Source organism: Dipteris shenzhenensis, chromosome 14 (genome assembly GCF_047967505.1).
Source record: "Dipteris shenzhenensis isolate YYH24624 ecotype China chromosome 14, Dip_SZ_1.0, whole genome shotgun sequence".
NCBI lineage: Eukaryota > Viridiplantae > Streptophyta > Polypodiopsida > Gleicheniales > Dipteridaceae > Dipteris > Dipteris shenzhenensis.
This window is the reverse complement of record NC_141609.1, coordinates 28330559-28457276: the sequence shown is the minus strand read 5'-3', so window position 1 is coordinate 28457276 and position 126718 is coordinate 28330559. Positions and strand designations below refer to the sequence as shown.

Here is a 126718-nt window from a genome sequence, read left to right as displayed (position 1 = left end):
ATTTCTTATGGTATTTCACATGATGCTTGAAGTTCCCAAAACCTGAGATCGAACTACCTACTGGTACATGGAGGAATTTTCTTTTTGAATAGTACCTTATATTCTGAGAGTATGCTTAGTACTCTATACTATTGATTGGATTTTGAGTGGAGAAGGAACTCTACCTCTTATTATAGTTGTAGACTCAAAATCTTTTGCTATTTACTTTACCATAATTTTTGAAAGAATTAGTGGACCCGACCATATATAACAAACTATAAGCTCCTCATATGACCATATATTTATTATAACATTTCTTAAACCATGAGTTGAGGAGGAGATTACCATTGGAGTTTTACTAGGTTATCTTTTATTGGCATAGATGGCATCTATATTTTGAAAGTCTCTAATCAGCTATTCTTAGATTTATTTGGGGATTTTTTCAGAGTTCTTTGATACTTTAATGGTAGATGGTAAGTATCATGCAAGGATTGGTATCCATATCATGCAGGGATTTGCTCCATTATGGGTACACATTTCATAACACGGAATTTGATACACTTTATACTTTGAAGAGATTATGCTTACTAATCTTTTTTACAACAAGAAATTTGATACACTTTATACTTGAAATCACTGTTTTAGAAAGAGGATTTTTCTAGAAAAATATCCTTTTATGATGTTCCCTTTGGTGCTACTATTGTTATTATGTTATGTGGATAGGAATGAGTTTCTATGGATGTTTATGGTACCCAAGGATGTCTCTTCATACCGTCCTAGTAATTTTTTACTATAGATGGATGGTAATGACTAGTACATTACTTTTTAATGCTTATCATTCGCTAGTCAAACTTGTCTATTGGTAATGGGAACTATACATTTTCAAGATTGCTCATATAGGAAAATGGAGGAAGATCCCCCCGAGAACTTTTACACTTAAACTTTTTTACACTGTGCTACACTTGGCATGTTCTTGGGCAATCTCACTTATGATTTGAGGTTGCTTCCTTGGGAAATCTCCTTTATGGTTTGAGGTTGCTTCTTGGGCTATTGCTTTGGCTAAAGTAAAATAAATTGTCTAACCCTTGTCTCGATTATTGCCTTTATTTTTTGAGGTATATGTATATGTATTTATTTTTTGGCCAATGTATAAGTATACTGAGGTTGTATCTAGATTTTTTGACCTTAAGAATTCCCTGGGACGGTTGTGGAGCACCTAGATTTACAGTTTACTAATGATTCCCACTTATTACTTGGATTTCACTAACATTTTATATGCATTTCTTTATATCTTTAATTGCCGACCTCTGATTACTACTGATTACTATTGAATAGTAAAATGCCAAGATTTGATTATGCTAATCTAGATTGAGTGACACGGATAGCAACTGTGTGTCGGCATTGAAGCTTGCAGTCCCACAATTCATAGTGTGCATGTTCTAATGTGATATGTTTGTGGATGGATGCAGGTGAGTCGGCATACCTCTCCATCAGATTTGCATTGAAAACTCTAAGGCATGAAGAAGGTGTTGGCAACTTTGAAGCATATTCTATAGCAGATTATCTCCAAGTATTATTAAATAAGATTGAACATTCTATTGGAGACTAGCCATCAATATTGTTGTACTTTTTGCAATGTCCTGACATGAATGTGAGTATAAAAATTGACTCTCACTTTGTAACTTTGTCAGAAGGAACAATATGATATGAATTATTCTCACTTAGGCAGTATTAAGAGATTGGGTAACAATGGATTACTTTCATTAAGTGTTCTAAAAGGGCAAGAGCGGATGTTTGCAATTGACTTATTTTGACATTGGAAACTGGTCCAGTAGTGTAATAGGATAGTTGTTTGATAGGACAAACACACACACACACACACACACATTCCTCCCCTTACTTTGCAATTAGGGAAAGGGGAAACCAAGGACCCCTAAGGGTGGACCCCATGATGAACTTAGATATACCACACCCTAATTTACCATGAGCTTTTGCTGTATCATATACACACATAAACGCTTGCTAATTGGAGGGATGTGACCCACATCAATGATACACACCCACCCCAACATTGAGTGGGACCAAAAGCATACAGTTATGATCAAACAATGCATGGGAATAACTAGTGACCTAAGAAAACACACGAACATTATACACAAAAAAGGATTTCAAAGCTAGAGGCAATCGAATTAGAAGAGAGAAGGGACTTCTCCAAAATAGAAGCCCTTCCCTAGAGGGTAGTACCCTTATCAGGACACATACGAGAGATCTCGCTCGGGTTTGGTTAACAAGTATGTAATTGGCCATCATCTTTACCTTGGCCGATACCATCCATTAATCCATAATATACCCTAAACAGGTACTGATGGGACGAACGACCCAATTAATCATAGCTTAACACCATGAGGCCCGAGAAAACCGTAATTGGCTTGAGAGTTGTAATGAAAACAAAGCCCCCCACTATGGAGTACTGCTTGACACGCCGAATGCATTTAATATAGATCTTAACATGGCTCTAGGGCATGGATCCTCGAGCCTCGAAGATGGAGAATCTAAGTGCTTGAAAGAGCACAATGAAGATGCATGAGGACTCCTAATGAGGAGCACGGGGAGGACATAGTCACAAAGTGCTCCCCCAACCAATGGGGAAAGCAGAACTTTATGGCATGGCCCCAAAAAGCCTTCCCCCCTGTAGAGCCTCTTAGCTATCTAGCTGACAGATGAGCCGCACTGGATTTTTCATCTTCTGTCTGATTTTTTTTTTTGGTTTATTCACTGAATCTCGTTTATTCTCCCATCTCGAAGTTTTTGTCTGGAGCATGGTCCCTCAACAATGGCTCTAGTTGTGATGAGTTTGGACATTCCACGGAGGACACCTTGGGGGGCTCACCTCCCAAAATTTTAGTGCGCAATGTGCATTCAAAAGGAGGGGCATTTTATACCACTTTTGGAAAAAATTTAACAGGATTACAATGCCAAGAGGTATTTTTAAATTCAACTTTAGAAAAAAATTTGTTAGTTCATAATGATCAACAAAGCACGAGGGAGCTATCGCCATAGAGGACTGGTTCATGAACTACACATAGTCTCTTGTAGCAGTCCAGCACTCACTTCTTTAAAGCTTCACGGAGCGGTATAAGATGTGGCCAAATAGTATACGCTAGAGTAACGTGTAGGGATAGCGAATAGCTATTGGAAAAGCTACAAGGACCTTGTTATTCCCTCAATCGACATCATGAGAAAAGGCATAGTCCACGATAGGATCGGATAGAGGAACACCCAAAATTTCCATGTGAAAACACTCTACAAAAAACGTTAAAGCATTTGTATTGCAATATAGCTAGGTCCATGTTTTTGATATGCAGGAGCCAACATGATTGTGACCTCATGATGCTTAAGTATGCAACGACCTTTGAGACGTTAGTGTACATGAGAAAAGTGAGTTGAGGAACATTGATGTTTCTTGACGGTAGCACATTAATGAGTTGCCCCTCGCAAACACCCTGTACATTTGTCGTACGTATTTGTTAGCTCCATCATATGATTAACGTGGATTGTAAACCCCAATAGGATGAACATTATCTTATAAGTTAGCATGCAAACATGAAGCATGAGCCGCCAAGATTAAGGGACCTTAGAGAATATGTTACATTAATAATCAGACTTGGGCCGGAGGCACTAGTGCATCAAGATTATGCCTTAGTTTCTTTCATGCACTTTGAAATGAGCAAAAGTATAAACCGAAATGGTCTACCAACAATGTCATTTGTCTATAATGCTCATGCAACAACAACATTGATCACTTCATGTTTATTTCCCGGTTCATGTTTCTTTTGAGGTTTTGGTAAATTTTTGATAATGTAAGCCCTCCTGGGATGAAAGAAACATAGACATATTTATTAAAACTAATCTCTCCTATTGAGAAAAATACAAACAATATGTTGACAGTGTAGAAATAGTGGTATGGCAGTTTGGTGATCATATATGTACTCCCCTCTTCATCTACCTTTGAACATATTTTGGATATGGGAATGTTGCTAATATTCTACAATGGAACAAAATCTCTAAAGAAATAGGATCTCACAGAAAAAAGAACCTTGATGCCTCTTAAATGTCTCCTTTGTGATAACAAAAAGGTTGGGTTTGACAGGGATAACAACCGTGCTGCACCTTGATGCATGCAGTCCCACATTGCATTATATTCATGTGCTAACATGTTGTGCTTGTGGATGGATGTAGGTGAGTCTAGCTACCTATCCCAGCTTTTTGGTTAAAAGGAAGGAGGATACTAAGACACCTACTGGTAATTTAGATCACTATGCAATGTTCCTTAGTTTACGAATGTTTACTACAAAAAAGACTTTTATGTTACCCCCAAGAGGGTTTTGACACCTTTTGACGTCTTTTGGGAGGGTCCATACAAGTAGTACCAGATTGGATAGCGGAGTGTCTACTGTAATGTGGTTGTCGACAAACTGGAAATTATGGTTTTGGAAAAAAATTTGAAAAAAAGTATTTGATTTTCTGCACTATATAAATATTAGGCAGTTTGAAGATGTGAGTCTTGATCTAATGTTGTTTGTCCATGGAAATATATTTGAGCATCAACCTTGAATGCAAGATGCAACATTCTAAAACATATAATGCACCATAGAATACACTAATAGCATGGGAATGAGGATGCATTAGATGTAAATGGCAATTTCATAATTGGGAACCAAGAGGGTGTATTAAGAGAGAAATAGATTTTATTGTTTAAGTAAAGTAGGCAACACACAAGTGACAAGCTCATCGGGATGACAAAGATCCTAACTTGATGGGTTTTTTTCTCTCTCTCTCTCTCTTCTCCAAGCACCTACTTGGTTCGCAGACCTCACCAAGTTTGGTTATGAGGATCCACTACGAGCCCCTTCTCAGGCAGGCTAGACAGTCACGACCATGTTCCCTCAAAGAGTCCATGAAACCATAATCAGCTTGGACTCACAAGAATCAAAGGAACATCCGGATTTAGGAAGACTACTAATAATGCAGTTATCTTTCAATGACTGGTGCAAAGTCTTGGTTCTCAGCAGAGGCAAGGTAAATAAAGGAATAACTCTCATCAAACAGCTCTATGAATCATTGGACCAGATCATTTATGAAGACAACCAGGCTCTCTTGGACTTTGTAGAATCATCTCCAAATACTATGAGGAACTTGTTTCTCAACTTCAATTTGATCCCCCCTGTCCACCTAGTTTCTACAAAAATATGGGTTTACAATGTTTTATTCCTCCACAGAATCTGCAGTCTCCACCACAACATAGTTTTTGCAATATGGAGGGACTATCTTAGGACGACCAAGTGAAAATCTTCTCAGATTTGATGGTGACCCCAGTGACAAATGCTAGAAAAAACGCATGCTTGACTTATACGAATTGGTTCTTCCCACCTTTAGTGTTGGAAGCATAACTTATGGCACATGATAATAAAGTTTGGGATTTACATGATATGAATCTCCTAGCTACATTCCACATTGACACTTGGTTGTTTCTCATGGATCTTTTGCAGTCCACTAAGAGCATGAAATTGGAAGCAAAACAAGCAGCTTAGAACTTTGATATCCCAATTGTGTATAGCCATGCGTTGGCCAGTTTCTTCTCCATGGCTATGTTTGCATCACGCAAATGTCCATACCCAGTAGGGGTCTTTGGTAGAGTAAAAGCAAGATTAATGAACAAGAAAGGAGAACCCCGAAATACGTTGGTGGTATTTTTAACTTGGGGAGACCATATATTAAATGCAGATGCAATGAGGAAAGAATGGATTGTAAAGCTCAACCGCTTTGGTTTGACCATGCCATCTGGTTTATTGCTAATAATTTGGTTATCTTCTTTCCTAGGAGACCTCTCAAAGAAGCCTTTAACTCATTCCTCCTATTCATGAAGACCCCTGATATGGTACTATTTGGGAGAGCCTCCATTACCTTCATGTACATGAGGGAAGTGATGCTTACTACAATATGGAATTTGGGAAAAAGCCCTCTGTGCCACTACTCCTGCAGCCATCCCTAGGGATTTGTTTGTATGGGGAAAGAATTGTAAGAGGACATGATACCCGCAACCATAGAGCAGTAAGCTCTTCAAAGTGGGGTAGGAGGTGGAGCAAGATATTGAAGAACGAGGAATTTACAGCCAGCCCTGAAGAACGAGGAATTTACATACCCTGAAGCAAAGTGAATGGAAAAATAGTGCAGAGAGCTCAATTCGCTTGGACATGAGTGAATCTCAAGTAAGGCCTTCAAAAATTTTGAGAGGCGGCAAGACAATGTCCTTTACGCAAGGTGTCAATACAAAGCTACCAGTTAAGCACCTTCTGTATGATGAAAAAGATTGATATTTTGTAGGTATGCAACCTCCCCTCAAAGAGCCTTGTGTACCTCCCTCATGGAGAGATTACCTTAACCACTAACCGCTTGAATAATAGCAAGGGATTTATAACATTGGATTTTGATAACCCCCTTCTTGATTATTTCTCTATAAAGAAATTGCTTTCTGGATTCTATTTGGAACATAATTTATTGTTGGCTAGTGCATTTATAAAGGAAACCTCTATTAGGTGGTCCTTCAAGGAGAACTTGGGAGCTAAATTAATGAAACCATGGCTATTCTTTAGGGATGAAGGGAACGTATCTTGTCACTACCTTGAACCCTACATGGAGAGGTTTATTAATAAAACTTAGAACCATGTAGTAACAATGGATACTATCCTAATTCGGAATGAACTTCTTCACAAGGAGGTGCAAAAAGGTTTGAACCATATCCCAAGGGAAGGGGTGCAATTGGAGGGTGCACTCCATATATTGATGCAAGCTTGGTACCAAGGGTCAAGCTTTATAGATAAACATGAAGGGGACCACCTCTAAAAGTTAGCAAAACCCTTTGAAGCCTTTGCAAAGGACTTCTTGGAACACTTGATGGATTCTAAGACCCCCGCAAAATGGGAACCTTTAACCTTCTCTTACTCTCATGAGGCGCAAAAGAAGATAGACTGGATGGTATCCACTATCTTAGTTACCTCCATGGATGAATCAGCATCCAGGCCGAATGAGGGTATGGCAGACATGATGGATTCTATTTTTGGAGGCACCACGGGAGATGGGGGTGAGATGTCTGAAGACCATGATGCGATATTTAGCATCAACACGCTAATATGATGGTGCGAGGATGAGAAAACTACAAGCTTGTTGCTCGATCTTGAATTTGCAGGCAAAGTATGGTTGGTTAGACACAAGCGTCTCGGCCTTGATGAGGTTAGTGCAAATCATGTTTGGATCCTTGTTCTTAGTATCTCGTTCCTAATTGTTTTAATTGGTATCTCATTCTTAAGGTTTCTAGGATATGAAAATTGCAATATTTTGCTCTAGGAGATGTTGCTTGCCCAAAATACCATGCCTTATTCCAGAGACAAAGAAAAGAACATATCTGTTGATGATGGTTGGGATGGATTATGACACCATCCACGCTTGCCCTAAATGATTGTATTTTGTTTGGTCATGAGAATGGAAATTTGGTTGATTGTCCGGAGCGTGGAGCACAACGCTATAAACAGGACTTGCTAGGGGGAGACAATCCCAGTGAGGTCTTGAGAAATTTTTCCATCATTCCCAGAATACAGCACATGTTCAAATGCAAGTCCATTGCAAAACTGATGACCTGGCATGCTACACACCGGTCCAACGATGACACTTTGAGGATCCTTGCAGATTGTGCTACTTGGAAGCACATAGACAACATCTGGCCAGACTTTGCGAGGGAGCCACACAATTTACATCTCCGTCTTGCAATGGATGGTGTGAACTCTTTTGGGTTATGTTCGACATGGCCCATAGTCTTGGTGAATTACAATATATCGCCATGGCTAGCAATAAAGAAGGGATACCTCATGCTTGCCCTACTTGTGTCAGGGAAGAACAAGGCCAAAAATATGGATATGTACATGGCACCCTTGATCGAGAAGCTGCAAACCCATCGAGGGACATACGTGTCTTTGATATTTTTAGAGCCCCGAGGTGGGCAGTAAACATTTTCATCAGGGGAATTTTGATGTAGACCATGCATGATTCTCCAAGATATGGGGAGTGCACATGTACATTTCAATGCATGTGTATGGATACCTTTATGCTTTATTGTGGTGTGATCTATGCATGTCTAATGACCTATTTGTGCATGGATATATGTAGGACTTAAAACACAAGGCTACCATGCTTGTCCTATTTGTGGCTCTAGTTTGAATGCAATACACTTCAAACATATGAGGAAGATGGATTATGAAGTTCATGCTCAATACCTTCCGCTTGATCATCCTACATAATAAGCTCAACTTGATGCACCACTAGTCTGTAGGAAGGCAAGTGACTAGATTTGGTATTGGAGACCTAGTAGTGAGAAGCCTCCTTGTGGTATGGAATGGTTGTCGATCTTTCATGAGCTTCCATATTGGGGTTAGTGACAAAGACACAAGGGGAGTTTTAGAAGACTTGCATGAGATGGGTAGGATGCCTCACTTGTGGCGTGTAGAACCTAAGAGCGTGGTTCTACAACTCAAGCGAGTGATTCAGGAACCCAAGAGTGTCCTCCCAGAATTATTATCTCGAAGGCACCATAAATCCTTTCCAAGGTAGAAGAGGCAAAGGTGAAGGCAGACATTGCATCTTTTCGGACACCCACATGACACATGTGTTTCCTTAGGGAAGCATTTACAAAGGACAATAAGCTTAGTGGCCTCAAGTCCCATGGTTGGCAAAAGGTCTTATAGGTATTATACATGTTAGCTTGACTGCTTAGTAGAACTAATATTGTGATGCTTTCATGTAACTTATATGATTGTGATACATTGTTATAGCTCCTTTGTTGCTTGGGTACTTTATCCTCCCAAGTACAATGAGAGGATGCTTATCACAATATGTTAGAAAATCTAACTACAAGATCAATGGCATTGTCAACTATGCTTACTATCATATCATCTTCATTATATTTCATACAATTTTAAATGATTGGTAGAATTTATTGCATCTTATAAGTGCATGTGGAATGGGTGGATCTCACAAAAAGAGATCTCTATATCAAGCATCGAGAGGGCGAAGGTGGATTCCATTGAAGATGTGTGCTTGCTTTAGAAGCACTTTCCCTTAAGCATTATGATGACTTAGGTGCACTTGCTTGTACACATAGCTGATGAGGTTGCCATTGCAAGAACCGTTCATGGTTGTTGGATGTTTTTCCTTGAATGATTTATGAAAACTTTGAAGGGATTTGTAAGGCAAAGAGCTAGACCCAAAGAAAGCATGGCACAAGAATGGCTTGTGTAAGAGTCATTAGTATACATCACAGAGTTTCTTGCATCCATGGATCCCAATATGCCACATGCTTAGAACATCAAGGAAGATGATCGTGTCATTGGGGAGGCTCCCCAAGGTAAAGGGGTTGAAAGAAAGATGAGCAAAGAGCAAAGAGAGAAAGTCAATAAGTTTTGTGTCCTCAATAGTACCAAGATGCAAAGATGGGTGGAGAGATATGAAGAGACCAAAGCAAAAAGAATAAATGAGAGGATGAGATTTAGAGTCATGCATGGGCAAAGGGTGCCATATCCACTGGACATTGCTCTTCTCCCGAGACACATGTCCCGTGATTGGCTAAAAGAAGCTCTTCATGAAGTTGAAGATGATGGAGAGGATGCAACCAATTGAGAGAAGGAGCTTGTAGTTGAATGTATGCCACATGTAAGTTTTTTACCTTTCTACTTAATTTCAGTATTTATTATCACAATCGATACAAAATGCATTCTCAGTGTTTGAATCATGTTCTTTTGCAGTACAAAAAGTACAGTGCATTATGGTCACATCGATGGCATTTTCATGTGGAATGCATCAATTCAAGGAGAGTCGCATATGGTTGTGGAGTCATGGCTAACTTTGTACAAGATAGCCAAGCAAGTTCTTCCGATACCAATCTTCTCTCCTTGCAATTAGATTATAGTAATGGGACCTTACATGACATCCATGAAGTTGATTTTAGATGATTTAGTATTTTCATTCTTGATGCCAAATGGTTTAGAACTATCTACAATGGTCCCAATGCTATAGTTAGGAGAGAAATTAGTGGTTTCTTTGCCATTAACTCCACCAACCCTGGATCGATGAAAGTGATACTTTTGTTCTTCTAGAGCATTGTAAACAAGTACATACTAGTGAATTGATTAAAAGCTAATATCTTCGTTTTTAAACAAATATTAGTAGACTGTTCATATATATATATTTATATACTTAAGCATAAATGAATATAATTATTAGCATCTAATTTGTATCTTCAACATAGGTGGTCTTTCATTCGGATCGTTCAGATCCAAGATGGTGGTATGTGGTTAGAGCTGCTCCTCGAAGCAAACATATTTTTGAAGATCATAGGAATGTGGATACGGAGATGCTGGCAAAAGATTCAAATAATCATGCCGATGGGTTTAGGGAAGAGGATGAAGATGACGAAATGGGCCAAGAAGAAGGTGACAATAATGACACTGAAATGGAGGAAGGTGGAGATCTCAAATTTGGGAAAGAAGAGGGAGAGGGAGAACTAGAGGATCAAGTCTTAGGTAAACATACAATAGGGGATGATGTGAAGGCATGTGTGATGAATCTAGCAATGGGTGGAAACATCAATTGGAAAGATAGATCATAACTCTTAGGGGAGAAAAATGTATGATGCGACATGAATGAGGTATGGATATTGGAGCAGAGGGTGAACGAGTACAATTGGATTGAATGATGGAAGGATGATGATTGCACACTAGTCCTCATTGAGCACTCTCCCTTGTTTTATAAAGCTAAGAGGCCACTTGGCTAGTGAAAATGTAGCTCTCATGTGCAGGGAGTTGTCAGACAAATGGAAGATGTTGGTCTATCGCCCCATACCTCACCTACAAAACCGGTTCATAACCAGTGGCAAATGATCAAGCCTTCATGACTCGCATGGAGATGAGTGGTCGTGATGACAACATTGCCACATGCAAGTCTAGATATTGAGACATTATGAGAAGACCAAGTGTAGGAGGCCTCAAGGTTACGTTCGAGCACCTCTCGACCATCTTCATAAGCGAGTGTGTGTCTGGTTTGGTGGCCACATGGAGTTTGCTATGGGGATGATCGCATTCAATGCTGGTCTTGCTTGTGAAGCTAGTCTAAGGGGTATGGGGGCGGTGCCTAAGGCTGAGTTCACACTAGGGTATGGAGGTTCATACCACTCAATGGACATGATTTAAATTAAGGCTGTATAGATAATGCAACAAAGTATGATTAGCCTAGTGGTTGAAGGAGTCTTCTGTGGCTACATTGTTAGGAGTTCAACTGCCATCCAATGGAATTCGTGCATTGTCTTTTTGCTTGCCCAAGGAGTTGGGCGACTAGTCATCTTTTTGCTTCCTCCATGTCCGGTCCGGGCTCATCTATTAGACCACGTAGGAGAAGGAACTTGCAATGCATTTTTCCTCCATGTCCAAGTGGGTGGTGTGAACACGCTCTAATGGCTCTACACCTTTTTTTTGGGAGAGAGAGAGAGAGAGAGAGAGAGAGAGAGAGAGAGAGAGAGAGAACTCATCTATTGGACCATGTAGCAATGCATTTTTCCTCCATGTCCAGGTGGGCAGTGTGAACCTGCCCTAATGGCCTCTGCTCCTCTGCTCTCCTGAATTAATTAATTACTTCGAATTGCCTCCCCTTAATGAATTAACCTAAGAGAGAGAGAGGGAGAGAGAGAGAGAGAGAGAGAGAGAGAGAGAGAGAGAGAACTCATCTATTGGACCACGTAGCAATGCATTTTTTCTCCATCCCTTTCACCTCTCCTTCTCCCCCTTGCGCCCTCCCTCTACCCTTCTCTGCCCTCAGCCTCTCCTTCTCCGCCCTACCTTCTCATGCACTCCACTCACCTTCCCTCTATCGGAGCCTGCTTCGCTCAGCCTCTCCCCTCCCTCAACTCTCTAGCTTCCTCACCCGTCTCTCTCAACTCTCTCTCTCACACACACTCTCTCTCTCCCCCTCGTTCAACTGTCCCTCCCCCCTCTCTCAACTCCGCCATCTCCCCTCCCTCAACTCTCTCTTTGCCTCTGTCTGCCTCGCTCTCCCAAAACACTCCCCCTTTCATTCCTCCTTTCTTCACTGGGAGGCTTTCACAGCCCCCCTTCTCCTCCCTCTAGCCTCCCCTACTAGCTGCAAGAAGCTTCCCGAAGAAGCTACTAGCTGTAGCGGCTTCTAGAATCGAAGCTTCTCGTTTTTAGTTTCTCTATTCGCTTACGTTAATCGTTTGCCTTACGTTAATCAACCATTCCACCATCGAACTAATTAATTAATAGGGCCCCAAATTCAATTTGGGGGCCCTATTGGCCCTTAAGGGAGAGAGGGAGAGAGAGAGAGCGCAAAAGGAGGTGATAAATTATAATAGATAAAGTGAATATTCGATGCGTGGATCCAAACGTGAGGCACGCTGTTGACAAACAGAGAGAGAGAGAGCACGAGCGAGAGAGGCCACCTAAAAGGAGGTGATAAGATAAAGTGATTATTCGATCCACAACGCGTGGATCCAAACGTGAATCACACTGTTGATAAACAGAGGATCGACGATTGACAGACAGACGATCTATCAGTAACTACACCCAGTGCTGAAAAAGTATGGGTATGCTTGCCTGGTGACGTTCACCGCCTCTGCTTACCTTGGGCGATCTAGAAATGCAGACATTGCAGAGCTTATGAGGGGAGACCAACAGAGGGGAGCCAACATACGGGAAGCTTTGAGATTGATGTAAGTCAAGCGCTCATGGAGAGGATAGAGTTAGCGTGCTTGAAGGCAAAGGCCGGTAACGTGTACGATAGAAAACCTCATATGAAGGAGAGGCACAACCAGTTGTGCAAATGATGATTTGGGGAGCGAAAGTCCTGAAGGAACCACAGAAGAGGACTAGCTGAGCAAGCTATCAAATTATCTTTCCAAGTAAGGAACGAAGATCGACAATCTCCAGAGGATTAGGGAGAGGTAAACATTTCCTTTAGCATGCTCTCAACGAGGAAATCCTGCAGTGAGGAAGATCTGAAATCTGGCAGAAAGAATCTATGAGCGATGGCAAAGTCTTCCTCTTCTAACAAGACGGCGTCCTAGGCTATTGTCTCCTTCTTCTTCTTCATCATGCAGTTTAGCTGGAGGAAAAGCTCAAAATGGATCGCCTGCTTGAGTGTCTTCTCTAGTCTAAATATCACCCTTCTCGTCGTCGCCTCCAACTTTATCGCGACAAATGCCCATCCTCGGCCCCTTTTCATAGCCCTGCTTGTTTTTTGCACTAGCTTACAATTTGCAGTTGGGCTTTCAGTCCGCCGGTATGCATTTCGTCTGAAGTCTCAGGAAGATGTGCAGCGTGCGATGGCTGCGGTCGAAATGAAAACGGAAGAGATCGATGCCGAATTCATGATGTCCTTGTCCGGGCTGCCTACAAGGTTTTCTTACAAGCAATTGGAGAGCATCACCGAAAATTTTAGAAAGAAGCTGGGACGAGGCGGCTTCGGGTCGGTCTACGAAGGTATTCTCCCGGATGGCAGCAAAGTTGCCGTGAAGAGGTTGGAGAAAGAAGGCAGGGGTCAGAAAGAATTCTGTGCAGAGGTCGCCACCATCTCCAGGATCCGACACTTGAATCTGGTGTCCTTGAGAGGATTTTGCTTAGATGGTGTGCAGAGACTACTGGTTTACGAGCTCATGCCGAGAGGCTCGCTGGATCGATGGATCTTCAAATGCGGGGATCTCGAAACAGAGTCACCCAAAGTGATTCTGGATTGGGGGACAAGGTTCAGCATCGCCGTGGAGACCGCTCGGGGCCTAGCGTATCTGCACGAGGAGTGCGAGGAGAGAATTTTGCATTTGGATGTTAAACCCGAGAACATTCTCTTGGACGAACAATTCAGAGCGAAGGTGTCCGATTTTGGGCTATCTCGGAGCATGGACAGGGATCAGAGCCGGCTGATTACTACCATGCGGGGCACTCCAGGGTACCTAGCGCCTGAGTGGCTGCTATCAACGGGCATAGACAACAAGACGGACGTGTACAGTTACGGAATGCTACTGTTGGAACTGGTGAGCGGGAGAAGGAGCGTTGATCAATCGCGCCATGACGATCCGGAGACCTGGTACTTGCCCGCCATGGCCTTCAGGAAGCTAAGAGAAGAAAGAGAGCTGGAGATTGTGGATCCTGAGGTGCAGGGCGAGGTGGTGATGAACGAGGAGTATCGGAAGCAAGCTGAGCTGTGCGTCCGGGTTGCGTTGTGGTGTATACAGGAGAAGGCAACGAGGAGACCGACGATGGGGAGGGTTGTGCAGATGCTGGAGCGGTTGGAAGACGTGAAGGAGCCTCCGGAGTCACGTAACTTCGACACGACCACGGAAGAGGAAGAGGGGAAGCCGATGCTGTCCATCTCAGTAGATCTTGAGTCGCTGATCACGATACCAAGATGACAAACAACAGAGTAGCTTTGGTGGAGCTGGAATCGCTGAGAGTACGTGGCTGCCAACAGCCATTGAATTATTTCGGTTCCAGCAACAGTTTGTGCGCTTCTGTAACAAGTAGTGAGTGCAGCGATCAATCCTGATAGTTTGGCAAGCAGACTAATATTCATCTCTGCATATATGCTATAGTTGTTTTCTGCTCTTCTCTTCTGACAATAGTGCTATCGATTTATCTTTGTCTCGACATGTTTCACGGAATGCCCACCAGACTTCCAACCGTTTTCTACTTTTGGCCTGCCCTCCTGTGGTGAAGGGCTTCAGCTTTGGAGATCAGCAAAATTCCGAATTTTTTTAAGTTTTTATTGTGAAATATTGTTGATTGGTCCGCTTGTTTGTTTCTTGTTTTTTATGATTGATTATCTCCACCTATTCTTCCCTCTTTCTCTCGCTTTCTATTTCACCTTTCTCCTCTCTCTCCCCCTCTTCTCCTTCATGCACATTGAAGTCAGCTCTCTCTCTCTCTCTCTCTCTCTCTCTCTTTTCCAAGCTACTCATTTGAGGCAAGCCTTTAGAATGCTTTATGAGCATTCATCTTGTTTTGAGTCTATGATTTCATTAGATTTAACGCATCAAGCTATTTTGGAAACACGCTCCTACAAATCATTCACACAGCAACTGCGTTTGACAACAGAGCATCCAAATCGTCAGTTCTTGGTACAGACAGACCTAACTCTTGTTCGTTGGCAAAATTGTCCAAAGAGAGTAGGTACCTCTTCTCCTGCAGTTGATGCAAAGCAAGTGGAACACCTATCGTGTTTGCTTGCTATCGATGTCTAATTGATCAATTGGCCTATAGAACGCACATGAGCGAAGCTGTTGCTTAGCCAATGAAACCAAGAATCATCTATTCTTCTATCTATCTATTCTATTCTTTACATAGACTAATCTTAGACTAGCCATGTGACACGGATCTGGAGGCTCGGAAAGAGAGGAGGGAGGTTCGGGGAGAGAGGAGGTTCGGGGGTAGAGGAGAGAGGTTCAAGAGAGGCTCGAAGGAGCACCACAATGATAACACGTGTGAGTCATGACAAGAAGCATAGTCATTGGGGGGGCGGGGGACTCTAGCAAGCCGCACACTAATCTTGGCCCATCACATGGCACCGCACGGACAGGTCACAGGACATGGCAAGAAACAACACATCGCGCACACGTGAGGTAGTCCGAGGAGTAGAGTGGTCCGTTGAGGTGCACTAAATGCGAGAGGGGTGGCGTTGGTCCATTGAGGCTTAGTAATACATCGTCGCGTTGTCGCTGTCTCCCAAGTATTTGCACGTTGCATGTTTGCCAATTTGCTTCATGCCACATGTCGCATCTTTTCCTCTGGAACCTTTTGTCTTCGCAAATGTCGGCCCGCATTAAAGGGAGACCTCAAATAGCTTCGTAACCGAAAAGAGAGAGAGAGGAGAGGGGGGGGGTAACAGGTGGCCCCATTGACAAGGGATTGAACACATCAATCCAGTGACATTCCTCCTACACCCTTGACATGAAGAAGAGTTCCAAGCTCTTGGCATCTAGGGGAGTAGCCCTATGATGCTTTAACTCCTCAAGGACCTTAACCCATGGTGTGAAGGCCCCCATGTGATGGGGAAATGTCTGGCATTGGCCTAACCACTTAAAGCGTTGCAGGTTGCTGTTGTCTCAGCTGCAGTCCATAAAGCCTCTTGACAAGACCTTCACATGCAGAGAAGGGGAGAGGACCTAGAGAAGGACAACGTCTCCATCTACAAATCTGAATGTGGTTTAGGGGGCAGCCTGATCTAACAGTCTCAGAATGAGTTGAACATCTCGTTGTAATCTGAGTGATGGTGAGGACCTTTTGCAGAAGCATGATATCGAGTTGATGCTTCATTATCTCGAAATACTAGTTTTGGTTTTCACTTGCCATGTGTTGATATGAGTTTTTGGTAAGGAAAGTTTTGAAGTAGGTGATGGGGAGGAGGAGATGCTTGTGATAAAAAGCTTCAATGAGCCTCTATTTAATGACATGTGAATAGTAATTAACAGTACTAAAAATAATCAAAAAATACATTGGGGATATAAATTGCATGCAAACGAAGCTACCATGCTCGTGACTAGTCCTTAACTGTAGTACCACCTAGGTTACATCAAGGATCTCAAGAGCATCCACCACTACTCATCATCATTGAGCTCTATGACATACTAAGTGTAACATTCCTAGTTTTGCATACCTCCCTATGCTTGGGGGTCCATGAGTAGATGGGGACAATACGAGCACCTCGTAATTAAGCATAACTTTCTTCATTGCACCTTCCTTTAAGGCGCTAGAAGAACTCAACCTATGTAAAGGAAGCGCACATTATAGCTCTAGAGATACTTTGAGTGTCTTGGAGGTGAGAGTAGTAGCTACACTCAACCTCCAAGACACAGCATCTCGCGAGCCACTTTAAATTTCACTTGTTACCAAGGCTAGAATGGTTTTTCATCAAGCCTACTAACCTTTCTCAGAACCAAAAGAAGGGATATTAGTGCCTTGGCTCAATACTTGGAATGGTGTCAGCCATGATGGTGGAAAATCCTTGTCTATCGATGGATGGGCTTGACGGAACCACGACGATATGAGAGACACCCAAAATCTTTTGACCTTCCATTTCCCTTACCTTCAAGCAAAGGGAAATGGATAGGCATGGAAAGTCGTAGTGGCCTTCTAGATAGGCTAGGTCTTTGTTATGTGAATCGTAGTAGTCGATCACTTGGGTCGACCATTCCAAAATATAGGCTGGGTCTTTGTTGTTGCATCATAGTTATCGATTTCTTGGCTCAACAATCCCATTTTGAAATGGTCGAGCCAAGCGATCGCGACAACTACGATTCAACAACAAAGACCCAGCCTAATTGGAAGGTCATTTTGGAATGGTCGAACCAAGCGATCAACAACTACGATTCAACAAAAAAGACCTAGCCTATCTGGGACGTCTCCAAACCATTCCCTTTTGGAATGATCGAGCTCGATTATGGGTTCGCTGGAGAACCAGAAGAAGGGTGTGCCTTGTGTACTCTGCTAGGCACTAGTTCTTTGCCTACTCGCTACCTCTGCATGGCACCAATTCTGTCTAGCCTTTTTTGGAAGCCCCTTATTAAGACAGTTTTCCTTGGTCACCAATCTTGCAACTCCCTTGGTCATGGCTATGGATGGTAGAGTGTTACAGGATGGACAGCTAAGGCAAACAATGGATACCATGACTTGGGCAGCGTTAAGTAGAAGGCACATTAGGGTTGCAGCAGAAGATTCATCACAAGGGTAAAATGGGGCTTTGAGATCATGGAAGGGGGTAGGAGAGGGCTTATCCTAGGTGTGGCAAATTGTTCTCTCCTCTTAAGGCCTTTATATAACTAGGTCGGAGGACTTGCCGCCCTCCCACTCTTTCCCCTTCATTTCTTATGCCAGTTCGGATGACTCTGGGTGCCTATAGCTGCTATGATCACAAAATCCACTGCTAGATTTTGCTATGTGGCAGACAATTATAGTACTAGAACCCCCTTGAATAACACGTTGTTGGGATGAGGGGTGAGGAGTGGTGGCACATGCAGAGTCCCAATTAAATATTCTAGCCAGCATCCACCTTGCTAGGAGCCTAGCCTAGCATAGGCGGTCATATGAGGGTCATATACATCATCATCTAGCCACCCATGACGTGCAATTAGATGGCTACCATGGGAGAATTTATCGATCATCAGAGCCAAGATCATAATTAGTCAATGGCAAGAAAACTACCATTTTGAATGGCATTATAACTAGAAATTATATCTAACAGTCCGATTTCCTATTGTTCTTACAATCTAATTCTGACTCAATGCTAATCCAATTCTATAGTCTTGACATTTCTCTAATAGTCTAATGCAAGCTAATGTGAGGTAGAGAATTTAATGGTCATGATCTCTCTCATGCAGGGCTTTACCCAGTGGCTATAATAGTCCAAATGAACTTCGATCATCCACACTCTTAGAGCTATCCAAGAATAGACACCAGTCCATTTCAAGGACATTTCAAGCTGCAATGTGGATCTTGAAATCTAAGCCTGCAAATTAGATGGTCTTGAGTCTACAATGTCGATTTTTAAAATTTGAGCCTACGATTTAGATGGTCTCTTAGAGCTACCCGCTTTGGTCCATTTGAATGATGATACTACACTGCGGATCTTTTGAATGAGATGGTCTTGAGTCTGCTCACCCAACATGTGCGAACAACCGCAGTGATCCCCCTTTTTGCACTACTATGAGGAAAACACCTAAACAAAGTACGTGCAAACATGCCATGTAAAGAAAACAATTTCAACCATCGAGTTGGTTTAGGATAGTCACATAATCAAGCTAATCATTTAACTAATCAAGCTACTAGTAAAACAAGACAATTTCAATTTAGGACAGTCACGTATAATCAATCTAATAATTAAACTAATCAAGGTAATAATGAAACTAATCAAGCAACTAGTAAAGAAAAACAACTAGGCTAGTTTAACACAATCTCAATTTCAATCACCAGGCTGGTGTCTAAACTAAACCAGATCGGTAATATATTGTTGTATGTGCAAAAAACACAGTCTTATTAAACTAATCAAACTAATAATTAAACTAATCAAAGCTACTAGAAAACAAAATAGTTTCTACTACTGAGCTGGGCTAGGACAATCACATAATTGGTGTCTGACCTGAATAGGTCTCGGTGATATATAACAATTAGATAATTTTTCTGTCCAACCACAATTTCAATCACGTAACTAGTGTTTGACTTGAATTTTTAGGTGATGTTCCAATCACTAGGCTAGTTTAGGACAATCACGTTTATAAATTATGACCCGAACCAACAAAAAATTAAATTTAAATAATTTAACTACTACGAAACACAAGAATTTCAACCACCGAGTTGGTCATCAATTATATAATAACAATATATTGTTGTTCTACTGTGAAATATATTGCTGTTAATTTCTATTCAACCACGCTAGTTTGGGACAATCACATAACTGGTGTTTGACCTAAACCAACCACCAAGCTAGTTTAGGACAATAACATTAAGTTCAAGCCTATCCAATGTAGAAACTAAACATTCCAAAACTCAATCATAAGCAGTTGGTTTAGGACAATCACATGATGTTCCAACCACAGGACTGGTTTAGGGAAATCACATTAAGTCTAGCCAACCCAATTTCAAAATTAAATAATTAAACTATTCTAAAACTCAACCACAAACAACCACCGAGTTGGGCAACCACTATTCTGCACTGTATCCAGCATGTGTATGATGTGTTTCTCCAATTTACTAAAACTAAATATAATTGTTTGAATGAAGTGAAAGATTTAGAACTCACGATTGATCCATACAAAGAAAAGATAAATTTCTTAGTGGCTCCTCTAAGTGGCAAAGATATAATTTTGGGAATGCTGTGGCAACATCAATTTAATCCTGATGTTGACTATAACACTCACCAAATGTGGATCACACATAATGATAGAAGAATTTGTTTAAAGGGACAAATAAAGAATGAAATGAATCCTTTGTTGAATCACACACAAGCTAAAAGGGCTTTTAGGAAATGTGAAAAATCATTTTTGGTTTTGGTTAATTCGATTACGGCCGCACAAATTAAATCAAATGACAATTCTTGTCTCTTGTCCACTTTTGGCAAATGTCCTTCTTATTTCAGATTGGGATGATCGTGCATTGCTTTCGCTCTACATCCAATAGCTAGAGCCATGTTGGTCCTTTTGATTGACAATGTCTTTGACATTGTGCACCCAAGCCATTTCTCCTGTGTTTCAAGGGACACCAACATAGCTAATGTTGCCCTCTTTACACCTAGTTGATCTAAGCTCATGTTCTTCCCTCCGATGGAATGCAACTGCAATCGCTTAAATAGTTCTATTCTGCACGAAGTCTTCTTTCTTCTCGTTGTTTCTCCCTTGCAAACGTTGCAAAAGTATTTCGTTGTCATTTAAATACTGCACCATTTCTTTCCTCGACCCACAATCTCTTCCTTGTGCCTTGACCAATCTTTTCATCTTTCCTATCTTGCAGCCTCTGTCTGCTTCTCTTGCAAGCCATGACAAGCTACATCTTGCCATTGATGGCATGTGGCAACAATCAGTGAACTGCTAGAATAGAACCTCAAAAATAGAGACCAGCTAGCTCCTAGCTAGCTTGTGAGACAAGCAAATACTCGAGTCATTCAACCTCAATGTTTTTATGCACCACCCACTACTACATGTCCTCTGGGCTATAAGGGCCATCTCAATATTCAAAATCTCAATGCTGATGCTCCTTAGGGGGAGGGAGGTTTTGGGTGTGTGTTCAATGGCAGGATGGATGAAAATTAAATGGGGAGGGAGGTTGTCATAGGGACTACAGTGTAGGTTGCAAGGTGGTGCAGGTTACGATTCAAAGACTTGGAGGCGAGAGGTGTGAAAATTCAAAACTCTTGGGAGTAGCAAAATTTTTAACCACCGCCAGCATTTCCCCCCTCTGGCAATGCACGTCAGCAAAATTTGATATCCCAAGCAAGTGCAATGTGGCCTAAATTGCTTCAAAACACAAATAGGCCAACGGGCACGCTATCAGATTTGATGCTTTGTATGATGAAATGCAATGACCTTTGGCATGCTTATGAGCCATATAGTAAGCAAGTGCATGGAAAAAGAAACAATACAAAATTATAAATAGTGTTGGATTTATTAAAATATATTTGCATGTGCTTGCACATTTTCAAATTCTTCCATTCTAGGGTGAATCTAGATACCAATATCACTAACCATCAATATTTTAAGACCGCCATGCAATAGTCCCACTAGTTTAGATTCCAAATTTTCAATCTATTTTGGTTTTCATCAACTCAAGAAAAAGTTATGAGATGCAAGATGAAGATGTTACATATCCCATGCAAGATGCAAACTGTTACATATGCTATGCAAAATAAGTTATAACAAAATTACTTTAATTTAACAAATTGTACATGTTGAAATAGTTATTTATGTTGAATGGTACAAATTAAATTTTATTTTTGAACAAGAATTTCATTACAATAAGTTTCACTGGTATATATCCAATTTCTAGGTTAGGGCCACCTCATAACATAGAGGCGTGATTATGCCCATGATTGCATGAAATGCATAATCACAAGAAAATTCATGTGATTACGTGAATATGCAATCCCAGTCTTTGAACAAAAAAAAGGCACATTCTTCTTGCATCTCTGTTCAAGCACAAGGAGCATAATACACTTCTATCTAATTTAGTGTCATCATTTATGAAGCATTGCATTTTCAAAGATGCATGAAGCATTTCAAGCAATCAAAAGGGAAAGACCTTATCGTTGAGACAGTTTCGATAAGTCTTGCCACTTCTTGCAACAATGAATAATTCATGTTGAAGACGTGGATGCTAGTGTGCTCCAAGGTGTGTTTATGTAGTCTGGAGAATTTGTGATGTCCTTGAAAAGAATGTCCATCAAAGTGTAGTATTAGAAGGACGAGTAAATTTCCACTGAGCAATTTAGCACATCCATCTTGTTTGGGAGCCTTATCTTGAACATTTTTTGATGGGTTGTATCACCTCAAAAGTACTTTGTGTATTCATTTTGCTTGACTGAATTGTTATTGGCAATTTCAACCCAATAAGAAAATTTAAAGTCAACAAAAGTAGGGGAAGTTTATATGAACCATCTTGATGAACTTGAAAGTAAGTACACACAAAATGAACCAAAGGTGACAAACTTTATTGCTAAGAAGGTGTACAATGTGCAACCCTTACAATTGAGATAGGGCTCAAAGGCAATGATGAATCTAGAGCTGTTAATTATGAAGGTGCCACTCAGCTTCTTCCCAAGAAGCCAAGGCCAAGCCTCTAGGATGCTATTTGTATAAGTCCAAAAAAGGAGTGCCCAAGGACAACACACTATCAACATGATTGCCTTTGATGTGCACTCAAATGTCAACTCCACTATGCAACATAATCTGGCCTCTCAAATAGGAAATCTGAATGATGTGCTAGAACGAGTCACACGAGTAGCAATATGGGAGAAGTGGATTGTAGCTAACCTACACATTCCCACATGAACTGCAATGATGCTCTGTCAACTGTGAGTTGAGGTTCGTAAAGTGCAGCACACCCGAGACTTACATACAATAGCGTGAGTACAAGAACTAGGTAATTTCAAAGAACCTTCTTTAGCAAGTCTTACCTTTCGCCCATACCCTAACTCGGACATTTGGCTTACAAATGTTTGTTTCAACTCCTTCTTTTGGTGTTTGGAATGTTAGTTCGGATTGTGAAGTCAAACACTCCAAGAGCATTCTTTGCATGCATGTAAGAAACATTCCTCAATGTCTCCTATGGTGGGAAGTTGCATCTCCGTGATGAGATGGGTATAAAATTCATTGCAAGTATAAAGAAGCTGCACAACTCTGAAAATGGGGACGATCTAGTGGGCACGCTCGATGGGGGGATCAGGGTGAGACTTGGAAAAAACAAAAGAAGGAGCAAGGATGAGAAGTTGAAGTGAGCGAGAACCCTAAGCTCGCTAAAGATCTACTTAGCTAGTCATTAATCACACCTTGAGGGGTTTACTCAATAATTTATGTGACTATCATGCGAGTTCAACATAAGGGAATATTTAATTTCATATTTTCTCACATTTTCATAGACATGATGGTGCCAAAAAAGGCATTTTGGAAAAAAAATATAGATTGAATAGAAAAAAGGTGTATTTTATTAATGAAAAATTCACAGATAAGGAGTTTTATAATTATACCTTGAATGCACGTGATACATAGGGTTCATACATAGTGACCCCCTCGAGAATCACACCCTCCCTATGCATAATGGCATCCTTAGTTGTGAGAGTAACCAAAGCATACCTTCATTGTTCTATGATCAAATAAAAGGAGCAAAAAAAATCTTTGGACTCCAAGCCAAAACTTACTAAAATTGGTGAGGCGACCTTGAAATACAAATAGTCATAATAGAAGCAATACTCTCCATTCAATGGAACACACCAAAAATCCTAGATGAGAAAAGCAGATGCAAATGTACTTAGGCCCTATACGTGGACGAAGAAGTGGTTGCATGAGTGAATTCATTACAACATGCAATTAAGTCTTGTTATATCCAAGTTGGACACACTCAATTTATACCTTGAAATCTCTATGCCTAAAAAACATTTTTTTTTTTAAAGAGAAAGGAATATAATTTATATTAAAAAGTAAATAACTAAAAAACAAGTTGAATTTTATTCAAGTGGCCTATTGGAAGTTTTTTATTGATCAAGAATAGAAGTGTATAAGAGGGAATGTTTGCTCCAGTAAATGTAATTGGTTCCTGAGCAATGTTTGAAATTTTGTGTGTTTGTCCAAAGTTGGTCTATTGATGATCCATATGCTGTCGTTGGTGTTTGTATTAGATGAGTGTAATTTTTTTCTATAATAAAATTTTGTATTTTTGAAGTACTTGTCGTGTGAATGTTAATGTCTATGTTGAAGTCTCCTAGGACATATGTATTGATGGCATTCGAAAGAGTGTTGCCTTTGTTTTTGGGGACCTGTAAATGTTTAGTATTGCAATTATTTTTGTGCTCATGGATTGTTAGCAAGGTCTCAATTCCATTGTCATTTTGTTCTTTAGTGTGCAGAAGCATATATGTTGATGTGTAGAATGTTGTAATTCCATTGGTGCGGTTACCACATACGACATTGAAACCATCCAAGTTTAAATTTTTTGCGTCATTTTCTTGTGTTTCTTGTAGGCAAAGGAATGATGCACTAAGGATGCTTTTGCAATGCATGATGTCGTCTTTATTAATGTTAAAGGTTCTTGTGTTAAGGGATTGAATGTTTTGACATTTGTTGCCCGGTGCTCGTAGGTCATGTTGTTTAGTTTTCCATGTCCAATGTGTACGTAGCCTTGCGATTTCTTGAAGAACATTATCATCCACCTTAATTTGTTTTGACTCTATGTTTTTGAGTAGGAACAAATTGGTGGGGTCTCTTATTTTGGATAGTGCCCTGTATAATAGTCCGTGTGATTTTATATTTGAAGGGTCGAAAGCTAATTTATCCATGGTTAGGCCTTGTGCTCGATGTATTGTTCTTGCTGCAACTGCTTGTACAGGGAATTGTGTGCATGTTACCGTGTTGAGGCTATTTTTTCCAATTTGAAACTCTCTTGTTACTGGGAAGATTGGAGTCCATGTTTTTAGTGTTGTGTGATCATACAAGTAGTTTTGGTGTGCTCACATTCTTGCACCTATTTTAGGGTCAATGAATTCAATCCAAATTGTGTTGTTTCCTGCCCTTAAATATGAAGTTTTGAACGTTCCATCTGCTCGATTGACAAGGCTGTCTTCTGTATCGAGATTGCTAGAGCATATCTCTACTAGCATGCCTTCTTTTAGATTTAGTTCTGAATGCAGGCCAGTTGTTGTTTTAGGATCATTTGGTATCTTTAGTCCTTTAGTGCAAGTTTTGTGCCTTGTGTCCTTTGCAGTTATTGTATGTGCTTTGGAATTCAGAAATTGGAAGACATCATTATTGTGTGTATCCTTTGCTGCATTTGTATAGAATAGGTGTGGTATAATGTGTTTTTGTGGTGGATCTCACTTATAATTTTTGTTGACGTGTTTGATGTCACTATCAAAATGTTGACCGATACGAATTCTGTTTAATATTTGCAGGTAGTGGGAGTTGTTTTGATGCATTGGTTGTGTGAGCTCATAATATTTGAATTTGTTTTTCTAGATGGATGGCAATATTGTTGTATTAGTGGGCTTATCCTAGAAAATCCATGAATCCTTTGTTGGGATTGCTTGGCACAGGTCTCCACCCAAGAGTACATCTACTCTTCCAAAGGGCTCTAAGTGATTGTGTTTGATCTCTTGCATGTGCATGTCTGCTGCTAAGAAAGTGTTTTGACCTATCGTAGAAACTTCATCAAAGACGATTAGTTCGATCTTTCAATACAATAATGAAAGTTGTTGCAATTTTTCTACAGATAAGCGTGTAAGCTGAAGTTAACAAAGGCAAGTGTAGTGCTGAGTGAATGGTTGCACCCTCGATGATGAATGTTGCTCTACTTGTGTATGCTAACAAGTGAACCCTTGGTAGATTAGTGTCTGATGTTTGATTATGATTGTAATGTCGTAGAAGTGCTTGGACTATAAGAAGCAGTGTAAATGTTTTTCCAGTTCCAGTGTTTCCTACGAGAAATAAATGAAAGCGCATGTTGCTTTCTATTCTTTTCTATAGCATTAAATCGTCTACTATTAGTCTTTGCTCTTGTATTAGTTGCTTGAGTTTGATGTGAAATTCTTCATTCGGTATTGCAATGTACGTGGATTTTGCACACACATTGTTTCTTTTTTGTTGACGTTTGACATCTAAATCTAAGCCTAGGTCCATGCCCTCATGCACTTTTCCAATGTCCGAGGTCCTTCTTTGGAGGTTCTTCTGCAATCAAGTTGTTGCATGTCTTTCTATTTTTATCTATTTCAGTTTCGAAACAGAATGGAAAACCTCACCTACATAGGAGATAGAAGTATCGACTTTACAGTCATCTACAGAAGAGGTTGATGAAGAAGAGCAAGAATTGCCAGCAACACCCCAAGCAGAGCCATAGCAGCTCAGACGGTCTACTAGGGCAAGCAAACCTCCAGCCAGATTGACATATGCTCAGAAAGGCAAAGCAATTCAGGTGGAAACCACCAACTATGCTCTTATGACTACCATCATGGCTACAGAAGAGCCAGCGTACTTCGAAGATGTAGTAGACAAGCCAGAATGGCAAACTTCTATGAATGAAGAAATGGATGCTTTGTATAAGAATAATACTTGGGATTATGCGACCTTCCACCAGGAAAGAAGGCCATAGCAAACAAATGGGTATACAAAGTGAAGTACAATCCAGATGGAAGTATTCAAAGATACAAAGCCAGACTATTTGCAAAAGGATTTGCACAACTATATGGTCAAGACTATGATGAGACTTATGCTCCAATAGCAAAGATGGATTCCATATGGTTCTTGATATCACTAGTGACACTCAGCAAATGGAATGTGTATTAGCTCGATGTCAAGAATCCATTTCTCAATGGTTACCTAGATAAGGAAGTCTACATGCAACAACCAGCAGGTTATGTTGAGAAAGGAAAGGAGAATAAGGTTTGCCATCTCAAGAAAAGTCTCTATGGCTTAAAACAAGCACCCAAAAGTTGGTACAGTAGAATTGACAAGTATTTTGCTGATCTAGGATACATGAATTCCAATGCAGATCATACTCTCTACTACAAAGTTCAAGGGGAAGACATTACTATTGCACTTTTGTACATAGATGATCTGATTGTGATAGGAAGCAAGGATAGCTTCATTAGAAAACTGAAACAAGACTTATCTGCAGAGTTCGACATGAAAGATCTTGGACTTATGCACTATTGTCTTGGAATTGAATTCTGGAGAGATTCAAATAGCACATTCATGAGTCAGCTCAAGTATGTTGACAGTCTCCTGAAGAAGTTTCATATGGCAGATTGCAAGATTGTAGCCACTCCCATGGAACAGAGTTTGAAACTTACTAAAGATTCAGAAAAGCCTACAGTCAATGACAGATACTACAGGCAATTCATCGGATCTCTTATATATCTGACAATCACATGGCTAGATATTTGTTATGCAGTAAGCTCACTAGCACATTTTATGGCAAATCCAAAATAGTCTCACTGTAATGCAGCCAAAAGAGTCTTGAGATACATCAGAGGTACAAGACAGTTTGGGATAGAATACAGAGGAAGTCATCCACGGTTGCATGGATACTATGACAGTGACTATGTCGGAGATCATGAGACCAGGAGATCGACATAGGGATATGCATTTTTCCTTGTTCAAGGGGCTATATCATGGTTGTCAAACAACCAACCAACTATTTATTTGTCTTCAACTGAAGTAGAATATAGAGTACTCACTACAGGTGCATGTGAGGCTATATGGCTCAGAAGACTATTATCAGAAACAGATTACTTTGATGAGTCAAAGCCAACAACAATATACTGTGATAATCAATCGGCTCAAGCATTGGCCAAGAATCCAGTATATCACTCCAGGACAAAGCACATTGATGTCAGAGAGCACTTCATCAGAGAAAGAGTGTTACTTGGTGACATCACACTGCAGCATTGTGATAGCAAAGACAATGTTGCAGACATCTTTACCAAACCACTCGTAAAGAGCTATTCAAGAAACACCAACTAGCTCTTGGTTTGACACAGAGGAAGGACATTCCCATTAAAGGGGTGTGATGGAATGTAATGTTCAGTCCTTCTTCAATTCCCCAGAATCATCATCTTGAGGGAAGGCTTACTTCATGATGTTGATGTTAAGGGAAAGTGTTGAGAGTTCACGCTCAACATCATGTGATCACGTGTGCATAGCACCATCATGTGATCATATATGCATAGCACTAACCTGATAGAGTGCTATAAAGGAAAGGGTTAGATCCCTTAACCCTAACCCTAAATGGGTTTGTATATATTCTATTTTTTCAACTAAATCTAGTATACAGTTAGTCATTTGTGGTGTTCTCTCTAGCTGTGCCCTCTCTCCTCATCTCCACTCTTCTCCTCTCCCCTCTTCATATTTTGTCACAAACACCTACACTTGGAATACCAAAATTGTAAAAAATACATGAATTTTTTTAAACCAATACAATAAGGGCCTATGCATCCAATGCACATAAAAGGACCATGGCATAACACATTTCAAAATCCTAAAAAGGTACAAATTACATTGTTGCACAAACATACATGCCATTGATCCTACAAAGAACAGTACTCAGCCTCTAATCCTACACCTTCAAATGCACTAGAGCCTAAGCTTTGTGCGGTAGAAGTTGAAGATCCTTCCTCCTCTAGGCTATCCACTAGAACATTCTCCGAGTCAACCTGGGCAAGTTTAGCTACCACCCTCTTTTTTGCATGGCGTGTCTTGGCTTCCATTTGTTCACTGCATCCGATTAATGTCTTTGGAAATTTTTGGGATATTATGTATTGTGTCTCCTTTGGCAAATGCCCGGCTTGTGTTAATTGAAATGCATATACCAAAATATCTACCTCATCCAATTGTAGAGTATCAATTCTTGGACAATTCTTTCTCGCCCTCTTCCCTTTTTGGCCATGCTTCCTTGTTACCACCATCTCTGGGTTATATTGACCCGTGAAAGCATCCATGGACTTGGTGAAAAACCAATGCACCTCTATTGACTTGGTGTTTGAACCTTCCTTTCCGACTTTCACAACTTTAGCAATCCAAAAAGAAAATCCACTAGGATCCTCTGTTGCTAGCATAGCAACCATCATACCCATTGCCAAGTCCTCGATGCTACCACTCCACATTTCTTGAATCCTTTCCCTGGCTTTTTTGGACTTTCTTGCTCCAAGGTACATTTCTCTCTCCTCCCCAAGATAGTTCTTCTTTGAAGGTGCATGTAAATGCGCACTTGAAGAAGCATTCATACGTGCATTTATAAAATCTTGTTCAATGCATTGTGGCCAACTAAAATCTGACACATCTTGGGGGTCATTTAGTAGGTGATTAATAAGTATTTGGGATGCAAAGAATGGATTCCACCATGTCCACACCACATCTTCAAAATACGTTGCATCATGCTGGATTGTTTCTCTAATCTCATTGACTAAACTTATAGGGTTTACATCTCTCTCCTCCTTCATGGCTCGTTGCAACTCCCTCACTGATTGTAAAGGTTGTAAGGTTGCCACATACAACTCACGCTCTGGAACACACTTCAAGAACTTCAATCCTTTGACTGGAACCCAAGTCGGTGATGTGGAATAGAACTTCCCCCACAACAATGTCGTGCCTTCTTGATCTTTCTTCATTTGAAATTGGTGTTGAAAGCTTAACTCGTTGAGCTTCTCATTACATCGATCAATTCACTCGTTGTCACCAAACACAAGACGTTTGAAATCTGTTGTTTTTTCAATGTTTGCAATTATTGATTTCGGCACATATGCATCCTGTAAAATGTGGATCATTGCATCCCCATCCCATGCTTCTTTCCTTCTTAGCTTTATTGAGAACCGGCTAAACATTTGATCAATATGGTCATGTGTGTGACCCACCATAAGGAATCCTAATTTCACTTTTAGAAATATGCCTTTCTCCACAAGCATGCAAAGATATGCCAACACAATTTGATTCTTGTTCTCTCTCGATGTGTTATCAAGTTGGACATACAACACTTTTGGAAGAGGCTGTGTAAGATTCCTCAATGCATCATTATGAATGAAAACTGTGAGATTAGGATCATTTCTTAATTTGGTGTCGTCAGATAAACCTTGGGGATTAATTCACCATGGTAGATCATGCATCCAACCACGTGATATGTGATGAATTTCTCCTCTTCCAAATCCTTGGGCACTCATTTGAAGTGTGGAAGATTGGTCTTCTTTTGATCCATCCCATCAATGATGGTGGTTATGTACTTCTCAGGCTATTGGTAGCTCTTCTTGCGATGCTTCACTAACTTCTTCCTTTCTAAAGCTTGCATTTCTTGATGCATTTTCAATTCTACGATTGCTTCTTCTGCAAATATAGAAAACGATTAGATGTTACAAGCAAACAATTTTTGTTAAAAAGAAGCAAAATTTCACGGCATCATTACACACACCTCTCTCTTGTCCTTGACTTCTATTACGCAAGGCCTTCAAGTCTGTACATGTGGCACACACACCAAAGCGACAAAGGTTTGGTATCTTCACGTTGTTGAATTCATTCTTCCAAATCCTACAAAAATGCTAGTATGTCACGTACTCGTCACTTGCAGTAACCATGGCATCCTTGTACATGGAATAGATCTCACACTTGGAGAAATTATTTGGTAAGTGCAACTGGTCACTATTTGGAAGAGCCTCGGCTTGTTTTTGCACAAAGTCTTGCAACCACGAGCATACCATATTGCCATGTGGTCCAGGCAGTCTCATTTGTCCTGTTGTACAAACAATCCTTGAACCGAATGAGTACTCAAACACAATTTTTTTCATATTGCTTTCCCTAGGTCTTACAGACCATGCTGAATAAAAATTTTGATCATCTTTATTCATTTCAACATAATTTTGCTGTAATACCCTTAATTTTGCAACCTCAAAAGTGACCAGGCACATTCTGCTACAACAAAAAGTATTGCAGGTCTCTTTGGGATGTGTGGTGTCTAGCATTATATGAGCTCTCCCTCTTGTGTAGCTAGACTTTTTGAGGTCCACATTCATTGGTGTTCCCTTTGGTCTCTCCTCAATAGACGAGATTGAATTTCGCTTTCCCTTTTGTGATAGCTGAGACAGTCATTGAGATCCATCTCAATTAGATGTCCCTTGTAAGGAATAATTTCTAGCTCCAAAAACAAAACAAAGAGAGCCATTGAATGAACTTAGACATGGACCACATACCTGATAACACTTGTTGACCTCTCGTGCTTACTTCGACATCTATTATTTCATTCCCTTCAATGGGAATATCAGGTCCATGGATTTGAGTATCTGGGCTTCTATGTCCACCATCATGCTTAGGTGAAGGAGTAGGAGACACATCCAAGGTGGCAAAAGAGGTTCCACCACTAGTACAAGATACGTCCAATGTAGTAAAGGAAGCGCCCTTGGAACTATGAGAAGAAGAAATTGAGATAGATGTAGTGTCGAACGAACCTTCCATGCAGAACTTTGGCAAGCTTCAAAGGGGATGCCCCAAAAGTGCCATGCAACAATGAAAGGTGGAAATTATATGCCTAACCATAAAAGTCAAGGTTAGGTTTAGGGTTTTGAGCATAGAGAAATTTCTAAAAATAGAAAATTTTCTCTATAAACATGAGATTCCCACATTTGTTTCTCATTATTTCCAAATACGGCCAAGAGTTCAAAGAATCGCCAGGTATGTGCAATTTTCTTATGGTTAAGTGTTTTTTATTTTTAATTCGGTCATGAAATCAAATTTTATGGCATGCTTCAATATAATTTACTGTATTTTGAAAATGGGGGTGGTGTGCTTGAATATGATTTAAAGTACTTTATGTTTGCTTTTTTGAAAACACATTGTTTTGATTGCTACTCTATCCTATTTACTAAAAATAGCAAGAAACATTTCTAAAAATAAATTACTTTATATTCTACCCCAATCCCTTCTTGTTAGTTCCTCTAAGCTCTCCATCTCTCCCTCTACCATCTACCCCTCTCATTTCCAGCTTTGCCAAGTAAGCTCTCCACCTCATGCATTAGTTTAATTTTTTTTGGACTGAAGGGAGCTTCTTCTTCCCCGCCATCTTCTTCTTCTTCTTCCTCGCCATCTTCTTCTTCCCTGCTATCTTCTTCTTCCCCGAGCTCCCCTGATGATTCGCCCACCGATTCTCCTCGCCAACCTCTTTTGCCTTGTGCTCCCATGGATTCGCCATGCCTTCCACCATGCACACAACCCGATCGATGATATCATCGACGGGTGTTAGCCGAGGGAGAGGAGAGAGAGAGAGTTAGGGAGAGAGGGAGAGAAGGAGAGAGAGAGAGTTAGGGAGAGAGGGAGAGAGAGAGTTAGGGAGAGAGGGAGAGAGAGAGTTAGGGAGAGAGGGAGAGAGAGAGATAGAGAGAAATAGGGAGAGAGAGAGAGAGAGAGAGAGAGAGAGAGAGAGAGAGAGAGAGAGAGAGAGAGGCAAGAGGAGAGAGAGAGAGAGAGAGAGAGAGAGAGAGAGAGAGAGAGAGAGAGAGAGAGAGAATTAGGGAGAGGGAGAGAGGGATAGTTGGAGAGAGGGAGAGGGTTTTTTGGTAAATTTTGTTTATTTTTTGGTCGATTTGTATTGAAAAGCAGAATTTTCTCTTCGAATTATGGAGTTGTATTTTAGTGTTTTTTAATTAAATTTGAGAGAGAGAGAGAGGCGTTTTGGCCATAATTTTATAGTTTTTGCATTGTAGTGTTGTTACTTTTCATGCTTTTTTGTTTTTTATTCTCTAATCCAAAATCATGTTCCAGTAATAAGCATGTTGACATCTTTTTCCATGAAGAATATAGATGTTAGAAGCTCAAAGTCTTTTTAGAAACCATCAAGCTTGTTGTACTAGCTTTTGTTTTCTTCATCTTGAGATATTCTCTCCATGATATCATAATATTGACATTGTTTATGTCTTTTGTAGGTATCATGTCGAACAAACAAACTTTTGGAGAAATCCGTGTCTTTGGAAAGCCCACATCGGAGGATGCTTCCACTAGGATCCAAAAGATAAGGGTGGAAAAGAAAGGCACCAAGGAACCAAAGAAAAGTGCCAAGGATCCAAGTCTTGAGGTGCAACAGCTTCAACAAATTTATGATGTTCCTGCTCTGTTTGATGAAGGTTCGTTGCAAATTCGAAAATTATGGGACATAGCGGAAGTACACAATAACATTGATTCAAAATGGACCATCAAAGTTGACACTAATACAGAAGAGATGACTTTGTTGCTTCCAAAGACACTTCCCACTAGAAGATCAGTTTTCAAGCCAATAATAAAGATTAAAGATATCACAAGAAGCGAGTCCAATGAGGAATGTGTTGAAATGCTTGGGATTGATAACAATAAGAAACCTATGTATTGTTATGGAAGAGAAGTTCTCTTTGAAAGCTATTACTTTGCCCGCTATAGCAGAACAATTAATCGACTTTTAATCTCCACTAACAAGGCCTAAGGACATGTGCAATGGGTTGTTTATAGGAGGAAGCTAACCAAACGTGGCAAAAGCATACCTTGTATCTCCCTGGCAGTGATGCCAAAAATGTGTTGTTTGGTAGGGACACACGTGTCGTGGGGATGCTGAAAGTGTGCCAAAGGAACTCCTAACTCTCATGCTACTCCTTGTGGGAGCCTTGCATAGTGAAGCCTTCATGTGTGTCACTTGAGTGCCTACTAGATCATTGCAATGGGGTTTCCACCGAGAAGAAGGGGGTGAGAAAGAGAGAGAGGGGAGAAGGAAGGGGTGGAAAAGGAGACGAAGGTGAAGGGGAATCGTGGCAAACACCAAAGGCAAACAAAAAGAGCAAGCAAACCTCCTTCTCAACGCCATGGATGATTTTTTCAAGTTAGTTTCGTTAAGAAGCTAAAACTTTATATTGGCATCGAAAGTTTGTATGCCCTAATAAAAGTAAATGTTTGAAACATTCGCCAAAATTTGAAACTTTTATGCAAAAAAATTTAAAGTTTCTCTAGGATTTACATTTTTTCCTTCAAAATTCCAAAGAATATATATATAACAGTACTACATTCTACTAATATTGTGAAACTAAAAAAATGATCTTGAAAACTTTTGGCAAGATTTGATATCAATATATAAGCATAGGTTCGATGTTTTCGAGTTTTGGATTGTAATTCAAGTTACAATATTGAATAATGGAATATATATACAAGCTTCAATCACTTCTTAATATGGCACTAGTGTGGCACTTTATAGAGTTGTGCAGAGGAAGCTGAATGAATGTATTTAGTTTTCGTAGTCGAATTTTCACTTAGCATCGTGTCAATTTCCCTTTGAAATCAGGTTATGTGACACTTGTTAGCCATGTTACCTAGTGAGTCTCAGGTTTCTGAAAGTTGTGGCATGCAACCTTCCTTATGCACCTTCCTCCACTTTATCTTGTCCTCATAGCCCCCTATTAGATTGTATATAATTTCCAAGCTTACACCATTCATTATAAGTCATAGATAATTTCCAAGCTTCCACCTTTCATTATAGATCATAGATAATGGGGCAGTGCTGTCGGGCACACAAATTGTGTCCTCTTGTTTCAAATCAGTAGGCACAACGCTCAAGGGCTTAAGTCTCGACAAGTGTAGTCTTTCTATTTTAATTAAGACCTTTAAGGTCTTGATTACACCCACGAGGTGATATGAAGAGGCACACACCTCTTTGTAACTGTAATGTTCTCACATATATCACCTTGTATGACGATCAATACATTATTCTATTCATGTATGAGCACAACTTTATATTTCTACACAGCCATAATTGTCTATGTTTATGTAATTTCTTTTGAATACTATGAGAGATTCAATTTTGTTTTGTGTGTCCATGATCTTATTTATCACTTGACAAATCAAATCGTGGAGGTTGACGAAATAATCGAGGAGATGGAGGTATCAACTTCTAATAGTGATTCTGAGGAGCATACAGAGGAGGGTTATGAAGAAGATACCGCAACATCATCAAATCAAGAGGTTCTTCAAAGTCAAAAGAAAAGAGATCTTCCCGTGTTGAAGCTGAAAATTTTGGCTCTAATACACAAGGATTAAGAACTCCCATGGGTTCACATGGATTGAGAACACCTTCTCTTTTAGGCCATCAGGGATTGAGTACACCCCCAAGTGGGCATGGTTTGAGTGCACCGCTCCCGAAAAAATGACCTCTATTGGCTGCAAGTGCGTTTCCTCTTGAGTCTTATGAGGATGTTGTTGAGGAGACTCCATCTATTGCACAAGGGGGAAAACGGAGTAAACCGAGATCAAAGGCTCCAAGGAGAGTACAACCATTGGATATCATTGAAATCCCAACCAATGGTGAGCTGCAAGTACCAGGAGCTGACATTGGAGATGGCACCTCAGATACACAACAAAATAGAGTCTGAGCAAAGGTACAACGAGATAACCTTGTGGATCGACAGACTTTCTTCTTGCACATTGATCATGTTATCAAACCTCCTATTGATCCTAGGACTGGCCTTCGGCCATTTGAGGTGCGTGCAATACATCCTTTCCATATTGAGAATTTGAAGTCATGAATGAAGGACAATCCGCATGCACAAGTTGTGAACTACATTGTGCTCGTGGATCCAAAAGATTGTCCAAACAAGGCATCTTTTGATCGTCGCAAAGCAAATGATTATAACTACTTTGTTCTTGGAGGCTCCCATTCAGCAGAGGCAAAAAGGTAGTTGAACATTGAGTTTCCGCGCAACTCTCATTACAAGAAATGTAATTGTACAATTTATGCTGGTTTGACTGACTCGGAGGCAAACTTATTGGCTTTTGATCAGAATAATGACAATGACTATAGGAAGTCCATGTCTTGGATAGAACAGGTTCATTTCTATCACAATGAGTTCATTACGAAACTCAATGAGGACCGTTCTTTGATCACTCCAGAGTTTCGCTTGTCTTTGTTGAATGAGACTGGGATTTCCACAATAATTAAAGATCCGTCAAGGCGAAGTGATAGCTTCAGATCATGGGACGAGATGTTTCAAATTGCATTTTGTAGTGGAGAAGTTTGGGATTTTATAAATGCAATTTTTTCAAAGTGGGAGAATTTTGAAATCAAAGGGCAGAAAAAACTCACACCTAAAGGAGTCAAGAAAGAAACCCAGACCTTGAAGGCATTACCTGATGAAATTCAAGCCACAACATGGAAGAGCATGCAGGGAATTAAAGATGAGATTCCAATTAAGTCTGTGCTTGGCAGAGTGGATCTCTCTTTGGATGAAATGGAAAATGAATTTGTTTTATGGAGGCAGGCGAGCTAGCTAATACATGGGAGAAGGAGGTTGTGAAAGAGAAAGTGATTGAGAAACCCATACAGGAAACCCAGATTGGGGAGGGTGATGAAGATGAGGTAGATGACACATATGGGAGAATTGAGTAGACTCTAGTTATGGAATTGTATTGACAGTTTTTTGTATTTGAATGGTTTTAATAGACAAATATTCTTAAGACATTTTAGAATCCATATGCTTTGAATGTTTTGAACATTTAGTTTTTCCCATTAATTTGTTGTTGGGGATGGTTATGAAGATGATGTAGATGACACATATGGAAGAATTGAGTAGACTCCAATTATGGAATTATATTGACAATTTTGTGATTTTGAATTGTTTCAATAGACAAGTGTTCTTAAGACATTTGAGAATCCATGTGCGTTAAATTTTTGAAGGAGGCATTTACTTTTTCCCATTAATTTGATGATATTTTTTTATTCTTTCAGTACTTTATGTGATGCTACAAAGTTTAACTTAAGATTTTTGATAAGGTTATGTTACTACACGCAGGAATGAAAGTTGTATCATGTAGTTCTTCTATTGAAAATAAAAGGTCAAAGGAAGGAAAAAAATTACAGACTTCTTGATTTTTCTAAATACATTGATATTGTGCTTTGTAGTCGAGGTCCTTCATAATTTGCGGCATTATGTACCAAAATTGATAGGATTTTAAAAGTTTTGAAAAAATCACTACGAAAAATATGACCTTTTTTTTTTCAGTTATAATTTTAATGAATTGTTTAGGGAATCTTAAAACGGGTACCAATGTTACATACCTGAATTAGATGTTACATTGCTCCAAGTTGGAAACATGTTGTCAAGTACATGTTCTTTTTGAATGAATGGTAAGTACAATAGACATTGTTCTTGGTAGTGGTTTTCTAGGTCTTTAATGGCGTTATAATTGTTAAAACGTATTACCTTTGCGCGCTTTCTTTTGCATAGGAGTTTATTGATGAGGGTGTAGCTCACTGTGAAATCAGCTAAACATAATTGACTCATGAGATTGTTGCGGCTGCAGTATTTCTTTATTTGATCATCAAACGTACTATTCGGATCCATTTTTCCAGTTGATGGCATCTTTTTAGCAACATTGCTCGTTCATTAGTGGTGCTTGTGTTGATGTAAATGAAGCTCCTCGTGCTACTTGTAAGAGGTAGAGATAGTGCAAATGTAGACAGCTTCTTGTCAACTAATATGCTGAGTGTTTAGGATTGCATTGACGACCTTTCGCATTCTCTCAGGCGCAGGAGCATTTGTGTTGATACATGTTGTCATTGCTTCCTTGATTGCCTGTGTCGTTGTCTTATCTCAGCTTTGGTAATGTATGATGTACATTATGTAGCTGCGCCATGCGAGCTCATCACATATTGAATGTCTGTATTTGCACCCCAAAGTTCAATTATTCTTGGATAAAAATTATTTGTATATACATCCTTAGGTTGACTCTTTATTAAAATTGTTGGTTGTGTACTCTTTCAAATATAGTAGATATGTTCACCTTCTGATACGTTTAACTTTGCTAGGAAACTGTCGAAGTCTAAGTTCATGATGTAAGGATCCTCTAAGGTGTTTTCAAAATTTTTAACATTGTCTTTGACTGTACGTGTTAATAGGCCATTCTCAAGTGGTTTGATTATCATTGAATTTCGCATAGGTGGCCTAGGGAATCATTTTTTTGTTCGTTTTTTGCATGTGTGTCTGTGTTTGTGTGTTTGCAACTCCGTGTTGCTTGATTCCACCAAATTGTTGGCCATTGTTATGTCCATGTCTACAAAGTTTAGAACTTCCTCATCAGCATCACTACCATACTGTGGTGCATTTTTAATCCACAACAGATCATGGTCATGTTGACTTCCACACTTTTGAAATTCTGTAGCAAAGAAAAAGTCATTCACTTTCCTGATAATGCTCTCATCGTGCTTTAGCAACCTCTTCAATGCTTGGAACTTGTTTACGTAGTACCTTACTATCATGACAGTCACTGATCTAATGAGCTCTCTTGTTGTCATTTGTGGGTTCGCTCCCTCAATATTGGCGGTTGTGTTGTGGAGTTTCTGAAGGCACGTCATTAGTGGCTCCCAAAGTCTCTCTGCAAAAGACAATGTGATGAAGAATATAGGCCGACCCAATTGTCAAATCATTGCAAACAAGTTCTTCTTTAGCTTGTATTTATAATCCAACGATGTACACAAGCATGTAAAATCGTGGTATCCTATGTTTGATTGAAGTAGTTTCTCAATGTTCGTGTCTTCCACTGTCTCTTGCTTTGAGCGTCCTTCCACATAGCTGTCCTTTTCTCATACGAACCCATGTTGATGAAAGCACTTGTCGCACAAGAAATTTGACTATCTTCAAAAATAGGTTCTCTATGCAATGCACGAATCGATGGTCCTTGTTCATTAGCTCCCATCGAGCTATTTCTTGGTAACGTGTTCTTGTAGGGATGATGTAGTTCCTTGGGTGTCCATAGAACAATGATGGAAATGCTAGCTCCTCTGAAAATTTGTCTTTGAAAATGCTGAGTTGGGAAAATCCCTCCGAGGGAGTGACCACAATTGTCTTTTCCTTGAAGTCGACAACTTGTTGTGCAGTATATATACCATGCACTAAAGTATTTGTATAAACTTCGTCTTCAAGTTCAATGCAATCGTAGATGCTCGTTGTTTCTTTGTCGTTGTCCATGTAGTCTTGCAAGTTAAGTATATGGTTAATCCATAAAGGATTTAATTTTACATTTTTTTCATTGTAGAGTGATTGTTCTAGCTGAGCCCGTGTGCGTGCCTGGAGCCCAAAGTCTGTTGTTGCAACTATGTGGGAGGAAGGAGAAGCTCAATCGTGAGCGTAGGATGTACATTCCCGCTCATGTAATTGTGTGTATGCAAGTTTACAACTATGGAGTCGTCTATGAGGAACCTAGGCAGGATTGTCTGAGCCCTGTCGATGTCTGCAAGAACGTTTATTATGCTTCCACGAAGCCTATATTGCCCATCACATGATAAATCTCTAATTTGTGCAAAAGGGATTCGTATCGCTAACAACCTAGCCTCAATTGTGTTTAATTTGGATGTGTATGCTTGGCATGCACATGTTCTCTTCCAAAAGTATGGGTACCTTTTGCTACTTTAATTGCTTTGCAAAGAGTGAACAAAATTTCTATTCTGCCAGGTTGTTATAGTGAACATTAGCCATTTGTTTAGTTGATGGTGAAATATAGCAATGACAAGGATATTGAGGTGTGTCTTGTATGGCTTTCTATAGTCAGATTCATAACTAGGCTTCGTTTTCATCGCAAGCTTTTCTTTTTTTGCTTTTCACATTCATGGGAATGTTATGTTGGTGATCCACTAAACACGCTCTGAACATTGTTGTTCATGGCACTCATTTCTAATGCGAGACTTCTCCTACTTCTATAAACTATAAAACATCAATGCAATTTTTGATGCAGGCAAAGAGTTGTGTTTTCTAATAATACAACAAAGGGCTTCTTGATCCTTCTTTGTCCAAGTGATGTACACTCATGCTTGTTGATTTCTTTTCAAAGGAAGAATTATGTGATTCGCCGATGTCTGACCCACTAGAATGGGATAGCATTTCACACGTTTGGGCTTATTTAAAATAAACTTTGTTGTTGATAACCCTTTCTCATCATACTTTAGCAACTTGAAAGAGACGTTGAATCTTATTGAGAAAAAATTCAAAATATGAAACAACTACTTAGAATTAATGGCACTTCAATTAAGCGAAGGATGCTTTCCTCTGGTAATGGCTGGTGGCTCCAATAGTTCACTGACAACCTCTACCATACAGATGTTCTATCTTGTTCGTTGTAAACATTCGCATAAATCAAAGTGAAAACCTCATCGAATGAGCAGTCTTCAAAAAAGTAGCTTATGCAATGAAGAACATTTATATTTGATGGATGTTTCATCTTAAATTGATCAAGCTTCATAATGTCATACTCACGTAAGAGTACGTTTTCCTTGTCTTTTAAATCTTTGAGAGAACAACCACAAGATGTCCAACAAAGGAGGAGGTATGAGAGAAAGAGGATAATTGTCCTTGAATATTCTATGTACTATAGATAGCGCAAAAGAACAAGATAGTAGCTTAAAAGTTTGGGGCATACAAGTTCAGTAGCAAAAAATAGTCCAACTTCTATCTAATTGCATCCATAGAGGGGGCACTTTCACAAACATTTATGCAAAAGTGGCATTTTAGCCTAGCTATTGTCTTATCAAGCTTCTTTATATAAGTCTTGGCAATTATGAGGATGCCCCTACAGAAGGGATTCACATAATTTTTTAGGGGAAAATTTCAGTCACTCTACCAAGATACCCATTCATTGAAGATCGCATTGAGTAGAATCAAGTTAAGAACAATGAATATTTTTAGAACCTGCTTGAATCCCCAGCTCTTGCCCAATCTTTTTACAGCCAACACTCCTCAAAAAACCCAATTAAGTGTTCCAAATAGAGTCATCTCAAACATCAAAACACTTACTTGAAAATGAAAATGAATAGCATTAGCAAATCATGATCAAACCTTACTATCACAACAGTAAACTTTGAGAAAGCACACCATTTCTTGATCAGAAATGAGGGATTAAAAGAAAAAGTAGTAGAAGTGTTTTATTCTATGAAGATCAACAAACTTCTGGTACAATTGACATTAAATATTGGAAGCACAAGCGGCATTCGAAGCGGACTGCAATTATGAGGATGCCCCTACAAAAGGGATTCAAATAATTTTCGAGGACCAATATACCCATTGATTTAAGATCGCATTGACTAGATATCAAGTTTAGAACAATCAATCTTTCTACAAATTGCTCAAATACCCAGCTATCACAACAGTAAACTGCTCAAATCCGTAGCTCTTGGCAACCACTTCACAAAACTTTCAGAAAGAACAACCATTTCTATGTCATATATTAAAAGACAAAAGGAGCAGCAGTGTTTTAAGCTATGAAGACCACGTTAAAAGCGGACTAGGTGGTACTCCACAGTTGCAAATTTTAGCATTACTCAAGCGTGAAAACAGTTGAACTGTTGCGCTAAAGGTTGTGTAGCCTCTACTGCCTTCTTGAAGTCCTCTCTTCTACAGTTAACATGAATGATGTACTGCAATCAATCTCCGAGGGAGTAGTACAGTTTGCTATTGCTGCTACTGTAAGATTTCAAAATAGTAATTTCAGATATCTTACTACTCAGACATTTAAGAACATTGAAAGGATTGAAACAAATCTTTTAAAACAGATACGATCAGTACATATGGTAGCCAATGTATGTGAAAGAGTAATTACACTCGAGAGTTAGGTGGAGCAGCTACAACTGCTCTGGCCTTTGCAATCAGCCACTCCTAGGGGGGGCTGAATAGTGGACCTACACATAGGCTTAGAGAATGAATTAACTTCATCGCATGGTTCCTTTTCACTGAAGAATTTTTACTAGATGCAAGTACGCAAACATGCACATCAGATGACGATCAAACAGATACCTAACAAAGTCTGCAAAGGAATTTCTTAACCTCTTCTACATCCGTACTTAAAGCCTTAGCTGCTATTACCCATCAAACAATAGCAGAACAGTAGGGCCAATACTGGAATGAACTACGGAAAAACATTAAAAGTGAAACACAGTCACAAAAAAATTCACTACTACTACGTACTCCCATCTTACTGAAACCACTAACTAAGACACAAGCTAAAAATCTGCAAGTACACATCATGCGCATAGGATGACAACCAAACAAATATCTCAAAAAAGAGTGCCAATGGATTTTTGAACCTCTTCTAAATCCCCACTTAAAGTCTCAGTTGCAATTACCCATTAAACAATTTCTTAAAGCCTCAGCTGCAATTACTTAAAGTCTTGGCTAGCAATTACCCATTAAATAACAGAGGAACATTAAGACTAATATTGGAATGAGCACAGATTACGAGAACAACAAATAATAATTACAGAATGTGTCAAAACCATACAACAACAGAGTTCTACAGCTGCGACTCAAGTGAAATCAAATTAACAAGAAAATATTCAGCAACTACGCAATCCACAATTTATGGGGCAATCTAATAGCTCACAAGCCAGCCAAAAGGCCAGCCATCTCAGCCAACCAAATCGCCAGAAAGACCAGCTGGTCTGGCCGACCAGCTGGCAGGCCCACCGACCAGCTGGCCGACCAGCTGGCAGACCTACCGACCAGCTGGCCGACCAGCTAGGTCTGGCCTATAAAAGGCTTCTGCCCCACACTTCCTTTGACAGGACAGGACCTGCAGCTGCTCCTCATCTCCTCCATCTTTTGCTGCAGGCCCGCCTGCTCCATTTACCTCTCCTCTCCACTTCTGCCTCCTCTGCTGCCTCCTCTTCTGCCTCTCCTTCCTGCCTCCTGGCTGCTCCATCCTCTCCTCAAGATCTGTCCCAACTTCTGCTCCTCTGCTCAGATCTGCTCCTCTACTTCAGCTCTGCTCCTTCTGCTCCAGATCTGTCCCATCCTACTCCAGATCTGTCCCCTTCTGCTCCTCTGCTCCAGATCTGTCCCATCCTACTCCAGATCTGTCCCCTTCTGCTCCTCTGCTCCAGATCAGCTCCTTCTGCTCCAGATCTATCCCATCCTACTCCAGAGCTGTCCCCTTCTGCTCCTCTGCTCCAGATCAGCTCCTTCTGCTCCAGATCTGTCCCATCCTACTCCAGATCCGTCCCCTTCTGCTCCTCTGCTCCAGATCAGCTCCTTCTGCCCCATATCAGCTCCTTTTCTTCATCATGTTGCTATTCCAGATAGCCTGAAGGTTCCTTCCTCAGAGCATGCTGGTTTTCAGCCATTTCCTAGGGCAGCTCCAGCCCTTCATCATCCTCGTCATCATTGAGCTACATGGAGGACTGCGTTACGCTCCCTCTACTGCTATCTTTTCTACTGTCTCTCTACATGGAATCATCTTTCTGATTCACCTCAGCCACGGTCCTTCAGACACGACGGCTTGAGGTTCTTGTATTCAGTTTTTCATATTACCGACAGGCACTATGTTTTCTGAGTTCCGTTCTTCAGTTGTGTCTGAGTATTGTCTACTTTTTGATCGCTCCACTGCAAACCCTACAGTTTCTCTATAGAAAATGACTGTTGTACAAATGGAACTCAAGATAAATCCCATGCAGCTTCGGTGTTACTACATCAACTTTGTTCCAGAAATTGATGAAAGGACACTTGTAAAACCACGTGAAGGTGATTGAAAAAATAGATATAACAAAGAAATGCCCACTATCTTAGAACATCCAATTTATTGCAAATCAAAAAACCTCCTCATGTGGAGTTCTTCTACATAATCTTGCATCACTGGTTATGGTCACAAATGATGCCAAGCAAAATTGGTGCTATCTTAACAATCTAGTGGAAAGACCTCTTCGCCACACAAGCAACCACCGATTTCTCTGTACATGAACTATACTTGCAACAATAAGCACTGAGCCTACGATTTCTGTAAAAAATGCCTACAAAGACAAAGGAGAGTACGTGCAACACCTACCAATTCTACCTAACGCTCTCAAAAAACACAAACATTTGAGCATAGGCTACGTATGATTACCTTCTGCGCACGCTTGTCTAGCAGCTGCAAGAAAAGCTCTATGTAAAGACTTTGCTGAAGCAGGCTTCTTTATCACACCAGTCTTTGACCTGCCACCGATCTTCAAAGCTTTGGAGTACGTCCTCATAACAACGGGACCATTTGATGAAGCTGTGTCCCTTGCTTAGCAAAAAATGGTGAGACAAATGACTTATCTACTCAATTAATGCACTTCCATATGGCAAACACTGGAACATTGATGTTAATATCCCAAGATTTAACCTAATGTTGAATTAAAGTAGAACAGTGAGAAACAGTTTCTACATCAGAAAGAATAAGCATAGTCTTAAAAGGACAAGACCAACAGAGATACCTTCAAAATCCTTGGTGGGAAAGTTCAAAGGCTCCCCAACTTCCTTTCCGGTACTTAGAGGCGACAAATCTGTGAAACAACAGTTTCTCAAATTCATTTATATTATACATTAAAGGAAGGGAAAAAAATATACAACCTACACAGTGAATGGGCTTCAATTACCCCTGAACACACTGCTCCCCTCATCACAATACACATCCACATCGTCCATACATGCTCTCCCCTTCCATGTCTCCTTTGGTGTCCCTTCAACAAACGATTGTGACAGAGGACTGTAACCTGCAAATAAGGATGTAAACATAAAGGACCCAAAAAAAAAAAGGGACAAACAGGCAACGGGAACTGTAAAAGGGCTAAAATAATAACCACTCACAACAAAATGACCGTGAGTTCTTGACAGACAAAGATACAGGTAACTCTAAAAAAAACAAAGGCAACAAAAACTGGCGACAGTCTTCACTAGTTTACAGGTCAAACAATCCTTGCAATACATTGCCTCTCTTCTGTTCTTGAGCTCAAAAGTGTGCAAAGCATTTGGACAGATTTTCACAACCACCCATTCACTTGAGATTGACATGAGTACTTCTTTCCCGAGGTCAGCATACACAACTATCTGTAAAACGATTTAGCCTTTTGGAACCCCTAGGGAGATGCTTAAAACGATTTAGCCTTTTGGACGCTTAAAAGTGCCTCATAAATATCTGCCTAGCGAACTATACAAACACAAAGACCAATTGCTGAAGCAGCAGCCAATCTGCACTTGACATCATATAGTACTATCAGCAAGGAGAGCGTGCTACCTCTATGAAGAAGAACATCGTTTGCAAACCTGAAATGAGGACTGGTTTTATGTCATCAACATGACCCCTTCAGAAATAGTCTTACAAAACACTCTGCAAAACGAAAATAACTTGGATGCCTATCAGCATATGGAACGTTAACAATATTTCAATGAATTCCCAGTCTCAACAACTGGAATCAGGAATAAACATTTCAAAAACATAGAGCCAATCACTTGCTCCTCAGATGCCACATGCATCACATGCTACCCTGTTCTGGTGCCCAGATCCCTTGAGGAAAATTTATAAAGCTTCAAATCTACCTGCTTTGAGCTACACCATCCTTTGAGTTTATATTTCCTTTGCAGAACAGGGCTCTGCTTGACTTGAAAACTATAGCAAGAATATCATCAGCATCGTTAATACCCAACACCTTCATGTGGCCCCCTTTCCCCCACATCAGGAAAAAAGCATCTGAGAGTACGATCACTAGGAGGAAAGATCCACCTAAGATCTTTCCAAAATGTCCTTAGAACAGAGCGTTTAAACACTACATATTAAAAACGTTTTTTGTAAGGATCGCTTGAGTTGTATTGGGTATTTCAGCAGGAATTAATTGATAACCCTTCAAAACGGAGCATAATTCAACATATCATCACACGCCAAAAATTCCTATCTGTATTGATTTGTGCGCAAATTCTTCCAAGGCGTCACTAAAGCAACTCAAGCGATCCTCATAAAGATAAATGCAGATGCAGATATATATCTCAGAGACGGGAAGATTTCGTATGTGCGCTGCTTTTGAGAGCCTACCCAATGCTTCCAAAGGCGTGGGCAGCTGGAAAGTGAGACTATTTCGAGCAAAATCCAACTAATCGAACTGTGAGAGAATTAAGCGACGGAAGACAGCCTAGATCTACAAATGCAACAAGGGGAAGCAGGGAGAGAGCGAATGGCAGATAGTACTCATTAGCATGTGCTCTCTGACGGGCCAACAGTGAACACTTCCTAATTTCGTAAAACAAAAACAACAGTAAAACTTTTACAGCAACACACATTCCAAACACGAGTTCTGTCCTGCACAGTGCAGGTTGCATATATGCAAAGGAATCACGATATTTTAAGTTTGAACAGTAATATGCTCATCCAATACGAACAATACACTCAAAATTTTATTGGCGGACAAAACTTTGATGCATCCGCGCAGCTTCCTTAATGTCACGCAAACCCTTCCACTCCGCAATTTAGACTCTACAAACCATATGGAAATTCTTACGACGTCCACTGTATATTCTTACCATAGGACTCGGAATTTGCGTGATCACTTTTGTCTTTAGGGTTTCCTCCGAACCTTTTCTCCAAATCTGAACAATCAATGAAAGTTAGAAAGGGAAAGTCAATCGGAAGCGAAGGGAGGCGAAGTAAAATGAAGCAGGGGGTCTTTGCTCCAGGGAACTTTTTGTGCAGCTCTGTATGGGTTTTGTGGCTCTAGTAGATTCTTTGGCGGTTTTTACTTGGCGGCCTTTCTTCTCCTCTTGGTTTGGTTCTATGCATGCCAGAGGTTCTATATAAATAAGTCTGCTTCTGTGGTACGATCACATCGCCTGTTGAAGGTATTCACTTTATTGTTTGCGTGCAACTTCAGTACGAAGAATGGAGGACAGCGATGGACACTGAAACCACGACTTTTGGGAGAGGTTCTTCAACTTAGTTCTAGACACACCCGAGCATCTCCTAAATCGACGGATTCCTTCTGTCATGAGCATCGCCATGCACTTCTTCCGCAAGAAGATCACTGAAGCAAAGATCCGCCACACAAAACAAGCTCTAAACAGAGGATGTTCCACCCTGTAAATTCCCTGGAAATGGACATTACTTCAATGTCATGCACACCCAGTACACTAGCCAATAAAACATTTTAATTTTATTTAAAATTTCAAAATGTACCTTTTTTTCGTTCGAGCCAGAATGACTACTAAGACCTACCCATTGGGGGCAGGCCAAGAAAGAGAAAAACAGCATACAAACAAATGAGAAGGCAATGTCTCGATTTGCAAAATACTCTATAAGCTCTAACTTAAGCCGAGGTTCCGAAAAACAAAACAACTTGGAGACCGACCCCCTAAAAGAGACTTGGGCTGCCACACCCAAGACATGTAAAGATCTCAAACGTCAAACAAGATGAATGCTTATAAAGCATTGAAAAGACCTGCCTCAAATGCGTAGCTTGAAAAAGAGAGAGAGAGAGAGAGAGAGAGAGAGAGAGAGAGAGACGACTTCAATGTGCATGAAGGAGAAGAGGGGGAGGAGGGGTGGGCTTGCCTTCAAATAGAAAGAGAGAGAAAGAGGGAGGAATAAGAGGAGATAATCAATCATAAAAAACAAAAAACACATAAGTGGACCAATCAACAATTCACAATAAAAACTTAAAAAAATTTCTGAATTTTGCCCATCTCAAAACTGAAGCCTTCACTAAGGCGACCTAAGGGAGGCCAAAAACTTAAAAAATTTCTGAATTTTGTACATCTCAAAACGGAAGCCTTAAAGAAGGCCAAAAAGGAGGTCCAAAGATTTTTATTTTTATTTTTTGGGGGGGGGGGGTGAGTTTCATTGAAGAGAAGGGGGGGGGTTACTGGGAAGCACGTTTTCCACCGAGTAAACCGCCACGGCCGGTGGGACAGGGAGGCCAGGAGTAATACGTGGAGGCGAAGTAACCGGCTACAGGCGGTGGCCCCACGGCCTAAGAATAGGAAGGGGCGCTGATTGCGGCATGTTGAGCTGGCAAGGATAAGAACGGGGGGACTGGTGTGAATGAGACCCTGAACTGGCCACTTGGGCTTACTATTCGCCATAGCCACAATTCTTTGAAGCTCTGATGAAGCTTTGTCGTCCGCCATAGCCAAGCTTTGAAGCTTCTCGTCCGCCATAGCCACTATCCTTCAAGCTTTCATCCGCCATAGCCATCATCCTTCAAGCTTTCATCCTCCATAGCCACAATCATCCTTCAAGCTTCCATCCTCCTCCATCTCCTCCATCCTTCAAGCTTCCATCCTCCATCGCCAGTACAATCCCTTCACGCTTCCATCCTCCATTGCCTCTACCTTTCAAGCTCTCGCCCGCCATTGCCGCAATACCCTCCATCCACTCCTTCTCGCTTCATCCGCCATAGCCTCAATCTTTCAAGCTTTCACCCTCTACGCTTTGAAACTTGATGTCCTCCTTCGCCAGCTCGAATCCTTCAAGCTTTCGTCTTCCATTGCCTCAAGCCTTCTCCGTCGCTCCAGCTTTCATTTTAGATTCCCCTTACTTCGACTTTGGATTCCGTCTGGTATAATTCGACTGGATTTTCTCACCGCTAGCAGCTAGCTTGCATTGATTGTCCAAGCTTTCGTGCCTGTTTGGATTCTGACCTGGGACTAAGCGAGATTTTACTGGCTTCCACAGCCAGGATTTTGTCGTGGCGAAAGCTTGATGACAGGATTCCGCCTCTCATACCGAAGTTTGCTGCGTGGTTGGAGCTCCCTTTGATTCGTCTTCTGACTTTGTCGGATTCTTCACATTCTGCCTCTCCATTTTCGCCAACATTCGTTATCAGTATCTGCAAGCTTCCTTCCCTGTTTTCATCTCATCGTTCCTGCATTAAGCCGCCATTGCCGAGAATATAGCGGAAGCGTCCAACCGTTTTGCAGGATTTTCGATTCCGTTCTTTTCGTTGTTTGTGGCGGGAAGACTGATCAAAAGGCTCAGTTTGATGCTCTCTGGTGAACAAGTTCCGATTGAGATTTTCCCTTCTGAACCCTATCTGCCGTAGCCCGCGTCTCTACATCCAGCACCATAGGTGATATCGAGTCTAGCTTCTCCCGCCTTTCGCCCGGGCTTGCCCGTGTGGGGCGAGCTATGGGTGCTTTTCGCCATTTCTTGGCCTGCTCCCGTCCGCTTCACCACCAGCACTCGCGACGTGAATCAAGGGAAGGCTTTAAAGAGCAGTCCTCTGATGCGCCCTCTTCAATCGACCTTGACCTCGTGTCAGGTGTTCCTGACACAGATCGCCTGCAACCCCACGCTCCTGATGGTCGGCCGGACCCCGATCGCCAAATGATCATTGAGCTTCACGCCGTTCTCCGGCATCTTCAAGTGCGATGGCAACTCTTCAACGAATCTCTCTCAAAATTTCATGACCCTGAAGCTATGCTTGCGAACTGCACAGGTGCGTCGTTCGCTTGCCATTCTTGCATGAGCTCTAATTGTCTATTCCTGAACGGTTAAAAGTCAGGGATCAGAATTTATGGTCTTCGCAATGGACTGATTTCTCTGGTAGTGCGCTTGCACGAGTAACAGAACACATGTAGTTACCCAATACACAAACACTTTCACTTTGCAGATTCCAACATTATCTGTAGTCTAGTCAAACATCGGAACAAACAATGCAATTGGGAGAAGCAATGTAGAGGTCGTTCGCCGTAATTTTGCTGACGAACTGTTCTACCGGTCTGATTCCAGATGATGTAACGTGGAGTACTGCGGATGGCGACATCATCAAAGGGAAAAGTACAGAGCTGTTAGCTCTTTTGCAATCGTTATGTATGCGGAAGTTGTCGCTTGAGGTGGAGATTGAGAGAATAAGTAGAGTGACTGCGTCAGGAGCTCTCGATATTACGTTAGATAAGAGTGGCAACTGCGGATGGCTTGCCGGGAGCGAGCTGTGCACAGCAACTACTGCGTTAACCTTGGTGCTCCCAAGTCCCGGTGAGACAGCGTATTCAACAAGCCAAGGAAGGCCGTTGATGATCCTTGAAAAGGACACGTACACGCTTCGAAACGCTGAGGTACTTTCCTCCACCTCAACCTACGACTGAGGAATTCTTTACTCTAAAGAGTTCTTCTCTCGAAGGCTGATTTCTTCACTGTATCAGCTTCCAGTTTTATCTGTCTCTTATAAGTTCCGTTATTTTGGATGGCTCCACGGCACATTTGGTGTTTGCGTTCAGGAATTGGTGCCTTTTAAATCCGTTCATTTGATGCCTTTCCGCCTCACTCTATTGCTATTAACTACTTTATATGAGATCTACGCTTTCGCCGTGTTATCCGTGATTCTTCTACTCGTTACGTCTGATTACTGATTACATGCTGCAAAATAGGGTAAAGTCGTTCAGAAAGTCGTCTTAGGAATTTAATGCGTGACGCAACGTCGTCGGTTTCTAAGTGCAGCTTGTAAGGTGCATCCGCAAAATAGGGGTGTGGTTTGCCAAATTTGCTAGTTTGACAATTTTATCGTTTCATCTACGCTTTGCAGGGATCTACAGTAGAGAAAGGGAAACGGACCATTTTGTGGGAGCAGCATAATGCTACTTGGTACATACGTGGATTTCTGAGCTATTCACTTGATGAACGATGTTCGCCAAAGCAATGAAGATTGCAGTTCTTGGGTCTGCCTGTATGTACTACCGAAAACAACTTTCTCTTCGCTGGTAATGAGAAAAAAATTGGATCGCTTTGCTGTCTCGTCGAACTACAGCCTGCGAAGATTCTTGCCTGGCCGATCAAAGGATGGTAGGTCTCTTTCAATGATGGTTCTTGCTCAGCCAAGATGATTAAATTAAACAAGACTTGAGTCTTTGTAAGATCGTTGTTCATCGATGAGTGAGCTGAAGTCGTTACTTATGCAAAATTTCAAGTGCAACCAAGGTGAGATTAATTGGCAAAAGAGTCGTGTGCCCAGCAAACTCGTTATGCATATCGTGTTTTAATGTCGTTTTTGTTTGTTGGAAAAGAAAGAATGAGGTTATGAACAGAATTATTGTTCAGCTATTGTCTTTCATCGTACAATGTACTAAAAAAGTCTTGGGTGATTGGACAAACAACACTTGAAAAAATACAGATAGGTGAGCCCGCGCAATGACTTCGAAGGAGATCATTTGCCAATAGGAGGAGTAGGTATCTCTGAAAGCGAAATGTTTTTAATAATTGTGAAATGGAAGAGATTGGACAAATATATTTTCAAGGCTTTTGTTAGAATAACCTTATTGATTGCCTTTTTTTTAAAGAAAAAGAGGGTTATTTTATTGACGTATCCAATAGGTTTTATAATGTTTAAAAGTATCACTATCACTCCAAGTGTGATGATGATGACAACCAACTTCAAAACCACAAGATGATGAAAAGACAAGTGAAAACACTTCATTCCTTTGTCTTTCAAAAATTTCTTCTTCCACTCATAAAAAACATTTAGTTCCTCCTTTTTCTCCCCATTTTGAGTTTGGGAATTCCAAATGGCCTTAGTAAAGTTTAGGTGTTCATAGAGCAAAGCCCCGTCTTTCTTAAAATTATGCATTTTTCTCAATGACAAAATATAAATCTTTCAAGCCTCTTTGCAACAACTAATGAGCAATGAGTTTAGTAGCACCTCGAAAAAAAAATGAAAACCAAAGCGTTCCTCTGTAGCAAAACGAACCACAACATGTAGTCTAAAGACTTCCACTCCCCTCAAAATCTACGAGGAGAATCTAGGAGTAAGATAAAAGAATGGTTGATAGTGAAAACTGACCACATATCAACCTAACTCTATTTAGGCACTTTGCAGTTAAGATCATGTGCTCTATTGCATCGTCAATAAATAGTACATACTCTACCTCTTCTCTACATTCTTGAGATTGTTGTGTGTGAAATAAGCCATAGTAACCAAAATTGTGTCTTTGGATTCCCATGTTCTCAAATTTTGCAAAGTCTCTTCTTCCACATGTAATCCTTCCTTTATGCCACAATCATTGTCTGTTGAGAGTTCTTGCTAGCTTGACACATTGGGAAGACCGGCGGGGAAAATGGAGAAGCCGCTTTGTACCAATCCAATCATGAAACTCATCAAAAATGAAGTTTGTCTTTAGGCCAAGGAATCTCTATCCCAAACTTGCAACCTATTTTTGATAATTAAAAAATCAAAACTATTCGACCTTTGCTAGAGAAGCCTATTAACTTTTCATTCTTGTTTACCTCTATCCCACAGGTTACTTGAGGTTTGAACACCCTTCTATTGAGTTTGAAAACATGTTCCATGTCTACATCCAGGAATTTGGCATCCCATCCAAAGCATAGAAAACTAGGTGGAGTCACTAGTGGCCCTAATCTTTCTAAAGAAACCTTTCCACTTGACTTGAGATCTTAGCATATTGATTTCCACAAATGAGAGCCTTTGATGATACAAAGTCCATTACCAAACCTAGTTGATAACTCAGGCTAGACCTTTCAAGGCTTACATCTAGAGGGTCTTGTGTTATCAAGGTTTCTTCTAAGAAGAGATGACCAAACAGAATCTTTACAATCAAAAGCCTTTAGAAGCCACTTGCCCATAAACATTGTTGTTGACCATTTTGGGTTTGGAACCCCCAACTTGCCCTCCATTTTTGGTAAAGTACAAATCTCCCACTTGACTTTAGCTATTCTTTTATAGTTCTCACGACCACCCCAAAAGAAGGGTCTAAATAGAGAATTAAGCTTGTTCATTCCTGCTTTAGATGGGAACCATCATAGTAAATATGGGTAAAGAAATTGATTTAACATATTCCCTATGAGCCAATGGTTGAAGGCCTTGCCATTGTTGATTTTTTGTCATTATTTTTTGTAACACCCCACTCCCACATGTCTTTCATTGAAATATGGAATCCCATAGGGATCTTGAAGGAAACTCCTTCCCATATAGTGTCCTTTAATACTAGTTGTTGGCGCATTTAGTACAATAGACGCCAATCTTGGCATGGTTAATCTAAAAATCCGAGGCTTGACAAAACATTTCTAACCATGCCAAATTCCAAAACCCCTCCAACTAATTGACTCTCATTTTGAACTTTGATACTGGTGTCATCTGCAACTCGTGGCATATCACCTGCATCTCATCTTTCGCATGGATACCTTTTATTTCACCCTTTACTAACTTGGCATGAAATAACCATCCCAAGGCATTTGTGATTTTGTAGCTAGTGTTAGGGGTATCAAGTTAGATAGGCTATCCTTGGGACCCCCTTTAGGAATGATCTTTATCATGCCAGTGTTTATGCCCTCCCCCCCTCTTTCCAAAAGCCCCATTTTGCCACTATTTCTTCCCATAGATTAATGATTTTGGGTCCAATTATATCCCATAACTATAGATAAAACTCTATAGGGAGACCATCTTCACCTGGAGTTTTCCTCTTAGGCATTAAGATTGCTGCCTCCTTAAGTTCTTCAATCACAAGAGATTTGTTCATCAAACGAGGCCACCACCTTTTGTCTCTGGCCCTATCGCTCTTCCCATATCTAGTTACTTCTTGCATTCTAAGGATTTGCTAAAGTGATTGAAGACTTCACTGAGAATTTCCTCATTAGAATAAGGAACCCTATCTAGCCATACTAGTGACTCAATGATTTCTTGGGTTGCTTTCTTTCGGAGTTATCTGAACATGTCTACATTCACTTTGTCATTTCTTCCTTCCCACCAGTCAAGGTAACTTTTAAGAGGGGAGCACAGTTATGAAAGTGTCGGTCATTGGCAAAGCTTTCCTAAGGTAAAGGCACAAATATGAGTCCATGCTACCATTTTCAAGGCTTCAATGGGTTTAAGTGTACTTAAAATTCATACACATGTTTTTTTAAGCTAGAATTTGAGAATTCTAACCTTTACATGGTCTAGATTACTTACGTTGATCTATTTGAGTACTTCGAGTGCTAAATTTGGACCTCATATGAAGTTATGTTCATTTTTGGGCGAATTTATGAAAATTTAAGCCTTGTATATTACCCCCCAACTTGGAGAATCTTCTAGATTTGCCATTGGGTGAATATTTGCCCTTGAAATTTACCTTGCCACCAGTTCCTTTGATAAATTTGCTGCTATCAACAATTAATATTCCCTCTTCTCTTAGTTTGGCTTGGAACTCATGAAGAGCTTTTTAACTTGTCTCTAAATTACCTTGTGCTTGACCTTTTAGCATGTTCTCTAACTCCTTCACTCTCTTCCTTCTAGCCTTTGTAGCCGTTTTTCTAATCGCTTTTAGAAATTCTAAGTTCTATAAATAGATCTATTCCATTTCTCTATGTAGGATACAGGGAGGTTTGAAGCAAAAAGGGTATTCCTTGAACCAACACCTTCTTATCTTACATGTGTCTCTTTTTGTAATAAAACTAACTGGTAGTTAGTTCTAAGAAAGGCAGAGAAAGCAAGGACATACTACTACATTTGAGAGTGCCATCTCCCGCACTTTTAGAGACATACACCTTGTCTAGATGGGCTTTTCTATGGTTTTCCACTACTTTGTTGTTACCCCTTTGTTACTCCATGTGAAGGATATTTCTTCAGAAAGATCAATAAGACTTTCAAGCCTGACATTCACTACCACTAATAGTTCATCCCTTTATTTCCTTCGAAGATCGAACCATATTAAAAATCCCCAATTAAAAGGGAAGCTAGAGGAAGAGTGCAATTGTCCTATAGCGGAGTCCTATCATGGTGGAGTTAGGAGCATAAATGCTAAAAACATTACACTTTAAGTTAGCATGCTAACTTCAACACCCACACCATGGCTTTTGAAATTTGTGAGGCATAAGGAGTTTAGCTAGGTGGGTTGCTCTTCTTTATTACCCATCCCAACTCCTACTGTTGAGATGGAGGATTTATTCAGAACTCTCAACACCAAATGGAAGTTGAATGATGATAGAACCAAATGGTACTACACATTCCACAGAATTTGGGCTAAGAATGTACGTGAAAAAATGTCTTGTCTAGCATGGCTAATACTTCATAAATCTATTTGGTCTAACTCAAGGGGTCTCAATATTGGCAAAGGGGATGGCAAATGTATGAGATGCATTAACCTTGTTGAAGACATCTTTCACTTTTGTTGCTTGTCCTCATGCCAGGAGAGTTTGGAAATATATCAAGATGGAATGTGGTGAACCAGTTAATTGGAAAGCCATTCTACTAGGAGATGCTTGCAGGATAAGGCATGAGCCTTGGTTTATCATCAGGGCACATGCACCCTAGTTCATATGGATATCTAGAAATAATTTCCAATTTAACCATAAAGATTTTGCTACTGATGCTATGTTTGCTGCATGGTGGAACAGGAAAAAAGGAGAATTGACTTCATCGTTAGTGCTTACAATCTTGAGCACCAAAAATTAAGTGCAGATATTGTGAGGCACAAACTCTCATGTTTTATTTCAGATGAGCATGCAAAGATTCCTCCCTTTGTTCAAAGAAGATTTGCGTCAACTAGTGAACTCCTTCCTTCCTCCCCAGGCTCAACACCTCAAGCTTATACAAGCAAACTCCCTCTACTTTTGATGCAGTTGGTTCTACCTTTGCTGCTGCTGGTTCTACTCAGGTTACCTCTAACTTTGGAAGCCTCTCCACTAATTCCCCTTCTAAACAAACCCTAGCTGCCTCTCCAGGTGACAAAATGCAGATCCATGGCTCTTGCTCTTATGCACAGGACACTCCTATGTCTGCTGATGCTACCCAGCTATCATCCATGTCTATTGACCCTATACAGGGTCTTGCTACTGTTCATGGACATTCCTCTGACACTATTGTTGCTCAGGGACACTCTTTAAACACCTGTGTTGCTGCTGCATCAGATGCTCAGGATGATACCTTCAGCTTTTCATTTCATCTTTGAGATGTTTGCTGTAGGATATTATACTTTTGAATATTCTCAGGATGTAAGGTTACAACAGACATTTCTGGCTCTACCCTTTTCTGGATGGATGGATGTCATGATATAAATCAATAAATATACTTTTTTTTGCCCAAAAATAATAATAATTAAGAGGCATCTTCCTAGACAGCTAGAAAGGCATTTTTGACTCCTAGTGCTAACTTCAACACCCACACCATGGTTTTTGAAATTTGTAAGGCACCTTCCTAGACAGTTAAAAAGGCATTTTTGACTCCTAGTGCAACTCTTCCTTTCCCATCCACATGGTTCGTTACTAAACCAAATTCTTTCTTTGTCAACCCTAAAGTTGCCAATGCATGCAATCCCTTCCAATCTTTACTTCCTATAACCTAAGAAAATTAGGGATCAGCTCCTAAGATCTTAGCCATCTCTTCAGTTCGACTAGTCTGAACTCATTAGGAGCCCTTGAATATCTAGGCTCACAAAAGAAAATTCAATCTTATTGTGACCCATAACTTAGACAAAAAGAATTAGTTTCTTCAACTACCCTTGCTTTGGATCTAAATTGAACACCTCATTCCTTTCTTTCTCTCATTTAGCTCCCTTGTTGTAGAGAGGTCTTAAAGGAGAAGCTTGACCCCTTTGCTCTTCGCTTTTCAACTTTTCACTATCATGAATGGGTCTTCTTCTCCTAAATTTGAGGCTTCCTAAATTCAAACTTATCTTTGAAGGATTGTGTGTTTTATACAACTTCAATTGATCCCTGAGCCTCTGAGTCTGACTCATTGTCCTATTCTCGCAAGACATGAAAAGGATTGGTTGACATAGGCTTACCTCTTCCATTGTTTGATCAATGTGCCCTTTCAATTGTCTCTTCCTTCTAGATTTTCTCTTTCTGACCCTCTACCTTTTGAATCTCACCTTTCTTAGTTCTCAACCCTTTCTCAACCTCTCTTGGAGTCCCGTACAAGGGGTTCTTAGGTGCTTGCTAAAAGTCTACTTCTTGTCCTATTGGGATAGTAGCACCTAGTTCCCCTTATGCTTGTTTCTTTGTCTCCTTATAATATCCCTCTAAGGGTAGTCTCGGATAAAATGGCCTCCCAAGCTACACAGAAAACAAGAGTTTGGGATATTCTTGTAGAAAAATTACTAAATCATTGACCTCCTCTATACACCATGGCTCCGGGAGGATCAACTGCTAGGTCCATGAGGACCTCACGAGGACACAAACCTACATGGTCCCTCATGGTGCTCACACAATACTCTTGCTCCTCTAGACCCAAAACTGACCCAAGGGGGAGAAAAAGGCCTCTATCTAAGGGAGAAGAGTTAAGGGTAGGTTAGGAAACTCCACCCAAAGGGTCCTTAGAAGAGGGTGGCATGTTTGGAGAGAATCACACATCCAAATGGATAAAGGTTGGTTTCTAATAGGACCCATGTCCCATTCCTAACAACAGCCTTGGCCATCTCAAGTTTTGTGCATTAAGTGGATATTTACAATGTTTGACCCCTGCTTTAGCTAGCTCACGTGCACCCAACTCCCGAAGAGTACTACTAGGGGGCAAGGGCCATGGATGTTGGCATTTTTTAGAACAACAAGAAGAAAGCTAGGAAGGTCCTCTCATATAAGCAGCTTGGCATGAATAGTGTGATTAGTATGCTAAAGCAAAAAGTAATTTTGTCCACTACAACTTTGTGGCAAGATGACAAGGAGAACCGTTCAAGGAGTGCATGAAAATTCTCCTTGACTATGTGATTGTCTCAATGATTGACTTTGTCGAAACTACACTTTGATGGAGCCAAATGAACTTTACTCTATGCATTTGTATTCATACAAATGTACCATCCTTGTCCACATAATATATTAGAATTGGATATGAGAGGTCTAGACACTTTGACTAAACTGGAATAATTGAGTTTTAGAGAGTGTGAAGAGCTCGTGAAGAGTTAGACAGATCTTCTTGATATCGTCAGTGAGAAAATGCAAGAGGATGTAGAGCATTCCAAATATGATAGACCTGAACCTAGAGGGCTTGCTTTGGGTGATTACAGTAGTGACTTGCAAAAATCAATTACAAGAGTTTGATGCAAATGATATGGTAGGGAAAACATGGGACCTCTCATTAAATGAGGGTTTGCATGGCCCTGCCTAGATCATGGTGAGGGAGTATTCAAATGCTTTGAATAGATGCTAAAAGTCTCATGGCAAAGAATATGACACACGCTCTCTTTTCAACACTTGATGGTGCTACATAACACCTCAACGCTATTACAAGGCCATTCTATTTTGTTGCCAATACAAGGCCTTAGAAATGTATAAGTAACAAAAAATTTCTTCAACTCAAGTCATGGGAAGGGGGAGCATGACAAGTGGGTCCCAATGGTAAAGAGGGCCTTGACACATGAACAACTAGAAGTAAATGGGAAATACAACAATGTGGAGCAAATGTGATGGAATTCTTAAGTGACTCCTATGTAAATGATGGAGGACATGGAAGGTACCAATCAATAGCTCGAGATGTTAACTGAATATTTTGGGAGTGAAGCTAGGGAATGTTGATAGGTCTAATTCATGGGGCTTCTAGACTACTGATGGCTCTCTATCACTATATTGCATTTATGGCTTTGCAAAGCACCCTCCTACAAAACTAAGAACATGGAATATCTTGTTATTATACTGCTCGGATGTGGGATTTATGGAGAGGGGGCCTAATACAACTTTAAAACGAGGGCCTAAAAGTAAAATACTTGTAAAAGGTTTGTATAAGACAATTTCAAACCAAAAACTTGCATTTCAACACCAATTCCATGGCATCTTCTAAACGCACTCTAGTGACTGAGGATCAACCCGTGAGACAGACTTCCACCATCAGTTACCAAGATGCACCCCTTCTTCTCATTTCTATCCGAGTATATTGGACTAAAGAAGAGCACAATAACATTCCTCCAATGTATCTTGCAAAAGCACCATATGCATACGAAGACAAGGTTTTGATTGAAACGCTTAAGATATTTCAATGGGTTTGCAGCTTTAGAAGATCAGGGAATAGGACCAAGCACATTGCAAGCTTGGCCTACATCTGTGCATGATTCAACACAAGTGGTTTACCGAAGAAGTCCCCTCGCTAGTGCCATTGCATTGGATAGAAGTCTCCTACATTTTGTCTCCATTTTATGTAGAGAATATTGAGAAGTCGCTGACATTGTTTGTAGATATTGTTTGAGAAGTCTCCTATATATTGTGTAGAGACCATTGAGAACACTCCTACATTTTGTATGGGGACTATTGAGAACTCCTATACATTTCATGTAAAGACTATTGATAAGTCCCAAATGTTTTCTTAAGAGACTATTTGAGAAGTCCCATACATTTTATGTAGAGACTATTGAGAAGTCGTACAAATTTTGTCTAGAGAATAAATTTATGAGTCCCCTAAATTTTGTGTAGAGGCTATTGACAAGTCTCTTATATATTGTGTAGGGACTCAAACTCAAGAACATGTATAAATATCTCTCAATGGAAAGAAGCTACCACTAGTTGGGGTTCAATGTTTAGTTTACTTTTATGTTCATTTTGCTTGATTTGTGTCCATGCTCCCTAAACTATGTGGCATGTGATAGCATGCTATAACCTTGCAATTCACCACTTTCCCCCTCTCTCCCTTCTCTCTCTTTCTTAGAACCTTTCCCCCTCAACTCCAAACTTTCATTCTATTTTCACAATACTTCGTCCCCACTCTTGATCTACGTGCAACCTTTTAAACCCTTGGATAATTAGAGAATCTTTCTACTTTCACAGTCCTTCTTTCCCACCCCTAATCTACCCTTGTAACCCTTTAAATTCCTAGACTAAAATTCTCAACCATTTCCCCCTTTGATCCATGAAGGGGACAAGCTCTCGACTTCTCATTCCTGACCACTTTTTAGACCTTGCAACCTTTTCATAAACACTATGACTCCCCCTTACCCTTCAAACTCTCTATGGAGGTGAAAATTTCCATCAACCATCATGAACATCCATTCTTCCTGACTAAGCTAAATTCAAGAACTTTTTTCCATGCTTAAGCCTATATCTCCAACCAACATATGGCTGAAGTCCCTATATCTCTAACCAAAATATAACTAAAGTCTCTATACTAAAATTGTGACCACTCTACTCTGATCACCAACTAACCATGATTGTAGGAGACTAAATCCTTGGATCTTGGGAAAGAAGAAAAAGTGAGAATATCCTATTGTAGAACTCGTGTGCTATACTTTCTTCTCTTTTACTAGCCTCCTATGGCATGATCAGTAGTGTGATGAGATTTTTATTGAGCAATGTGCGATTTTCTTCTCTTTTACTAGCCTTCCTATGGCATGATGAGGATATGGAGTATTGCGATGAGATTTTTATTGAGAGATGGTCATCATGCCAAGTATGGGACTTAACACTCTTACACCTCTTTATAGATATCATCCTCTCTTTAATAATTTCCCTCGCCCTCTTTCCCACACATTCTAGGCGATAGCTACCTCCCCACCCTTCCTCTCATGCACTTCTACTCTTATTGATGTACCTCCCCTATCTCCCATGTGTGACGGATTCCTCTCCCCTTCAATAATTCTCCCCCTCATTGGATCTCCCCCTCCCCCCAACTTTTAGGTTGATTTCCCTCTATGCCATTTGCCTCAATATGATCTCCCCTCATTCTTTTGACCCCATCATTTGCCTTCCCCAACTAATTAATATGAAATTCATTTTTGCATGACATAGGGGACACAATTTCGCAAAGCACGATGAAACTACTACACTTGGGATAGAGTTTAACATAAAAGAGTTCTACCACTTTCCCTTCCTAACTCTAAAAGGACATTACAAATAGCATAAGAAATCCTCTTGATTAGCTTGATATATTTCAAAATCAACATTTGGTTTATTTGTCAAGAGCCACGCATCTTGAGTTGGCAATCTTGTTGATGGCAAAATCTATTCCTTACTCATTCAAAGAGCTACAAACTTTTATAAGGATAGTATGTTATTACTTGATTTATTCCAAATGGAAATTATTCCTAGAGGTTTTGATCCGTATACTCTATAGAAATTCACATGGGCTCGCAAAAGCCAAAGGTGTTTTGATGCTTTGGTGGTAGAGATCATGGGCCAAAAAGGTGGGATCAAATAAAGGCTCAATTAGTTTATGGCCTTGTACGTACAACCACCTTTTATATGGCATTAAATAAATGTATAAGAAGTGTTTAATGGCCACCTTTCATGACAACATCACCTTCACCTTAGGAAATAAACAAATTCTCTACATTGCGACCCTGTAATTGACTACCAACAACCCTCGAATAAAGGACATGCAAGATAACAAGGGGTGGGATGGGGAGGTAGTAGTAATCATAATAGGGGAGAGGGGGGAAGTTTGGTAGGGACAATAGAGAAAGATGTCAAGGCACACATGAATGAGAGAGAGAGAGAGAGAGAGAGAGAGAGAGAGAGAGGAGGGGGGGGAGGGGCAGGGAGGGAGAGGGAGAGGGAGAGGGAGAGGGAGATGGAGGGGGGGGAGAGAGAGAGAGAGAGAGAGAGAGAGAGAGAGAGAGAGAGAGAAGGGGGGGAGGGTGGAGAGAGAGAGAGAGGGGGGGGAGGGGTGGGGAGGGAGAGAGAGAGAGAGAGAGAGAGGGGGGGGGGAGGGGCAGGGAGGGAGAGAGGGAGAGAGAGAGAGAGAGGGGGGGGGAGGGGCAGGGAGGGAGAGCGAGAGGGAGAGGGAGAGGAAGGAGAGGGAGGGAGAGAGGGGGAGAGAGAGAGACAGAGAGACAGAGAGAGAGGGAGGGAAAGAGGGAGAGAGAGAGAGAGAGAGAGAGAGAGAGAGAGAGAGACGGGGAGGGGGAGAGACAGTCTCAACATCCATTTGTCGCTATATGTTGTGTAGTGGCTCCTCAGGAGTGGCGATTTGTACATTTTCACCACTGACCTCTGGCGATTTCTTGGCCACTTATTGTTTAGTTTCCATATCACCTTGTTGGCAACACTAACCCAAGATTCACCTAGCTACCCAAGGTATCATTTTGCAGCCCTCATTGCTAGTTCCTTACTTGGATCCTCAGAATTGACATGAGTAGCATCACATGACACTAGATTATTAGACTCTCCACCTGTTGTGATCTCAACTCCACTCACCCATTCTTGTGTATCTTCATGTGGCTACCCTATAATAGAACTAATTGGAAAGGATTGGGTCTTAAATGGAGAGGGCTATGGCTTGGAATGGGGTGGTGATGGAGGTGAATCAAAGACAGTATTAGGGGGGAGGAAATTGACTCATGAGCTTAAGGAAAGGATTAAGGGGAGTTAGGAATAGGAGGGATTGGCATTCTTTGAAGGTAGAAATTGACGGAGTCAATTCTCTAAAAGATTTTACTTGGTAGAGGAGGTGGTGGAGGGGGTCTAGAAAGAGAGTCCAAAATACTTACCTCCTCTAAAGTTTTGATGTCTTCAATACCTAAACCCAAGCTCCCAATTTCTCCTAAACCACTAGCTCCTTCCAATCAGCTAGGCACATTTGTGAGCAACAATTGTGATGATGGACCTTCCAACCAAGGCATCTCTAGCCATGCTATAACTCCTAACACCAGCCTATGTCTAATCATGCAAAGTGTGGACTAAGGTTGCTATAGGCTTGGTTCCTTAATCATACATGCAGTGACTTGTGAATCAAAGTTCTTCCTAAATATTTGAGCCTTCTATCTGCACTTTGTCTATATATGCTAAGAGGGTTCAACCACATAAGTTCTTGAGATATAGCTAGGACTTTTTATCAATCCTATGTACTCTATCAAAAATTAGAAGAAAAGCTACATCTTTGCATTAAGAACCTTACTGATTAAATAGCCATGCAATTGATGGAACGTCTTAGCCTTAAAAATTCAGTTACAATTTGTGCCATACTTGGCACTAGGGTATCCTTTGATGACCCTATTGGTATTAGAGCTAACTGGAAGACTCCTACATAAAACCATTTATCCAAAGGCACTCACCAAGGGAATTTAGCATCCTTGCTCCAACACAATCTAGCTTGCAAAACTTTTCGAGCAGTAATCTCACCACCCAAAGTGTCCTCCTACAAGGCCTATGTGGGCCTCATTAAGTACTTCAACTTACTCATATGGAAAAACCCATCTCTATAGGATACTATCAGCACCTTGAAAATATAATTGCCCACCCATCAAGCCAAATTTTTAGGCCTTCAAGGATAAATTCCTATGCTTGCCTTTGGCATGTGCTTGAGAAAAGTCCCCTGAGATAAGTGGCGTAAGATCTCATCATATATGGTTTCAATGAAGTTAACAAATAGCAAAGAAATAGGCATAAGAAAACTCAATAGCAACACCTTGCCATTTGCATCCGGTAACCTAGATGCTTCTAGTTAAATGAATTCTATCAATATCATAGAGAATCCTTCTTGAATCACCTTATCCAGCTTAGCTTTAACCTACTTAAAATAACAAGGATTCATTTTGTATCCTAGTTGTCTAATAGGGTTTGCATTTAGGACAAGTGAAATTCTATTTTGAACACAATCTTTTGAGGAACTCCTTTTGAATTAGTGTAACTCCTAGCAAACACATTTTTATATTGCATAAACAAGTCTTTTACTACTTGATGTCAATCCTCAACTACTAGTTATTACTTTTTGTGGCTCCTCTTTTGCTGCCTAATTTAATTCTTATGTTGGCTCCAAAATCAAGTGTTGTAACCGAGCTAAGTAGTTGTTAGCTTTGGCTTAGCTAATTCTCTTTCACCAACCACATCTTCAACAAAATTGCTTGGATAAAGATAATGTTGTTCTGCAATGCTTTTATCTTTTATCTTTTTTTGGAGCTTGGCAACTACCTAGAATAGGCCAAGCTCTCCAACTGAGATCCGAAGTTCCATCAACCAACTTTCACATCTTGTGGAGATTTATCTCGTACTTCCAAATCTTTTGGTCTACAACTTTTTTGGACTTTGCTTGGATTAGTTGGAATATGAACTTTTGCTTCTCCAATCTTGATGGGGTCATCAACTCGAAACCCCAATCATGTAACAACTTAGCACCTTTTAACCAAGGTCTCCTCCTGAGTAAAATTGGATAGGCATTCTCTTCCATTGGAATCATGATCAGACTAATAGTGTAATGAACTCCACTAATCACAATATCCAAAAGCATACCTATTGGTTCCATAGGTCGTTGATCCACCATGCAAAGTTGGATTGCAGAAGGTTTGGATTCTTGAGCTTTAGTCACTTCACAATAGCTTTTGAGATTATATCTACTCCATAGCTACTATGATAATGATCTTCATGTTTGGAATATCTCGCATGCATTTTCCATTTCTAGACTTGGGTCTTTATCATAACTCAGTTCATCCTATGACTTGCTTACAAGTTATTAATTGATAGTATCACACTTAAATCCAGAGGCAAGTCTATAGCTAATGCTTTGCTCTTCAATTCATGATGCAAATTGCTTTTGTGCCTTCTAGTGGATGTATCATGATATTGGTGGAGGATGTTTATCTCTAACCAACCGGCCTTGTGACTAAGTATTGACATTAGCATCCACCGAGTTTGGGAGTTTTGCCAATATAACTTGGCATCTGGGATTAATGTCTTATCTTTCCATGTTACTTCTTAATAAGTTTAAGAAGTAATATTACTACTCTTGCCGTAATGGACTCTTGGCCTTAGTATGATTATTGTTACATAAGTAACACCGGGTCTTTGAAGAACCTTGGTTCTTGTCCTCACTATTCTTATCTTTACCCTTGCCTTGCTTGGGTTTAGTTGGGCATCCATCCTTTTCCTTAGGCTCGGTTTCCACTTGGTTCACGTCTGTAGTCCTCTCTTTGCATACTAGCAATCGGAGTCATCGTGACTATACTTAGTTCGAGTTTCACAATACTTTGTTCTGCATTCATTCTGTGTATGTCCTTTCTTATAACACTTATTGCACCATTTTTCATTTGAGCTCAGTCAAACATCATAGTGTGCTTTATATCACATTTCAGTGTGAAAAACCAACATCTAGAGTGTTTTGAAGCACCACAATTCAAGCACAAGGGATAAATAAACATTATATGTGCTATAACACACGTTTGCGGGAAGAATGAATACAAAAGTATGCTTTTGGGTCAATTTTGGAAGCAATGTTTTAGTCCTTTAGATGAATCTAAAATCAAGGGCCTACAATTGTACATGTGGCTTAAGGAGAGCTCACATAAGTGTAAAAACATGTTTCAAACCCTTGGATCTTCATAAAGATTAACGCCTATAATCACAACACATGGCTTAGCAAGGGCTTAGAAAAGGAAAACTTCCTTCTCACATCAAACACTCACTGAAGAAATTCTTTCAAACAGAATGACGCAGTCCAAGACATGGTAACCACTCATGTATTGCCTCCCAAACTCCCGTCAACTCATCAAGATGCTCCGCTTTGCACTTCAACAGTCTACTAGCTGAATATTCCGTTTGCAAGAGCTGGCCTAGAGGTATAGATCCTAACCTCGGGAGAATTCAGATCTATACCACTAAACTCACCAGTTATCGCAAGTAAACAAATTTTTTTGTCAATGTTAGCAGACGTCAGCCACTCTTCATCCACAAAAAATGGCACGCGTCTTGTCCACATCCTTAGGTCTTCCACATTAGCAGGGTGCCTGATTCTAAGGGTTTCTCTTATAATAGTCCCTTCCCCATGGTATTAGAGCAAATTATGGCATAAGCGGCTCCTGATGACCAGTTCATGTATATCTTGAGTTCTAAGTCAAGTATTTGGGAGGCAACATTCACCAAGTCTGTAGTCAATGCATGAGATGTGTTTCAAACCATGTCAATGTTTTGATCAAGGCGTTTCAATAATATTAGAACGATAGTGTGCTGGGGCATTCGTCTATCAGAGAGGGAAGCTTTTATGTTGATGAACTGTTCCTGCTCAGTCAATTACAAGGAAACAATCCTGTTTCGGAGGATTTCTTTGTTAGGTGATGACTGCATTAGTTCTATTGTCAACCAGCCCTCTTGATCAGTTGAGACCACCTCATGCTTCATATTAAAGAGGTCTTGTCGAGAAATAGGAGACTGCCTGCAGTACGTTCTCTATCTGAAGATTGATGCTAATTTGAGCCTGAAGCATGTTCTTAAGGTGGAAATTTCGATGGACAGGATGAAAACCTGTTTCGATTCTGTCTTTCAAGGCTCCTGGAATGGTTCTGTTGAGAACACACTCCTTCCAAATTCTGCTCGCCCTTATTGATATACAACGTATATAAAATTGACACAAAGATATCATAGTCAAAATATTGCATCCCTCTAGTTTCAGGATAACCCCTGGAAGGGTTCTGTTTCAGAACATTCCTTCCAATTTATTTTCACCGTATGTTACACTTGTATGTGAAATTGACACAGCTGGGAGAAAGTTTCTTAGCTTCGTTTAAGACTGAAGGCTGTTGTATTGAGGCGCCATTTTAATGGCCTCTTTCTACTAGAACAGCAAATTCCCTATGCCCCTCCTTATACTCTACTGCCCTCCATTGCTCATGCAGGTGAAAAAAACATATGCCCCTCCTTATACAGTTAGATGCCTCTACTGCCCTCCATTGCTGGTGCAGATGGAAAATTTATGACACTCTGCTCAAAATAATCCTACATCAACTTACAGAAAGTTGAAAAGAAAATACATAAACTTGCTGTGTAACTATAGCTGTTATCTCTAGTATGGTCAGGACTCCAGAAAAACTGATTTGATTTGTTTGGCTCCCACCTGAGCCTCTGACAAGTAGAGTTTTCTGAGTTCTCTTCATCTCAGAACCACTAAGCCTTCACAGCTTAGAATTGTGTGTCAAGCATTAAGCCATTTTTTTCCAAATCTTCTGCTATTGCTCGAATGGTCTTGGGAGTTGTTCGACAGCAACCTCCTATTAATGAAGCCCCTGCTTCCCACCATTTGTAAACATATGATACAAAGTCGACGTCTGAAACTCCTGTAGATGGCTGCAACATCAAAAGGAGAATGAATGCATTTTTAAAAAGCCAAAGAAGCACCACCGCATCCATAATAAAAAAGCTAAAACTATTATCTTTTCAAAGACTATATGCAGACACAGGTTGAGGGCATTAAGTATTTATCCAGACAGAGATTTGCATTTCAACAAGAGAGATTCTTATTTTCATCTTTAATCTAAAACAACTCTTGCTGCTTGCTAAAGGATATAAAAACATGTCCGTCACAAGCAGCCTTGTTTATGAGTACTTGACAATTCACAACGCATTTTGAATCAAATAACACATAGACCATCAGCAATCTTTACAATAAATTTTGAATCAAATGTGCAATCTGAACACTTACTGTGGACAGTAAAAAAGTGACCAGCAGTGAATTGATACTGTAAAGCATCCAATAAGAGATGCTCTCTAACCAGGGGTTAAGAATAACCCAAGGTGTACACTAGGGCTAGCATGGATTGGGTCTAAATCCTGTGGATAAAGTTACTGCAAAAAAAGCCTAGGAAAATCTTGGCTTTCAAGAAAAGCTTGGCCTTCAGGAAAAGTAGGCTGTTTGGGCATGACTTCTAAAGTTGAAATCTGACAGCAAAGATAGCAAGAGCTTGGCCTACACATACAAATCAGGGGGCTGACCTGTTGGCCTTAAGCATAGTAGGCTGGGGGGCTAGAGCATGCGGAATGGTACAAGCAGAGGTTGTGAAATATAGACTCCCACTTGTATTTGGCAATGGTTGGGGCTGATGAGATTCATCGAGGAGTTTGGAAGACAAACAGTAAAAGGTTATGGAAGGCATGAGAAGTGAGCTTTGGATGCATCAAAAACCCACATGGTCTGGAAGAGAATCATCGGGATTCACTAGGGCTGGCACACTGCTGGGTGCAGTAAGGCTGCCTGATGGAGTCACGAACATATCCCTAGAAGAGCAGTGATTTGCATCCCTGGAGCCTGGCGATTGACCTGTGAGTAGGCAGCTGGATGAAAGAGAGTATAGGTGTTAGCAAGCAGGCATTGAAGCCTGAAAGGCAATGGGTACCATGCGGCTATTGTGAGCTATAACGTACTGCTAGCAGTTACAAGATCTATAACGGTACTGCTAGCAGTTACAAGATTGTTCCACTATGGCTATATGTGTTCTAGGATTGGGCATCTGCTATGCTAATTGATCAAAAGCGGTCTACGATTTTCAGGGCTTTCTAAGCTAATTTGAATCACCTCTATGTCTGGACCCCCTAGTGTTCTTTTAAGCATATGATATATTTCTGGAGCGTTCAAGCTCTTTCAAGCTGTTTAAGGAAGATTTTTAAAGCCTGGTTTGCTGCCTACAAATTGCTTCACTCCTGCTAGGATCGCTTTGTCAACTTCTCTACTGAGCACTCTTTGGATTCATGATGGAGTCCAACAGGCAGTAACACCACACCAAAGCTTGATTGGTCCCTCATCAAGCTAGAGGATAAACTCATGTCTGCTACGCAGCTGCAAGACCCCGATGTCATCATAAATTGATACTCTCCTTATAACAATCAGATAAGAGGGTGAAATCCATTGTCCAACAAGCCCAAGGAAAATCTGGGTGATTTGGATGAAGATGATACAGACTCTAAGAAGTGGTTGGATGATTGAGACATTGCTTATGATTCAGATGGTGGTCCTCAATGTATGGATCAGATGTATCTCTAAAAACCCTCATGAAGCCTCAGTACCATGTATATAGCCATGGAGCTAGATAGTAATTGTGAGTCATGGTGGTATGGGATACTATGGATTACAGTCACATGTCTATGCTCAGGAAGAGTTATGGTACGGGGTAATGTACTTCTCATGGAATGGTTGGATCGGGGGTGTGAGAGACTAGGTCTATCTCACTGGTGACGTTGAGCATGTGCATCGCATCTGTCTGAAGTTAGCGAGTTTCCTCTGCCTACATTATCAATTCCGGGTGAAAACAGAGCCTGTTATGGAATTTATTGCTCAACCAGTTAAAATACAAAAGCAAATTTCAGAATATGGCATTCGTTTGCTATAACTGCAAGCATTGCCTGAGATTGAAGTATACAATTTGTTTGAAAAAGCCCATTGTTTGGACTTGCATTAGTTGGAAATTTCAGGATAAGGTTAACCCATTTAATATTGAATTTTATTTGTTATTGTTACAAATAAAACTTGCATCTTGACCAAATTGTGTAGCTCAAAAGCCCTTTGTTTTGGGCCATAAATTGAAGTATCTTTTTCAATACTTTAACAGTTGAGCTTGAAAACATATGAAAATAGACTTGGATAGAAACTTCATATAAAATTTGAATCTCATTTGCTTCTTTGTACTTTGAAATTATTTTCTACTTGTCCACTGTGCTATCTTCTCATGCAATTCGAGTTATTGCAGAGCGAGAGCTCTTAGGCTGGCAGTATGCTAGATCTATAGTCCAATGTCGAGCACACAGGCTAGAACCCTTGCAAGAGGATCCTTCTCTTCCATAGGAATTCTATGGAATTTCTTATGGTAAATTTCAGCAACTTGTGTTAAAAAAAGGTCTCTTGAAAAGAAGAATACCCATCTTGATGACTTAGTTACTACTTTAATTGCATTGTTCAATATGCTATTTTAAGCTCAAGCTAGGAAAGACGTTTAAAGGATGACCCTTACAACATCTGCCTCTAGTATTGTGATGGTGGTGCCTCGCACTTCTCTGTTCGGCAGTTGCAATAATGCTTACAAAGAGTCAAGATACGAGAAAGTAGGAACGAGGATACTCTTTATACCTTTTCTCCGAAATTGGATTTCCATAGATTGAAATCCATCCCTCCTAAGTTGCAAGTCATTGAAGCAAGTTTATCTCTTTGCAGCAAAGCTTTTATTTGGTCGATGAACTTGCATGATAGCAAGCACGTTGGTATCCAACGCCATCTTACATCTCCCAATTCGCCCTCCCAAAATGCTCGTGTCGAATGGAGACAGCGCACAGTCATGAACATGACACGTTCCATGCTTTTTGCAGCCGAGTTGCCTGAACGTCTCTGGCCAGAAGCTGTGAATACTTCTGTCTATCTCCTTAATCGTTGCCCTACTCAGCCCATCCCGAACATGACGCCTTTTGAGGCCTTCTATGGCTACCCACCCTCTATTTCTCATATCCGCATCTTTGGATGCCGCATGTACACTCATACTCCCAATGATACTCACGGTAAACTAGAACCTCGTGCTGAACTTCTACTTCTCGTTGGCTACTCAGCGGAAGCCAAGGCTTATCGCTTATTTGATCCTCGCACAAACAAAGTTTTGGTTCGCGGTGATGTGATCTTCGATGAAAGAGATGTTCTAAAAAATTCCTCTATTCTCTCTGATGATGACGTATCTACTCCCGTTCCCTCCGAAATCTCTCCACCCGAAATTGCTTTCTCTCCCCCCGAAGCTGCTTTCTCTCCACCCATTGCTTCTCCTCGATCCTCTTCTCACGACCCGCTACCACGCTGGTATCGACAAACTATGAAGGATTCCGGGATTATTCCCTTAGAACTTCCTTCTCCCGATCCTCGACGCTCTACCCGGACAGCTTCTTCCACTACCACTGCCTCCATTTTTACCATAGCCTATATCATACATTTTGAACCTGCCACTTGGCAGGAAGCAATTCAACATCCTGAGTGGCATCGTGCCATGGAACAGGAGCTTGAGAGCATTGATTGCAATGAGACCTAGATTTTGGTCGATCGACCCAATCACAAAAAGGTCATAGGAACCAAGTGGATCTTCTGAACAAAACTCAAAGCCGATGGAACACTGGACAAGTACAAAGCTCGCTTAGTAGTGCAAGGATTTCGCCAAAAACATGGTATCGATTATGAGGAAACCTTTGCACCTACTGGTCGATTATCATCCTTTCGCCTTCTTCTCGCCCTAGCCGCTCATCACTGCTGGTCTATCTATCAGATGGATGTCAAGAGTGCCTTTCTCAATGGCTACCTTGATGAGGAAGTCTATGTGGCTCCCCCACCAGGTGTTTCTCCTCCTGGCCATGAAAATAAGGTATTCCATCTCCGCAAAGCTCTTTATGGGCTTAAACAAGCACCTCGGTCGTGGTTCCACCGAATAGACACCTTCCTCAAAACTAATGGATTTCATTCCACTGCTTTTGATCCGAATTTATATATACATCAATCTTCAGAGGGGATCTGCTTTATCTTACTTTACGTAGATGATCTTTTGCTTTTGGGCTCTACCACCATGACACTTCATTTCATTAAAACTCAACTCAGCACCACATTCGAGATGACCGATCTCGGACTTCTCTACTATTTCTTAGGCATGGAAGTTGTTCAGCATTCTGATGGCATCTTTGTTTCTCAACAAAAATATGCTCTTCAACTCCTTGATCAGATCATTCCCCACGAGCCTAAGCTAGCTCCCACTCCCTTGGATCCCACAGTCAAGCTCTCAAAAGACTTGGAGTCTTCTCCCTTTGATGAACATCTCTATCGTCAGGTTGTTGGCAAGCTGCTCTAGCTCATTCACACTCGTCCGGATCTTTCTTACTCAGTTTCCATTCTCAGTCAGTACTTTAATGAACCCAAGCACACTCATTGGCATGCATGTATTCGTATCTTGCGGTTCATACGTGGTACTTACCTTTAAGGTTTACATTTCAGACCAGGACTAACACTACAGGGATACACTGATTCCGACTGGGCTAGCGACCCGGACAATCGCCATTCTCATGGCGGCTACATTTTCTCGTTCGGCTCGGCACCTGTTTCTTGGTCCAGCCGTAAACAAGAAACTGTTGCTGGATCTTCTACTGAGGCTGAATACCGGGCCTTGTATGATTGTACCACAGAGGCCATATATCTCCAACAGTTTCTGATAGAGCTACACTTTCCTTGTACTGAACCAACGATCCTCTACGTCGACAACAAAAGTGCCATCGCTCTCACCGGCAATCCCATTTTTTCCAACCACACCAAACATGTTGGCGTACACTTTCATTTTACTCGCGAGCAAGTGGAATTAGGTACTAATCGATTGGTATATGTTCCAGCTGCCGATAATCATGCTGACATTCTTACCAAGCCGGTTAACCGACCTACTCTTGAGCATCTCAGCCCACGGCTTGGGATTGGCGTACCGCCTCCTTCTCCTTAGCAGTATTTGTGTACTTGTGCTTAAGGAAGTGAACAAATCCCCTGTGAGGGCACTCCTTAAAGTACTTCTTTTTTTTACTTTCTGATTGTACCATCACTACTGGGCATTTAGTGAAGATGAAAACTTACTTTGTAGGCATCTTCATCTAAATGAAAACCCTCTTGTAATTTTTCATTTTTTTATTTTAAAGAAGAGGCTGATGAAGAAGATAGATCACTCTTGGAACTATTTCACCCCTAGAACAACTCTTTGCTTCTCCCTTCTACATTGGACATTGAGAGGGGGTGTTAAGCCAGGCAATCTCCAACTCTAGAGGACAGGATAATCAAAGACCAAACTGGCGCAAAGGTCAGATAAAATACAGGTAAAAGCCACAGGTGAATCTCTGTCAGGACGAAAATCAAAGCCAAAATACTCTGTTAAAACCTCGTCAAAAACAGGCACCAGAAGAGCCCAAAATCGGAGGCCAAAACTGGCCAAAATCTGGCCGACCAGACTGACCAGGTCGGTCAAAATCTGGCCGACCAGACTGGCCAGGTCGGCCAGATCTGGGCCGACCAGCTGGTTGACCGACTGGCCCTTCCCTATTTAAAGGGGGGGGGCCTAGGTGCTCATTCACCACTTCTGCTCCTGAGGTCCCTGCACACCCTGAGCTCCTGCCTCCTTCCTGCTTCCTGGCTGCCTCCTCTCTGCCTCTCGTTCCTGCCTCCTGGCTGCCTCCTCTCTGCCTCTCCTTCCTGCCTCCTTCCTGCTCCAGATCTGCCCCTACTTCTGCTCCAGATCTGCCCCAACTTCTGCTCCATCTACTGTTCTTTTTGCTCCAGATCTGCAGCAACCCTTGCATCAGTTTGCTGTCCCAGATCTGGTTCAGTTCCAACTTGTGGAGCTAGTGCAGAAGTCCACTACAATTGGCTGCCCTGGAGGACTGATGTTTGCTCCCTCCAAAGCTTCTCTCTCATACCTTCTCTTGTATTGAGTTCCTTTGGTGATATATATTTCTTCTTCAGCTATCATTAGTCTTCAGTGTTGTTTTATTTGTCTCCAAGAACTTTCTTTATACTATGCACTGGGTTTGTTGCATATGGGATAAACATCCTCACCCTGATCTTAGCAAAGCTCTTCAATGATAAAGTATGTCTTGGCTTTCCACACACCTGTGACTCTTAACACCATCGCACTTATTTACAAGGCAAGGGACCCCATGACCCCAGAAAACTATAGGACCATCATGATCAGACATGTCATGTCTAAGATATATGCATCAGTACTTGACACAGAGGTCAACCAATTCAGAGAGATGCGGGGACTTAGGTTAGAAGGCCAGGCCAGTTTCCGATATAACCACCGGACCATGGACCATATACACTCATGAGTGTCATCGAGGAGACTAGGTTATAGAGACAGAGGGTCTATTGTTGCCTTGTGGATTTACGCAAAGCCTTTGACACAGTACCGAGGGCTCGCCTATGTGACGACTAAAGGAGCTGGGTTACAACTAGAAGATCATATGAGTTGGCACTCGCACAGTCCTCTATTCACCTCACTCTCTCATTTGTATTAATTCACCTCTTTCTTCACCTCCTCAACTCTCAATCATGCTTTATTTTGCGTCGATTATTTCACCTTCCGCCTCCCTTCGCTCCATTGTTTCACCTCTTGGCTTCCTGCCCTCAGCCTGCTCTCTCTCTCTCTCTCTCTCCCTCACTCCCTCTCACCCTCTCCCTCTTCTCCTATTTCAGTCCTGGAGAGCCTTCACATGCCCGCCTTCTCCTCTACCTCCTCCCTTCAACCTGCCCTCATATATATTCTCACCTTCAGAGGCCCTCCTTCTCCTCTACCTCCTCCCTTCAGCTTGCCCTCGTATATCTACTCACCTGCAGAATGTTCTAGAGAAAGAGGCTTCGTCAAGAAGATTCACGCCCCCCGATTAAGGTAACAATATGATGGTGAATTAAAGAGGATCGCATGAGCATTAACTAATTAATAGGCCCCAAAATCCATGTGAGGGTACCTATTTACGAGAGGGTTTCGGGCAAAGCTAGGTGGATAGAGGAGATCTATTGGCATCAAACAAGGGTGCTCACTACACCAACCCAGTTTGGCCTCTACATAGGCAAGCTCGAGACATTTATGGAGACACTAGGGGGCCTGGATGCTCTCTCGTTGGTTCCTTGATTCAAATCCTACTATACGCAGACGACATGGTGCTTCTGCAGAGGCCCTCTAGAGACACCTAGATGCGTTAAAGCATCTTGTGTCTCGCACGGCTTGAGGGTCAACCTTGGTAAGACCAAGGTTATGATCTTCCAACCCATCTCGAGAAGCTTTTGATGGATCACCGGTGGAGATTGTTTCATCATACACGTATTTAGGAGTTCTCTTTTCTGACCCTATTTTCATGATGAGACCTACGATGCACGCCCGTTTGAGCAAAGGATATGCTTCATTAGTCCGCACGAGAGACAATGCTTCCACTCACACTTTCACGACCCTCGGACCAAGGCATCCCCTTTTTGACCACTTGGTCTGGCCAGCAGGCATGTATGGCAGCCCCTGTGGGAGCATGAATCTCTCAGATGCAGACTGGGCTAGGATAGAGTGCCTCCAAGTTCTCATGTTATCATGGATGATACACAGTAAGCCGTCAGTTTCCCACCAAATCATTCAAGCTGAGTTTGGGTCATCTCCGTTGCAGCTTGATGCGACATTCCATGTCATGACATATTTATACCATGTTAGAGAGTACGGTGACTGCACCTCAGGTCAACGTAGACTATCATCGTTAGCACTATCCTCTTCTATGACCCTAGCAGCTGAGGGTGATCAGAGATGCTGGCATGTGCACACATGCAGGTGGTTTGAGAGATTGGGATCCATAGGGATAGATTACCCCTCTTCCAGTATAGCATTGAGGCACAATCTCTCCCACTCGAATATCATGAGGTCAACCAGGTCATATGCACATTCATGACCTGGTTAGCAGTGAGTCAACTCCCAATGAAGTGAAGCTCAGCTTCTACAGGGATCATTGCTTGCGCATCTTCGAGGAGGGCTTTATTATTGATCCTCAAGGGCCCAGGTCCACCTCCCACATTCACTGAGGATCTCTATTGGATGGTTTCTTGTTTCATCACATCGACTCCGCATTGATGGAGTTTATGGTTTTCAATCTTATGAGTGACTATTGTGAGATTGAAACTGCACTATGTTGTGTTTTCAGAGGATGAGTTTGGGAATGTTCCTGGATTCATTTAGGTACATTGACTCCGCATTGAGTGTGTGCGAGCTGAGAGAGTATCCAAGAAGAGGCGCATCTGCACCTTATGTGATCAACAGGAGATCAAGTCAGAGTAGCACGTAATCTTCAGATGCCCTAAATGTTATGAAATCTAAGGCCGCTATCATTGTCTCTTAAGAGAAGGCTTTGGACTCCTCTCATGATTCCTCTCCTATCTAGATCAGAGATGCCTGGCCTCCTTCATCCATGAGGCAATTAGCCACAAAGAGTGTTTCGTTGAGATAGGGACAAGACACACAAACAAACTCATCTCAGAGTATGATTACGGAGTTCTTCTAGCCAGATCACACACCACCAGATCACGGGTGGTTGGTGAGGTAGAGATCCAGAGCCAACGACATGACATACTTGATAGAGGACAGACGCACAAATCATGCTTGGTGACATCCCATCCATGTTTAGGACTAGAGCACGATCGACTTGGGCTTAACCCCCAACCCAACCTGGGGTTAGGTTAAGCTAAGGGGTTCAACATACAACCAACTACGGGTTAGGTTAAGCTAGGGGGTACAACATGCAACCAACTATGGACTGGCCTACCCTCTAACCCCAATGGACTGGCCTACCCTCTAACCCTGATCATACGAGGTCCTTCCTAACCCCGAGTTGGGCTAAACCCCCAACCCAACCCAAGGGTTAGGTTAAGCTAGGGGGTTCAACATACAACCAACCATGGACTAGCCTACCCTCTCCTCCAAGTCCCCCTCAACTCCTTCAACATCCATCACGACTTGATACTCTACAATTGCAGCCATGACACCCTCTCCATATGCACGGATTACTAACAAGAAGGCTCAAAACGACCCATCCTCAGGCAACAGGATCAGATATTTTATATGCAACAGGCAGTGAGAGAGCTACAATTGGAGCTGGCAGAAGTAAAGGCCTAACTTCACATTCTGGAAGGGCCTGGTAAGCTCGCAGTAATTGATGAGGCTGTAAAATCTTGCAAGGATTCCCCCCCTACCCCGCAACTAGTCTCTACAGTCAAAGATCTTGTTCACACTGAAGTACAAACTGCTAAGAAGGAAGTGATTGTGGAAGTGGACAACAAAGCAAGTATGATATTCAAGCAGAGAACACGAAGCTAGATGTGATAATGCTCTAAAGAAGGAGGACTCCCAGAAGATTGGTACAAAGAGGAGGACACAGTGTGTGAAATATTGACAAAGATCAAAGCAAGCTTGCCCAACATTGAATGGGTGAATGATGATGAGCAAGATGATGACGACTCCAGGCCAGATTCTATTTTGCACTATAGAGGTCATGCAATCCTTGCTCTGAAGTCAAAAGATATGCAAATCAAGCTTCTTCGACAATCTTACGAGTTGAAGAGCACCAAAGTATGGACAGCAGAGGAGCTTACACAAGCTCAACTCAAGATTAAGGCAGCTGAATTAGCTAAAGTCAGGGCTGCCAGAAAGGATGAAAAATGGTCAGTTTACCATGAAGGCATAGCACTTATCAAAGAGTTTAAATCAAAACCAAAAGACTCTCAGTCTTAAACTAATGTATGGCTGTTTACTCTTCCAAATTATCATGTAGGTACTCCAAATAATATGGGTTGCTTTTTGCACTCCTTGGGAGCTGCCATGTGCCCTCCCTAAAGCAGATGTACTAGAGGGTTTCTTGCTGTCCCATAGACCTTTTGGTCTCCAATGGACGTTAATAGACTTTCTTTCTTTCTTTCTTTTCTATGATCCATCTATCTATCTATCTCTATATATATAATAATATATTTATCTATTTATATTTATATATTTATAATTTATATATATATTAGGGGATAGAGGAACCTTTCCTCCATGCTCACCAGACCGGAGACGTGACCTATAGGTGTGACAATGGCACTTGTTCATTGCGACGCTATAGCCAGGAGACCACAACAGACCACACATATCGACAACCACCAGTGCTCAATCACAGGCATAAAGCCTCACAAGAGAGAGAGAGAGAGAGAGAGTTAGAGTTTATTAAAAGTCTTCGGAAGGCCAAAGGGTCTATGAGACTAAAAGAACCTGATACAATGAGCTTAGGGGTGGAGCCACTAAGTGGGGATCAACACCCATGCTGAATACAAAAAGAAAACCCATAATCATGATCATAACGGCCTCTCTCTCTCTCTCTCTCTCTCTCTCACACACACACACATTTTGTAAAAAGCAGCATCTTATTTTGAAGAATGTACATTCATAGCTGCCCCAAAGTGTAGCAGCTACTATTCAAAACTAAAAATAGTGATAAAACACTTCTAGCTAGGCCAGAGGAACATTCCAAGAAAATGCACATCCTGGAGAGATTAATGCAGGGAGGAATGAAAGAAATGATAAACATCCACTGAAGAGTGCTCATACAAATGAATGTTACGGGCATGATATAGTGACCACAGAGCCTATAGCGACACCAGCTGAAGAAGTAAACATGGTCTGGTGTAGATATCTACCAAACAACCAGCAAAGCCTATCAAAAAAAATCTCGAAAAACAAGCATGAAGGTAAGTCCAAAATCTGGGAAGAAAACCATGAGCAACACCGTGGGTCCAGAGCAGATGCAAGACCGTCCCCCTCAAATGTGAACAGGAAGGGCAAGCTGAACAAGCTACGCCTGGCAGCCAACAAAGTGACCACCGGTTAAGGGCCTACCAAACAGCGACTCCCTTATAATTCGTTATGCTAGTGCTAGATTCCAATGGTTTGAAAGTAGCAGTCACGTTTAAGAATGAAGGATAAGTGTTATTGTCGATTGAGGGTATCCTTACCCGCATAGATTCAAAAGAGACGAATTATTACAATTGAGTTGAATACATATCATTGCAGTTCTTCTTTTATGCAAGAAAGCTGCTCTTCTCTCTATATGCTTTCTTTGCCACGAGGTCTTCTTGTTTGATTAGGGTGTTGTCTTTTCAACATGGGCTAAGGGTCTAGGGCTAGCAATATACTTTATTGGAGTGTCATTTTTCCATCTATCTTTTATATTTGCTTTCAGTCATCCCAACAGCCGCCCACTCACTATCTTTTGGCTGATTGTTTTCTTGTGAATTAGGCCATGTAGTAACATGCGGCGGAGTAGTATTATCCCACATATGGAAAGATACAAGGTTTGGGTTTTGTTGGATACTCCTGTGCAGGGCTCTGAGGCAAGGCATCTAACGGTGAGCGTCTGCCAGTGTGGGTGTTGTGGACGCCCGATCGAAGATGGCAAAACCTACTTTCCTAGGTCCTATTGCACCTCTTTCAATGCTCTGCCCTCCCATAACATAACCACCATTCGGTGTTTTCCTCTTTGTATGGTTTGGGGTCAATGGTTTGTCTGCTGAGGGCTGGTCTGCTTTTGTGCTGCCACAACCTCCTTAAGCTCATTGTAAATCTCAACCTCTTCACTGTTAATTCATCTCCCCAAAAACAATGATCTCTCCCTGTTGGGATAATTGGCTGCTATCCTTCTCTAGCTCACAATTAATCCTTCCATGCCCATGTTTGCTGGATGCCCTAGTGGGCTACCATGAGTATGTGTCAAAGAATAGTTTTTGAGGTAGTGTGCAGGCATCATGCTCCAAGTTTGCCAAGAAAATCACATCATCATCCTCTATTGGGTCCTAGGATGACTCCTTTTTGCAATTCCAAAAACAAATGTGAAGTGAAGTGGTCCCATAGTATCTTCCTATTTGGAAGATGTGCCAGAATTATTGGCACCTTGTTCCCCTTCATTCTTCTATGTTTGACTGCTGGTTTTTTGCTGTGCACGCGCGCACGTGTGTGGAAATGGTTTTTTACCTCAAAAAATGTGTGCGCGCACATGCGGACAGGCGTGTGTGTTCTTACCCAAAAAAGAAATGTGTGTGTGTGCACGCACGCGTGCGCATATTCTATTGATTTAGATGGATGCTTTAGTTTTGCAGTAGTGTTTGCATGGCATTGATTTTCCTGAAGATGCTCTTTTTATCAGCCAGGCCTATGCAGATGACTCTTTTTTCTTTCTAATAAACTTGGTAACAGATGTTCAGCATCTTATGCAAGCACTTGATTTTTTTGGCCTTGCGGCTGGGTTGAAATCGAATTTCACTAAATCCAAACTCTTGCCTTTGCATGAGTGTGACTAGCTTGCCCTTTTGTGGCTTGGCCTAGTGCTGCCTCTTGATCAGATAGAGCGTCAATTGGGCTACCCTATTGAATGGCATATTTATTTGCCACAAGAGAGACTTCGTGTATTGCAAAAGCTCTTTAATAACATAGACTATTGGAAGTTGTCTACTTGGCCACTGCATGTTCGTCTTTGCATAGTGCAGTCCATTCTCATGGCTTATGTGCAGTTTCATTTCCCACTTATTCCTAGGTCTTTTTTGGATATTGAGAAATTCATGTCCAAGGCTATGGAATGTCTTTGGCACACAAGAACTGATCGTAAGGTGCTATGGCTCCTCAAATACAATTATGCTTGTTCGCCCAAGATGCATGGGGTTTTGAATATTTTTAACATTCATACACGTGTTAGCTCACAAGGCTACGCTTTTGCTCACCTTTATGCTTTCCTGTCTGATTGGCTCTCTTTGCACAGATGCCTGAAATCTTATCATTATTTACCTCCATAGCCGTGGATTCAACAGTGGGGTAATCATTTCTGGCATCTTGCAAATCCCTTGCTTGGTGAAAGGTTTGTCTCAGACACATCTAGAACAGTAAACTGCCCTTTACGCAGCACAAAGCTCAAAGAAATATATTCTTGAATGCACTCGTAAACAATATGGCAAACCCTAAAAAAGTGAGTAAACGTCTTTTGTAGGAGCTACAACGGTCGGAATCCTAATCAAACCCTAGGCAATAGAAGACCACTTCACCCCAAAATTGTGACACCTTTTAAATCACCACAAATAGTCGCTGCTTCTTTAACTATTGTAGCTTAGTAACTTAATAACCCTCTAACCTTGATCCCAAGGGTACATTCCAATATTGGAAAAAACCCCTTAAAGAAATGCCATGCAAAACATGCCCCAAGGCTCATGACCTAACTACCCTAAAGAGGCACAACTCTCGGCACAAAGGTCATCACAACCTATTAGGCCATCAAGACTCAACTGTGAATTATAAAGCAACCTAGTTGAGAAACCACTACAACAATAATTTTACCATTCACCTTTCATGCCAAATCCACACAATCATAGAAGAGCACTAATCTTCATTTGTATTGAGAAGAGGACATCAAAATATTGAAAAATGATAGTACAAGATTTTCACTACCATCTTTGTTTGGGTGCCAAGTATGTTGACTATATTGTAAGTTGCAAAACTCTGCTCAACACACTTGGCATTTATGCCTATGGGAGAGGCAAGATGTATTGTTGGAGCTTGGATACTTGCTTTGCCAAGGCACAGACCCACAGGAAGAAAAATAGTGCTTTATGTACAAGCAGATTAGGTACCACATCCAAATCACTAAATGGGTTGGACACTGTCAAGGCATCGATACTCCCATTGACAAACTACGACAATGAAGAACCAACTCCTTTATTGGCAGATGCATAGGCAGAGTAACATAGCCCAAAAGGTATCCTTTTTGTTTTGGCTATTTGCTGATGGATGGGAGTATACCATTATGTGCCCAACCCCAACAAACACATCAACACGGCTATATACTCTTCATCTTATCCTCTCCAAGGTGCAGGTCAGTTTCAGAAGTTTCATAGGCTTGCCCAATTTGTGAAGCCTGGCCTAGGAATGCCACATGACACTCAACCAAAGAAAAGCACACACCCCGCAATGCATTAGATCCTACTGAATGATATGAAAATTAACCTTTGCTGTGGAACTAGCTATACAGCCTACTAGAAGGCGCATCATGAGCGCAATGTTTGTAAGATCTCAAGGGAAATAACCACAAATTTTGATTCTATCTTTTTGATGGACCCTACACAGCCTATACAAACAGAGTAAAGCACCTTTACATATAATGTAGGGCTGGAATGTTTCCATGCACTGTTAGTACATCTTCAGTGGCTGCTAATGTGACAGTTGCTTGTCCTTAAAACTGACAATAAAGGGGCCACAGTTTCTTTCATCTCCTTTATATCTCTATGGGAAGAATCTATTACAATATTGTTGCTTCTACACACACCTCTCCTTTATATATCTATGAGAAGAATATATTACAATATAGTCACTTCTTGACACCAAATTTGAAAGGCACGTCTGATCTCAAAGGCTAACACAAACCTGTGAACGGTAAAAAGGCCAGACTATCTAATTAGGACCAGTCGCCATAGTTTAAGAGTCCAGTAAAATATTAGCAAACCAACGATGGTGTTTTCCCTGCAGCCATTGGACAAGCAGGCACACCTTGCAAGTTTGCAGTTGAACTGCCTTCATGACATAGTTGTGCTTGACAGATTGAAATCACAACTCTTGCCTTGCTAGAAGCTCTTTTGTTCATTTCTTTTTTTTTTTCCCCAGGTATTATTTCCCTGATAAGGATGGTACAGGGGCACACGCTGGCACATGTCCTATATGCAAATTGAATTTTGACATAGAAATTCAACCCAAAGGCATAGGAAAAACACAGTAAAATTGCAAGCCTTGAAAGGAGTATTGATGGAAAATAATGAAGATATACGGACTCCTTGAGATGTAAAGCTGCCAAATATGCTCCTCTCACCTCCCACACTTTCTTCTCTGCATTCCATGTTTCTCCACTGTTTGGATAAACCACGATATGTTTTGATGTGACCTGAAAAAACAAAGACAGGCATCAGATGTCCTTTCCCACAAACAAAGTAATTCCTAACAATTATAATGTGAACAGGGGTTTATAAGAAGGATTCAAGCAGACACAACACAACTGTGCAGCAGAAATCCTTGAGCTTCTTTCGAACATCCTTTGAGATGTTTGACATCAAAATATCCAAAGTAATGAAGAATAACAAGATTGAAATTCGTAAAATCTCATAAAACACAATTCATTCCGCTTTGATGACTTATGGCCAGAACAGTAAGTTATATAGATCATACTGCAGCTGTGGATGAATATTTGGATCGAAGTGTAAAATCGGCTGCATCCATGGTCAAACGATGTGCCCTGCTTGTACAAATGAACTGGCCCATTCCACCTGAATCTCATATGTGAAGTCATGTGCAGTGTCTTGCCTGTCAGGCAGCCTGTGCTATATTATCAAGATACAAGCATAGATGGAGGACAGAATAACATAAAGAGAGGACTGCCCAACAGTTAAATAATGGAATGTGTGATTCAAAATATCACTTGGTCTGCGGAATACCAGATCTTATCTACATATTGAGTATCAATCAAGAGACCTGAAATATCTCTAAAGTTGCATGATAGTGCCATACATAGGCACACATGAAGTCTGCACCATATGTCTCGTCTGCTAGCATTCAATTAGAAAGAGCATTACCTAAGACCTTATCATGATGGGTAGTTGAGCAAGGGTATGCCCAAAAAAACTACGTTTAGGGCAGCCTATCTGACAAAAAAAGGTGGAAGCATATTGATATATAGAGGGAGAAATTCCACAAATTGGCAAATCAAAAAGACAAGTGGATTCCTTTATCTGTGAGAGTGTAAAAAGTGCCTACAGGTCCCAAACTCCGTCGTTTGGAAAGAGCTTGGATTTCTTGCAAGGAGGGATAGAGTCCTAAATGTCCGGACGGGTGACACCCAGTCCATCTACCATAAAGACCAGAGACAACAGCTCAATGGGGAAATGTCCCTCTGTCAACCAAGCTGCCATGCCCCAAGTGAAGTCCATTGGATCCATCGCACCCTAGCCACAATCCTAAGAGAGCACTGCCAAATTCTCTAAGCCATTGGACAACTCCACAAGCAATAAGCTATTGTCTCAAGGTCCCCGGCATCACAACAAGGATAAACCCCATCTAACCTCATCTGATTCAACCATGGTCCTATGGTCAGGCCTACATGGCCTACTAGCCAAAAGAAAGAAGAGATCTTCCTCGAGCAAAGGCTAGTCCCGGGATAGGTCCTCCACATGAAACCTTCTAGTCTCTAGGATGATCCCTCCACAAAGAGGGATACATCATCTGCACTTAGCTCCTCCTGTTGAATAGAGAAGCGCCTCCCCCATCTGTGATCGGAATAACTACCTAAGTGCCTCTGCCACCAAAAGAAAAGAAAGGGAGCTAGAGGAAAGCCTTGACGCATGGAGTGGGAGAGTGAGAAGGCCTCCCCTATGTGACCCCCAATGAGAACCTAGCTAGAGCTTGTAATAGACTTCGTCTATCCTAGTCCTTTCTTTCTCCTAAATCTCTCCTTCGTCGTTGAAATAATCACGGGCGATGGCTTTTCAGTTATTCCACCCAGCCAATTCTCAGAGGATAGATCCTCATCAGATTACGTACGTTATTTCATACCTATCCAAGAGACCCTCAATTCCCTAGATAGTTCTCCTTGCCAAATGTCATCAATTTAGCCTCTCCACTTGGTGCACCTTTTTTTCCCTCTCTTGGGGCACATTAAAAACCACTTGCCCCTTGGCATTATTGCACATTTAGGTGCACCTAGGCCTTAGCACTCAGAACTATCTAGTCAATGCCATCTCGCCCTCACCTAGGACCTTGGCAGTTACTTCTCTTGACCATTTCAATTACGCACATTAACTATTACAAAAGTTGGTCATCTAAGAGAAAATGCCCACCGATCTATCCGAGGTCATGCTATCCCGGCTAGAGCATAACATTCCTTCCCTCTTCAAGCATCAGCGTCCTCGATGATGAAATCTGGGAAAGCTCTCCGTAACTGGTATACGGATTCCCAAGTAGCTTCCGATAGAGGCTGACCATGCCATGCAACCAACACCGTGGGTATCTTCCGATTTCGTATTTGCATTGTTCCTCGATCCAGGATTCTTGTTGGTTTGCGCCTTGCAATATCCTCTATCTCCTGAAACAAAACCACACCTTCGATTAGTGAGTCACCTGTATGCAAAAATTTCTTTAAGCGCGAAACATGAAAAACCGGGTGCACCTTACACCCCTGTGGCAATTCTAATTTATAGGCTACACTGCCTATTCTTTTTAGAATTAACCACGGCCCACAGTATCGAGGTGATAACTTAGCACACTCTCCTGAAGTCAACGACTTCGAGTGCGAAGGAACTCTGAGAAAAACTTTTTCTCCTTCTTTAAATACTCTTATAGACCGATTTTCATCCGCATACACCTTGGCTCTAACCATAGCCTGACGGATATTAGCTCTCGCAAGTGCTAGCATCTCCCGCATCTGAACTACAAAGTTCGCGGCACTAGGCACTTTCTGAGGTACTCCAACTATAGTCGGATTGGCTGGTCTATAACCATAGTTCAGTTCAAACGGACTGAACCCGGTAGATGAATGCTTCCTATCATTGTAGGCAAACTCCAACAATGGCAACCACTTGTCCCATGTATGTTGCCTCAATGACACATATGCCCTCAGCATATCCTCTAAAGTTTGGTTGACTCTCTCCGTCTGACCATCCGTCTCAGGATGATCCCCACTACTCATTCCCAACTCAGTCCTTAGTGTCTCAAAAACGGCTGTCCAAAAATGACCGGTAAATCTAACATCTCTGTCTGACACTATGGATCTAGGCAATCCATGCAGACGAAATATATGTCTAATAAACAAATCCGCCACTTGCGGGGCACTAACGGACTCTCTAGTCGGAATGAAGTGAGCCATCTTGGTTAGACGATCAACCACCACAAGGATAGAATTATACCCTCCTTGTGTTGCAGGTAGCCCTACAATAAAGTCCATGGAAATGCTCTCCCACTTACTTAGTGGTATTTCCAAGGGCTGTAAAAGTCCGGGTGGCTTCACCCGCTCGGCCTTGCTTACCTGACACGAGAAACACCGTGTCACATATTCATGAATATGCTTTTTCATCTTTGGCCAAAAGAAATCTCGCTTCACGAGATCATATGTCTTCTCGACTCCTGGATGTCCCGCACACGGGCTATCATGGCACTGTCGAATGACTCTCTGCCTGAGATCATTCTGACCAGGTACTACAACCTTGCCATTTCTAACTAGCATACCATCCCTTATGGTATATCTTGCATAAGTTTGGCCTTTTCTGGATGCCAGGTCATCCTTTTCACTTTCCCCGGGTTTTAACACATGAGCTTTAGGCCATAAGCTCTGGACAAACTCGTCCACTTTTTGAGTTTCTCTGATCTCGGTCATTAGAGCACTCTCTAATACTGTGAAACTCAGGTTGTGCATAATGCAAGACAACGCATCAGCCACCTTATTATCTTTTCCTCTTCGGTACCGAATCGTCAGATTAAACTCCTGCATGAGCTCTGCCCACCTAGCTTGGCGGCCCCTCAAGTCAGGCTGTTTACAAAAATGTTTCAGAGTATCATGATCTACATCCACATAAAACTCTGAACCATACAGATAATGCCTCCATGTTTTCAAAGCATGGATAACAGCATACAACTCCAATTCATGAGTTGGCCAATTCCTCTGAGAGGGAGAAAGCTTCTTGCTTTCAAAGGCTACTGGCCTTCCCTCTTGAAGGAGGACTGCTCCTACCGCAATGCCACTTGCATCGGTTTCTAGGAACAACGGTTTCTGGGGATCAACTATTTTTAACACCGGTCCTGAGACCACAGCTTGTTTTATGGTGTTAAAACTTTCCTATTGATTCTGTCCCCAAATAAAAGGTACTTTATCTGAGGTCAAATCAGTCAATGGCGATACTATTCCGGAATATCCTTTGATATGCCTTCTATAAAACTGGACAAATCCCAAGAATGATCGCAACGCGGTCAGACTCTGAGGGATTGGCCAAGTTAGTATCGCAGCCACTTTCTTCGGATCCATTTCTACCCCCTGTGGAGTAATTATGAACCCTAAGTACTCAAGCCTAACCATGCACAGTATAGTTTTCTTTTTATTCACGTAAAGACTGGCTTTCCTCAACGTACTGAACACTATTCTTAAGTATTCACGATGCTCAGTAACACTTTTACTGAATATCAAGATATCGTCAATAAAATGTACTACGAACTTTTCGATATACGGACGTAGTAAATCGTTCATAAGCATGACGAAGGTCGCTGGAGCATTGGTAAGTCCGAAGGGCATTACCAAAAACTCATAATGACCAAACCTGCTTCTAAAAGCGGTTTTATGCACATCCTCAGCTCTAATCCAGATATGATGGTAGCCGCATTTAAGATCTATCTTCCTGAAAATCACGGCTGCATGTAATGCATCTAGCAAATCATCAATCCGAGCCATCGGATACCTGTGCTTAACAATGATATTATTCAATGCTCTGTAATCTATACAGAGGCGAAACGTATCATCCTTTTTCCTCTTTAATATCACTGGCGAAGCAAAAGGTGAAAAACTTGGTTGAATCTGCCCCAACTTGAGGTATTCTTCCAGTTGTCTACGCACCTCCGCCTCTTCAACGAAACTCATTCTATAGGGAGGTCTATTTACAGGTTCTGCCCCCGGGATCAGTTCAATCTTATGTTGAACTTTCCGCTCTGGAGGTAACCCATAAGGTAGTTCATCCCTAAAACATTCAGAGAACTCCTCTGTTATAAGATTAGCCAGCTTGGCCATCTCACCACTTTGCGTAACATCAGTGTTAGCCGAAGACTCATCCACCGGCTCTACCGATGCTGTGCAAAGGAATAAAAACTCTACTTGAGCCTTTCTGATTTCCATCACGGAAACCAACGGTCCCTGAGGTATATCTTTTTCACCTCGCAATACATAAAGCACATCATTCATCTTGAATTGATATACGTGCTTTTTTCAATCAATAGCTGGATTCTTCCTAGAATGCCACGCCATTCCCAGGGCTATATCTGCATGAGCAAGCTTGGTCATTTCAAAATCAAGCTTCTCAGCATAGTCCTGAATCCGAAGTTCCAACTGGGTAACCCTTTGGTCCCATACTTCAGTTGAACTTCCATCTACCATCCTGACTGTATACGCATAGTCAGATGGACTCGTCTTTAATTTCAGCCTCTTCACGAGTTTGGAGTTAATCACATTGTGAGTTGACGCCGAGTCAAACAACACAATGACATCATGACTGGCCACTTGCCCTTTCATTTTAATTAACTCCATATCATTAAAGGCCGTATACCCCGTTGCTGCGGGCTTAGATAGGATGTTATCAGGTGCACTCGTCACTAACTTAGCAACAGACACACATAACAAACAAGGTACTAACCTCTGAGAAGGTCCCGCCAGTTGCATCTGCATATGTTCCGCATTGGGACTCTCCCTGCATTTCTACATCGCATTCAGATATTATCATATTAGCCGTGCGACGGTCTTTATTCAGTGGACAATCCTTCCACTGATGTCGCTGAAGGCAGCCAAAGCACAATCCTTCTTTTCTAGCTTTCTCTTTTTGTTTAGGGGTCAACGAGGACTTTGACCAAGCCCGAGCTGCCATTGGGGTTATTTTCCTTTTCACCCCAACGATGGTACTTGTTTTTACTGGTCCCTCAACCGGCTTCACCTGCTTGGTTTGGCCACTTGGCTGTGAGACACTCGTCTTTGAAATCCATTTCCTCTGAAATCCCCCTTTTCTCGGGTGCTCATATTGAGTCCCTGCCTGCACAAATCCACCAGATCTGCCTCTGGCATCCTCATAGTTCAGGGCTACTGCTATAGATTCATCTAGTGTAGTCACATATTTAGCCCGAACTTCCATTTTGATTTTGTCGTTCAGTCCATAGATATAGTCTTTTAACTGAACCGACATAGGGAGAGGGTCTGTTATTTTCATGACACATTCCCTGAATTTGTCAGTGTACTCTGCCACTGACAGACTCCTCTGACGAAGATTTCTATAAGCATCCCAAGCTCGGGATTCTTCATCAGGTGGAAGAAAGTGTTTCTTGAATTCAGCTTTAAACCCTTCCCAGGTGGTTGGAGCAACTTGATCCTTCTGTTGCTTTATCCACCATCTGTCCGCTACCTCAATAAACAGGTGTGTGGCCTCGCGGATTTTCTTTAGATCGGATCTAATCTCACAAATGGCGAAGGCTTCTTCCCACTTGTGTAACCAAACCTCGATCACATCAGAGCTGCGCTCGGTCATCCGACCAGCGTACTTCTCCGGTCTATAATTAGCGATATTAGGCACTTTGACCCTTGCGCGCTCTAAGGAATGTATACTGGGCTCTGGCTCTACTGGAGCTTTGCCCTTATCAATTCTAGACGGTCTAGCCGACAAGGCTTGCACCATCTCCCTGATCTCATTTTGACTAGCATTCACTTGCAGCTGCTGGTTCATAATCTGCTGTAAAGCATCCTCTAATATCGAAATCCTACCAATCACTGTAGGTGCTGCCTGATGTGACATCTGTTGTGTAGACTGTACTCTAGACTCATTAGGATTCACTCTTGAATTCTGCCCTTCTACTTCCATAGGTTCACAGTGGAAGATGGGGTTTTTTTTTTTTTCTCTTCCTCTTTTTTTTTCTTTTTTTTTTTTTTAAAAATAATAACCCAAATAACCAATATATACACCCTTCACTTCTGTCCTGCTTTCCTGTTTTTTTTTTTCAGTGCAGAAATAACAGGACCAATTGAAACCAAAAAAAAAACTGTACGGGGAAAAGAGCTCCCTGATAAAATAATCTGACGTTGCAAAACCCAGGCGAGCGTTGCCTCACGAAAGAAACCAGGCAGCCCAGTGGTTGGAGGTCCAAGCCCAAAACGATGGCTCAGTAATAGATGTGCATCACCAGAGTCGCCCTTTTATCTTCGCACGCAGGGATGCCAGCAGTTGCCCCAACGACCCCTTTCCAAAATGTGTCGACGTCCGCTCGAAACCGACGAAGTCAATAGCCTCGTTTACCCGTCACCACCTTGGACTGCTTATCCACCTTAATCAATCGTAATTTCTTCACCACCTACCGTCCGTCTACGTAGCCCCTTCACGCACAACCTTCGTAGGCCACGGTGACCTTTAATTTCGATACTCAGGTATGCGCGTCGCTCGCGCTTCCACGACCCATCTCTGCTTACTAACAACCAGCCATATTCCAAAGCGGAACAAACAGGTTCGTTACGTGATACCAAAATGTCAACAGGTTCGTTATGTGACGGTCTTCACCAAACTCTCGCTCGAGGCGATCCAACCCTGTCGTCGTCTAGCAAGCCTGGGCGTCAAAAGCGAAGCTGTAGAGCTCGATGAAGGGAGTGACGCCTAAGTGACTGCGTATGCGACGGTGTGGTCGGAGGAGACAAAGTTCTTCGTCTTTGCTAGCGCCATAGCTCGACTCTCAGGATTCGAAGTTTACAGTGCTTCCCATCCATAGATTTCGTCGTAAATTACAAACTCCCCCTTCATCCTCTAGCCTTGCTCTGATACCAAAATGTAATAGACTTCGTCTATCCTAGTCCTTTCTTTCTCCTAAATCTCTCCTTCGTCGTTGAAATAATCACGGGCGATGGCTTTTCAGTTATTCCACCCAGCCAATTCTCAGAGGATAGATCCTCAACAGATTACGTACGTTATTTCATACCTATCCAAGAGACCCTCAATTCCCTAGATAGTTCTCCTTGCCAAATGTCATCAATTTAGCCTCTCCACTTGGTGCACCTTTTTTTCCCTCTCTTGGGGCACATTAAAAACCACTTGCCCCTTGGCATTATTGCACATTTAGGTGCACCTAGGCCTTAGCACTCAGAACTATCTAGTCAATGCCATCTCGCCCTCACCTAGGACCTTGGCAGTTACTTCTCTTGACCATTTCAATTACGCACATTAACTATTACAAAAGTTGGTCATCTAAGAGAAAATGCCCACCGATCTATCTGAGGTCATGCTATCCCGGCTAGAGCATAACAGAGCTGCATGCATAAAGGGCAGAAATCTCTGCATGACACCCTCAAAGAAAGGCAAGTCTACGCTGTCATAAGCCTTCTCAAATAGGAGAATAGCAAGAGGCTGGGCCTCCTCCCGTGCCCAAGCTACTGCCTTCCAAAAAGTGAAGATGTTGTCTTCTCTCGTACAAAACCTGTCTAGATGTGGTGGATGATGTCAAGGAGGTGTGGATGGAGTAACAAGCTCAAGGCCTTGGCTAAGATCTTGTAGGCGATGTCTAATAATGGAATCGGGCACCACTAGCAAATATCAACCCAATCCCCCTACCCTTTCAGGATCAAGCAAATCCAGCCTCAGGAAACGACTGGGGGAGATCTCCTAAAAAGACAAATGTCAGGGACTGCCTTCCTAAAAGTGAAGATGTTGTCTAGGATGCTCCTCTCTTGTACAAAACCTGTCTAGATGTGGTGGATGATATCAGAAAGGTGTGGACGGAGTAGCAAGCTCAAGGCCTTGGCCAAGATCTTGTAGAAGGGTCCAATAACGTAATCGGGTGCCATTAGCCAATGTTGACCCAGTCCCTCTCTCCTTTCAAGATCAAGTAAATCCAGCCTCGTACAAGCACCTGGGGCAGCAACAGTAAGTTGAGATCTCCTAAAAGGACAAATGCAAGGGACTGCATCGAAAGAATAGTGGAAATAAGTCATCCTCAGTTGGGCATTTCTGCATTAGGAGATACTGGAGGGTTTTTAACAATTCCTGAGTAGTGGAAGGGGCTTCCATCTATGCAATAATGCACAAAGTGACCACAGCGGGGATGTGGGTATAGACCTCCTCTCAGACTGCCAGCATCTGTGAGGTCTCCTCCTCTACCTAAAAGAGCTACCAGTAGGAGTTAGTCATTGTCAAGATATCTTGTGGATCCGATTGCATCTGGCCTCCCTCATCTCTCAACCGCTGTAAATGAGTTCTTGCCAGATCTAGGGGCCCATGGGCTGGAAGAACTACTGTGTCATCTGCTGCACTTGCCTTGCTCAAGAGCTGTGGTAAGAGTACTTTGCTTGTCAGATCTCCATTGTCTACAAGTCAAGGTTGGCGCTCTCATATTCATGCACTAGCCATTAAGAGGAGGCTAGTTCCTGCTTCCTAAGCCCCTTTATAGTGGCTAGGTTCCTCCCGAGTTCCCTCTCTCTTTCTCTCTCTGTCTCTCCTAGAGGGTCTGCCTACATTTCAACACATGAGACTAGAGATTTATACTGCTCCCTTGTATGGCATCGACCCAACCACATCAACTTATCCTGACACCAATCCTAATCTACCAATCATCAACTTCCTAGTCAAAAGTCAACCAACTATGGTCAGATTAAGCCTAAACTAGGTTAGTCAATTATGCTTGATCGAACTAAAATATGATAGCTAGCTAGCATCGAGGTCAACCTAACTAAGACCAAGCTAAAATTAACTAGCCTGAGGCCCTTTAGAAAAAGTAAACCCTAAAGACCTAAGTCCATTCATGCAAGCACTAGTCCTAAAGCCTCTTATAGGTCATAGTCTAGTCATTTACGGCAATGGAACTTACATTGGACAAAGATTTGAAGCACATCATTAGTACTTTTTTTGACATTATACAAAGCCTAATTGTTGCATCAATACCGTACTATTTTCGGTACTTTTCAGCGTATATTGATCAATAAGATCTTCACCAAAATCATAAATACACTAGAGATTACAATTTGTAAGCTCCAAAAGGTCAAAGTTCATATTCAATTCCCATTCCATAACACAGGAAAACGTTGTTATGATATTCATTTTGGATCTTAATCGCAAATTTGATGATAACACCTACGGCAATTAGACGCTCACATAGGTAAACAAATTTAACATGATGAAGTTATGAAAATTTGTCACAAAATAAAACACTAAAAAACCGTCAACACTAGATAAAGAAGCTGAAGTTGCTGAGAAGCAAGTAGCATGGGATCAAGGAGCTGGATCAGTTTTAAACATAACCAACAACATCAAAGATGGCATGATAATCATCAAGGATTTAGAACAAGATAACAGCTATGTGTGCATAAAAATCATTGCAGAACCAAGTGGACACCAAGAACACGTTAAGCATCATTATGCTAGAAAAAAAGTCAAAATTGTAGAGAAGATTCAAACTGAATCAGGAAATGACTACCTTGTCACACTAACAGGATATTTGTAGGATCAACAATCGACCAGAATATGTCAAACAATCAAAGGAAAGAGATTGGTACAAAATGCATTAAATAATACTATGAACACGTTTCTAACACCATAATCACCAGTGATGCACTGCTGACTTTGAAATTAAGCAAGCCATGCTTACCCTTCATCTCATCCCATGACTCTATTTGAGGGTATGTCCGTGGAGGTGTTACCGAAGGCCTAAGGCCACTGTTGTGAGATGCAAAAAAAGGAGTGCGCGTCACAATGAATGTGAAGGCAAAACTACTAATGTCTTCCTCGTGAAGTTAGTGCAATCGATCACCCAGTGGTGCAAGTGGATGTGGTACCTATGATGGTGCAAGTGCAGCACATACGAGTGTCGAGTAGACAACGGTGTCAAAGATAAGCATGAAAGTGAAACACACTCACAAGAGCCATCCCTCAACGTAGACAAGGCTGAACTCAAGCCACATAACAGAAGATCCTCCATACCATCTAAAGGAGCCATTCCACCAATTCGCCCGTGATGGCTTCTGCCACTCACCAACCTCTTCCAAGTCAATGACTTAAGTACTCCATGAACAGCCACTTTTGGTCTAACTGCTCCATGTGCACCTCTGGCCAGTCTGACCGCTCCATGTGTGTCTCCTAGCGCTTCTGACTCCTAGTCTCCTTCTATACCACCATGTGTACCATTGTGGTGCGATGATGACAAAGTATCACATGTGATTGCTTCCATCTACACGTGAGAAGTGACCATGGTTGTCTCAAGTTGTCAACTGGTTATGGTTGTCTCACTGGTTATCACGGGTTGACATGGTTGTCACCAATTGACACGGTCGTCATTCATTGACATGGTCGTTACACTAGTGGCATGGTCATAACTGGTTGACATGGTCGTCGAGTGACCAATTGTTTGACATCTGCTGTGTTACACTCAAGTTGAGGTAACATGACCTCGGAAGGGTCAGTGGACATTTTCTTTGAAAGAATCAATGTTTGTATTATATTGATTGGGCTTCATGTAAATGGTCAAAGGGATTAATGTCAAGGTCCTTGATGAGGGTGACAAGGCACTAACTAGATGGGTCTAAGGCTGTGGGTCTTAAATTCATTATATGTGTAAATGCGCCTAGGGGCAAGTGAATTAATTTATATCCCAAGAGAGGGCTAAAAAGATGCATTTAAGAGCCACCCTAGAAAGATGACATGTGGCCGACTAGATCCATCTAGGGATTTGGGGCTTTGTGGATTAGCATGCAGGAGCTTTTATGTGTGTGTGATGGATGAGAGCTTGCTACCACAGAGATTCGGCTGGGTGGAACGATATTGTGCATGCATCCGTGATTGACGATAGATTCAGATAGCTGATTTCTGTTATACATTCTCTGCTCGTTATATTTGGTATCAAAGCGGGTGATCGAAAAAGAGGGATGATGGTGAACGAACGATGCACGGAACATCAAGCTATGCGAATTTTGATAGGCAACGCTGTTGCTCCGCTTCATCGTCTAGCCTTAGCGAGCTACGGCTGTGAGTCCATTAGGGAAGAAGGTCGAGGCTTTCTACAAGCCTTTCAACTATGGTGAATACATCGACGTCAGAATTACAAGCGGTGCAGGCCTCGACGCCCTCAGTATCTATATAAGGATCTTGGTGATCTGCAACTACGGAGCAAGAACAACGAGTGGAGAATAGTTAAGCCTAGGACTCATGCCTTCGTCGTGAATGTGGGCGATCTTGTCTCGATGCATCTTGCGTTGAAGAAGGATAACTTATGCAGAGTGGAGGAAAATTTTGTTTAGGAAAATTTTGTTTAAAAGGGAGGTGATGGGTGATTTCACGTGTGGGACTAGATTCTGAGTTCATCTTCCAATCTAGAGATCTGTTCCATGCATACAAATAATAGGACATTCTCACAAACTTCCATCTACAGATAACTGTGTAATGAGATAACGATTTGTTGCTTTAGCCCTATCGATGGTCTTCTTTGAATAAGGAATGTCCAAGGTGGCGATGGGCTGAATCAAGTCCATGAGTGCAAAAGTGTGGTCTCTGTGGGTTGGCGCTCTGCCTGAGAACAGATTTTGCGTCTTTGATTGTGATGAAATTCTGAATTGTGGGAGACACTCAACGTTTCTTTTGACAGTGGATTACCTCTACCAAGGAGCTTTCTATCCGTTTTCTTCGTTCTTGTTTTTTATTTATCTTATTTACGTATTAGTTTGGGCGTTTCGGATTTCAATTGTGCCTAGTTGAGTTCCCTATCATAGGGAAAGTTTTGCGAGTTTACATTTACAGTTTATACAGTGTGATTTTATTTTATTTTTAATTTTAAAACCCCATCGAACTAAATGGAAGTTAAAGAGGAAGCTTCTAGGGTAGATCCCGTAGAATTGGGAGTCCAACCGACCCGCAAGTGTCGCGCTCAGCAAGCCATACACTACTGTCTGGTAGAATTGCATTGTTGGAGGATGCCTTGCAACAGATTTTAACTCAACAATTGCAAGCCAATGTAGGGCAATCCGAGCTCAGAAAAATTGTTCATAGTATGTCTACTAGACCATCTCATGAAGAGAAAGGTAAAGCTCCATGGGAACCTGAAACCAGTATTCATACGGTCGAGCCTAGGAGGGCTAAGGTGCCTAATATTGCCAATTATAGGCCAGAAAAGTATTATGGTCGGATATCTGACCGTAGTTCTGATATCATAGAGACCTGGTTACATAAATGGGACGAGGCCTTCGCCATTTGTGAAATCAAGAATGATATGACGAAAATCCGCGAGGCCACCCACATGTTTAATGAGGCAACGCATAGATGGTGGATAAAACAGTAGAAAGATAGAGTGGCATCCACTACGTGGGAGGGGTTTAAAAAACAATTCAGAAAACAACTCCTACCTCCTGATGAAGCATCCCGATCAGTATAGGAACCTTCGTCAGAGGAATTTATCAATGGCTGAATACATTGATAAGTTCAGAGAAAGTGTAATGAGAATCTATGAACCTCTACCTCAGTTGGTGCAGGTAAAAGATTTTATCTTTGGACTAAACGATCGGATCAAGATGAAAGTTCGGGCTAAGTACACGAACACGTTAGATGAAGCAATTGTCATAGCCTTGAACTATGAGGATGCCAAAGGAAACAGACCAAGTGAGTTTGTGCAGATTGGGACTCAATATGAGTACCCGAAGAAAACTGGGTTTAAGAAGAAGTGGGTTAGCAAAGGGAGTGCCTCACAGCCTAGTGGCCAAGCCAAGCAGGCAAAGCCAATTGAGACTCCTTTTAGACCAAGTACCACCATTGGAGTGAAAAGAAAAGTAATACCAATGGCAGCCTGGGCTTGGTCAAAGTCTTCTTTGACCCCAAAGCAAAGAGAAAAAGCGAGGAGAGAAGTCTTGTGTTTTGGATGCGTTCAGCCTCATCAGTGGAAAGATTGTCCACGGAACAAGGATCGTCGAATGGCTGAGATGGTAATCTCATAATGCAGCGTGGAAATGGAGGAAAGTCCCAGAGCAAAACAGATGCAAATTGAGCTAGCGAGATCATCTCAAAGGTCAGTACATGTTTTGTTATGGGTATATGTTCCTAAGCTAGTAAACAGTGCACCTGATAATATCCTATCAAAGCCCACAACAACGGGGTATACAACCTTTAACGATACGGAGTCAATTAAGAGTGAAGTAGCCAATCATGACGTCATTGTGTTGTTTGACTCAGAGTCACAACTAAAGTATGGGACCAAAGAGTTACCCAGTTGGACCTTTGAATTCAAGACTATGCAGAGAAGCTTGAATTTGAAATGACAAAGCTTGCTCACGCAGATATAGCCCTGGGTAAGGCTTGGCATTCTAGGAAGAATCTAGCCATAGATTGGAAAAAGAACATTTATCAGGTCAAGATGAATGATGTGCTGTATGTCTTATGAGGTGAAAAAGATATACCTCAAGGACCGTCAGTTTCCGTAATGAAAGTTCGAAAAACTCAATAAGAGTTTTTATTTCTTTGTACAGCATCGGTAGAGCCGATTGATAGTCCTTCGGTTAGCACTAATGTTACCCAAGATGGGGAGATGGCCAAGTTGGCTGATTAAATAGCAGAGGAGTTCACTGATTGTTTTAGGGATGAATTACCTTATGGGTTACCTCCAGAGGGGTGTTCAGCATAAGATTGAACTAATCCCGGAGACAGAACCTAGAAATGGACCTTCCTATAGGTTAAGTTTTACCGAAGACCGAAGGTCCAAGACAACTGAAAGAATACCTCAAGCTAGGATAGATTCAACCCAGTTTCTCACCTTTTGCCTCGCCAATGATATTGAAGAAAAAGAAAGACGATACTTTTCGCCTCTGTATAGATTACAGAGCATTGAAAAATATCACTGTTAAGCCCAGATATCCGATGGCTCGGATAGATGATTTGCTAGATGCATTACATGGGGCCATAACTTTCAGCAAGATAGATCTTAAATGTGGCTACCATCAGATCCATATTAGAGCCGAGGATGTGCATATGTGAGAAAAGAAAGGAAGCAAGAGCAAGAGTGAGAAAAATGGAAAGAGTGAGCTAAACGTAGTTCACTCCCCAAAGTGTACTGAACTGAAGTGAAGTACAATGAAAGAGATGAGGGTTTTGTCACTTAGACAAAACCCTATCTAATCACTAACCGTAGTTAGAGATTAGACCGTTGTCAGGAGAAAAACCTCTAAGAGGAAAAAGTGTCCCTAACCCACTTATTACATTGCATTGGCCACTGTCTAGAATATAATAATAATTCTAACACCCCCCTGCAGTGCCAATGTGGTGTACAAGGTAGTGATGAATCACCAAAAGGAGATAAGTTTAGGGCACTGCAAAATGCCTCAAACTTCTCTCGTGGAAGTGCTTTGGTGAAGATGTCTGCAACATTGTCATGTGTTGACACATAGATCATACTGATCTCCCTTGCATGCAACTTCTCTCTGACATAATGATAATGAACCTCAATGTGCTTCGTGCGAGCATGAAACATAGGATTCTTTGCCGCTGCTATAGCACTCTAACTATCAGTGAGAATTGGAGAACCCTTTAATATGAGACGAAGATCAGCGAACAAACATCGCAGCCAAACACACTCAACTATCGCTATGAAAGTTGTGCCCTGTACTTAGCTTCACATGAGGAAGTAGCCACTGTAGATTGCTTCTTGCTCAGCCAAGAAATGCAAGCATTGCCCAAAAAGAAACAATTACCACGAGTGGACTGCCTGGTATCTTAGTCTCCAGCCCAATCTAAATCACTGCAAGCATGCATCTGCAAGTCACCCCCCTTGGGAAACATCAAGCCAAAAGACTTTGTGCCTTGCAAGTATCTGAAGATGCGTTTTACAGCCTGCCAATGTGTTGTCTTTGGGCTGTGCATATATCTGCTCACCTGAGATACTGCATACTGAATATCGGGCCGTGTATTACACAAGTAGATGAGGCATTCAATAGCCTGGCTGTAAAGTGTGGCATCCACTGATTCACCTGCATCATACATAGTAAGCCTCAGCCCCGGCTCCATGGGAGTGGCAATAGGCTTACAATCATGCATGTTGAACCTATCCAAGAGCTTCTGCACATACTTGGATTGAGACATAACGGTGCCACGCTTGTCTTGTATAAACTGGATTCCCAAATAAAAATTTAACATGTCCGATTCTGTCATGTCAAATTCAACTTTCAACTGAGCTTTGAATCTGCAATTATATCCTCATTTGACCCTGTGAGCAGCATGTCATCTACATAAAGAATGATGACCAAAATATCCCCCCCCATCCTTCTTGATGTAGAGGGTGCTTTCCGTGGGACTATTGTGTAATCCCTTACTTGCCAAGAATGCATCTATCTTGGCATACCATGCACGTGGGGCTTGTTTCAGCCCATATAAAGCTTTGCTAAGCTTGCAAACCTGAAGTGCATTGCCAAAAAGTTCAAATCCAAGAGGTTGCTTGACATAATCCTCTTCCTGCAAGTCCCCATTAAGGAAAGCTGTTTTTATGTCCAACTAATCGACATTCCACACAAAATTTGCAACCATTGCAATAACTGACCGTATGGTAGTCATCCAGGATGTAGGAGCAAAAGTCTCCTCATAATCTATGCCTTCTTTTGTGCATAGCCTTTGGCAACCAGCCTTGCCTTGTACTTGTAAATAGACCCATATGGCTTTCTTTTGACCTTGAAAACCCACTTGGTACCAATGGCATGCTTACCTGGTGGCAAATCCACAACATTCCAAGTCTGATTTTTTTCTATGGACTGCAACTCATTGTGCATGGCATGCATCCAATGCACATTATCCTTTGCTTCTTCAAAAGAGTCAAGCTCCTCTTCATCAAGAAGAGTCCCTGCATAATTTGTCTCAACTGAAAGAGCCCCCCCTGTGTGCCTTACTGCACTACGAGTCCTACCAAGCAATGGGGCCTCAAGCCTACTCTCCCTGGGAGTCTGTAGCAACCAATTCGGGACTGTTTTGGCTGCGTGTATCTCTTGAATCTCTTGCCTGACAACTTCATCCACATCCTTTGGAGGTAGAAAATCAGCCGGTGGCTGAATCGGGGCATGTGGATCAGGAGGAGATTGCTGTAAATTTTGCTTTTCAACGAGGGAACCAAATGCTATAGGAAGCATCCCCTCAAACACATCATCTGAAGAAGCTGGAATCTGAAATTCAGCATGTGTATGTGCTGAATTTTCAGAGAATAAAACATCTCTACTAACAAAAATCTTGTGTGAAGCAAGAAAATGTACAGAAGCAACGATTACGCACTGTCAATCCGTACAGTTGTACAGACGATGCAAATGTACTGACAAAATCGTTGCCGATGTACAGCGGAACCTGTATGGGCTGTACGGCTGTGTACGGATGGGAACAAGCATCTGGTATGGAATCCGTACAGTCATACGGACTGTACAAAATGGAGGCTGCAGGTCGCGATGAAGCTATACAGATGTGAGGCAGGAAGCTTGGTGACGGAGCTGAAATGCAGGAGTTGGAAGAGGAGAGCAAGGAGCAAGGAGCAGGTCCGAGAAGGAGAGCTGCTCTGATACCAAATGTGAGAAAAGAAAGGAAGCAAGAGCAAGAGTGATCGAAATGGAGAGAGTGAACTGAACGTAGTTCACTCCCCAAAGTGTACTGAACTGAAGTGAAGTACAATGAAAGAGATGAGGGTTTTGTCTAAGTGATAAAACCCTATCTAATCACTAGCCGTAGTTATAGATTAGACCGTGGTTAGGGGAAAAAACCTCTAAGAGGAAAAAGTGCCCCTAACCCACTTATTATATTACATTGGCCACTGTCTAGAATATAATAATAATTCTAACACATAAAACCGCTTTTAGAAGCAGGTTTGGACATTATGAGTTTTTGGTAATGCCGTTTGGAGTTACCAATGCTCTAGCTACATTCGTCATGCTTATGAACGATTTACTCACCCGTATATCGGGAAGTTTATAGTACATTTTATTGACGACATTCTTGTTTTTAGCAAAAGTATTGTTGAGCATCATGAACACTTGAGAATAGGGTTCATTACTTTGAGGAAAGCCAGTCTTTATGTAAATAAAAAGAAAATTGTACTATGAAAATTGTACTTGAATATTTAGGATTCATTATTACTCTTGACGGGGTGGAAATGGATCCAAAGAAAGTGGCTGCAATACTGACTTGGCCTATTCCTTAGAGTTTGATCGCTTTGCGATCATTCTTGGGATTTATCCAATTTTATCGAAGGCATATCAAAGGGTATTCCGAGATAGTATCGCCATTGACTAATCTGAGCTCAGATAAAGTACCTTTTATATGGGGACAGAATCAACAGAAAAGTATCAACAGAAAAGTTTTAACACCATAAAACAAGTTGTGGTCTTAGGACCCGTGTTAAAAATAGTTGATCCCCAGAAACCAGTTTTCATTGAAACCGATGCAAGTGGCATTGCGGTAGGAGCTGTTTTCCTCCAAGAGGGAAGGCCAGTAGCCTTTGAAAGCAAGAAGCTCTCCCTCTCAACGAAATTGGCCAACTCATGAATTAGAGTTGTATATTGTTGTCCATGCTTTGAAGACATGGAGACAATATTTATATGGGTCAGAGTTTTATGTTGATGTTGATCATGATACTCTGAAACATTTTGGTAAACAACCTAACTTAAGAGGCTGCCAAGCTAGGTGGGCAGAACTCATGCATGAGTTTAACTTAACAATTTGGTACTGAAGAGGGAAGGATAATAAAGTTGTTGATGCTTTGTCATGCATTATGCACTATATGAGTTTCATGGTATTAGAGAGTGCTCTAATGGCCGAGATTAGAGAAACTCAAAAGGTGGGAGCAATTTATGCCACTTGTTGAGTTCGCTTACAAAAACAATGTACACTCATCCACAGGGAAGGCCCACTTTGAAATTGTGGCAGGAGAATGGAAGGTACCTCCCATTTGGCATACAAAAGAGAAGATTTTTGAAGCGGACAGATTTGTGAAAAGTTTGGATGTTGCTTACCAGAAGGTCAAAACAGCCCTCCAGAAAAGCCAGGAGAAGCACAAACGGGCAGCAGATAAGCATCGCCGAGAGTTACTCTTGAAAGAGGGCGACTGGGTGCTGCGTTTTCAGAAAGCATGACTCAGGAAGATGAAAGGCAAGAACAAAGTATACACAAAGCTGAAGATGAGGTATTATGGTCCTTTTCATGTTTTTAAACAAATTAATGATGTAGCTAGGGCTAAGAGTAGAGAAGAACTGCTTGTTAACCCTACCTCCCGTCTGAGTCCAAAATGACTCCCTAGCATGAAAGGCATACTCTGCTCTCTGATCTAACAATGACTGTTGCTGAGCCCTTGCTGCAGCAAGGCACTCTTGAACCCAAGCATATGTAGGCCTCTTCTGCTCTTCCCTCTAAAGAGCAACCAACTGTTGGCGGATACCTATCTCTCACCTGAGGATCTCACCTCTCTTGATTCGAGCAACTGAGTGATAAAAGTCACAATATCTAAGAGGGCTGCTGCTATATCTGACGGGGAAAGCTGCCCATCGTGCATGTGAGATACACAAGTCTGCAACATTGCCTCTGTGAAGCCCTCCTCTGCGCAGAATGCATCTGGAATCCTGATACTGGCAGAGTGACTCCTCACATGAAGATCTGAAACAAACAGACCAACTAGAAAATCATCTGAAGTGGACACCCCAAGTGTAATGCATATTGTCCCACCTCTATCCAAAGCCCAATCATCCACATAATCTGTCAATCCGTGCATGGATAGGCATCTGCAACCTCCTGTTTGACCAAGAAAATAGGCTGAGTGTGGAAAGCATCATCATGCAAAGCATCTCTGCCATTGTACTGAAAAAGGAAGGCATCCCAGGCTGCTCTCTCTAGGGAATGTAAACCACCTTCCCTACCACCTTTTTTGTCTGTGGGCATTTCAACCATGTTAAAATCACCCCCAATGATCCAAGACTCTGCAATGCATGACCAAGAAAGCAGCTCCTTCCATAGAAGGACACGGCCCACTCTTGAATTGGGGGCATAGAGGTTTAAGAAACCAACCTTACGCCCACCATCAAAAGAATGATCCACTGAGCTCTAGAGGGGACTATGATCCCGTGTCCAAAGACTAAGGGAAGCATCGAAGAAGAAACAGAAATGCAAGTACCTCCCCTGTTGGTGCCCAAGGCGGGTGACCAAAAAATATGCCCTGAGAGAAGCTTACCCGACTTGGAACAATCCCTAACATCCAGTTTGTGTTCCTGAATCATGAGAATATCAATGGGCCCCCAATAACACCTGGATGAAGTTGGTTAAGAATCAGCTGCCTACGGCGGCGGTGATGTACACCTCCAACGCCCTGAACATTCCAACTAACAATCCTCATCGGCGAGAGAAAGAGGTCGGATGAAAAACCCTACCCGACTTGGTAGCGGAGATATTCCTCTCCTGGGAAAGATTCCTTCTATCAGGAGGAGGGAAGTCAACCGGGGAAAGCACTCCCACACCTACAGAAGGGGAAGCTCTATCCACGGTGATATGAACAAGGTGCTCCCCAAGGGTAGAGGGTACAAACTCCTCATCTAGCTCAAACTCTGCCATGTCTGCCAAAACTGCAAAAGAATTCTTAAGTGATGCAACTGGCACAAGTGTGCAGAGGAACCCTGCGGATGATGGAGTAGAAGCTATAACCCCCTTGCCTTTGTCAAGAGGTAAAGAAGGTAAAGCAAACGAGAAAGGGGTGCCTCGGCCAAAACAATGTCACTAGAATGGGTGATGGCCTGGGTTTCGGCAATGAGTTGCTCTAAAGATAGAAGCTCCTTCACACGAGCATCTAAGGGGACACAAGCAACCTCATCCATACAAGGAACTCCTACCTGTAAAGGAGGGTCCGTGGCACCGTGAGAAGCCTCCTGAGGTGAAACTGGCTCAGCAACTCTGACTGGCACCCAACAGGGGACGACTGGAACATGACATGCTGACGGTCCTGTTCGCGATGTAGAAGAAGATCCAGGACGAGAAGCTGATGGTCCTGGGAAAGAGGTGAAAGATACAACAGCGCAAGAAGTGGCAGGACGTGCAGTAGATCGTGAAGGTCTAGCTGAGGTAGTGCTAAGAGGCACTACACCTCTGGACCTTTTAGGCCTTTTCTTTTTTCTCTTCCTTGGGCAATCTCTGGCAAAATGCCCAGGGGTCCTGCAGATCCTACACTGATCCTGCGATCTCAACTCTTTGCCTAAAGAATGAGCCATCTGGATGTTAGAGCATGAGTCATCCATAATGTTAGGGTCAAAGACAATGACCCTAGCACGTGGTACTCCGTCCGTCCTGACTACCTCAGCTACCGAAGAAGGCATCCCAAGAAGGGGGGGATCTCAGTGGCCATCCCGAAAGCAGCTCCAATGGAAGAGAAGAGTCAATGGTACACCTAAGGAAGGCCAGGGAATCTGAGGAAGAGTGAAAACGTCCGGCCATCCTTCTCCACAAGGTCAAAGCCCAACAAGAAAGGTGTCAAGAAAATCCTCTTGGAGCTCAATGCCAAAGGACTAGCCTCAAGCACTGTACCTACTGCATCCGGGGAATAAAAAACAACCTGAATGAAACCTCGACCAAACAGACAAACATATGTGGGGTGCCCCGCAAGGTCTCCAGGTAAAGCAGCAAGCATCCAATCCCTAGCTTGTCACCTGGAAGGGTGGGACCCGTGGATGCGACCAAAGAGTGATGTCGAAATCTCCTACTCTGTATCTTTCCTAAGCTACTGCAACTCGTCTTTTGAGAATGTAACGATTTTCGCGGCCGGTGGAAGCGGGCAAGGATTCGCTGAAGGCTGAGCCATGGCCAATCGAGATGGGAAGGCCGACTTGAACACAATGGGGTTCCTTCCACACAAAATTCTGCTTGGGCAAGAAGGAGAAGGAAGAGGGAGGCAAAAGAAGGAGAGGGGAGCTAAGAAGGCAAGGAGAAGAAGGGGGGGAGGAGAGGAGGAGGAGGAGGAGAAAGAAGGACAGGGGAGGAGGAGAGAGAGAGAGAAGGAGAGGAGAAGCGGGAGGAGTAGCCGGGGGGGGCAGTAGCTGGGAGGGAGAGGCTGCCGGGGAGGAGGGGAGGAGCTGGTGGGGGTGGCGGAGAAGCCGCCAGGAGGGGGCGGGACAGGCAGAGGAGGGGCAAGGAGAGGCGAGGGGGAGAAGGGGCAGGGTAGGCTGAAGCCTGAAGGGGGACGGGGAAGGCTGAGGCAAGGAGAAGAGGAGGCGGGGGGGTAGAGGAGGCAGGGGGAGGGAGTCGAGGAAGGAAGGGAGGGGGAAGGTAGCAGCCGGAGAGGCTGAGGGCCTGAGAGGGGGGGGAGGGAGGGGCTGAGAGGGAGGAAGGGGGGGCTGAAAGGAGAGGCTAGGCTGAGAGGGAGGAGCAGCAGCTTCAATCTTAGGCCGTTCAAGATCTTGATTTTGCCCTGCTAGGTTGTCTGAAACTGACTCATCTTGACTCCATTTCCTAACTAGGATGCTTGCTTTAGAGTAGCCTAGCCCAGAATATGGCCAAAGTCATAAAGCAGGATACCTAGCCTATAAATATAGGCTAGGGGTTCACATGTGGGGCACCTGAGGATGCGTTCCTCAGTGACCGGGACCTGCGGGCCAGAGGGCAACAGTTAGGGCGAAGGGCTTGTGGTATGGGATGCAAGTCTGGATCGTGAGGCTAGCTGGCTCTTGTATCCAGGTGGTTTAGACCTCTAGCTCGGGGTGGCTCGGATAAGCCTACGGCAGGGAGGTGAGCTGCTACTGCCAACCCTTATGGGTTGAGTCTATGGCGAATGCCTGACCCAGATGGGTTGCTTGAGGGCTCGGCCCGTGTTCTGTCACGGTTTCTGGTTATGGAGCTGACATGGATACCCCACCAGGGTCTAGGGTTGACCAGACCTGGTTGGGGGTTGTTTTACATTCTCTACGTCCTCTATGCCCTTATGAAGGCTCATAGGTGCCTAAATTACTTCCAACAGAATCCACTTGGATAACTGTCAACTGAAATACACTGAACCAACTGGACCACAAGAGCATTTATGTGAAACTAGAGTCCTCTTTCCTCTTGCAACAATACGATCAACTTGGATAACTGAAATACACTGAACCAAATGGATCACAAGTGCATTAATACTGGAGTCTTCTTTCTTCTCGCAAAGGGTCTCCTTCCTTCACATGTTGGAGAAGATCAAGAGAGTAGTACTTTTGGATCTCATACCATATCTAAATAAGGGTTGTAGGCACAAGCCAATCCCCAGAGTTGGAATACTGATAAAGGCAGATCACAACTCTCTCCAATCTCACACACAAGAACTTCAGAGACAATGTAAAATCTGGAACTAAAGTAGCAAATGGACAGCTGAAATCTAATGCCGAATAGCTCCAGCAAATGTGTGCACCAAGATATGCTAACATATATCCAGCTAAAACTCTGAACCAGCAGACCATAATGGCTGACTGATCAGCCAGATCTGGTCCCAAATAATGGCCTCTATGAAGGCCTGTGCCCTGAAAAACTTCCAACAAAATCAACTTGGAAAAGAAGGCATACATGTTTAAACCGTTTTAAAAAATTGGATCAACTTCTAGTTGATCTATTACGATTGCAAGGGACCCAATAAAACAATTCAACTTTCCAATATATTGCTTGTCGAATGCTCTGACACATTAACCAACCACCATTCCATGCCTTGGTACTATAAATTGCGCTATGCACTAAATAAAAGGGTCTATAATAAGGGATATTTTGAAATGATGATACAAACAAGTCACAATACAAAATGATAAAAGATATACCTTTCTAGCACAAAGGATAAGGCCGTGAATAAAGCGAGGAGGAGTGCAGTTTACACCCACAGCAACAATTTTGGGGCATGAATCTGCTAATAATATGCAATCCTCAAAAGATTCTCCACTAACAATATTGGCACCATCCTTTGAATTAAAAGTAATCCAGGAAGGTATGCGTATATCTTCTTCTTGGAGCAGCTCAATGTATGCCTACATGAGGAAAAAGATCAGTAAGCACAAGTAAAAGATGCCCAGACTCACCATGAAAACAAACAAACTGTACAGTTTCCAAACTTCTGATATTTAACAAGGTTATGAGCAATCAATCTCATCACACAATAGAGACTCATACTATGCAAGCAGTAACACATCTAGCATGTCAGGCAGATACTGGAATGGCATTGCATCAGCTTTATGCTAAAACCAGCAAATGCACTTTTATGGCGGAAGAGTTTGGATATCTTCGGCACAATGGGTTCAGAATGGATCCCTCAAAGGTAAAACATTTGAGGAAATGGATGTACCCACATAATCTCACTCAATTGCAAGGATTTTTGGGCCATCTTAAATTGCTTTGACTCGTGCCATGGTGTGCCCAGATTTATCAAGACCATTTATTGATCCTTTTTCCGATCGATTCTTCATCATGCTACTGTTCTTCCACATCTCGCAATGGGGTAATACATAACTAGCACCGCAGTTAGCTAAGCAATAGCACTGTACATTCCAAGCAAGTATGATGCAATGGGTAGCACGAGCAACTTTGATGCACAACAAACTCTAGACATGCGTGAAACACGAGCACTCAGGGCCAGCCCGACACATGCCTTTGCGCAACAGGGCAGAGAGGGACAGCCCGCCACATGCCGGCTGGCAGACTGGGTGGACTGTCAATAGTAGGAGTGGGCACAGTGTAGAGTGTAGACTGCTGGCACGAGGCTTCAACAAACTCGCAAATAGTCAATGGGCCTCCTGCGCCGCTCCTGCTCACCCACCCCCCGGGCTGTCCGCTCCTGCTCACCCCCCTCCACCCCTACTCACACAACCCCCGCCTGCTTCGCCACTCCACCCCTGCCCCAGCTGCTCCGCCACACCCCCCGGACCCCCCCACAGCTAGCCTAACCCACGCAGCAAGCCTACCCCCCCGGCAGCTAACCTACCCCCCCCCCCCAAGCTCACCTCCCTCCCCAGGTGACTCTCCCCCCATGCTGTTGTGGCTGCCTTTTGTGCAGCAGCCCCCCACCCTGCCTCTTCATTGAAACCCCCCCTGGAGTGCCATGGAGGGGGTCCTCGTGCTCCTGCTTTTGCTCCCGTGCCCCTGCACTAGAACCGGTACAAAGAAAACATCGAGAAGTTAGTCCAAGCAAAATGGGAAAGGGAGAACGAGATAAAGAGACGGACAAAACCAAGAAGGAACACCAAACACAACTGAAACTTGAGGATGTGAACACGCGCTACAATGAAAGCGGACTTGGGGTTGACAGCAAAGCAAAGGCGGGATCCACCTCAGCCTCAGCTTCAGCTTCAGTCTCTGCCCCTACCTCTACTTCAGCCAGCTTCAGTCTCAATTTCAGCCCCCGCTACATCCTCATCCTCAGCTTCAGCCCCAGTTTCAGCTGTAGCCCCTCATCCACAGCTACAGTTACTGCCGATGACATACTTCTAACATCAACCTCCTCGGGGTTGTTACAGATTTCATCCCTCCCTTCCTCTCCCATTACAGCTCTCTCACCGATTATGACACCTACTTCGGAGGTGTCATACACTACTCCGCATTACGCCTCCACCTTTCTCTCCCCTCTCCCTCTCGGTCAGCCTGCGCTCCCATACCCCGTTGGGATTGCCTCATCCATACCACTGTCATCTCCATATTTTACCCAGCTCACCCAGTCACCACCTAGCTTCCAACCCCATCCCCAGACTTTCATGACAAAGCCCTTCCAGTATCAGCTAGGACACGGACGGGCTGACTCACCAGAGGCTTGGGAAACCTTGCTTATGGAGGTACACTATCCGTGAGCGCAAGATGGAGCTGACACGCTTCGCACAAGAGCAAATCCGCTTAACCCAAGAGTAGGGCCATGTCATACAAGAGCAGGCTCGGGCAATTCGGGACCAGGCTGATCTCATTCAGGGACTTAGACAAGATATCTCGCAGCTCCGACAGGAGGTCACCGCCATACACACAGTCCCAGGGAGCACCACTTGTTGAGGCACAGATTGCGAGCATGCAATCTATAATTGAGGAGACTTCCATATGGGTCGACATGGCCAAACGGGAACTTGCAAAGGCAACCGTTTCGGCTACTCTCATGGAGCAACACCGCATAGAGCCAGTAAGACTCTCAACATCAAAATACGTGGGATCCCATGCACCGAGGCTACACCAATGACAGATGCGGCAGCATTCGTGGCCACTACATTGGGTATAGCTGAGCACAGGATTGAGAGGGCGTGGCGGGTGGAGAGAGACCCCAACCGAGAGCAGGCCTTGATCATACGGTTTCAAGACGCTCAGGCACGACTTTCGTCTTTACAGCGCAGGTCAGTTCAGTGAGATCATCCAACGACACGAGAGAGTCTCAGACAAAGTCCGGGCAGCGTGAGGGTGGACAGACGAGATCATGAGCACTATTGGGATCAAACAAGGGTGTCCTTTATCACTTACCCTATTTGGCCTCTACATTGACGAGCTCGAGACAGTGATGTAGACACAGGGGGGGATGGACGCTCTCTTGTTGGCACTCTGATCCAGAGATTGCTGTATGCAGATGACGTGGCACTTTTGTCTCCCTCAGCAGAGGGGTGCCAGAGACACCTTGACGTACTACAGTCTTTTTGGGAGTCTCATGATTTGAAGTCAACCTTGGTAAAACCAAGGTTATGGTCTTCAATACACCTCGAGCCGTCATGCACTAGGAGCAATTCACGTTTGATGGGTCACCTGTTGAGATAGTTTCATCATACACGTATCTGGGGCTTACTTTCTCCAGACCCATCTTCACTATGAGACCTGAGATGCACGCCCGACTGGGTAGGGGATACGCTTCATTGGCCAGACTAGAGAGACAGTGCTTCCACTCGCACTTTCAGGATCCACGGACCAAGGGGTTGCTTTATGACTCCTGGGTCCACCCAGCGGGAATGTATGGGAGCCCTTGTTGGGGGCCAGACTTGTCGGATACAGAGTGGGCTCGTGTGGAGCGGCTACAAGTTCTCATGCTATCGCGGATGATTCGCGATAAGCTGTCCGTTCCTCGCCAAATCATTCAAGCTGAGTTTGGGTCATCCCCATTACAGCTAGATGCTGTATTTTAGGTCATCGCGTATCTACACCGAGTCAAGGAGTACAGGGCGTAGCAGACTACCTTGGCTAGTTTTGTCCTCCTCTATGACACTTTCAGCAAGAGGGGGCCAGAGATGTTGGTATGCACGCACTAAGAGATGGTTTGAGCGACTAGGGCTCCACATGGATAGACTCCCTCCCTTCCAGTACAGTATGGATGCTCCGTTTTCTCCCCTCGTCACACGAGGTCAACCAGGTAATCCATGAGGATCTCTTACAGCTCCGGACCTGGTTGGGACCGAGCGAACTCCCAGTGAAGCTCACCTTCTACAGAGATCACTGCTTGCACATCACAGAGGAGGGTTTCATCAACCCACCAGGATATACGCAGATCCACCTACCCCCCTCATTGAGGATTCCGGTTACGCAGTTCTTCCTGCCACATCACATGGACACCACAAGACGAGGCTTCGACATGATCATGATCCATAGCCAATGACCCGACGGCTCACACGCTCAGACAGAGGGGATTGACACGCAGATTACACTTGGAGACATCCCCTCTCTGTTCAGAGTTGGAGCCCAACCGATAGGGGTTACTGTGGCCCTTCTTAGATGCAGAGCTATGACAAGGAGACATCACAGAGCCGCATCCGTGAGCAGCCGACAGCACTCTATCGCCAATTTCATGCCTCCATTGCCTCATCCAACCTGATGTCCTGATGGCGATGATGATGATGATGATGATGATGTCAATTTGTAGTTGACCACTGGCATGACTATGTTGTACTTAGTACTATCACTTTGCATTTTTGCATTCTGCATTCTGCATTGGCGTGGATGCTCATTCAGTAGCTCCCCCCCCCCCCAGCTTGTTTGTACCAGGTTTTTCACAGTCTCATAGACCCATCGGTCTTCCGAAGACTTTAATAAACTCTCTCTCTCTCTCTCTCTCTCTCTCTCTCTCTTCCCCCCCCCCCCTTCCCCCCGCCCCTTCAGCTACTCTACCCTGTTCTTCCCCTTCTCGCTCAAGCTTTTGTTACATGGGCCTTTTGAAGATACCAAAGGCTAGATGCTGGATGCAGGAGACTGGAACCACCAGGCGCCCCATTATGCAAGAACCTCAAAGTCTGATAACTGGGATCGTAAACAAAGGGTCAAATTGGATTTTGTAAAGCACAGCACATGCAATATTTGTGGCACAAAGGAGGTTGAGATGACCAGTTCAGTTATAGCCTCCTCCTGGAATTTCCTACACATAGCCATGTTTCTTCACTAGGAATGGACTTCTAGGAGCCTTAGCATTTTCTTCTTGGCATTGTTAGCCTTAAGAAAAGATCATCTACCTAAGCAGGGATGCAGCTCGCTTTGACAAACACATCATCTAGAATTTCGCTCTTTCCTTCACTAGAAATAGAGCTCTAGGAGCTCAGCACTTTCTTATTAAAGGTATTAGCCTTCCAAAAAGATCTACTACAGCAGTAGAGACAGCTCATCCATAGCTATAAGGCTCTTCAGCAGCATACCCCATTGTAGCCATGGGATTCTCAGATGTTCACTCAGAAAATAATATACATTAACTTGTACATACGCACAGACTAGCTATGACTTACACACATGTCATCATAGAATTGGGATATCGTTACTTGCAATATCTTAAAGCAAGATTTGAATCAAGTATTTGCACCTTCTATTCTCTAGATTACAATAATGCTTGTAGGTGGTGTACAGAGATCATATGATAACTGAAGTATTTAATACATCTATTTGACTCTATTCTCTTTCCATTCCACCAACCCACATATATAAATTGATTTTTGAACATATGCATTTATATAACTAAAAGTACATCTATTTGTTATCACTATGTTGGTTCCTTCTTCGTGGCCATCTGTGAAAATGGTCTTTTCACCCTATGTCGATCTCAGTAAATGGATCCATTTGCCTGCCTGGGCAAAAATAATCTTAAAAAATGTGGACAGCCAGAAAAAAAATAGGATAACTTAGCCTGTATGCTATATAAACACACACCTGAGCCTCAAGCTTGTTTGGTGTTGTTTCAAATGCCATCAGATCAGGTCCAGCTTCTGCCAAGACTTGTAATCGGCGCCGATGGAAGTCCTTGAGCTTCTCAAGTGTCATTTCTGGCCCATAATTGCCACTAGCAGTATTGTGACACATAATTTTAAACGACAATTAATTCGGATTCAAAGACAAACCATTTGCAAAGTTGCATGTTAGAACTGAAAAAGCCAGCGTGCAACAAAAAAGGAACATACGTATCCAATCTCTAGACCCCAAGGAAAATTCAAAGCATGGAAATACAACCTATACTCTGAACCATCTGCTAAATAAGCGCCATAGCTCCCAATTGACGCAGCCACTAATGCAGGTCGAAGCTTCCCTTGTGAAGCAATCTGATCCCCTGTCAGTTGTTGACATTGTTCCCAAAAAGAATCTCTTGCCTCCCGAGCAAGTTGAACACCTAGCCGTAGCAACCTTTCAGCTTCGTCGACGTTCAAGCCCTTAGATTGAAAACCAGGAATCGTTGCCTGACACAGTGGAATGACTCGTCACAGCAAATGCCTATAGAAGGCCAGAAAATAGAAAATCGAATGCAAAGGAGAGAAAAAAAAAATTTAAAAAGCCTTTCATCTGGCGACGGAAAATGTTTGTACCACAGCATCCGGACGAAACACTGGAACTGACCTGGTAAGTTGCCGTAATTATAACTTTAGCACCGGCTTCTAGATACTCCCAGTGTACCTGTTGAATAAACCAGGGGTGAAATATGTGTCAAGCCAAGTACTAATAATCACGTATTGGAGAAGGGAAAACGAGCAACGCCGAGCTATCACTGCGCGAAAATGCACGTGAAGAAACTAGCGATCCAGGTGGTGGTCACGTGGTGCACGGTGGTATGTGAGTGCTACAAAGGGAACTTGGAAAATTTGTGAGAGTCCTCAGGATGATTGAGCAACACAATGGTAGGAAATCTAATGTGCGCTTTCCACAAGCTCAAAGCTAGACATGCAATAGCATATGCCACCGTAAGTGCCAGCAACTTTGTCTTGCCAAAAGAAAAGCTAAAGAAGCTTAAGAAGCAGCGCACCTTACTGATCAAATCGGGAATCTTCCAGAGACAGAGCGCACTCCAGAGGGGGTCATTGATGTCGGCTCCGTGGTGCTCGAGGTGAGTGGCAAGACCTCCATCGATGACAGAGCGACCACCGGAAAGGGAGAGGAGGTGCTCGAGGCGGGTGAAAGGGTCGAGGTCCTTCATTGTGGAGAGGCAAAATCGATGGTCTGAGCGGGGAAACAATTTGGAGTCGCGAATGGTGCAAGAATCGTCTGCTCGATCATCCATCCATCAAACCTTGCGTGAAAATCCTTCACCTTCTCCTTCGTCTTCTTGCTCCGCGAGCTTCTCAGCTTTCAGAGTCTCAGACTTCGACAGAAATACTGTGCGTACTCTTCCAACTGCTTATATACGGGTGGCCATGGCCACGTCGGACATTCCGCTGAGTCACGCCGCCAACACCGTCGGCGCCACGTCGGACCCTCTGCCGATCTGTCCACGTGGCCTGTGACCCTTTGCCTTCCGCCCACGTTCCCACGAAGTCTTTGGCCACCTGGCCGTCTTTAGGGCTCGATGCAGCTTAAGTCTGAATTTGGCCCGTTTCTTGGCTCAATCCATTTCATCCACGGTCTTCCGTACCTTTGGATAAGAACTAATCATATCATAATCATAATAATAATAAAGCTCAATAATAACAGTAAACACCACCTACAGAACATATCCAATGCCGATGTCGACTACACCTATGGCACATCCAGGTCGATGTCAACAACACGGACACAAACTTACTCTTGAAAAATAAACTTTAATCCATTAGTCAGTTTGTCGAGGGGACTTAACAAGAGAGAGAGAGAGAGAGAGGTGAAGATCTTTTTTTTTTTTTGACCGGAGTTAAAAGGGGGGGTTTAGTCTCAAAAAGACCCTTACAAAAATGTGGCCAACAACGTAGGCGAAAGCCTTAGGACAAACCATTAACTAGAGAGAGATGACTATCCATTAACTAGAGAGAGATGAATATCCATTAGTTTGTGGGGGGGGGGCTTAACTAGAGAGAGGTGAAGATCCGTTTCACCCAACTGCTTTACACTTTTCTAAATTATTGCATCTTTGGATAGGAACTACAAAGTTCAAGTTTTCTTTGAATACACGTTCTTGTTTTTCCAAAGGAGACCATATGGATAAGCATGATCTACAACATATCTAGGTCGATGTCAACCACGATGGGGCTCAACAAACACTAAAATTCAAGATTTTTATGAGATAGTTAATTTCACGTTCTTATTCTTCCAAAGGAGCGCGTACGGAAGAATATAAGCATGACCTACAACATATCTAGGTCGATATCAATCACTACCTATGGCACATCTTTGTTGATGTCAGCACACACGAATGCTAAAATTCTCTTGAAAAGAATTATGTAATCCATTAATTAATATGTGGGGGGCCTTAATGAGAGAATGGTGAAGAGATCCATAGATAACTTGTTTCCTTTTGCTTTTTTTTTAGCTTTTTGTCCAAGAGTGAGCAATTTTGCTTCTATGCTTTTGATTTCATGCACATAAACTAAATCCTTCTATGCATATTGAATGCTTTCTCTCTCTCTCTCTCTCTCTCTCTCTCTCTCTCTCTCTCAATTACACATTCATATAGAAATCACATTATAATCTCAATTACAAATTTGTTCAAGAGCAAGTACATCTAGGAGCTGCATTCTTGAAAAAATTAGCATATATTGTCGATGCATTAAACTTACTCTTAAAATTCTCCTATATAGGGAAGATTCCCTAGATAGATAATTAGGGAGTGAATTTTCCTAGATAGGGAATTTTCATGAGTGATTCCTTAAATAGGCTAAGTAGGAAATGCTCCATTTTCTCTAGTTTGGACAGTTCCTAGTTATGCTCATTTTAAAAAACTAGTAAATGATATAGAGAATCCTCTTTTTTTCATATATAGAGATTGGTCCAAAGTCCACGTGTTATGATTACCTTCTAAACTAGACAACACTAGTAATCATTGAATTGTTCATTGCTAACACTATTTTCGTCGTGACTAGATGGAATACTCCGAATAAAATTATTCAATCATCCACGTCCAAGTATCAATTCCCAATGCTCCAATCACAATAAGTGGAGCATACCCAATGCTCCACTTACTTTATTCGAATTCTTTTACTTCACACTAATCAGTTATAGCATCGGTTGGACCATTCACCCATCCTCATCATCATGAGATCTAACGCACCTCTTCTCTCATCCTCTCTCTATTTATTTTCTCCACTCCTCACTTCTCTACTTATTCTCTCTTGCTCCTCACCCTCTACATTGCAGTCGTGAAGTAAACACGCATTGGTAGGACTGTTCACCCATCCTCATTGTCATCAAATCTAACACACCTCTTCTCTCATCCTTGCTCTGTTTATTTTCTCCACTCCTCACTACTTCTTGCTTCCATCCTATTCCTTCCACAAACACTTTCTTCTTCCAAGGTGGTAGCACGTTTGGTCGGTACGCTTTTTGTGCTTTGAAAGCACAATTTTAGCACTTTTCAAGAGGTGCTTGCTTGTGACATATATCCACCAGCCATGTAAATTATGATTGGGCGTTTTGCACATGTGTCCCATGACACTCGTAAGTTTGTGAGCTTTCATGATACCACAACTTTAGTTGTAACTATTGCTTCATCCCTCGCACATTGTCTCCCTTGTCTCCCTTATCTCCCACGCAGGTCTTCCAGCCCAGCTGAATCCTCTCCTCTGAGCTCAGCTCAATCCTCTCCCTGGCAGGTTCTATGCACTAATTCTCTAGAGACTGTCACCTTTTTCACTCCCTCGCAAGTCCTAAGCTCTCAACTTAATCCTCTCCCTCGCAGGTTCTGAGCTCTACCTCCATTTATTTTCCCTCACAGGTCCTCTAGCTGAGCTGTTGCAGCTCTCACTCTCTTTTTTACTACACGTCTTTGCCTCTTTGAGCGGGTGCTACAAGAATGTCTTGATCAACCATAGACCTCTAAGCCAAGAGATTTTGTCGTACTGCTACGGATTTTCATGACGTTTATGGTCTTAGCATGGTTGAGAAGAACCTGTGAAGGCTTAAGAACGATGACCTTCTGGTAAGAAAATGGCTCACTATGTTCAGTCAGCCACGAAAGTTAAAGGACTACAGGGTGAAGGCCAAAAATCTTTGGGACCCGGACCTTTTACTTGACCATTGCAAGGCTACAAAAAATGCCCCTACAAAGGACGATTTCACTGTCGACTGAGCTGAATTCACTGAAAGTGTGGTTTGTACGGTCCAACAACAAGGTGAGCAAATTGAATGATTCCAACAAAAGAATAATCTGTCAACTGACCCCTTCGAAATAGCAATGGAGGAAGATGTCAAAAGTGTCTTGAGGTATAGGGAGGGGGAATTGCAACGGCACTCTATTTCTCATGGGCCATGGTCTTCGTCTGCCCAAATCGCACATGGCCATGGCACACCGTCTGTAAACTACAAAATGCCCGAAAAATCCTGCATGTTGCAAAGATGAAACTTGACCACGCAAGTGAAGAGGTGGATGCAGCTGTAAATGCAATAGATAAGGCCAAGAAAGATAGGCTATGCTAAGAGAATTTGCCAATAGCAGTACATACATTGAGGACAAACCTCTAAGTAGCACAAAATGAAATATCAATTTTGGCTCCTTCAATTGACCCAAAGCATTTCAAAAAACTACAGGCAGACATTGCCTCCTTCACAAACACATTGGAGATCGTGGGATTCAAAGTAGAAGCCCCAAATTTTGAGGAGAGCATACCTGATTTGAAGGTAAGACTATAAAATTTATCATACACTTTGCATTAGTCCTTAAGTTTTTTTGTGATGTTTCCACAGTCAATTGTGTTTACCTGAGTTTAGTTTTTTGTTGTTTCGACATGTAGGTGCAATTACGTGAAAAGTCTGTTGTCTTTTAGACAAGGCAGCAACAATACTATTTTGCCAAAAAAATGATGAAAAGAGTCCAATCCAACCAACCTCTTTGTATTTTCCCATCCCCACCAACAATTGCCAGTACAGAAGATGAGGGTTCAATTTCAACCAATAGGTAAAGGTGTCAAGGAAGGACGCTTGTATAGAATGCTAGCTACAGTACCAGATATGCATGCCATGTCATCTCAACCGCAATAGATGCCACTATCTGCAAAATGGCACAAGAGATATGGTCATGTCAATTTCAAGAGCTTGCTAGATCTCAAGAATCGAAACTTGGCAATCGGGATTCCAAAACTACAGTTTCTTGGAAAAGTTTGTGAAGCATGCTGTTTCGACAAACAAAAGTGAACCAACTTTGGCAAAAGCATCTCTCAAGCTCGAGGTATTCTTGATTTGATACATATAGATGTATGGGGTTATGCCCACACCCGCAGCATCAATGGTTCAATTTACTATTTGACTTTCATCGATGACCACAGCAGATATTGTTGGGTCTACTTTCTAAAAGAGAAATCTAAAATCTTTTCCAGGTTTCAAGAATTGAAAGCCATGGTAGAAAACCAGATAGTAAGAAAGGTCGAAGTCATGAGATCAGATAGAGGAGGTGAATACATGTCTTCAGCATTCATGAATTTTTGCAGAAGTCACAGCATTCGAAGACAATTCACTTGTGCAGATACTCCTCAGCAGAATGCAAGAGCTGAAAGAAAGAATGGGACTTTAGCAAATAGCAATGCTTAGTGAGAAGCATCTTCTGAATCAGTATTGGGCTGAAGCAATAGCCACTACAAACTACTTGCTTAATCGGCTTCCTACCAAACTGATATAGGGTATGACACCTTATGAAGCATTCACTAGACACAAGCCACACATTGGGCATCTCCGCATATTTGGTTGCATAGCATATGCCCACATACATGACGATCATCGTAGGAAATTGGATGCGAAGTCATGCAAATGCATCATGGTTGGCTACAGTGAAGAAAGTAAAGCATACAAGTTGTATGATCCCATGAATCGCAAGGTCATTATCTCTAGAGATGTAATCTTTGATTAGGAATCAAAATGGAAAACCTCAAACACACATGCGATAGACGCACCGATTTCACAATCATCTACATAAAAGATTGATGAGAAAAGCAAGAATTGCCAGCAGCTCAAATGGTCTACTAGGGAAAGGAGATCACCAGCCAAATTGACATATGCTCAGAAAGGCAAAGCAATTCAGGTTGAAACCACCAACTATGCTCTAATGACTACCATCATGGCTACAGAAGAGCTAGTGTACTTCGAAGATGCAATAGAAAACCCAGAATAGCAAACTACTATGAATGAAGAAATGGATGCTTTGAATAAGAATAACACGTGGGAATTATGCGACCTTCTACCAGGAAAGAAGGCCATCGCAAACAAATGGGTATACAAAGTGAAGTACAATCCAAATGGCAGTATTCAAAGATACAAAGCCAGACTAATTGCAAAAGGATTTGCACAACAATATGGTCAGGATTTTGATGAGACTTATGCTCCAGTAGCAAAGATGGATTCCATACGGTTCTTGGTATCACCAGTGACACTCAGCAGATGGAATGTGTACTAGCTCGATGTTAAGAATGCTTTTCTCAATGGTTATCTAGACGAGGAAGTCTACATGCAACAACCAACAGATTATGTTTGAATAGAAAAGGAGAATTGACAAATATTTTGCTAATCTAGAATCTAGGATATATGAAGTCCAATTCGGATCATACTCTCTACTATGAAGTTCGAGGGGAAGACATTACTATTGCACTTTTGTACGTAGATGATCTAATTGTGACCGAAAGCAAGGATAGCTTCATCAAAAAGCTAAAACAAGACTTATTAGCAAAGTTTGACATGAAAGATCTTGGACTTATGCACTATTGTCTTGGAATTGAGTTCTGGAGAAATTCAGATAGCACCTTCATGAGTCAGCTCAAGTATGTTGACAGTCTCCTGAAGAAGTTTCATATGGCAAATTGCAAGATTGCAGCCACTCCCATGGAATAGAGTTGGAAACTTACTCAGATATCTGTTATGCAATAAGTTCACTAGCACAAATTATGGCAAATCCAAAATAGTCTCACTGGAATGAAGCCAAAAGAGTCTTGAGATACATTAGAGGTACAAGACAGTTTGGAATAGAATACAGAGGAAGTCATCCAAGGTTGCATGGATACTGTGACAGTGACTATGTCAGAGATCATGAGACTAGGAGACCCACATAGGGATACGTATTTTTTCTTGGTCATGGTGCTATATCATGGTTGTCAAACAAACAGCCAACTGTTTCTTTGTCTTTGACTGAAGTCGAATATAGAGCACTCATTACAAGTGCATGTGAGGCTATATGGCTTAGAAGTCTATTGTCAGAAATAGATTACTTTGATGAGTCAAAGCCAACAACAATATACTGTGATAATCAATCAGCTCAAGCATTGGCCAAGAAATCACTCCAAGACAAAGCACATTGATGTAAGAGAGCACTTCATTAGAGAAAGAGTGTTACTTGGTGACATCACAATGCAACATTGTGATAGCAAAGAGAATGTTGCAGACATCTTTACCAAACCACTCGGTAAAGAGCTTTTCAAGAAACACCGACAAGCTCTTGGTTTGACACAGAGAAAGGACATTCCAATTAAAGGCGTGTGATGGAATGTCATGCTCAGTCCTTCTTCGATTCCCCAAAATCATCATCTTGAGGGAAGGCCTACTTCATGATGTTGATCTTGGGGGAAGGTGAGATCACGCTCAACATCATGTGATCATATGTGCATAGCACTAACCCAATAGAGTGCTATAAAGGAAAGGGTTAGATGCTCTAACCCTAACCCTAAATGGGTTTGTATATATTCTACATTTTCAACTAAATCTAGTGTACAGTTAGTCATTTGTGGTGTGCTCTCTAGCTGTGCCTTCTCTCCTCATCTCCACTCTTCTCCTCTCCCCTCTTCATATTTTGTCATGTATGTGTGCTTGTCAATGCTTAGCAGTGCTTTATGACTACTTTACCACTGCTTTCTCATTTAAAATTGCTTTCCATGTAAACAGTCATTGCTTTGTCAGCTGACCCCTCTAAAATAGTAATGGAGGAAGATGTCAAAAGCGCCTTGAGGTATAGGGAGGGGGAATTGTGACGGCACTCTATTTCTCACAAGCCACGATCTTCGTCTACCCAAATCTCACATGGCCGTGGCACACTGTTTGTAAACTATAGAATGCCCAAGCTTGTCAACAGTCAAAAAATCCAACATGTTGCGAAGATGACACTTGACCATGCAAGTGAAGAGGTGGATGCAGCTGTAAATGCAATAGATAAGGCCAAGAAAGATAGGCTATGCCAAGAGAATTTGTCGACAACAGTACATACATTGAGGACAAAGCTCCAAGTAGCACAAAATGAAATATCAGTTTTGGCTCCTTCAATTGACCCGGAGCATTTTAGAAAACTACAGGTAGACATTGCCTCATTCATGGACACATTGGAGATCTTGGGATTCAAAGTAGAAGCCCCAAATTTTTTGTGCCCTCCTACACTCCCATGCCCTACACTTATAGGAAGAATGGGGGAATCCCAAGGGATTTGAACATGGACAACCAGCTTAGGTGAGAAAATGCCCAATTGTTTGAGTTTGTCACCATTGCTCCGCTGAATCTACATGCTTGTTGGCCAAAGGCAAGCCTTTTAGTCCTTTCCTTAACCCTATATAGTTAACATGGAATTTAGACTTACACTTGTACTTTCTTTTCTAAAGAAACTCATTCAAGAGAGGGTAGCATGAGAGCGTTTACCCTTCCTTGGTAGTGGGTAACCATAGGCTGTTTCTAGTCAATATCTTTACTAACTTAAAATTCCATTATTTTGGTGAATCCATCTCTCCTTGAACCCTAAGGGCAACCATAGGCTTAATGAATGGCATACTAGGACCCTTATGGCTCAAATTAAAAAATTGAGCTTATTTCGTGTGTGTGTGTGTTTTCAATCGAAAAAAAGTGAGTGTGTGTGTGTGTGTGCATACGGAGGTAGAGCACAAAGTGGCACTGGTGGAGCTAGAGTGATGAGTGTCACTAGGGGTGGTGGCGGAGCAAGAAGTAGGGTTGCCCAAGCCGATGAGAGGGGTGGACATCGGCGGACTAGAGTCGAACTGCATCTCGTGCACAGGGGGGGACTTGACACACTGAGAGTGTACAGACTCATCTACATCTCCTCAGCCACCACAACACTCACGACTCTTCTTACTCTTTTTGGGTCTTGGGCACCGACTACCAGGAGATGAGGCCTTAGAGGATGCAGCTGGGGATGCCCCAAAAGCTACAGGAGATGGCATGGCAGAGGTTCGTCTCGAGAATATCAAGGAGAATTATCGGTCTAGCTCTCCTTAGGACTCATGGAGGCCACACAATCCTTAGGACTCTTGAAGCCTATGGCTCCTAACAAAGGAGTCTGTGAAGGGGGAGCTGGCTGAGGAGTTGGCCAGATGGAGTGAAAGTCCTCTAGATTGCAGAGTCCATGATCTTTCCTCCTGCGAGGAGTTTGCTCATCTCGAGGGGTCTGCTGATGCAAACTCTGCTCCCCAGACATGCGACGTGATGACATGACTACTTTAAAGGGATTGGACAATAGTCATGACACAAACACAAACAATAAAATCAAATAAGAAGCAGGATACATGATAAATACAACTAATAAGACAAAACCTGAAAAAGCAACAAAGTCAAATGGAGAGGAGTAGAGGAGAGAGAATGAGAGAAATAAGTGGAAAAGCGAAAAGCGGAAAATTGAAAAGCAAAAATTTAGAAAAGCGAAAAGTGGAAAGCAAAAAGAGGAAAGCATGAAAGCGAAAAGCAGGAAAGCGAAAAGTGGAAAGCGGAAAGTGAAAAGAGAGGATAATAATGAAAAGAGGAAAAAAGAGGGGAAAGAGACGAATGAGGAAAAGGGGAGGGAAAGGATAGGGAAAGATATAAGTCTACATGATATGCAAGTATTCATGATCTAATCACTAATTTAATGTTATTCACTCTACTGCTGTTGGGAAATTTTCGTTGTTTTTCTTGTGTTTCTTGATAGTGAAGAGATTCCAAATGCTTGCACCATCATGTGGACCTATTCATGCTCTATGCTTATGAGAGCAAAGGAGAGGTGGAAAGAGAGGAATAAGGGAAAACGAGAGAGGAAAGAGAGGGAAAGGAGAGGGAAAGAGAGAGAGGAAAGAGAGGGAAAGGAGAGGGAAAGGAGAGGGAATAGAGGAAGAGGGAAAAAGAGGGAAAAAGAGAGAGGAAGAAAAGAGAGGGAGAGGGAAAAAGAGAGAGGAAAGAGGAATAAGAGAAGAGAGGAAGAAAAGAGGAAAGAGAGGGAAAGAGGAAAGATGGAGGGGAAAGGTGAGGGAAAGAAGAGGGAAAAAGAGAGGAAAGAGGGAATAAGAGAGAGGAAAGAGAGGAAGAAAAGAGAGGCTCAGAGAGGGAATAAGAGAGGGGAATGGTGAGGAAAAAAGAGAGGAAAGAGAGGAAAGAGAGGAAGCAAAGAGGGAAAGAAGAGGGAAAAAGAGAGAGGAAAGAGAGGAAGAAAAGAGGGAAAGAAGAGGGAAAAAGAGAGGGGAAGAGGGAAAGAAAAGAGGGAAAGAAGAGGGAAAAATAGAGGGGAAGAGGGAAAGAAGGGGGGAAAAGAGAGGGAAAGAGGGAATAAGGAGGAAGGAGGCAAGGTTGGAGGGCGATTGCGACCTGCAAGGGAGAGGAGAGGAGGAAAACTATAGGAAACTGAAATGGCATCGCAAGACAGGGGGTCGCGAGTTTTTTCTTGCTAAAGTGTCAGTATGGGCGTTGGTATAGGTGTCGATGTAGGGGTCGGTATATATCGACGCCTATACCGATGGAACAGAGCATAGGGGGGTTTAAAGGGGTCTAGGGTTTTCTGGGAGTGGGGGTTTTGGGGAGTTTTTGGGACTTTGGGAGTTTTGGGAGTTCACGGGGGATTAAGGGTTAGGTCTTAAGGGGGCACTGGGGATTTTTGGAAGTTTAAGAGGGCTTTGGGGTTTAAGGTGGTTTAAGGGGGTTTTGGTGTATTGGGAGCTTAAGATGGTTTTGGATGTGTTCAAGTGGAGAGGATCAATAATGATAGTTCATCGGGTGGAGGGTCACGTCTCGGAAGCATGGAGTGGCTTTGTGAGAAAGTGATATGTCCCTACATGCATTATAGATGAGAGGTTTGTCATCATCGCCATATTGTCACATGCACCACTTGCAAATGTATGGAGAGGCACCCCCTCTGGTTGTTCATTATGCTATTGGATCATTGATAAGCCAATGCTACTTGAGTAATTCAAGAATATCTATATTGCACACGTATTGCACACAGTAACCTTGTGTCATTATATAGGATGAGAGCATTGAGGAGTCACATGCACCACCACAGTTTGAGCCAAATGATCCTCTAGATGAGGATAAGGGTATGGCAGATATGTTCGAATCTTTTTATGGAGGTGACAAAATCATAGGGAGGCGAGATGTCTCAGGAGGAGACCCTTATGCAAGATTTGGCATTAGCACGCTTGTATAACGGTGCTAGGCTGACAAAACTACGAGCTTGACTCTCAATCTTGAATTTGCAGGCAAAGTACGGTTGGTCGAACACAAGTGTCTCAGCGTTGATGAGGTTAGTACAAATTGTCTTAATTAGTATATTCTTGTTCTTCATTGTTTTAATTAGTATCTCATTCCACATGTTCTTGGATATGCAAACTGTGATAGGTTGCTGCAAAAGATGTTGCTTGCCCCAAATACCATACCCAACTCCAGAGATGAAGCGAAGAAGATGTTGACAATGGTTGGCATAGATTATGACACCATTCATTCTTGTCCAAATGATTGTATTTTGTTTTATCACAAGTATGGAGATTTGGCTAATTGTCCAAAGTGTGGGACATAGCGCTACAGACAGGACTTGTTTAGTGACAAGATCCCAGTAAACTTTCTTAAGACACTTTCGCATCATCCCCAAAATAAAACACATGTTCAGATGCCCGCCCCCATTGCGCAACTGATGATGTGGCATGCTACACATCGGTCTACTAATGACACTTTGAGGGTTCCTGTAGATTGTGCTGCATGGAAGCACATAGACACCATGTGGCCAACCTTTGCAAAAGAGCCACGCAATTTACATCTTATCATGGCTATCAATAAATAACGGACACCTCATGCTTACCCTACTTGTGCCAGAGAAGTATAAGGCCAAGAATATGGACGTGTACATGGCATCCTTGATCGAGGAGTTCCAGACCCTATGGATAGGCATACGTGCCTTTGATGTCTCTATGGCTTCGAGACATCACCCTATATACATTCTCCTTCCATCATCCGATCTGCATCCTCCATCACAAATCAATCACCAAAACTTTAAGGATCCAAGACAATGTTACCTTCTTTATTCATCACCCTATTTATATTCTCTCTCCATCACTCGATATGCACACTTCTTTGTCCCTCTCCATTTGACCACATCAGATAAGAACATTGACAGACAATTTCCCTTGCAAAACAAATTAATCCTAGCTTATTCTCTATTTTTTCTACTCTTGAGTTCTTCTATCTTCATAGCTTAATCAATCTCCAACAATAGGGTAGAAGTTATTATATGCTAAGGATTCTCCTAAACAACCATGGCCAATGCTTACTTTACATTGGCCAAAAGCACTATCTGTGTCACTTCTCCAGGAAGCCAAATCTCTATCACATTTCATAGCTAGCAAACTTGTGCCTCTCACACAATTTGAGCTAGGTCCATCAAATGAGAACATTGCTCTAGTCCAAAATTCCATTCTATAAAATTATGGGCTAGGAGCAATATTACACACTACTAGATAAGTTATATAGATCGAACAAGCTAGATATTGAATGCATGTTTAAGCCCTTGCTTGCCATTTGGGCAAATGATAAAGAATTCAATCCTAGCAACACCTTGCTTATTGATGATTGTTCGTTTAATGGGTGTGTAAACCCTAAAGAAATTTGTATATATCCAGATTCTTTTGAGATAGATGAGACTGATGACATATTGAATATTGAACTTCTCCCTTATCTCCTTTGATTGAGAATGTGTCAAATATAAGGAATATAATATTATCAAGCTTGACTGTTATGGCCAATGAACCAATACATGCCAATCATCATCAATATATGTATTTTAAAGATGTGATTTTGGAGTGGGAGGAGCTTACTTCTAAGTGCATAGCAGAGTTCTTGAAGGAATATATATGCTCCAAGCCCAATATTTAGTTCATCTAGTTCAAGTCATTTTGAGATTGCCCAACATTGAAATCAAAGGAGAATCAAAGTGGAGATGCTTGCGAGCCAAACAAGGAACAATCAACAAAATTCCAAGAGTAGGAGCTCAAAATAGGTCCGACTACTTTGGATTCTTCTAAATGATTGATCTTGAAGAGATTAAAGCAAATAAATTCTTTGAGTGATATGCTAGCTTGTTTGTATGTCCTAAAATTGGGTTACATTTGACCGCATATCATTGGAATGGCTGCAAAAGTATACATAACAAATCTACAAGCTTCACTTGGATTAAACCTGCAATAAATCTTTGCGAATGGTAATTGCTTGTAGTAATTGCTTATTTGTAATACATCATTTTCGTAATTTCCTTTACTCCTTATTTTTGTCTATCTTTTCGTAATTTCCTTTACTCCTTATTTTCATCCATGTTTTCAATAATTCCTCATCCTTTTTCTTTTATGCATAGGGTTTGATGACTTGTCAGAAGAAGTGAAGAATTAATCTTAAATTTGATCCTAGGGTGAATTGTGAGATGAAGATCTCCCGATACCAATTGTTATGTATTTGAGTTCAAAGGTGTCCAATTTCAAGTGAAGGGATCGGATCATCAGTTTCAGCCTTTAGGAGCAACTTATGGCTTATTTGTACATACACATAGAAATAGAAGCATACAAAGACCTTTTAATGTACAATGGTCGAAAGTATGATTATGCTACTTGGATTACTCTCTCCTCTTACTTTCCAATGTTTTGGACCTATGTCCTCCTCTAAGATCCAAAAGTTACACCAAGAGAGGATGCCCAATACATTGTGGGAGATGTGTTGTATGGAAATGTAGCCGCATACATCAATAGTTCTATCAATTGTAAAGAAAGGAAAATTTTTATGTATGTATATGATCCTAAAATATCACCTTCGATTGAAGATAGAGGAGATGTTTTAGACATTGATATGTTTGGGTATATTGTTGTGCAAGCCCTTAAGGGTATCCATGCAGGAGAGGTGTTGTTTTATGAGTACGAGCTTTAAGATGTAACACTATTACCGTGTTGTTGGCATAATCCCAATTTGATATATTATTTCAATTTATATTTCAGATTTGGATATCAAAGTTGTTTCTCAATATTTCCTTTCTCTTGAGAAAATTCACAAAATTTGGATTCCCAATGCATGAAAATTATGTGAGCATGTTTGGATTTACAAAATTGCATTAAACTTGGCAATTCACATGCAACCTTCTCAATATACCAACAGAATGATATAATATTTAGCCAAAGTAAAACACATGATTTCCTCAATTAATTTCCTTCCAATGAGACAAAAATGCCTTCAATTCTTGACATTTGGAAAAAAGGTATTTTCCCAAAATTACTAATACGGTGTTTAGGAGAACAAATCCAAACACCACCCAAGATAATTCCTTACATATTACCACCTTAGATGGCATCGAAGGAATCAGAGAGCAAAAAGTATCCAAAGGGGAAGAAAAAGAGGCCACATTTAAGACTTGGTGAAAGCTAAAAGAAGGGAGTACTTGAGGCATGCTGTATGGACTCAAAAGCCAATGACCCAACAAGTAGATCATTGTCTTTACATAACCATGAGGAGAGAGATGTAGATACTCCTAGAATTTTGTTGGCTTCATCTCGCAGCTATCTTCGTTCTCTCTGAGGCTGCAAATTTTTTTCCCTTTCTAATTTTTGTGATAAATCCAACTTTGGAATTTGTTTATGTTAAGTGAGATCAACAGATTGCTCTTTTTGGAAGAAAGGTTTCTCCCTAAGCCACAACTAAGGTATAGGTAGGAATCAGAATGGTCATAGAGAAGACAATTGAATAGTTGGAAAATACTTTTAGCAGCGGCTCAGTAGTGAAATTAGTAGCTCGATATCAACTGATAAAGAAGGATTGGAAAGGCTGATGAAAAAAGCACTAGCTAACATAATTATCTTTTCTAAGATGGAAGCACTTCATGTAGTAGGCAGTTTGCACGTGAATTAAGGGCATTTTCTAGAACCACTTCATCACTTCTCATTGCAACTTGCATCAACATTGCCCTGACTCAATATGGCACAAGGTAACTAGATAGATCAAAGATATGGATTGAGAAGCAAAATGCTAGGTGAAAGAGTTGAGCTTTTTCCCAACAAAATACTTCATAAAGTATTTTGCTTCTCAATCCATATCTTTGATCTATCCAGTTAGCATGTGTCATATCGCTTAGGGAAATGTTGATTCAAGTTGTGAGGAGTGATAAAGTTGCTTACTAGCAAAGGCCATTATTTGCATGCAAAGTGATTCCATCTTAGCAAAGATACCCATCTCAGCCAGATGTTTCTCTGATAGCCTTTCTAATCCTTCCTTCTTTATCAGTTGTTATTGATATCGAGCTCCTCACTTCACTACTTTTGAGAGTGTTATCAGATTATTCAATTGTCTTCTTTACAACCATTCATTTTCTTGCCCATACCTTGGTTGTGTTTAACATGAGACGAAGGGGTTACCGACCAAAGCATGGATATAATTTTCCTTTAATTGTGACCTTGAAATCACCCCTCCAATAGAGAATATTCACAAAGTTAGTTAGTCAACAAGTTAGCGTATAGTTAATTGATTAATTATTCACTACTACACACGGATCCTATTGCGATGTTTAAGTACCGACGCTTCGCGCACGCGGGGCACTAATCGTCGGTATTGGAAGCGCGCCTCGTAAAGCGTCACTATATAGCGACTTTAGGTAAATGTCGCTATATAGCGACGATTACTAAAGTTGCTCTATAGCGACGTTTATCAAAATTGTAAGTGTCACTATATAGCGACACTGAGATACT

The 126718-nt window shown here is 42.0% G+C and overlaps 3 protein-coding genes and 1 pseudogene across 6 annotated transcripts; 2 read left to right on the top strand and 2 right to left on the bottom strand.

Annotated features, from left to right (window-relative positions):
- Positions 1-12659: 12659 nt before the first annotated feature.
- On the top strand, positions 12660-14774 carry LOC147894423 (G-type lectin S-receptor-like serine/threonine-protein kinase SD2-5 pseudogene; annotated as a pseudogene).
- Positions 14775-43220: 28446 nt separating this feature from the next.
- On the bottom strand, positions 43221-46448 carry LOC147894422 (uncharacterized). The gene is made up of 5 exons (XM_087385009.1): positions 46108-46448; positions 44193-44309; positions 44031-44099; positions 43679-43840; positions 43221-43523 (listed from the first exon to the last, which is right to left on the bottom strand). Exons 2-5 carry the CDS (start codon positions 44239-44241, stop codon positions 43480-43482), a joined length of 324 nt encoding a protein of 107 aa, XP_087241135.1. The 5' UTR covers positions 44242-44309; positions 46108-46448; the 3' UTR covers positions 43221-43479.
- Positions 46449-47693: 1245 nt separating this feature from the next.
- On the top strand, positions 47694-50520 carry LOC147894421 (uncharacterized). Of its 2 annotated transcripts, XM_087385160.1 has the most exons (4): positions 47694-48137; positions 48254-49016; positions 49310-49635; positions 50103-50520. In XM_087385160.1, exons 2-4 carry the CDS (start codon positions 48707-48709, stop codon positions 50217-50219), a joined length of 753 nt encoding a protein of 250 aa, XP_087241286.1. In that variant the 5' UTR covers positions 47694-48137; positions 48254-48706; the 3' UTR covers positions 50220-50520. The 2 variants fall into 2 exon arrangements, with proteins under 2 accessions (XP_087241286.1, XP_087241285.1); XM_087385159.1 differs by having other exon boundaries at positions 47694-49016.
- A 15275-nt stretch (positions 50521-65795) lies between these two features.
- On the bottom strand, positions 65796-111970 carry LOC147894420 (homocysteine S-methyltransferase 2-like). Of its 3 annotated transcripts, XR_015542076.1 has the most exons (8): positions 111640-111970; positions 111237-111293; positions 110856-111079; positions 110559-110688; positions 105248-105451; positions 81563-81634; positions 66036-66472; positions 65796-65980 (listed from the first exon to the last, which is right to left on the bottom strand). XR_015542076.1 is itself a non-coding variant. In XM_087384411.1 (7 exons), the coding sequence occupies exons 1-7, from the start codon at positions 111892-111894 to the stop codon at positions 66400-66402; spliced, it is 1053 nt and encodes a 350-aa protein (XP_087240537.1). In that variant the 5' UTR covers positions 111895-111970; the 3' UTR covers positions 65796-66399. The 3 variants fall into 3 exon arrangements, 2 of the variants coding, with proteins under 2 accessions (XP_087240537.1, XP_087240536.1); XM_087384411.1 differs by having other exon boundaries at positions 65796-66472; positions 81525-81634; XM_087384410.1 differs by having other exon boundaries at positions 65796-66472.
- Positions 111971-126718: the final 14748 nt, after the last annotated feature.

Bases quoted from the DNA above. Each gene is read 5' to 3' on its own strand.
- LOC147894421 (XM_087385160.1), top strand. From the start codon at position 48,707: ATGGGTGCTTTTCGCCATTTCTTGGCCTGCTCCCGTCCGCTTCACCAC. The intron at 49,017-49,309 runs GTGCGTCGTTCG...GTCTGATTCCAG, and splicing joins TATGCTTGCGAACTGCACAG to ATGATGTAACGTGGAGTACT. The intron at 49,636-50,102 runs GTACTTTCCTCC...TACGCTTTGCAG, and splicing joins ACACGCTTCGAAACGCTGAG to GGATCTACAGTAGAGAAAGG.
- LOC147894422 (XM_087385009.1), bottom strand. From the start codon at position 44,241: ATGGACGATGTGGATGTGTATTGTGATGAGGGGAGCAGTGTGTTCAGG. The intron at 44,100-44,192 runs GTAATTGAAGCC...GTTGTTTCACAG, and splicing joins GGGGAGCAGTGTGTTCAGGG to ATTTGTCGCCTCTAAGTACC. The intron at 43,524-43,678 runs GTAATCATACGT...GTTCATGTACAG, and splicing joins TAGACAAGCGTGCGCAGAAG to AGAAATCGGTGGTTGCTTGT.
- LOC147894420 (XM_087384410.1), bottom strand. From the start codon at position 111,894: ATGGATGATCGAGCAGACGATTCTTGCACCATTCGCGACTCCAAATTG. The intron at 111,294-111,639 runs GTGCGCTGCTTC...TTTATTCAACAG, and splicing joins TTCCCGATTTGATCAGTAAG to GTACACTGGGAGTATCTAGA. The intron at 110,689-110,855 runs GTTGTATTTCCA...CAATACTGCTAG, and splicing joins GCAGATGGTTCAGAGTATAG to TGGCAATTATGGGCCAGAAA.